This window comes from Gymnodraco acuticeps, unplaced genomic scaffold (genome assembly GCF_902827175.1).
Source record: "Gymnodraco acuticeps unplaced genomic scaffold, fGymAcu1.1, whole genome shotgun sequence".
Lineage (NCBI taxonomy): Eukaryota > Metazoa > Chordata > Actinopteri > Perciformes > Bathydraconidae > Gymnodraco > Gymnodraco acuticeps.
In genome coordinates, this window is record NW_022991154.1 from 1,470,739 (window position 1) to 1,614,917 (window position 144,179).

At 41.7% G+C, this 144,179-nt stretch overlaps 1 protein-coding gene across 2 annotated transcripts; it reads left to right on the top strand.

The window, feature by feature from the left end:
• Positions 1-45,909: 45,909 nt before the first annotated feature.
• Positions 45,910-106,557, top strand: LOC117560545 (BMP/retinoic acid-inducible neural-specific protein 3-like). 2 transcript variants are annotated; one of them, XM_034237455.1, is made up of 9 exons: positions 45,910-46,644; positions 65,900-66,277; positions 83,951-84,141; positions 87,227-87,417; positions 93,764-93,869; positions 94,052-94,297; positions 96,140-96,362; positions 102,589-102,931; positions 105,259-106,557. In XM_034237455.1, exons 2-9 carry the CDS (start codon positions 66,057-66,059, stop codon positions 106,027-106,029), a joined length of 2,292 nt encoding a protein of 763 aa, XP_034093346.1. In that variant the 5' UTR covers positions 45,910-46,644; positions 65,900-66,056; the 3' UTR covers positions 106,030-106,557. The 2 variants fall into 2 exon arrangements, with proteins under 2 accessions (XP_034093346.1, XP_034093348.1); XM_034237457.1 differs by having other exon boundaries at positions 45,913-46,644; positions 94,052-94,288.
• The last annotated feature ends 37,622 nt before the right edge of the window (positions 106,558-144,179 follow it).

A 144,179-nucleotide genomic window follows, 5' to 3' on the forward strand; every position in this document is an offset into this window, starting at 1 on the left:
TTGCACCGCCTCTGACTCCATATCTCTCGGCACTACAATATTCAAATTCACAGATCTTTTTTTTATTTGTGAAAATATTTAGCGTATATGCAGATCCGTTTTACACTTGCACATTTATTTGTGAGTTTGCAAATCTTTTAAATGCATTTGTGTTTTACATTTCCAAATCACATATTTACACACAAATTATTTTTATGTTCACACAAATAATTATGAGACATATCTATGCCCATAATATCAGAACAATGGCCCGGGGTGCAAAACGCATCAATGACAGCGCAATTTATATATTAGACATCTATCATGACAGGGCACCCACAGCCAAGTAACAATTACAAATGAATTAAATCGGCACGGCGGCCCACATTGAAAATGACTTAGGCCTACCTTGATGATCAAATTACTCAAACACAAAGTCCATCCTTCTGTCCTTTTGGATGAAGCACTTTATGGCGGGTCATTCAGCTGATCCTTTGCCACTCCAGTTTATCAATGTAACTCAATCTTGAAAATGACTCGGTTAATACTTTTGCAACTATGTCATCACTATAACTGAAGTGAGCCATCATGAACTATGACACATAACATTATGCTAATCATAAATCTATCGATTAGATTTATGATTCGAAAATAATAAAAGTAGGGTAGACATGTGGATATTATCCGGCTGAACAAAACGTGCATTTATCTAACAGGTTCGTGCACAGACCTTATTTTGAGCTATATGAAACCATAGACTGTATATATAAATGGACGTAGGGTCCGTGACGTCAACCATAGGATTCTGCAGAGTTGCCGAGAAGCCCTTAGTAGGCGGAGTCGGCCACTAACGGCTCGACAGTGACGTCAGAGTTCAACTCCCGCCTACTCCAGCCTGCTCAAAATAAGGGCAAAGAGGCGGAGCCGAGGCGGGACCTGCTGCCACCGAGCTGAAATTTCCAGAGCTAGCTGAAGCTACCAAGCTAAGCTAACATGCTCCCCATCTGCACATTGCTGAAGATTGGCCCCATGTATTTGTGACGTTGCAAACTCTGCGGTACAAGGCACAAGTGTTGTGAAGCTCATAAAGCGAGGCAAATAGAAATAATCAGCTGATTGAGTGTAGATGTGTAAATAGGTGCATTCGATCAGCTGACTGTGTTTTCACAATAAAAGTAGTTCTCATTTGTAACACTCCGTTCGATGTCTCACTATGGGATGCGCCTCATCGCGGAGCAAACAGAAGCATCAATCTCATTACGCCAATCCTGATTGGCTGGTGATCTTGACATCAGCGTCAGGGAATTCACCCCCTATAAGTAGCTTGCGCCACAACGCATGCGTCATTCAAACACCTCTTCTCGCTTCAGAGCACATCTCTATAGTAGCCGGACAAGCTTAACGGTCCACAGACTGAACCCAAATATAACCATTTCGGTCGACGGGCGCTCGCCGGCTACTCCTTCTGCTTCGCAAGAAGACGGTAATACTAACGCCAGTTAGTATTAAAATCGACCTCGCCGTTTCTTTCCCCGGAAAGTAAGGTAAGGTTTTGATTTTTCTCAAGCTACTGTAGCTACGCACCTGTTGCTAGCTAGCTTCCCCTTACTACCGACACCACGGTAGCGAGGACGCTTTTCTTTTTCTCTCTCACGGAGGAGAAAAGGATTAGAAGTATATTGACACAACAGTCAATATTCTTTGAGAACAAAGGACCCACACCGTCCCTTTTTCTCCGGATTAAGGACGGGTTGGTAACACTTTTTCTCTCAACGACGTACCTGTTACGAGCGGGTCCTCTCCACGCCACGAGGCGAACAAGATGGACGCCTCTCCCCCTCACACCAGAGGAGTCAGGGACTCGGAGGCTCGGTCATGCGGCTGCGGGTTGAAGATAGCAGGCACAGACTCACACCAGGTCTGCTCGTCCTGCCTCGGGCTGGAACACGCCCAGGAGGCTATCGACAACCCCGGCTCGTGCGGGCATTGTGCCCGTTTCATCCGAAAGAGCCTCCACCGACGGCTAGCACACCAAGCTAGCTTGTTGGAACAGGACTCCCTCATGTCCACTGATTCGCCGTTTGGCAATCAAGACACGGGGGCGTCCGCCGCAGAGACTGAGCGCCTCACTGTGTCGGTCTGGGGATCACTAACAGCGGCAGCTGCGGAACCGGGATCCCACGCCGTGTCAGGCCGGGACCCGGTGGCGGCAAGAGACGCGGGAACGGAGCCCCACGCCTCACCAGGCGGGAGCTCCCAGCGAGACCTCACCATGGTCTCGCCCGCGGAGGATGTCCTGGAATTAGACTACATGGAGGACGAAGAGGACACCTCTGAGTTCCTCCTGTCTGATTTGGATGAGCAAGAAGAAGATATCTTCATGTCATCGGCTCAAACGGAAAAGCCGGGAGCGATGGCTGCTCTCCCGGGCGATAGCACACCAGCTTCGCCCTGTCTGAGCATGGACCTGCAGGCCGCGTGTCAGCGCACTGCGTCCAGGCTAGACATCCCGTGGCCCGAAATGGCCAAGGAGACCGCCAGGTCCAGTTACGAGGGGAAACATTCTCCCCAAGCAACGAGGACAAGGAGGCAACTCCTCCCGGTCTTCCCGGAGATGTTGGATGAGGTGTCGGTCTCGTGGAGGGACCGACCCTTTAGCAACAAGGCCCCAATCCAGGGTGCCTCCTCCCTAGACTGCGACGGTATGGAGAGGCTCGGCCTGCTCCGCATACCGCCGATGGAACTGCTGGTGGCAGCCCACCTCCTACCGAGGATGGGCCCGTCACCAAGCAGGAACCCCACGCTGCCAGCGAAGGTGGACCATTTCCAGTCGACCATGACTGAACGGTCCTACAGAGCCGCAGCGTTGTCCGCCAGGGCTCTGAACGTTTCCTCACTGCTAACCGCATACCAAGCGGAGCTCTGTGAGGATATGTCGAGTAATCCTGGACCGGCCGTTCTGGACAAGTTGGCCGCGGTCACAGACATTTGTCTCCGTGTCCAACGCTGCGCCGTCCAGGCCACGGGCAAAACAATGGGGATCATGGTGGTGCAGGAAAGAGCTAGATGGCTCAATCTAAATGTGTTCCCGCCGCCTCGAGAGATGCCTCAATACCATCCTCAAGTCCGCATAAACACATGTCACACACTTATTGATTTTTCTGTCATAAAACATTTTCCGCTGACGCATCCAGGCTTCGAGCCAAGGGCGCAGCTCGAAAAAATGAAAAGAAAAACAATAAAAACAATAAACAGTCCGTCAACTGTTACAGCAGCTATGGCCTCTCTCAAAGGGCGGACAATTGACGGGTCTGTGAAGGCACCACCGTCAAGCGCATGCGCAGTGCCGGCTGGGGTCGTGAAGGCACCACCGTCACGCGCAGTGCCTGCTGGGGTGGTGAAGGCATCACCGTCACGCGCATGCGCAGTGCCGGCTGGAGCCGTAAGGGCACCACCGCCACACGCATGTGCTGTGTCAGTGGGGATTGTCGAAATGGGGCACCACAGTGCTCAGACACTGGAGGGCCCCATAACACAACAAATAGAGACTCAGAGGGGAAGAGACGTGACATCTCAGCTGGCTCTAAGGAGCATACAGCGGGAGATGCTCACGACATCTGCTTGGGTTTCTCAAGACAGTTACACGGAGCTACAGACTCCAAGTCACCGTCACCCCCCCTCGCTTCTCGGGCATTCTGCATTCACAGGCCCGAGGAGAGTCAGCCCATATTCTGGAGAGAGAGATTCTCTCACTCCTAGAAAAGAGGGCTATATCTATTGTACCCGCCGAGCAGAGTCAGGGCGTCTATTCCAAGTACTTCCTCGTTCCCAAACGGGGAGGGAACGGAATTCGGCCAATACTTGATTTGAGGGCTCTGAACAAATATCTAAAAAGATATAAGTTCAGAATGCTCACTCACACATCTCTGCTGCGGCTCGTGCGACAAGACGACTGGTTTACATCAGTCGACCTGAAAGATGCGTATTTTCACATCCCAGTATATTACCCACACAGGAAATATCTGAGATTTGCATTTCAGGGGATCTGTTATGAATACAGAGTACTCCCCTTCGGTCTGTCTCTCAGTCCAAGGGTGTTTGTACGATGTACGGAAGCCGCGATAGCCCCGTTAAGACAACAGGGTATTCGCCTGGCGACCTACCTGGACGACTGGCTGCTTCTCGCACAGTCGGAGCAGGAGGCTATTACGCAGACAAATGTCCTCGTAAAGCACCTGCTCAACCTGGGTTTCATAATAAACACAGAGAAGAGCATGTTGTGCCCCGCGCAGACTATACTCTTCCTGGGTTTACGCCTGAACTCGGTGCCCTTTTCAGCTCACTTGTCAGCGGAAAGAGTGAAAGCTTTCAGAGCTTGTCTCGCTCTTTTCCAGCTGCGCAAACATGTTCTCTTCAGATCATGCCTGCGATTGCTGGGGCTCATGGCATCAGCCATCCTGGTCGTACGACTGGGACGCTTACACATGAGGGAGTTTCAGCCCTGGGTGGCCGCCCTAAAACTAAACATGGCGCGCGGAGAGTGATGGTTACTGTGAAATGCGTAATGGCACTGCGCCACTGGCTGCACCCGACTTTTCTAGTACGAAGTGTGCCTATGGGTGCTGTCCTTTCACGGAAAGTGGTCACCACGGACGCATGTCTGACAGGTTGGGGAGGTATTTATGAAGGTCGCCCGGTGAGGGGTCTCTGGAGCAGAGACCTCCAGCGGGCGCACATAAATTACCTGGAGCTTTTAGCGTTGTTTCTCACCCTAAAACGCTTTCTGCCTTTCCTCAGGAGACATCACGTCCTCGTGAGGACAGACAATACGACCACAATATCGTATATTAACCGCCAATGGGGTTTGCGTTCTCTCCAGTTACACACACTGGCGCGCAAACTGATTCTATGGAGCGGTAGACGTCTCCTCTCTCTGAGAGCGACGCACGTACCGGGAGTGATGAACCTCGGGGCAGATCTACTGTCCAGAGGTATACACTTTATGCAGACTGGACTCTACATCCAAGGATTGTGAGCCAGCTGTGGGTGCATTACGGCAGAGCCGCGGTGGATCTGTTCGCATCGAAAGACAACGCTCAGTGTCAGCTGTACTTTTCGATGCGCGATCTAAATGCACCGTTAGGCGTGGATGCACTCGCGCACGATTGGCCCCCGGGCCTTCTGTACGCGTTCCCACCCCTGGCTCTGATACCCCCAACTCTGGCCAGAGTGAGAGAGCAACGCCACACACTTATCCTGATAGCTCCGCACTGGCCAGCTATGTACTGGCTAGCGGAGATATATCAGCTGCTGTGCGGGCAGCCATGGCAGCTCCCACTACGCAGGGACATACTGTCCCAAGCGGGGGGGGCGATCTTTCACCCACACCCAGAGCGCTTGGCTCTATGGGCCTGGCCCGTGAGTGGTACAATCTGAATACAGTGTGACATGAAGCTGACCCTGGCAGCTACCAAGTGAGCCAGTGGCACTCATGCGCTATCTGTACAGTCTTCATGCACTCAGTTCGCCCCAGGGCAAACAGAGTATGGTTGAAGCCCAACCCTGCCTTTATCTTAAGGCGGTTGGTTCAGGTACCACATTTGACATTGAGGCATCCTCCCCGCCACTGTATTCCTCCGGGGAACAGCGGCCGTATTTGCCGTGTCCAGCCCGTGCTTTACGCACGTACAGGGACAGATCAAGGGTGCTTCGTCATAATGACCAACCCCTTGTGTCCTGGGCTAACCCTTATAAGGGCAAGCCTGTTACTAAGCAACGGCTCTCCCACTGGTTTGTGGAAGCAATTGCTTTGGGGCCCATACGAGTCAGAGTTCGCAGGCACCCTCGGGTCCGCGAGCTCTTTCGACTCAGGGTCTGGCTGCATCCTGGGCTCTGTCCAGGATGTCTCCCATCAAAGACATTGGTGCAGCGGCGAGCTGGTCCTCGCCGCTCACTTTTGTCCGCCTCCTAACAGGCTCGACGTTCTGCTCCCAGTGTGACTCAAGCAGTGCTGGGCACCTGGTTGAGTCAGAGCTCTACCTGTTAAGTTCTGGTTGTTTGGGTGATTTTCGAGATAAGCTCGTCTGACAATACGGGAGCTACAATTTCCCATAGTGAGACATCGAACGGAGTGTTATGAATGAGAACTATAGGTTACTTACGTAGTTCTCAGAGTAACATGAAGTGAGATGTCTCACCAGACGGCCCTCCTTGCTATGGTGAAGCGAGAAGAGGTGCTTATTTTGAATGACGCATGCGTCGTGGCGCAAGCTACTTATAGGGGGTGAATTCCCTGACGCTGACGTCAAGATCACCAGCCAATCAGGATTGGCGTAATGAGATTGATGCTTCTGTTTGCTCCGCGATGAGGCGCATCCCATAGTGAGACATCTCACTTCATGTTACTCTGAGAACTGGGGTTATGTAAGTAACCTATAGTTTCTTAGTGAATGTCCTGTACCTTTCTTAAAATCTCATAACATCAGCTTTTAATGTTCCTCTTGGATGTTCTTCTTGACCCTCAGAGAAGAAGAAAATGTTGTGTCTTTCAGGCATGTCCTTTCCTAACAAAAATTACAGGAAACATAAAACACATAATTGCAGTGTGTTATTTATGAAAGCGGTTTGTGTGTTTAGGGGCTGTAGATATAATTATTTTGTAACTGTAATGTTTTTTGTTTTTTTTCAACAGAGCTACAAAGACAATTAGATTATGAATGAACAGTATGAAGTTCATAAACATTGAAATATATGTTATTATAAAAATAATATTTAACTGTTACAAAACGTAGTGCAACTGTAGAAGCTTGCTCTGTTGTCTCACTGAAAGAATAACTTTTACCACGTTTTTTACAGACAATATTACAGATAAATAGTAGCAGTTCTCACTATGTGTTAAATAGCTTTGCATTCAAAACAGTAAATTAGAAAGCTGACAAAGTCATATTGCTTGTTAAAGGAAGGCTCCAGTCATTAGATACAGATAGTTAATCAAAACTTCAGTATTTAGTGAAACATTATGTTTAAACCATACCCTGAAGAAATCAGTGATATTCCCCGGTAAATAATGATTTTATAGCTCTTTTTTATCAAAACCTGTATATTCCGTCAGGCAGCTGCCATTTTGGCCATTTTCAGTAGTCACATGATCCGAAAAACTAGGTCGTGACCTCATCTATGCGTTCACTTTGTAAACACATGAACAGCTCATTCGACGAAAACATGGCGGAGTATTTGAGTTCGGACTCGTCAGCCGAGAAAGAAGCTTAGAAAAATAAAGTCCAGGCGGACTTACTTTGAATTATGACTATAGATATTAATTTCATCCAAATACAACTGTAAAACATTTTTAAAAACATACTCTGTTATCCTCTTAGGCCCCACGGACCCGGTTCCGGGGCCGAAATCGCGTCATTTGCAGGAAACAACGTCTAAGGAACCTTCATATTTAATAAACTATGAATATGTTATATCCATATAACGGGAAAAAAACTAATTTGACTGATCTTTTTCATTTTTTTCTTCAAAAAAAACAAACAATGCTAACAGTGAGCCTCTGAATTAGCCCCGAGTTTATGATCGTAAAGACACAGAATCTAACGGTGCTCACCTCAACACTGAAAGATACAAACTCGCAACGTTATCAACAAAAACGTACATCAAAACAAGTGGCGCTAGGTACTAACATGCGCTAGGCTAACATGGCTTACCTTCGTCTTTGCCTGGTCTAAACTGGTCTTCAATGGCATTACAACGATAAAAACGATGATGTAGTTAATCTATAGGTTAATATTCAATGTGACTGTGTCCCCTTTGAAATGTTCTGATAATCTATAAGCAATACAACTGCAATTCCGTTATCTGCTGTCCGCTCTGTGCTCCGTGCGCTCTGGGTCCTGCAATTCCTGCTTCCTTACATAGTAAACAATAAGTAAAGTCTGCTGCGTAATGTGCTTACGCTGGCAGGCATTGGCAGTGCACTGCATCCCCATTCCTAATGGTTGATTAATAAATCCCATTTTATGTTTCATCATACTCTCAGAGTAGTCGTCCGGAAACTTGAAATGTTCGCTGCATACATGCGCCTGTGGATCTTTCGGTTCGGGCCGAGCACATTTCGCTAGCCACTGCCTCCGAACGTACTTCCTACGCTTACCCGTTGGCAATAGATGGAACCGAGCATTCCGTGGATTGTTCCTATCCGAATTGTGGCAATGTTTCGCGATACAATGAGGCATATTTCAATAGAATTGTGAGAGTAACTAGAGTAAACAACATGAACAAAGCACATACGTCAATTTGTCCTCGACACCAAACTCAAAGTTCACGTCACTTCCGGTAAAATAAGTCATGTGACTCGTCAAAATGGCCCCGCCCACAGGGTTGATGTTATTTCGGTAATTAATCAGCTTAAAATCACTGATAACCTCATCGGATTAAAAAAAAAAAAAAAAAGACTGGCAGAGACTGGTCTGTTTTATCGGATGATGATTATTTAAAAATGCGTGTCATGAGCATTGCCTCCCTTTAACATCTAAATGTAACTTTTTGCATGGAAAAAACCCTCAACTTAACTGATGTGTAGGTGATCTAGTATTTAGTATTGTTTAATGGAATGTATATCAGTGTATTAAAGTCAATACTTCATTCATTTAAACCAATATCTTTCTTGATTCTTTGTACAGTATGAAAAAAAGAGTCTTTGTACCTGTGCTGAAGTTCACTGCTGTGAGGAGTCCAGTTCTGTCTCTCACTCTCTGGTCCAGCCTTTCTGCATCACCTGGACACCTTAAACAAACAGATATATATGTAAAGTACCATGTGTACAAACAATATAACGGATTCTCTTCTGTTGAACATGTTGGATTGTGTATTGTCCGAGTCAGGGTCCTTTTTATTTTACTGTAACTTTGGAAGTTGTGTTACCAATGCTTATGACATTTTATTATTATTACTCTTTAGTTGTTTTTCCGTTACATTGGAGTATGATAGGTGAGGCTCTGCCTCCCCTGACTGCACGTCGCTGATATATATATATATATATATATATATAATATATATATACATACTATCGCTTAGCAGTTTGAAAAGTGCTGGGTTTGTCTGCTGATGTGCGAGCCACAATTCTCCATGATCTACAGTATTTTCTCTCCAACTTTTAGTTATCTAGGATTGTTAATTAGGCAGTTCTAAAAAAAGACCAGTGGAAAACTCAAAAAGAGTGAGTAGACTTCAGTAGAGCTGTTTGTCTATTTATCTGATTGTTCTTCATCAATATAATTGAAATTGTACAGGCCTCGATTTTCATAAAACTTTGTGGAAATCTAGGAGGAACCTAAGTACATTTTGTGGTAGATCCAGATCCCAGAGAAGATGCACAAACTAAGTTTCACTTTTGCTAACATTGCGAGATGCTGCATTCATGTGGTGTCAGACTAAACAAAACACTGATAAATGGGACGATCAGAGGAGCATTCAAATGCAGCATTGGCCTTGGCGGAGAGTCACGCTCCCAGAGTTCCATTGTCGTATTTAAAGAAAGAATTGTAGGACTGTGCTTTGACAGTGTGTTATTGAACACATGCCGTGTCAAATCTACATACGCTTGAGGTGCAATCAATTGTCTGTCTGAGATCCTGTGATTTCCCCAATCAGTTGAATGTGAATAATTAACCACATTTGTTCTTTATAAAGCCTCCAATTGCATTGTATTTCCAGGAAGAGATGCTAACAAACTCATGAATACAGATATGAAATGTTTCTCTTCTTATTTCTGTTTGGAATAAAACAAACTATTGGTATGCCTAGCAGGTACAGAGAGTTGTGCACAAAGTTTCTAAAACAGGTATAATGTGAGGTAAATGAAATCAAAGTCTCTAGGTAATTTGTTAACATACTGTAACACAAGATTGCAAATAACTTTACTGCAGAGCTGGAGCAGCGCTCATGACCTCAAGCATATTAGATGGAATAAATGCATTTCGGAAATTGAGAGCATTTCTATTTAACAACAAATCAGCTTGTGAGAATGCAGCTTACATTGGGTCAACGCACCCGGCTCCATGGGAAGAGATCTAACTGTATCAGTGATTTAAAAAAGAGGAAACAAAGAAAAAGGAGGAGTGGTTCCCTCTGACTGAACACACTGATATATTCATCAATACTGCTAAAACCATGCAAGCAAGGCCGCAGATAGTTTAGCTGTTCTATTCTTGGCGAGGCAGATAGTGCCCCTCTTGTTAAATTCATCCGTCAATGGTGTTAGGGGGGGGGATAAGAAGTAGAGCGACCCCCTCATGGAAGCAAGTCAAAGTCATATTGATCACTCGAGCCTTAATTTCAGCAGGATGGTTTAAAATGATTAGAGATCCGGAAGTGAAGTTAATTCTCAGGGATTGGCTCTCTGTAACAAGAGTGTGACACAATCAATGTAAATGATCTGACACCTCTGCGCTATCAAAACCAGCTCCATGCATAGACACAGGCTTAATCAAGGACTATCTGTCATTGTTTAAGAATTGCATTATAGCTGTCTGTAGAGACCTTACACTAGACCTGGCCAAGTATTCCACATATTGCTTTTTAACGCTCTTAGGTCAGGAAAATAAATAAATAATACTAAGACAGTGAACTCTCTTGAGTGGCAGACTTATACATTCTCCACTGTATTTAATTTCATATCATGCTCGTTTTCAATGTGGCTAGAATCAATATGTTATATTAACAATAAATCACATAACTAGCTCTACATAGCATCATAGCTTTATTCTTTCAGCTCATATTATTTTCAAGCTTTCAACTTTAATGTAATGGTTCAATGTTCCAGCCAATATAGAGCAGATACTTCAAGGAAGTAGTCGAAAAGACGAATCATCTGACTCTTCAGTTGACTTTTTCATCCTGTGTGCTTTGCATTTGGCTCTGTATTCCAGCAGGAACATTCTAGGATTATAGCTCAAAATAAATTCATGTGCAGTATTTTCTAGGTGGTTATATGAGTCGTGATGACACACCAACAAACCACGGTTAACTTGACACATTTGATGGTTCTGAGGAGGCGCAGTCTCCATTATCTGCACAAAGAATATATTATGTTTTGTTGCTGATGATGTAAGTTAAAAAAAAGATATGCAAACAAAAACCTTTATTACAAATTGGTGGTATTTTCTTAATGTTTGTCATATGTTATGTGTCACTGTGTACAATGTAAACCTTTAAACAATATGCCTTTTTCACAGATGATATTTTGACATGTCACAGTGGGAAAAGCACAGGTGTGAGAAATACAATAAATGATGGCTCTCCTGCATTTAGCCTCTGATATCGTGCAGCCATCATAATGTTATTCATAACACCTGTGCTTTTACCAAAAATGAAATGTCAAAATGTCTATGGAAAAGGTACTACAATTATTATATTATTGGCAAAACATACTTTTTATTATTCACCACCTGATGCTTTAATATAATCGTCAGCACTTCTGGCACTTGGAGCTCAAGAAAGATTCATAGAAGGAGGGCGGTCATTTACATGCTGGCCTTTTTTCATGACTTGCCAAAGTCAGAGGAAAGGCACAGTCATGTGATGTGTCTCAAACAATCACGCAGCACAGTACAGTTTTGGTGTCTATACATGTAGAGCTGTCCCAATATTTAACTTAACATCTGACTTACAAAAAAGTAGTCGCAACAGTAATTACATTTCTCACTTTTTTCCTGCTCCCCTGGGGAGTTGCCATAGCTGCCCTTGCTTGTTGAACAACTGTTAAAACACATACATGTATCACTGTGATGATTCACAATCCCTCCCACTCAGCTCTCTAATGAGAAGCACAACATTTCCTCCAAAGAATATATAGTACCAGTGGTTTTCCAAAATTGTGGATTAAAAATATTGATTAAAAGCATGGATGCCTGAACTACCGAACACATACAATAGCTGTTGAGCAACGGTGTGTTGTAGTAATCCTTTAACAAGCCCTCCTTCACTTCTCTCATTCTAGTAGTCATTGGGCCCAGTAGTTCAAAACTTTTAATCCCTATCTGATCGGATCAGATTTGGATTTCGGGGAGTTCAAAACCAAAAAACAGGATTAGGATCACTCTGATATCCGATCAGATCAGGAAATCAAATCCAAGCTTTAATCTGGATCAAATCTTCAAAACGGGTAGTTCAAACCGACAACACAGGATTGGGATCAATTTGATCCCAAAAAACTGGATTATCTTGATCCCACCAGAGGGGTGGATTTCCAGTGGATTACCAGATCAAAATGTACTGTAAAATGTATAAAAAAATATGTTTCAATTTAAATTAGATGGCAAAGTTTGTTAACTGAAATAATACACAATTGTTAGCCTTCATGGGAAATACATTTTATTTTTCATTTTTTGCTCACGTTTGTGGTGGCCAATTTTGCTTTCAACCAAATGTTGATGACATTAATGTTTATGCTCATAAAATTATCACAACAAAGACTGTCAATCACAAATGTAATTTATATTAAAGTAAAAATATCTTCAACAAAAGAAAAGTCCATCATCTGTCATCACCTTTCAAAAGTAATTGCAGACAATAGATGTCTCTGCAACGTGGTCTCTTGTCTTCCTTGTATTATTTTTCATATCCACTAGATGGAGATCGGTAGCATTAAAGCACTGATATTCAGGATCTAGTCATCTTGAAAAGTCTGAATCTAGATCAGGGTGATCCTATCCTGAATTGCTTTGAAATACTGGGACAAAATCTGGCCGAGTTGTCTGATCCTGGATCACAAAAAATGGGATTTCCAAATCCGATCGGATCTGATTGAGAATAAAAGTTTTGAACTAGTGGGCCTGGAGATTGGGGATTAAAAATGAATTATCCATTTTGTTTTTGTAAAACACAGGTGAACTCCTTTTAAATGTTTTGTTTACTTTTACTGTATATTACAGACAGAATGACAGAACCTACTGTATGTTGCCAGCTCAGTTTTGAAGCTAGAGTTAAGAGAATTGCATCAATATGAAACATGGGTATAATGACTTAAAGCAAAAACCAAGCACAGTGAAACAGAGCAAAGAATTTCAGTGCAAAAGCACCAGGCAAACATTTTTACTCTGAATTTACTCCACTTAAGAGATGTTTTGGAAACAGCGCTCTCGGCGATGGAGCTACCACACTGACCAGCGTTCCAGAGAGCTGCCGCACTGACGGAGAGAATGAAGCTGAGAGGAAGAACATAAGTAAGGAAGGAGGAGTATGAAAAAGAAGAGGAGAGAAATACGGGGAGAAAAGACTGATAGAGGCAGAAGAGGGTACATTTCCATGAATGAAGTGCTCAAATGCGAACTAGGGACTATAACAAAAATCATACAAAGTTACTTGGACCATGTTCTTTTTAATTTCTCTAATACTTAATTACACCAGCATGCACACAGCTGACTCAGTTACCTGAGGGATATCAAGGTAGGCCTTAATTAGAAGCAGCTGAGACCGGGCAGCATAGAACTGCATTTGTGAACACACAAAGGGAGACTCAGGGACTTCTACTTTGTATCTACTTTTGCAGATTGTTGCTTCTCACTGCAAACTCTCCAACTCATATCTTTCAAAACCAACTACTTCAAGTTAAAGGACATGTCCAACCCCAACAATAGGACGTACAGTACGTGCACAAATCCTCAGTTAAAATTGGGAAACACAACGTTTTTTTAATGGGCAATTGTTTAATGGTGCATTCAGAAGGTCCTTGTCAATGTTGGAAAGTGAAATAAGTCACATCCAGGTTCTTGTCACTCAGTTGTAAATGTACAACATGCACTAGAGAAAGTGAGGCATTAACTCACCTTCTTGTTAAAAATATATTGAAGTTGGTCATGTGTGCATCATTTGTTATGAAATGTAATAAGGTAACATTGATTTAGTTCAATTTAAATTGTGGAAATGAACCCCATTTCAACTGGTATTTCTCGAATTGCCCTAGGTTTTTGTAACATTTTGCAGCCCCATCAAAGACAATTGTAGTTATTAGTTATTTTTCATCATGGAAAATTGTGTTTTAGAAAAGCTTTTGTATACGAATAAATAAAAGGGAGTGTTCTGGCCTGGAAACCAACCTCCCAACACGATTTGCATGAGGCACATGCACACTCAAGACAACACATTCAAAAACACGGTAATTGTGGTGAGTGGAATGAGCTCCCCATTGACATCAGGACAGCAGAAAGCTTACACATCTTCCGGCGCAGACTGAAAACTCATCTCTTTCGACTCCACTTCGAGTGATAGAATTATTAACAAAGCACTTATATACTAATAAAGGACTGGCTTATCTAAAGCCAGTTGAGTAGCACTTGAAATGTTTTGGCTCTATGAAACCTGATGTACTTATATGATTCTGTTTTCTTCAAGTTTGTATCTACTTGGTCGAATGCACTTATTGTAAGTCGCTTTGGATAAAAGCGTCAGCTAAATGTAATGTAATGAACACAAAGCAATTACTTGAGTTTAATTATTGCTGGACATTTGTAAAATAATCACTCAAATCATTATTTAGGTCAAGACAGTTTGATTTTAATCATACTTGACATAACCAAAATGTACCAAAGTAACCTGCTGTCCCTCTCGTTCACTGTTCCTGAGTTCCAAACAGATCAACAGGAAAGTGCTGCCTTAAATAGAGGCTCAGTCATTCAAAACAGGTGTTGCTAATTGGACCATACCATGTACTGCATGGGTGACAATAATTTCTAATCATTTAAAATGTCATTGATTAGGGCTTTAATTTATATAATAGCAACATATGATGATTTATTTGATTTATTGTGTTTAATTATTTTAAGATGTGCCTTATGCAAATAAGACATCTTCGTCATACACAGTTCCAACATTTTGCTTTGGGACACAAAATGACCACAACAAATTTCCCGAGCAACTTTGTCTGTGCTTTGTACCATTTCCCAATGAACACAGTGTTCTACATCAACATATACTGTATTTAAAGTACCAAACTACAACCATAAATAGGGAGCAAATACATTGAGCATATCAATATAATGCAATGTCATCTGAAATTACAACCACGAGGTATTTGTTAGAAACAATTAAAAATAAGCTTTGAAAACTTAAATCTTGTAAAAAAATCAAAATCTTGTTTTATTGAAGGATAAAGTGCCAGAGATTGTTGTAACATACACACATACATGATTTCCATTGGCTGTCATTTCAAGCAAACAAAGTGATGGAGAATCCTCACTTTGTGATGGAGAATGATCGTGTAGACTTGATTTGTAGATAATCAAGTCTACACGGTTATCCGGTGATATGATGATGATATGGTGATAATCCGGGTATCATCATGTAGAGGAAAGATGACGCCCACTGCACTGCTCTAACCCCACTTAGGCTACAACACACTCCTGTTTGATATACTGTAGCAGTGTCAACCAATGATTGACGTTTGCTTAGTTTCCCACTATTGCCGATGCAGTTAAAGGACAGTTAAAGGCCCGGGGCTCAGAGCAGGAGTCCATGTTAATGACGATCCCCTGCTGAGGCAAAACCAACCTTGGCCCGTCCACACAGCGGCGTGCGTTGACACTTGCCGGCGGGCATGTCTGACACTCGACCAACAACCAATCACATGACTCTCCCGCCCCTGACACACAAGCAGCGGTTTGATTGGCTAGAGCTTGTACTGGCATATGATTCGATTAGCTGACGCTTCTGCCGAGGCGTCAAAAGTTGAACATTGCTCAACTTTTGAAGCGAGCAACGCCAGCAACGCTCCACGTCGCTTCCCAAAATGCAGTTCGGCTAAAAGTGACGTCACCCCATTCAAAGTGAATGGGCAGAAGCGTTGGAAGCTTCAACGCACGCCACTGTGTGAACGGGCCGTTAGAACAGGCCGTTAGAACGGCTCGTGTTGGCTCCATCTTACTAATCACGGATCCATGGCTCCACTGGGTGTAATTGAGGGAGTATGCTTGACTGGAGAAAAAACCCTTTAGATGTCAAATGTGCAAACAAGGAGTGATCTTTTTGCCTCACTGCTATTGAAAATACGTAGAGAAGCTAGGTATTTTATTTTGTTATGTCACCTCTTACTTTAAACTCATATGAGTATTTATGAAGTCACCTTCAATGTCATTGTTTGTGGTTGTTTTCTAAAGTTTCTGCAATCAGTTTTGCTACTGGTTTATGTGTGTCATGTGTTTTGATAGCACAGACCTCTTTAAGGCCTAGGAGTTATAACATATGAAGCAAAACTGGCCAATAAATATAAGGTTAATTTAAAGGCATCATTCACTGCAGCAGCTTTTCTTTCCTTTAAACGTATGGCAGTCTGTCTCAAAGACTTATCAAGTCGGTTAAAATGTAGTTCAATAAAAAACTGCTGTGAATCAAAACCAATGACTTCCTGGGGAATTGTCTGCTATAACATTACATGCATTTATATAATGGGCTAAATCTTAAGAATTAGTGCAATGTCCTTTTTCTGAAATGTCTCAAAGTCAGTAATAAACCATCAAGTACTTTTTTTTCCATTTTATTATGCATACACACGCATCACAAGCTATTTGGTTTGCAATCTTATTCATAGCGAGAGAAGCAGTGGAGGACATCAATCATAAGGTTGACGGATGTAGTCATGGTGAGTTGATCACTCACCAGCACCTGTGCTGTTTCCCATGAACCCCACTGCTTCCTGTTGAAAAGAGGATGTTGCAACAACTCTGCTTCCCCGCTGTTTGTTTTCACGGGAAAAATGAGAGACAGTTACTGTCAATATGCATTCAGTCCAGGAAGGCTGATGAGGCTGACACTGGAAACAACAATAAAAGTATGACTTGCAAATGTAGTCATGCTTCTTTCACAGAAAAACATCATATTAGAGATTGACCAATTCTTATTGCTTATTTTCTTGTTAAACCAAAGTGAATATTCCCGTCTTTATGCATGTTCTGAATATTTGTATATAATTGAATACTTGCCTGCAAAAAAACAACAGAAAAACATGTTAGTATATTCAATTGACACTTGAATGTCAATAATGGCAAGTTAATTACTTGTTAGCGAAGCAAGTAATTAACAGGAACCTTTAAACAAATGTATATTTAAATACCAGTTTTCCTTTCTTTTCTTTTTTTAAACAATGACATTTGCCCAGTGTACAACAGGGTACATAAACATAATGTAGTGCTCCAACTCATGTTACATGGTAGGCTAAAAGACGGGACATTTCCAAAACGTCTCGAAGCGGTTGACCAATCACAACAGAGCTGGCTATCCAGCCAATCAGAGCATACTGGGCTCTGGTTTCAGACAGAGGTTGAAAAGAGGTCCCTTATTGCTTTTCTCTTCATTTTTACTGCATTACCTTGATCTATTTGATTTGTTGTATATGTTGTATTAATACCTACATGAACTTGAGTAGAGGTTTAACCAGTCTGAACTGAAAACACCTGTGTGTGACGACCCCTCCACACCACGTGGGGTGCCGTCTGTTTGTGTGTGTGGTTTGTGGGTGTTTACAGGTTCTGGTGCTGATGAGCTGCACCTGTCGAGGAGGATACCTGCCTGATGAGCTACACCTGGGGAAAGTTTATATGAGGAGCCCAGTCGGATACGTCTCTCTCACTCCTCTGGGCACTCTCTCTGCGCCACTTTCGGGGACCTATTGCTGGTGTCCATTCGGTTGTTTGTGTTTAAGAATAAACTGTTATATTCTTACCTCTCGTCTCGCCTCCCTGCTTTATGTTACAGCCCGGGAGCCGGGTTGTAACATATGTAAGTCTTTTAACACAACATGCAGTGAGGTTAAACACGCTGCTGTTGCTCCCAACAATAAAACAACAAGCAGAAAGGGATGCAGTGCAACCTCTCTGCAACTCACTCACTGCCATGCCTTTACATGCATTTCAAAACAAGCCTTATGAATATTTGATGCCAGTCCCAAGGGAAAGCTTTTTGCAAAGCAATCAGACAATGGGCGCTTGTTTACTCACAGCCGGCTGTAAGGAGAGGAAGAACAGACCCGTTTGTATACCCATCAAAATCGTTTTTCAATAAATATTTTACCCCACTGCCTTTCGGGCTTTCATGCTCAAATGCGCAGCGAGTGTGAGTGACATTTGCACAGGCTTGTGGGTAAGGCCTGGGTCAACTTGCAAATCAATCTGTGTGTTTTAATCTGTGTGCAGTAACATGATGGTAGGCATTTTACACTCCAGCACAATTAATACTGTGTTAGCAAAGTCAGCAGGTTGTCAATCACAAGAAATATACTAAATTGACTTTAGAATACATTCTTGTTACTGTCAAAAGATAATTGCATTGATCTATGGGAAACAGAAACACCATGGCACTTACAAATAAACACAATTGACCTGGGCTGTGTGTAACGGAGTTACAAATGTGTATACATAATTGTTAGTTATAAATTACGATTTACAATAGGTTGTGAATTTTATTTCAATGAGATTGTTTCCTTTTAATATTTTTGAGTATTGTTTCTAGTGGGAACACTTTCCCGTTGCACATCGTTTTCTACTTCCTGTATGTCATTTCCGCTTTCCCCTCACATTGAAGTGGGCACTGCTGAGGATGTGCAACGCGGATGTAAAGAGAATATTGTTTTTGTTCTCAGAATAAATGCCAGAAAAGACACCCAGATGCTTCGCTGTCGTTTCCTGATCGATAACAGGTCGCTTACGGTTGTCAAGTGCCAAAATCAACTATGCAATATATTAGACGTTAAGTACTTTGTCATACTTAATATTTATCTGTTGATACCCCCAACGTTTTTTTCGTATTCAAAAGAAGATCTAAATAAAGCCTGTTTGTCTGTTTTGCACATCCTCCTGTTAATATCTGTGGACGTCCTCCACTAGCTGTTTTATTGTAGAGATCACTACAGCATCTTCTTGATATTTTATATTCTATATGTATATCATTGAACTTCTACTTTCCCCCTATTTTGTATGTAGGCTACTCTTAATATTTAAATGTTTTCATCAAATATAACATATTCAACAACAACATTCAATAACGTGCTTTAACCACTAGGCGGTACGGGTTAAAAAAACAGTGGTCTAGTCCAGTGGTTCCCAAACGGTGTGCCGTGAGGCAATCTGCGCGACTTGCGCGTCCACATCTCAACGTGAAGTGCTGCATAAACATGGCTGAGTCAGCGATAACTCTCGAGGGGTGGAGGTATGCCCATTATTTTGAGTTCGTCCGAAGAATAGACAGGAATGTGACGGTGAGGTGCAAACTGTGTCCAGGCCAGAAGCTGTTATCCACTGCTGTAAACACCACGTCAAACCTCAACAAACACCTGCAAAGAACACATGCTTTTTTGTTTATATCACGGAGTCTGTTCTTCTTCTCTGTCTTCCGGTTGTTGCCTGTTTTGAATGACAAATACACACTACTGCTGGTAAGGAAAGTTATTGCCACTCACGCATGCGCAGTTCGTATGTGCTCGGCGAGTAAAGTAACTCGTTACTTTATGTAGATAGTAACGAAGTAGTGTAATATATTACTTTTAAAAAAAAAGTAATATGTAATATATTTTTTTTTAGTAACGACCCCATCTCTGGAGTTGGCGTTCTCTACTCTGATTTACATGAAGAACAACAGGAGGTCACCACTCTCTGTTGAACAGGACTTGCGAGTGGCCCTCTCCTCAGTGCCACCAAGGATTAAAAAATGCTGCGCGCCCGGACAGGAACATGTATCTCACTAATTTGTTAGTCGGCAAAATATTTACAATAGCACATTGTTGAAATGTTACATTTATAATTTGTAGTTCAGGACCATGCAATGCAGCTTCCTTGCATTGACAGTTCAATCATGAGAGACGTGATGTATGAAATACATGTTTAATACCGGACACGTGGTATAGAAAATTATGATTGACAGATTACAACAATGAATCAACTGATGTTTGGAGATTAGGCCCCGGTTTGTAGGATATCATTCAGGAGGGGGAAAACCGCTCCGATGAACCCCCCGGGTCTAGACACTGGTGGTGGTGATAATGGTTCGGTCTGGTCTGGAGGAAGAAGGATTAGATTGGCCCTGAATTAGGAGACAGGAGGCGAAGGGGTGGAGGCGGGTTGTGCGTTGACACCTGAAATGACAACTGACAGAGAGGGAAGAGCAGATTTAAAGGGTTTAGCAGGTGCAATGATTGCTAGCTGGGGAGTACCGCCCCTGATTACTTAATGGGAGAAGAGCTTGCAGTGACGTGTAACACCAGGGGGTATGGTCTTCCTTCTTGAACTTGCGCTAAGCTTCATTTCAATCATGAGAGACGTGATGTATGAAATACATGTTTAATACCGGACACGTGGTATAGAAAATTATGATTGACAGATTACAACAATGAATCAACTGATGTTTGGAGATTAGGCCCCGGTTTGTAGGATATAATTCAGGAGGGGGAAAACCGCTCCGATGAACCCCCAAAGAGAAGAGAAGTAAGAAGTGCTGAGATGTGAAGCATTTCTTACCTTGCTGGCTGATTGAGGAGATCTGCGGATGAAATGAGATAACACCGGGACATGATGAGATTGTCGGAATAACTGTAGGGTTAATGTGAACGCCAACCATGCTTAGCGCCTGCATGTTGGATTAGACGATGCTGACCCACAGGCCGCAACCTGCACGCGCAGGGTTAAACATGACGCTGACCCACCGGCCGCAACCTGCACGCGCAGGGTTAAACATGACGCTGACCCGCTGGCCGCAACCTGTACACACAGGGTTAAACAAAAGCTGACCCATAGGCCGCAACCTGTACACACAGGGTTAAACAAAATGCTGACCCATAGGCCGCAACCTGCACACGCAGGGTTAAACGAAATGCTGACCCATAGGCCGCAACCTGCACACGCAGGGTTAAACGAAATGCTGACCCATAGGCCGCAACCTGCACACGCAGGGTTAAACAAAATGCTGACCCATAGGCCGCAACCTGCACACGCAGGGTTAAACAAATGCTGACCCATAGGCCGCAACCTGTACACACAGGGTTAAACAAATGCTGACCCATAGGCCGCAACCTGTACACACAGGGTTAAACATGACACTGACCTACTCGCCCTGCACGTGCAGGGTTTAAACATAATGCGGACCCACTGGCCGCAACCTGCGCGGCAGGATTCAATACGAGCGAACCTGAAGGTCACGACGATATGAAGTGTTTAAACATGAACACGGTGACACGTACATGTGCTGACTTGCTAAGACCACCACCAGTTGTATGTATAAATACCGTTTAGTGTTCGGACCTTGGATGGCCAGCACGCACGGATGTCCGGGCGAATGTGGGATATGAAGGCGGAGGAGAACCACCGTCCGAGTTGGCAGGGAGGAGGGAGATATGCCTTGAATGGCTGCACCTGTCTGAACGAAAGCCCTGATATGCTATTAGACGCCACCACCAGTTATATGCATATTTACCATAGGTAAACTGAAGAGATCTTGATTGGCGGCACGAGCCGATGTCCGGTGAAGAGGGAGATGTAGACGATATAATGCCCGAGAGCTGTTAGCTTGAGTACGGTGATGCATGAATATCGTAACCTGGTTTACCACGAGCCAAGTGAGCATGAACCCGAGAATATGAATGAAGTGCCGGATGCACGCAGAAAAGACGTACACTTGGTTAAATACTGAGACATGACCCATGATATAGTATATCTTAATTAGCGTTAAGTGTGCCGGGATGAGTCATAGATGCTGATGAGCTGATTGAGTGATTAAGACTGTCTTCTATCATCTGAAGTGAGGATGATGGAGGGACGCTAGTGTTAGATCCAGCAAGTGTGATAATAAATGTGTAGAAATAGTGGAAATCTGAATGATCTCATGCAGATATCCCCCCCAAAACGGAGGATGTGCAGTGCACGTCCTTAAGTCGGGGAAAACACGGTCGTCGTGAGGCCGGCGGATGCCACGTCCAGGAAACGGGAGATGATGCGTGCCGAAGAATCCGCATGCAAAGTACGGTTGCCCGGTGAGGAAGAGCAACTGTCGTTGAAGACGTTTATGTGGATGCACGCAGTTGGTTAGAGGAATGATAATACCATGAGCTTGATGTGATGGCTAGGAACTCCGGTGTGAGACTGGGCCTGTAGTTCCTCATGATTAGGAACGCTGTGCTCCTGGAGGAGTCTCTTCTGTTTCTTCTTCTCTTTTCCCAGTTGAGCGGAGTTGTAGTTTAGTAATGTTGTATTTGAACGCTAGATGCGTGAAGGCAACGCATTAGGAGATCTCCCTGAGCAGTGGGTGATTTGAACTGGGGAGAGACGCTATTAATATTATTACCCGAATAGCCGGTGCACGCATAGTTTCTCCTACTTGACTTAAGGCTGAAGAGTTCCGCTGAACGATGATGGGAACATTAAAGCGCGTCGTAATATCTGCTTTGAAGAGCCAGCCTTGGCCTGCACGCTATTAGATTACATTATCTCCGTGCGTAGAAAGGGGGGAACATTGACCTTGTCATCGAGATTGTCACTTGAGCATTTACCGAATTGTATTAAATAATCTGTCGACAGGCTGTAAACAGAAAAGCTGAAATTTAAACTAATTTAAGTTCTCAGTTAATCATTAACCGAGTTTGTATAATGTAGTTAATAATTCCTTACATTTATTATAGCGCTTTTTCAATGACTCAAAGCGCTTTACATATACACACATTACACATATATCATACATGCAATGGTCAGATACTGTGGACAATACCCACAGGAGCAAGATCAGGTGAAGTGTCATGCCCAAGGACACACCGGCTTTACAGACGCAGCAGCGGCGGGTTTCACCCCTTGATCTGATGATCATTGCACAGCGCACTGCACCACACCGTCCATCTTCACGCCTCGAGGTCATCGAGGCGCTTTTACAAGTACACATTGGTATTATACATGTACTGTGGACGATACCCGCAGGAGCAAATCCGGGTGAAGTGTCTTGCCCAAGGACACAACGGCCTGACGCAGTGGCGGCAGGAGCGGGTTTCGAACTGGAGTTCCCCAGCACTCCCCCTTGATCTGATGATCGGATGCACAGACCACTGCGCCACCCGTCCCTACCTCACAGTTACTCTGTGTGTTGCTGCTAGCATACATAACATCTGACGTGGGAACGTTACTCGTGAATGGAGCTACGGAGCTGCTAGAAAGACAGTGGAACCCGGTGCATTCCTCCGTCTGGATGTGGAGCACTTTTGCTAAATGTTTAGACAAAGTGCTCGTGTTACGCCCTTACATGATAAACTCTTATTGCACTTTGGCAACGAGCATTCTCCACATCGAAGCGGGTGAAGTTAACCACGCCTCGGAGCGCGTTCTCTCCGCCACCTCCGCAGTGTGCTCCGCTGCATGTAGCAGCTGTGTGTGTAAACTGCCCCGTCCCCTCGCGATGGGGGAGAGAGATCTCATCTGATCGAAAATACATCATAGGCGCATTTGTTTGTCCTTTGCATATTAGAACGAGTTGTGACACTAGACTGCGATATAATGTTTTTGTAGCAATAAACATGACATATATTTATAAATGTCTCCGGTACTGATAAAAAGACCAATAACGTTGGAGCTTACGCACGTAAACACACTGCTGACGTCACAATGAATCGACGACTGAATTAGTTGCAACTAATTTGGTAATCGATTTGATCGATTAGTCGATTAGTCGTTGCACCCTTAGTCGCTGCAACTCTGACTACTTTTACATTCACGCTGAAGACTTTTCTTTTGTCGCTGCTTTTAATTGAACTATTCATATCTTAGACTGCACTGTACTTTGATCCATGTACTTTTTCTTTTAATGTTTATTTTATTAGCTTCCTTTTAAATGACTGATTTTAAATGCCATTTCTTAATGTCTTTCATTTTTTAAAGCAATTTGAATTGCCTTGTATTGAAAGTGCTATATAAATAAACTTGCCTTGCTGCCAAGGAGATGTTGTCCCAGATCTAGCCGTTGGTGCACCAAGAAACGGAATATTCTTAGTGGAGAAGAAAAAGAGAAAACCGATCATTTAGTCAATAATCATTAAATTAATATTGGGAGTGAATTCCTAATTTATTTAGTATCTGGTCATAAACAGGATAATGTGCAGCGACTTGTTCATTGAGGAAAATAAGCCGGAACGCCATTCATTTCAGGAAACGCTGTGTTGAAACTTGAACCTGCGTTTAGTTACTGAGCATTGTAATGAGTAATTACCCGACTGCATTAGTAATGCAAGTAATACGTTACTGAAACTCCATACTGTAGCACGTTACCCCCAACACTGCCTGAAGCTCACCTTAACCCTGACTAGAGGTAGCAATGCATAGTGTTGAACTTCCTGTCGGCTCCCAGACCGTAGTCGAGGAAACGGGGGGGGGTGACTCTCTGTCGTCTCCCAGGGCAGAAGCAACACGCTTCTGGTTCAATAACCCATTTTATCGGAAAGACTGGAGAGAGGCGAGCTCTTCTTGGGAGGTCGTTGCATAATTTAGCTCTCCTGTTTCGCAAGATAGATTTCGCAAGATCGCAGACCTTCCTTTTTTCTGCTGCCTCGTTATTTCTAAAAACATGTATCCCGCTCGCTCATACTATGCCCACGCACACATGCACACGCCACACCCCTCTCTTAAGGGGTAGCGATCTCACTCTGCATGACCCAAATGTCGTAACAATATACGAAACATCTCGTGAATTTGTTGCAACTGCCTTTGCCAACGTTACCCTGACGCCTGTTGAAGTGAGCGCAGGAGGAATAGCTTCAATGGGATAGCTTAAGCGCTGCCTGCCTGCCTGCAGGAGGGGTTGTAGTTGAAGCCAGAATGGGTAAAACTCCGCATGTGATGAGGACCCGTTCCGCGTGAAGCCGGAAGCGCTGCATTAGGCGGCCCTGATGCCAGTGATGCCTTCTCAAGAGACTGAAGCGTACGTCAGTTGTTTGCGTGAAGTAGCCATTCCCATTAGGCCGGAGGAACTTCCATGGAGCCAGATTTCCTTGTCTTTTCCTCCCGCGTCCGGGCTTGCGGGACGGCCGGCTGACCCGCTACCCGACTGGGGAACGCAGCCTGTAGCTTAATCCGCGATACTGCGGAGCTGATGAATAAATGCCTGGAGCTGGAACGAAGCCCTCAGCTGGGCCAAAGCCCTGCTGCTGCTTGGCTTAACCATGAACGCCGTGACGCGTACACTTGTGCGTTGACACCTGAAATGACAACTGACAGAGAGGGAAGAGCAGATTTAAAGGGTTTAGCAGGTGCAATGATTGCTAGCTGGGGAGTACCGCCCCTGATTACTTAATGGGAGAAGAGCTTGCAGTGACGTGTAACACCAGGGGGTATGGTCTTCCTTCTTGAACTTGCGCTAAGCTTCATTTCTCTGTGCTGAATTTCTGCTGAGTTTCCTTTGCCTCATTTTTAATGTTGTGACCTGTCTGGTTTAAATGAGTGTGTTGCTGCTTTGAAGAAGCCAAATTTGATAACGTTTCAAATTAATTTCTGAAATATTTCGTTAAGAAATATTTCACGAGTAATATAGTTGTCTTTGTCACATTTTATTTGGCATTAATAAATAATTATGCACATTTACAGATATTTTACATGATATGAGTGATAACACGTGTTATAAGGGCTATTTTGCACAATAGGTGTGCCTTGAGATTTTTACTTGTCCTTTGGTGTGCCTTGGGCACAAAATGTTTGGGAACCACTGGTCTAGTCAATACACATTAAATATCAAACATAATATGACTATTAACTTTATTGTGAAATTAAAACAGAACGGTAAAGAAAAATACAGTTTCAGTCTTTCGATTTGAAGCTTATGCATTGTGCCATGAACTTGTATACTATACACCTGTAAAAGTCAACTGGTGAGGAGTTGGAAAGGTAGTTTCTGAAGATGTTACAAATAACACCACAATTATACAATACAATTTGTACCAGAGGTGGGGACTCGAGTCACATAACTTGACTCGAGTCCGACTCGAGTCGCATACTTTTGGACTTGAGACTTGCTTGACTAACATTGATAAAATACTTGACTTTGACTTGGTATTCATGACTTGAGACTTGACTTAAGCATGAGACAGATGACTTGAAAGGACTTGACTTTTTTTAATTAAATATTTGCGTTTGTTTTTGTATTGAGATATTACGTTTTATCGAAATGTGATTGGGTGATTATAGCGCCATGCGCGCAAACCTGGCAACCCACTAGTAGGCAGGAGTGTCAGTTAACATGGCTGTTGTTTTTGTTTGTAGAAGTGCATCATTCTTTGATTTATTGTAAAATGAATCTGAACTTTTTGATCTGTTATGATGATAAACTGAAGCAATTTAAAAATGAACCCATGTTTTTCTTGTCTTTTTCTATCTTTGGGTTTCCTGTTTTATTTTGTAAAGTGTTCACCCCCGTTTCCTGCCTGTTTGCTTTCTGTCTGTTTCCCTCCCCGATTACCCGATTGTGTTCACCTGGTACCTCTGGGTTTTCTCCTCCCTCCTTACCTGTCTCGTGTTTATGTGATTAGTCCTGGGTGTATTTAAGTTCTGGGTTTTCTGTCTCTCTTTGTCGGGTTGTCTTGTGTTATGACCAGTTTATCGGTGAGTGTTCCGTGCTGTCTTTGTGTAGCCTATATCTAGCCTTGAAATAAAGGAATTATTGTTACTCTAATCTGCATTTGGGTCCTGCTTCCTGCACACCGTAACAGCCACCGTAACATTACAACCCGACCAAGATATGGGCCCAGCAGATCCTTTTGAGCAGGAGCTATTGGAGTTTTCCTTTGCTTTGGATGACTGCTCGTATTGATGGTTGGGAGCGTCCAGGGTTCAGCAGCGAGAGGCTGTTCTGGCAGAGGCACGCCGGATTACTATGGAGAAGCCAGGCTTGGTTAAATTCTTATCGGGCAGGATTTTGGATTTTCTCACGGTGTGTTATCCCTTGCCTGACAGCCCCAGGCCTCCCAACTCACGTTTTGATACCACACGCATCGGTGTGGTCCGTCTGGCGTCAGCCCCTGCTTCTCACCCAGTGTTTGCTACAGTCCAGGAGCCATTCGCTGGTACTCGTCTGGCCTTTGGAGGTCCACGGAGCCTCCAAACGGCTCCTAAAGGAAGGAGTCGCAAGGCCAGGTTGGCAGCACGAGCCCAAAGGGCCATGGTTCCAGACCCAGTTCTGGCCCCAGCAGCCATGGTCCTTGCTCCAGAACCGGTCCCGGCAGCCATGGATTCGGCTTCAGAACCGGACCTTACAGCCAAGATTCTGGCTTCAATTCCGGCTCCAGAGCCGGCCCATTCAGCCATGTTTCCGGCTCCAGAACTGGACCTTACAGCCATATTTCCGGCTCCAGAACTGGACCTTACAGCCATATTTCCGGCTCCAGAACTGGACCTTACAGCCATATTTCCGGCTCCAGAACCGGACCTTACAGCCATGTTTCCGGCTCCTGAACCGGACCTTACAGCCATGATTCTGGCTTCAGTACCGGCCCCAGTAGCCATGGTCCCGACTCCAGTTTCGGCTCCAGGACTGGCGTACCGGCCAACGCCAGCTCCCCTAGTCGGCGTACCGGCCGACTCCAGCACCTCGTCTCCTGCTGGCTCCCCAGCCGACGCCAGCTCCCCGAGTCTTGTCGGCGTACCGGCCGACTCCAGCACCTCGTCTCCTGCTGGCTCTCCAGCCGACGCCAGCTCCCCGTGTCCTGTCGGCGTACCGACCGACACAAGTTCCTTCTCAAGACCCTTCTCAAGTCCCCTCTCGACTTCCCTCTCAAATTCCTTTTCAAGTCCCCTCTCAAGTCTCCTCTCCAGTTCCCTCTCGAGTTGCCTCTCGAGCTACCTCTCGAGTCACCTCTCAAGTCACCCTTCAAGTCTCCTCTCGAGTTCCCTCTCAGGTCCCCTCTCGATTCCCTCCTCAAGTTCCCTCTCAAGTCCCCTCTCAGGTCCCATCTCGAGTCCTCTCTCGAGTCCCCTCTCAAGTTCCCTCTCGAGTTCCCTCTCAAGTCTCCTCTTGAGTTCCCTCTCAGGTCCCATCTCGAGTCCTCTCTCGAGTCCCCTCTCAAGTTCCCTCTCGAGTTCCCTCTCAAGTCTCCTCTCGAGTTCCCTCTCAGGTCCCATCTCGAGTCTCTTCTCGAGTTCCCTCTCAAGTCATCTCTCGAGTCCCCTTTCGAGTCCCCTCTCAAGTCTCCTCTCGAGTTCCCTCTCAAGTCATCTCTCGAGTCCCCGCTCGAGTCCCCGCTCGAGTCCCCGCTCGAGTTACCTCTCAAGTCACCTCTCGAGTCTCCTCTCGAGTTCCCTCTCGAGATTCCTCTCAAGTCACCTCTCCAGTCAACTCTCAAGTTTCCTCTCGAGTCCCATCTCAAGTCACCTCTCCAGTTTCTTCTCAAGTCCCCTCTCCAGTTCCCTCCCGAGTCCCCTCACCAGTTCCTTCTCAAGTCCCCTCTCCAGTTTCCTCTCAAGTTCCTTCTCGAGTCCCCTCTCGAGTCACCTCTCGAGTTCCATCTCTAGTCTCTTCTTGTGTCACCTCTCGAGTTCCATCTCAAGTCCCTCCTCTAGTCCCTCCTCTAGTCCCTCTTCGAGTCCCCTCTCTAATTCCCCTCTCGAGTCCCCTCTCGAGTTACCTTCTCTAGTCCTTTCCCTAGTCCCTCCTCAGGTCACTTCTCTAGTCCCATCTCCAGTTCCCTCTCGAGTCCCCTCTCCAGTTCCCTCCTCTAGTCCCTCCTCTAGTCCCTTCTCTAGTCCCTCTTCGAGTCCCCTCTCTAGTTCCCCTCGCGAGTTCCCTCTCGAGTTCCCTTCTCTAGTCCCTCCTCTAGTCTCTCCTCTAGTTCCCCTCTCGAGTCTCCTCTCGAGTCCCCTCTCGAGTCACGTCTCAAGTCCCTACCCAATGTCCTGGTCCGTTGGAGGTTCCACTGGGGGTCCTGCCAACTCTATGTCCTGTCCCGTCGGAGGTCCCGCCGTCTACTCTCCTGCCGGGGGTACTGCCAGCTCCTTGTCCTGTCACGTTGGAGGTCCCGCCGACTACTCTCCTGCCGGGGGTCCTGCCAACCCTTTGTCCTGTCCCGTTGGAGGTCCCGCCGTCTACTCTCCTGCCGGGGGTCCTGCCAACCCATTGTCCTGTCCCGTTGGAGGGCCCGCCGTCTACTCTCCTGCCGGGGGTCCTGCCAACCCTTTGTCCTGTCTCGTTGGAGGTCCCGCCGTCTACTCTCCTGCCGGGGGTCCTGCCAACCCTTTGTCCTGTGCCGTTGGAGGCCCCGCCGACTACTCTCCTGCCGGGGGTCCTGCCAACCCTTTGTCCTGTCCCCTTGGAGGTCCCGCCGTCTACTCTCCTGCCGGGGGTCCTGCCAGCTCCTTGTCCTGTCTCGTTGGAGGTCCCACCGACTACTCTCCTGCCGGGGTTCCTGCAACACTTTGTCCTGTGCTGTTGGAGGCCCCGCCGACTACTCTCCTGCCGGGGGTCCTGCCAACCCTTTGTCCTGTCTCGTTGGAGGTCCCGCCGTCTACTCTCCTGCCGGGGGTCCTGCCAGCTCATTGTCCTGTCTCGTTGGAGGTCCCACCGACTACTCTCCTGCCTGGGGTCCTGCCAACCCTTTGTCCGGTGCTGTTGGAGGTCCCGCCGTCTACTCTCCTGCCGGGGGTCCTGCCAATCCTATGTCCTGTGCCGTTGGAGGCCCCGCCGACTGCTCTCCTTCCGGGGATCCTGCAAATCCCGTGTCATGGTCCTCTTCCGTGGGGGATCCTGCCGAGGCCTGTCCCACCAGCTCCGACACCGGGTCCTGCCCAGCCTCCGGCACTGTCCCGTCAGCGCCTTCCTGCCCGGCCTCTGGAGCTGTCTGGTCTTCGCCCTCGAGCCTGGCCCCCTGAGAGCCACGGTCTTCACCCTCAAGCCCGGCCGCCTGAGAGCCGCGGTCTTCACCCTCGAGCCCGGCCCCCTGAGTGCCGCGGTCCTCGCCCTTGGGCCCGGTCCCCTGACTTTTCCTGCCGTTGCCTTCGCCCTCGGGCCCGGCCCCCTGACTCTTCCTGCCGCTGCCTTCGCCCCTCCATGGTCCCCACCTTGGACTCTGTCTTGCCCCCGGGCCGTCCGCCCGAGTCCCCCTTTTTGGACTCTGCCTTGCCCCCGGGCCGTCCGCCCGAGACCCCTTCCTGGTCCTCTGCCTTACCCCCGGGCCGTCCGCCCGAGACCCCTTCCTGGTCCTCTGCCGTGCCCCTGGGCGGTCAGTTCAGTCCCGTCCTCCTGACCCCCTCCACCCACCCTGGTGGCTTAGTGATACTCACTATTCACTCTTCAGGTGAGTCGTGTGACTCTGGCACCTGTTCGACTTGTACCTCAATGCGAGGGCGTTTAAGAACAAATCTATCCATCTGAAATATACAATTAATCCTAGAAGTTCTGCTGTCTGTCTGCAATTTACTCGGTGCAAGTTTGGGGACTTTTCACTGTGAACGTGACGTATCGACATATCAGTAATGCATGACGCAGCAGACCCAACGTTTCGTTACTCTGATTGGCTGTAGGTCTATTCAAATTGCATTCGGAGGCATTTTGATCTGACCGCTGCCGCGCTGATATTATAACGCCAGAGAATTTTCACACCTTTAGTGTATAAAACTCCCCCACTACTTAGATTATTCCTTGTACCCCTCTAGCATAAGCCCGAATGGTCTCAACCATATTGCGTCAGTAACGTGCACTTGTTGTTACAGCAGGATCAGTTTGTGTGTTGTGGACACGACCGGTAGATTTTCGCAATCCGTGTTCTCAACATGCTTACTTTAACATAATTTTTCATGGTCGGGCTAAAGTAGGGCTAAGCCATTTCTTGGTATGGCTGTAGCCTACCCCAGCCATACCCTGGCGCCGCCACTGCTCTCACCACAGTGACTTGGGACTTGCTTGATACTTGTAGGTCAAGACTTGAGACTTGCTCATGACTTGCACATGTAGGACTTACTCCCACCTCTGCATTGTACCATGAACCTGTATACAACTGTAAACGTCAACTGGTGAGGAGTTGGAAAGGTAGTTTCTGAAGATGTTACAAATAACACACGGCATACAATGCCATAATAACTTTGTGTTATTAGTGTAGGACACCTATGTATGTATAACATCTGAAGATGTGTAGTTTTATTCATTTTTTCACATAAATGTACAGGATATTGCTATACTATTTCACATATTGTAGTTCTATAGAAATATTATAGCTGATCATGTATGTATATATATATATTATATATGATATATATAATGTAATATATCAGATATTAATGTGTATACACATTAATATCTGATTTGTAAAACATCACAGACAGAAAGGTATATCCGTCATTTCATGGTAAGCTATTCAAATTCTGCATCCATAGATGTGTCTCCCATCACCCAAAACCCCTGACTATTCTCTCAACTCAGTATTTACATTCTTATATTCAAAGACAATCAATAATATCTTTCAAAACTACAAGTCCCTTTCTATCAGCTGTGCCCTGTTATGGTGTAAATATAGCCTATCTACCAATTGGATCAAATATAAAAGTCAGCCGAATGAGTATTGATACTGCAAGGAGACGTATTGTGTGAAGAGAAATTGAAGATGTTGTTTAATTGCTGATATATTTATGATCCACGTCACGTATTCAGTTTCGGCGGCATTTCTTCCAGTTTGTCTACAAGTCTTATAATCAGGGCTCTATAAATAAAGAACTACGGCAGATGTGTAATATTTAATGCAGCCGAACTGTGTATTACAATGCCGTTATGTGATGACTTCCAAAGAGAAAATAAATTACTCTCGGAATAAAGTATTATTTTCTTTTTTTAAAAATGTTTTCGAATTTCATATCGCATAAACACCATATCCCAACCTGCACTGCGGCTAAAACATCCAACGATAGCTGGGGATTATGGGTACTTCGATGTTTTAGCCTATCAAAAACTGTGTCTCTCAGAATCTAAAGGGAAAAACCTATGGGAAAAACACAAAAGTATTGTACATAATTCAAACCAATTAATGTTGTGTAATTAACAAGGATAAACTGATGTTTTTAGTGGATGAGTACCAGTGGCGAACCGTCCGGGCCTTCAAGGTATTCAGAGAATACCCTGGAACACTCAGATAAAACAAACAAAACATCGATTTAATTATATAAATAAAATGTAATAAAATGTATATTAAATGAGAATCGTATCCGTGTTGTTGTTCTGTAATATTACAGTGTTACGTTGATTTGTTTGTCCTTCTCGGACCATGCATTATGCATTTCAGTAGAAAATAAAGCAACCAAACAGATCTTGTTCTGGGTCTCTGGGTAGAATATCCTTCAACAAGGTATTCTACATCCTTGATAGAATGCCCTGGCCGTTGCACTGAATGAGAGCCCACGTTTGGACTGACAGTTTGATCAACCAATCATATATTGATTTGTAGCCAATGGGCGTATTCTTTCGGAGTTCCCCTCGGTTCCAGGGTACTCTAGAAGGCCCACTAGTTAACTGGCTCGAGGCAGAGGATCTAGATGAATGCGACGAAGCAATTCATGCCATTTTATTGTTTTTATCGTTGAAATGACAAGTGCAACAGGTGAAGATGAAGTTGTTGCGGAATTGTTGTGAGTACCCTTTTCAAGACGACAATTCAGTGAAAAGACGGACATTATAATGCCGGGGGGGGGGGGGGGGGGGGCGGCGGCGGGGGGTGCTGGGTGTGTCTACAGAAGGTCCAGTTGTGATGGCCACGGTTCGCCACTGATAAGTACTGGAGGCGAATACGGTTTTATTATGAAAAACTTTGAGACCGGAAATACTGTTTTCACCCCGTGAGGGTTGACACTAACTTTGATGGACGCTGCCTCATATACACATTCTCCTGGCGAGTCCTCAAATCATCTTCGTCATATCTATCAAACTATAGATCCTACACATCCACTGGACGTGGATTCTGAAAGTACAATATACACTTCTCGCTAGAAATCTAATCAAAAAGCATTTTAATGGCCAAACTATCCTACAATTTAGGATTTTTCCAGAGGGTTATTTGTAAATATACGACCCTCCATATAGCGTTTGCATTCAACGGGAGCACTAGAGGTCGAAAACTTTAAAACTTGATTATAGGTCATAATAAGCGCTTCAACAATCGACCTATTTGGTCGTAATAAGGGCTTGAACAATCAACCTATTTGGTCGTATGAGTTGGAGGACTTGTTGGAAATAATACATGTCCTTCCCTGTGTTTACCCTTATTGATGTTGTTGCTAAGACACATGAATTTCCCTACGTATATAAATAAAGGTCCATCTTATCTTATCTTAAATGATCAACCTATGATTAACATGGGAAATAAAAATGAAACAACCAGATCATGAAAATATTGTCTTCTTTACAAGGACTAAACAATGCAGTAGGCACCACACCTTCCACATTGCACATGGTGATTTCATGTATTGGTTATTTACTTGTTATTGTTATTGAGGGTCCAAATTAGCCTAGCCTATTTCATCAATTTTATATTCCCACTGAAGCAATGTTAACCTAAATTCATTTCATTTCATTTCAAACCTTTATTTAACCAGATTGGTCCCATTGAGATCATAGATCTATTTTTCAATGGTCGTTCTTCAATATACAAAACACTCAGCATGGGTATAAAATGTAATAAAAAAACATTGATTAGTGAAGCATTGAGCAAATGATAAAGGCATATCAGTAATTTTCTGCTAGAATGCTTCGTATGCAGTGTTTCTTCCTTTCAAAAGGAAGATTAATAGGACACATAAATGTACTTTCACATAAGCCATAGTTTATAATACTATAAAACTGATTAGGTAAGAGGTTATTAAAAGGAGACAGTTCAATTTACACAATTAGACGGGAAGTGTTTACGTCAGCTGAATAATTCCTTTTAATGACATTATGCACTGACTAGTTGAACAAACACACATACGAGAATAAAACAAACTTGAAAGATAAAGAGGCCATAGATTTCTGTCCCTTCCTGTCCTGTCCTCCCTCTGCCTCGGGGCCCTGAGCGATGGCTCTCAGTAACTTATGTGACGGGGAAGTTATCGCCATGATTGATGGAGCCCCAAAGGAATCAATGGCATGCATGCCCCCCGACGGGAAGAAAAATGCCTACATATTTCAGAGCCATTAACTGACCACAGTTACCATACTCAGGGCAATGTTTCTCAATTTGACCTGCCTCCTCGTATCAGCAGGTAATTTGGGCTAGATATTAAAAAAATAGATACCGAATGCAAAGGTGCAGCACTCTCTGCTGAAAGAGTCTGACGCGGTCCATTTCTTGGGTCAAAGGACATTTGTTAACAGCGTCTGCTAGATCTCTACTATCCCGTTTTTTAAGTGATAGTGTTTACAGGCAGGCTTGATGATTTATGACCTTGCCGCCCACAATCGTATATCTCTCTCCTACTCTGAGATACCACATGTAAAGCAAAGTCAATTAAATGAGTGGGTGACATGGTGTTTTATCAGACGGGGCAACAGCGCAAATGGAGGAACTACCTTGGTCAGTCATTTTACCTTTAATTATCTTCCCTCAAAACTGGATTAGATAAAGCTTTACACTCAATGAAAACATGTTGTTATCTATCCTTTCAATTACCCCGGCCCTTTGATGAGGAGGAAGAGGGATTACATTTGAAAGAAGGAGAGAAAAAAAGGTTCGGACCTTTCTTGTAAGTGTAGGATTAGACATGTTATTTGTAATGCAATGGTTATTTCAAAGTTATGTTTGATATTTAACTTATGCTATCTGTATCCTTCTGTATTGTTCATTATACAACAGTGTCCATGCATGTCTGTTTTATGCTTTTCAAACTCTGGCTACTATATTATGTTAGAAAGACTAATCAAGTAAACTAAAGTAGTTAGGTGGTGAATTTTACCACTCTAAGGCTCAGTTTCTAAAAAACCCTGCCTTTGCGGTAGTGTTGCTAACATAATGAGAACTCACTTATGACCTACACTAGGATAAGGGATTTATTTGTCAGTTCATTTGTTCATCAATCTAAAGAGTCAAGCAAATATATTTTTTGCCTGAATGTTTTTGGTTGGAAAAACACACCTTCTTTTGTAAATAAATTCCCCATTTAAAATGTAAAATTGTCATTTGTTAAAATTGAGGCTTACAAATAGTTTGCCTGATATTAATGAACTATTCCTTACAAAACTTATATATTTCAGAATAGATCATTAGATCATCATAAACGAAATAAGACATAAACAAAATAAAATACACAAAATTGACAGTAAGAGGTCCAAATGAACAACCAAATGGATCATAATAGAATGAGTCGAGTACAAACTATCCACTTATTGGGAAGGCTAACTCCATTTCAGTTATGGGGGGCATGAAAAGCCCCAAAAGACATAATACTGAGATTAATCACAGCATTTTTATGCAAAGCAATGGCACTGTAAACAAAATTAACAAAGCAGGTGAGAGGGCCAATAAGGGCCTTCCCAGTGACAGCAGAGCATTATTGTCACAATACACACTATGATATTTCCTCCTTGGCATTGCATGTCATTATGAGGCCAGAGCAGCTCTATTAATTAACTTGGCAGAGGCAACGTTTGGTTTTTGTTCAGCAAAGGGTGCACAAGGGTGTTTTAGAGATGTTAAATGAGGGCTCGGGAACAGGGGAGCGCTTGCACCAGATTCAGGGAAAATTACAGCCAGTCAAACCACGAGGGAAGGAGCCTCTTCTGGAAGTGCTCTGTAATTTAACATGGCTGTCAATCACAGCTCCTAAAGGACCCCTAAATCCCTGCTCTGTAGTGGGGATAAAATAACAACGCCATGGATTGGCGACAGCTCTGTAAACGTTCTCCAAAACCCTGAAAAACAGATGTACAACATTCAAAGCCTAAAATGGCAGACAGTCTTGAAAGCAGGCCAAATTGCCATGTTCAGTTTCCCAGCAAATGCACATATCTACTTTAACTGTGGAACATAAACAACCACATTATGTTACAGAGGTAAGCAATTATAAAACTGACTTTGAGTTTGGACTGACCTGTTCACTGGTGCAAAAAAAAAGAAAAAAGCTTCTGGCAATGACCTTTCCTTGTTTTCGGGTTAATGACGATGTGTAAACAAATATTCTATTTCTGGTTCTATGTAATTTTGAGATTTCATTTAGAGTCATTTAACTTTAACCAAGCAAAGGTTACCAAATCTTTCAGCAGCTGATGTATGTTTTGACAATCTGAAAACACTGTGGCAATGTGAGAAACCAACAGAGAATAATAATGAGGTTTAAATAGGTATTTGGAAAAACAGGGAACAATTATGTTGTTTTAATTTAATTGACAGTTGTGAAATGCATGGACAAAAACAACACATTTGACCTGTCTATTATGTTGCCATTTCATTATTAATTTCACACCACTTAATTCCCCCGATTTTTTTTGACAATCATTGCATCAACTTAACTTGCAACAACACCCCTTTAAACGTTCAGGGCACTTGTCCTATAGTGTTTACAGACATGGGAAAAAAACACAGTTCAAACCGGAGAGACGTGATGTAAGAATTACATATTTATTGTTTACACGTCATATGAATGAAATGATTGCCATGATAATACAACAGGAGAATGTAATGGTGTTTGGCGATTAGGCCCCGGTTTGCAGGATAATCATTCAGGAGGGAAAGAACCGCTCCGATGAAATCCCCGGGGTCTAGACACTGGTGGTGGTGATGAGGTGAGACCGGTCTGAAGAAGGAAGGTTTAGCTTTGTCCTGAAGGAGACGGGAGGCGAGAGGGGTGGAGGCGGGTTGCGTGTGATCATCTGCAATGACAACTGACAGGGAGGAAGAGCAGGCATTTAAGGAATTTAGCATGTGCAGCGATTGGCTGCTGAGGGGTGACGCCCTCATATTTAATGAGGGGGGAAGGGAGCCATAGAGTGACGTGTAAGTGACTCGTGTTAGGTCTTCCTTATTGAACTTGCGCTAAAGCTTTCATTTACATGCACTTCAATGAAAGGGAAAATAGGACTAAGAAGTTGAAGATGAAAATGTTTTATTTTTGTTCACCGGTCCGCCCACTAAGAGGCTCAAGGGTTAAAGGATGCATTTGCAAAGACCTTTCTTCAGACTTTTTGAATAAGAAAAAAATATTTTAAAAAACTCTACTTTCATTTCATGTTTTTAAATAATTTGCCATGCACAGTAAATGTACTTGCATCTGTATGTTGCAAGGCAATTATCATGTAAATATTAAACATAGTTTTGGTTTACTTTCTAAAACTTGACTGTTATGTAGGTGTCTGCAGGAAAAAGGAGAACCATTTTTAAATTTGACTGCATCACAATGAATGGCTGCTGAAGATTTTGGTAACATGTATTTGGTGAAGAGTGGACGCCTGACATGATCTAATTATATGCACTTGCAAAGATTCATTGCATGACATGAGAAGTAAGTATAAATCACTAATTAATAATAAACTGTGTCTAACATGAAAACACATTGAAATGTAATACAAAAACACAATTACTAGCTTGCAGCGCATACCTGCCATTTAATAAGATTACTTAAATACGTTTTAAAGTACGGTTACCCTAATGTGTTTTTTCTTTTTTAAGGTTTCCGTGAGTGAATTCAAATAGGAAGAACTGCTTTTTGCTCTATGGCCAAAAGAAGCAAATCCATTTTGCTAAGCTCCGCTCTAATTGAAGTAATTAATTTGGGAAAACGGGAGGGTATTATGGTAATGCCTAAAAAAAGAAATCAGTTTCTCTGCATAATGTGGGAAGTGCTGGGTTTAGTAATACTTCAATGCGGAAAGCAAGGTTTTATGCTTGTACTGTAATGTGTGTGTGTGTGTGTGTTTATTCAGGGCTCATGGTCCACATAATACATCCATAAGGGCAAATGTTGAGATCTGCCTGCTGCTTTTTAGATAGCCTACTTAAAAAATCCCTTTTGTAGAATAGAATAATGCTCTTCATCACATAAAGTTATAGCACAAAGGTAATTCAACCGATACTCATACCTATTGTCCAACAGTCTCACTTTTCTCTTTCCCTCTCATTTTCACCTAGTGATGTGCTACATGACTGACTGTTTTATGTATTAAAACCTACCTTAACCATGACTGTTGACATGGTTATGACTCCCAGCAGAATTATGCACATTATGATATGGATTTTTCGAATCAGTACCCATATAAAAGCCTTCCTTCCATAACTCGTTTCTGTGGTATATTCTGCCTTCGATTCACTGAAAAAAAGAAAGAAAAGAAAGCTGGAGATGTTGACATCTTTAACGACGGAGGAAGAATCAACACCCAACTGGGCAGACAGCGCACCCGCCAGCTCCTCCCTGATAAATTAACTGTGGACAACACAGTGCCAAAGCCATCACTGCTTCGACAGCTTAAGTAGAGGTAGGTGTACTAAATGATTCACTATAGTCCTGAGAAGTAGGGTGCCAATTTGTAATGTCCTCCAAATGCCCAAGCAGCTCTGCCTACAGCCACAGAGCTTACAGATTTGTCTGAAACCAGTCGTAATTTTAATGGTGCGACACCTTTCGCTGAGTCATGCACTTTCCCCCCTTCTGTGCTTTTCCCCACTCCTCTGCTTTTCCTAACGCTGTCACAAAACAGTCTTTCTCTCTCTGTATTATCTCTGTCAGCAGAGATCTTTCAGGCCAAGCTGTGAAATACAGATAGTGACAGGGGTAATGCAGACCGGGTCACTTCACAAGCCTTTACTTGTCCTCTTCTTTCAACGCTCAATCCTCTACAAACCACATGCTGGGAATGTATCTGTGTGTCTTCCACTCATTATTGTGTCATCTGTTTGCTCTGTTCAAGCTGAAAGAAAAAAGTTGGATAAGAAGAATACACAAATGGGAAAATGACAAGAAAATCATTACATTTGCTAACACTGCGCAGTTGCAGTAATATTATTTTATTTCTTTAAAATTTAGAAACCCACCCCCCAAGCCTAAATCATAAAGTGGTGCTGGGATGAGAGGCCATAGATTTATGTTAGATACCAGATACAATCTAACGGAAGTTATTCTTAAAGGGAGCAACATCTCATCTCTCAGGAACTGATAACAAAGAAACATGAGATATCATTATTCTGTCCTTTTTCACCACCCAGGCAGAACTAGATCCCAACACCACACTGTCATTCCTCTCTTTAAATTGACATTGGCCGAATAATAGTGAATAAGTAAACTGAAATCAGGCAAGATGGTTGAACGTGTACTTTCTTTTCTGCTGTTCTGTATGACCTTTTGAAAATACCATATCTGCCACATCTCCCTTGGGCAGCGTCCTTTTGCTCTGTGTCTTATTGAAAAAATGTCAAGTAAAAGCAACGAGCAGCACATGGACACCAGGCGACGACCTCAGTGTCTGAGGAGTAAAACTAGTGCTAGAGTGCCTTAACCCTTGTGTTGTGTTCCAAAGCTGTTACCGTTCATGGTGTGAACAATTATTGTTGCAGTGGATGAAGGGGATGGGGCTGGGGTGTCTAAAGTCAAAGATGAATCTTGATTGGGCCAAATTTGACCTAGAGTCACCCAAAACAATTCTGCAACACCAAATGATGCACTTATTTTTTTTAGAGACCTTCAGACTTGGCTAAAATGGTCAAAATCAGTTTCGTAGTGTTTATATAGCTGTTGTGGAGGAGATCATGAAGCCTTGTTCCAATAAAAAAAACTAGAGCGTAGTTATTATATCATTTTAACTTGAAACGGGTCACGGGAGACCCGAACACAACATAAGGGTTAAACCAAAAGGGTGTGACTCCACTGATCTCACAAAGAAGTTTGAATGTATCGAAGTCTACGAGAAAATTACCTGATTTCTCCCAACAAAAATATTACCTTTTTACCACATTTACCAGAGGTGGTTGGCATCCCAAAGGATAGTTTAAGCATTATGTTTATTTTGTAAATAATGGTTCCTTTCCTTCCTATAAATACATTGACAAAAACAGAGTATGCCTTAGGGCGTGGTCACATTGTGATAGATGGATTACATTACATGTCACTTGTTAGACGCTTTTATCCAAAGCGACTTACATACATTCAATACTGTGTGCAATCCCCAGGAAGAATTTGGGGTGAAGCGGAATGTTTGACTGCAGCAGGATTCAAACCATGTGCCCCCGTGATCCGAAGATCAGCGCACTAACCACTGAGCCACAACCTCCTAGTTCTCTCGGAAGACTTCAGAATATCAGAATGAATATTTCATAGGTGACATGTGCACACCCCAAATCTGTCTTCTCGAAATAATGTTGATATGCAATATAATAATAATAATAATAATAATAATCTGTTTTTCCTATTATGTGGTGATAATATTTCAAAATTGCTGAAGGGAAAATGTTCACAAGCTTGGAAGCCAAAGGAAGTTGATCAGGGCCAATGATTAGGCTGGGTATACCTAGGAAATATGTATTATTAGGGACTTGTGTATGCATACCAGGTGATTTTAGGCAACAACTGTTCATATACAAATAATACTTCCTGTTTCAAACTGTTAAGTTACTCTGGACTTTTACTGTGTAAAACCAGGCCAAGGATCAGTCCATAACCTTAACTAAATACTGTGAGTTAATTAAACAAACTTAAAAGTGTTAAATGATGCTTAAGTTGCTAGGAACAGCTAATAGGAAAACAAAATATGTATTCAGTATTATTTCCTACACATTCTGTATTCTGTTAGAAATGAGTTGTATTTCTAAGAGACAGAGTTGGTACAACAGTCAATCATTCATAATACCACTGCTAGTAATAACATTAACATTTCTTGAAATGTAAGTGACTAAAAATGCTTTTGGCTGACATGAGTGTGTGTACTTCTATATTTTCTTCATGGGAAACAAAAAAGGCCGTCTGAATCCTTTCCAGATCCCTGCTGAAAAACAATATACAGGATATTACCTTGTATTGGAAACCCTAAGCTATAGGCTATATTTCTTTAATGTATGGACATTAAAATTGTTTTAAAAAGTGTATACATTGGCTCATTAACTTTAATGCATGCATTGGGCAATGCATGTACAGTATAAAAGGAAATGTAATATAAAGTGTCTGCTGATGGAGGTCAACCCAATATTCAAAGGAGTGCAATCAGGACTGTGGGCGAAAATCTTAAGTAGAACATTGCTATTAAAACGAGACTGTTATGGTCAGGATATTACCATTGCTGAGGGTCATGTCTTGTGCAGCTCTTGAAAGATGAGTCACATCGTGTAGGTTGAAAATGTCTGTTTACTTCACACAGAAATACAAATCAAGTCTCCTCCAGTGGCGGCAGTTTGGGGCCACCAAAGTGAAAAATCAAACACAGCTTGGGACAGATTTTCTCAGACTCAGTCATCAAACATTTACATCAAAACACAAAATGCAGGCTCAGCAAGAGTCTATTTATCACCATCAATGTCGAATAAAACAGGTGCAAGCTAGTGAAGACGCACTCCAGCTGCACGGTGTGACAATAGCCTTCTGACTTCACCTTCGAGCGCTGATGTTGAGGAGTGGGGGCTTTCCTTCCCGTGTCTGGAGACAAATTGTGTGTTTTTCTTGTTTTCGGTCAGTGCTCACACACCACCCCCCAACAAGTAGTGTTGATATGAGTTCCCTCGTACAAAAACAAGCTCTGCTGTTGTATTGAAAAGAGGAGGCAGTGTATACAGGGATGGCCATGGGGGAGTTGTTGCTTTCATCAAGGAGGTCAGCCCCTCAGCAAGAGCTTCTTGCGGCCTAGTAGTTTATTTGCAATACATCATCTGTGATGGATGGGTAATGGAGAAGCCTTCTCATTCACTATATCATTTCTGATAAATCTCCAACCTATCTGTTCAGTGGGTTTCAATGATAGGCTTCCTCCCTCCCTACACATACTCAAAGTAGAAATGAACACAGGTCTATCCATATCTCGCCTCTCAATAACCCATGTATTTTCCTGGAAGAGGACTGACTGATAATATCTGCCGTTTTGAAATGTGTAACAACAAAGACGCATAGACACTGGGCTACAGACCACAATTATTTTTTACATTTTTGTAAGTTTTCAACTAGACATTTGAAAAATAATACATTGCAGCAAAAACAAGGGAGCGTTTGCAGTGGGAATTCTTCGTCACATGTTTATTATATTGTTGTTTTGTTGGCCAATGAACAGCTTAACAGAGATGGTAAGAAGTTCAGTGCATCACCTAAGGGTACTTTAACTGTTAAATCATTTTTCTTTCAGTCTGTCCAGGGATTTGTGCAAACAACTTATTTGTGTTACTTCTCCAACCGCAGAAAGAACATTTGCATTTCCAGTTAAAACTTTACTAAAGTCCTCTAAGCCTGGAGATGTATGGCATCATATGTGAAGAATAGCACTGATATTGCAAATGTGATCCGTGTTTACTCAAGTGTAAACAAAGCAGCTTACCTTCCTCATCCCCCTCCACAGTTGCTTTATCAATCCTGAAATCCCACCGAGTTAGCAGACACACTGTTAAGCACTGAAGCTGTCATACCATGATACATATCTTGAATGAAATCACTGATGACTATCGCAGTATTACCGTCGCTGCTTTGAGCCCAAAACAAGGTTATCTCACCTTTTATAACACTGCCTGTGGTATCAACTTAATTCCTTCTCTCATCAGGGTCATCACGAAGCCTCGTATTCACCATTACACAAAGTGATGTTATTCTTAATGGTATTATGAGTACAACAGTAGGGTGATTTAGGAACAACAGCAGGGTGATTTAGGAACTGGTTATGATATGAGCAGAACCAGTAGATTAACACATTAACCCTGAACACCATTAAGTCTTATTCAGCGCCCAGTAAGAAGCCGTGTCAATGGGCTTCTTCTTGAGATTTTTATGAATAATGGTGATTGCTGCTCAACTTTTCAAAAAGTTAAGAGGTGTTGTAGCAGAATGTGCTCTGTGATCAGACAAAAAATGTAAAGTAACATTTTGCCTCTGAGCTTTTTAAAACTTCCTTCTGTTGGTGAACCTTTTGTCCTGGGTAAGCTGTGATAAGCATACAGCATAACAAACAGGGTATGATACCGCAGGCGCCGGCTTATATTCTAATACTGAATCTGTAGTGCGGCAATAGATGGAAGGTAACACAAGATAGCTTGAGGTAATCTGTATGAAGTATGAGGTATATTCATCCCCTGCACCAAATAATCCTGGCTGCTTTAAATATAGAATAGATAACTGCCGGTCTGATGGTATTCTTGGGGAAATGATAGACGGTGAAATGGAGCCAAAATGAATGGGCCTTTAGTTGAACAGACCTAAATGCATTTCACAAGCCCAGCAGAATGGAGCTATCTGAATCAACTGTCCTCCATTGCAGCCGGCGGGGTATTGGAGATGGCTAAGGTCAAATTATAGAGGGGTTCAGCTTGTGTGTGACTGGGGAGGAATTGCCTTAAGAGTCCGATGGAGCCTGACTGTCAGGCATCCTGCGACGTTATGAGATCCCCTAAGATGGAGAAGAGAATGGGGAGAAAATGCAAATCCCGTTGTGTGCATAAGTATTGTCAGAAATGTAAAAACAAACAAGCAAAACCAAACTGCCTCGACCACTGAAAGGTTATTTGTCTGAATCAGACATTACTCATATTTTACATGGACGTGAACTCTTCTTTGGAAACGAAAGTCAAAATGTTTCACATAACAGCCTTCCTGTTGGTGGAACATGTTCTGCACCCGTCCAGACAAGTCACAGGGCTCAAATAAAAGTGACGCTCTCTGTAGCACTCCCAAGGTCCCTAATGAGTCTGTGCTTAAGGTGTAAATGAGTTACACAGCCTAGCTCATCACAGGCGCTGCAGCGGCAAATCCACTGGGTTGCTCCAGTTCCACCAAACATGATGGAGATCCGTTTCATGAACATCGCTCATTAATATGCTAATGGCTGTCATTAATGGTTAATGGTTAAATTAATGGAATTACAGTTCTTAGCGGGTTGTGGCCAAGAAGAAAAGGAAATGTGAAGAGATAAAGGTGTTTCCGTTGTTAAAGTGTTGACTGGGGGAGTTTTTCGTCAAACAAAACACAATCATATTAAGTGGTTGGTAATTATCATGTTTTGTTTGCTGTTATGTAAGGAGAGCACTCTTGATAAGGCATGGATAAACACTTAAAATCATTCATCCAAAGCTCCATTTGAACAGTTTTTAATCGAAAAGTTAAACCTTGATGATCCCAGATGTTCCAAACAGCTTGTTGATGGTTATTCAGCACCACGGACATCACGCCTGTCCACAAGATTATCACCGACAACAACAATCGCAGAACTGGAAAGCTTTAACAAGAATGATACATGGAACGGGATGGGAACAGCGCTGTTGTTTCTCTAAAGCTGCACGCGGATGGATGAATACACTTAAGGAAACGGTTAAATGAATGACACTTTCTCAACAAGATGTTTTTGGCGCCAACATCTTGATCAGAATTGACAGTTAGGAATATAGAACGGAGTCTTTGTCACACCGAATCTGGCACAAATCTCTGCTGGGACGCGTCATAAATCAACTTCAGAGCACGGACAGCTTCAGGACAGCACAGCATACTAAATGGACGCTGAAACGCACGGGGAACTGGGTTAATTAGCACCACACTGAGGCTGCTGTGCCTGTAGAATTCCACGACCTGATTGCTTCCACAGATTAATTGATGCTGTTTCTGGGTAGATATAGTGTCTTTTATGTAGCCCTGGAAGAATATAGAATTAACAAATGGGCTATGGACACCACCCACAGTGTACTGATGCAGCACCCCAATCCTTCACATTAGATACATGTCTCAACAGTTCCAGTATGTATAACAAGCCTGCATTTGTCCGCATGAAAACACTAATCACAACAAAATAGCATTTGAATTTCATCATTTGGTACATTGGACAGGTGTTCCCTACAAACACTTATCACAATGCACTTGGTCATCCTGCACACATGAGATACTGTGATATCTGCATAACAACATTATAAAACGTATAGGCTATAAGGGGGATTCAAGTCTTATTTTCTTAATTAACTGATCAATTGTTCTATAAAATCTCAGGATATTGGATTGAACATCAATTATTTGTATGGTTATTAATCTGTCAATTACTAACTCTCATTGATAATTTGTTGAACAAAATGTCAGAAAAAGTTGGTAAATGTTGATCAGTGTTTCCGAAAAGCCAAAAGGTGATTGCATTTGATTAACAAATATATATATATTAGAGTAAATAAAATAAACTGAAATAAAATGTACATTTTAAAAGCAAAAATCTAAGAAATGTGTCTGTTTTGAGTTCAAACCCTTCTCTTACACTAGTTCGGATCTATAAAATATGAATTGATCCAAGTAGCATTAGCATACAGTTTAACAGCACTATAATGTGTGCTGCCATAGTCATTATGAAAATGTCAGCGTATTCGTTCACTTAGTAACCTGTCTGCTGCATGGGGCTTTTAGCAGAGCAGCATTTGTAGTGCCACTTAATGACTCATGGCTCATGCATCGACATGCTCCACAAGACAAAACCAAAAGAGGATTAAGCATTATGCTCAGCACCTTCGCTCCTCTCTGTCTAATGTGACAGCTCTCACAGATCAGGATTTACATGTTGTTATCCTCTCTGGAGGACGCTTTTTTGAACCGGACCATGAGCAGTAATAAGGATATTCAATAACTCCCATTGCTCCTTTTATAAATAACTGCGACAAGAACTATGGGGCATACAGTTAATGATAAGAGTGCTATTTCGCTTAGTGCGCACCCGCGCTTTTAATTTAAAGTGAAAAGGAGAGACTGTTAACTTGTTAGAATTCTCCCCACGTCGCCCACGTTAGTCTATACTCCTTTGGCGGCTAGTACAGAGGGTTACTTGTGTCTTAAACATGTGACTGAATGGGAGAGAGGGAACACAGAGAGCTCAGGCGTCCATGGCTGTTATACCCTGCTGGGGCGCGTACATCCAGCTTCCATAGCTCCTGCGCTCCTCCACACAGCGATGCGCAGTAGGCGGGACAAGTTGGGGAGAAAAACGCCGCTGGGGGTGAATTCATAACGGGATATTTAACAGTCTTCATGGGGTGTCTTTCTGCGTCCTACTAGCTGCATTCCGTCGCATATGTCCGAGGCTGGACCCCGCCGGTGTTTGGCTGAAACAAATGCGCAGACGCGTCGTTTTAGTCCTGTAACCGACAGCCCCTTTGCGCTCCTTGAGTCTCTCTCCTCATCTTCCTCCTCCTCCTCTCTCTCCTCGTCTCTCCTCTTGACTACATCTCCTGCTGGATGATTTCATTTTGTAAAGTCATTATCCCCCAGAAAGGTCAAAGCCTCTGCTTCCAGGAACTGAATTACACTGGGATAAGACGACTTTTCACCCCCCAAGCGAAAGTCAAAGTTTCTCGCCAGTGCGACGGATTGCTCCGGAGCAGCCTTCAGCACCGATCACTGTTCCCTCTGCTCAGATCCCTGAGTGTGTACTAGTGTTTTTTGGAGTGCTGTTTTTTGCCTCTCTCCGCGGAGTTGCTGTTGAATCCTCATAAACTGTGACATGAGTTTACAATATCGGCAGTTGAGATCCACCGAGATTCAGCAAGATAATGGGAAATACTGAGTTCAACTTTACCTGCTGTTCCAAACCGCGGTGAGTTGTTGACATCATGCATTTTATTGTATCGAATTTGGATGTATGAATATAACATATAAAACATATACATCACCTACCTGTGGATATTTTCTGCAAATGTGTTTTGTTTCTTTTCTGGAAAATAACATAACAGCAGTGTGCTCGACCTGGATACACATCTGCTGTGCTGTTGTACATGTATTGCTTTCTGAGGCTTGACCATAATACAAGTACAAACTCACATAGAAACACAAATACACACACACACACACGCACACACACACACACACACAGTCACTCATGTCATGCACGACCATGACTCATGCATATAAACAAACCATCTCCAGCTGCTTTCAGGAAAAGCATACACCATATTGATTGTCATGCCTTGTCAGTACATACATGAGCACAATCAGACTCATCTCCGCCCTTCCTCACTCCTTGCCTCACTTCTCCACTCCCCCCCCCCCACCCCAATACAGCCACCCTCTATCTGCCTTTCCCAACAAACATATCTAATCTATATTCCTTAGGGTGTATTGGCATCCTTGCCTGTAGGATCAGATCTCTAACACTGATGTGTGCACGCAGCACCGTTTCCCAAGCACCAGGGAGGCACACAAAACCCAGCTCGCTTGCTCAAAAAAATAAAAAGTCTCAGTGATTTCATAATTATACATTTCAGCCTCAAGCAGTAACCCTGGAATAGGGCACATGAGTCAGGGCAGCCTTGTGGGGCTGTCGGTGGATGCTCTGATTATCTGCCAAATGCCCTGGAAGAAAACAAATAACATTTTAAATGCAATCATATTGGCCCAAGGGTAGGCTGGCATAGGTGTTATTTAAACATAACTTTATATTGAGCCAGGGAGAAACCCACTCCAGTTGCAAGAAGGTGGTCTTGTAGCAAAGCTTTATGGGGGGGAAAATATGTGAATCACCGTTGTTATTCGCATTGCCACTTGCCAGTGTTAGGCAGAAGTGCCAGATTCTTAGAGTTTGTATAGAGCCACAACAGGGCCACTGTTCAGTGCTGTCCTCATCTATCCTGGGAGACTGGTGAACCCGACCGTGTCTAGGCCTGAAAGGCACACTGTCTCCTCCTATGAAAAGAGAGATTTCTCTCCTTGAATTGCTCTCCTGCCCCACAAAAAAGGAAGAACTCACCCACTTAACACATTTCTCAATTTTCCCGTTGTTAGCATGTCCATTTCAGGCTTGTGGTTTTTTCGTGTGTGCTTTCCTTTCAGGTTGCTTATGGATTTGCTTGTCGCTGATAAAAACCAGATGTCTCTGATGAGCACACACTTGAAAAGGAGTCAAATTGTGCTTGAAAAACACTTTAACACGGCAACTGTGACTGAGCAGAGAGCCATCTATAGGCTTCTAGACTAATGCCAACAGGAGGAATTACACGCCTGACAGGGCTCCTTGTTCTTACTGTTAAGTGTTGGGTGCCTGATATCACTGGATGAGGCATCATCCGTAGGTGTGATGGCTGGGGAGAGAATGGGAGAGGAGGGAAAACAAAAGGAAATCTGCCACCCCCCACCCACAGCCACTGTAAACACATCACAAGGGAATGGAAATACTCTGTGGAGTTAATGGTTCTCTATTGCTTTCGGTAAGGGGTGGGTGGGATGTAAGAAAGCTAATCAGTGTTTGATGTAATGAAGAGGGCCTTTTCTGCGTGAAATGCGATGGAAATATATGCGATCATAACCTATTTTTGCAAGGAAGGAAGTGGGAGGTAAAGACAGGTAAAAAGTCTGAAATAAGAAGATAAGGGGTAGAAAGTAAAGAACTTGGCATGAAAAGAAGAAATGACTGACGAAGCAGGTTTTGGTGGTATTTCGGGGTCAAGTCTTGCCAGGATCTGCTCAATCTCCACATCCCATTATTTTATGATAATGAGCAAACAGACCAGTTTGACTTTAATCTGAGCCGATGGAAAAGAGTGGGTTGAGAAGACAAGATGAGAAAAAGGCAAAAAAGGGAGAATGTCTGTAAAAGTGGACCGACCTTTTTATCATTGGGCGGTTTGAGACTGACAAGGGTGTTAAAGTAAAATATGTCAGATGAAGTCGGACTGTTGCATTAAACGGAACTTCGCCCCGAGGTCACTGGTAATTGAATGTAGAGAGTGAACATAATGCTGTAAAAGCACAGAGAGACACTTCCTTTCTCTTGCTGCACATTTGCAGTGAGGCACAAAAAGTAATGTACTCAATTTCATTATGTTTGAAGTGGGTACTTCTTTTCACTAAAACAGGCTAGCATCAGCGATTCAACTATCATAACCAAGGACAAACTAAAAGCTTGACTAAAATGAATCAGTACGTAAATGTACGTCAAATATCTCCCTCGTTATGTCATGTTACCCCCTGATCCCACCGGAAGCGTCTGCGCCGCGCTGCGACCTCCTCCTGCGTCATAACCCACCAGGCGCGTTTCAAAACGTTGCGGAAGCGGAGCGTCGTGTGTGCAGCCTCGCAGTTGTTGGATGAACGTTCCACTTCCTGCCTGCGCCGCGCTGCGCCCCGTCAAAAATAGGATTCATCCTATATTTTAGAAATTCCTTGCGGCGAGGAGCTTCTGGGACGCTTCGAGCCGCGGCGCAGCGCGGCGCAGCGGGTCTGGTGGAATAGCACTCATTGACTAGAGTGGCCGCGATCGCTAAAAACGCCGCAGCCGCAGCGCAACACAGCGCAACGCAGCGCAACGCAGCGCAACGCAACGCAGCGCAACGCAGCGCAGACGCTCCTGGTGGGATTAGGGGGTTATCGCCACAAAACAAATCTTCAACACTCCTGTCATGTTCGAGTCAAATCTGACCAATTTACTACTGTCATCAATCACAAATATTGTGTTTTAGATTTGATTGACTCAAGGACTTATGACTCAACTGTAGGCATTTCAACATAATATTTATACAATTGCTGATCAGCACTTCATCTTTGTAATACCTGTGTTTTTCCTGGTCAAAAAAATGAACCATAGGAATTGAATGGGTAAACCAACCTAGATTATATTCATCCATCAGATAGTTCACACCAACAAATCGACAACCATGTTAATTTTGGGATTCATTTTCAGTGTCTATTTTTTGCTTATTCACTGCAGTGACAGCATCTGTAAACCAGTAGTCTAAGACAGTGTGTATAGCTTGAACGGGTACAATACAAGTTAGTGATGATTAATGGTTTTTGGAGCAGTTAAAACTGACCGAACACCAAAGAAAGGGGGGAGCAGTTTAAAGCTGCCTTACAAAGGAAATGTTGAAGGGTGTATTTTCAACGTACACATTTGAGACAAGATGACGTGAAAATAACAGCCTTAATAGATTGCATGCTTTCTACATCTCCTAAAGGAAGTGAAGTAAGAATAGACCAGAATCATGTTGTATTTGGCCAATGTTCCAGTAGAAGACAGAAGCTAAAAAAAAAATCCAGAGAGAAAAGTGCAAAAGGAATGCATTGCAACCTTTGTCCCTGTGTGTGAAAGGCCACCAGCCGAATAGATCTATTTGTGTTTTACTGAGATTTATAGAAGCCTTAGTCTCTGTTTGCTCACTCTGTGATATGCAGCCCATATAAAACACATGCAAGCCAGAAGTTTTACAGTCTGGGTAGCAATTATTAAGGTGACTTTTCCCCTGTTTGCTTTCAGCTCGAAAATGTACAATAGCTTCAAATGATTTGCGACAACACCCTTGAAGATTGGAAATTGCACACTTCATTTCAACGTGTTAAAAGCCTCACATGTACACACATATGGACCGCCAGCTGAGTCATTGATTGACTCTATAATTAATAATTAATCTCCTATTGCTGCCACAGTTATCAAGGAAAATATTAACACGCACATACATTCTGAGATACACACACACACACACACACACACACACATGTTCTGTCTGTACTTGCCTAGTTATATTGACAATCAAATATCAAGGTTTGTATAGAATTGATTCGTGGGAGCATGGACATATGGGAGTTAGCTTTTTGTTATTATATTTAGCATAATTTTTTTCCTATTTGCGTGATGATGGGAATGTTGATTGCAGAGTGTGAGGTGGCTGGCTTCATTGCAAGCCGTCTTCCATAATTAATTGTCGCCGTATTAAAAAAGGTCCATTTGCTTTGGTTTTTCATCAGGTTAGTGCTTCCTCCAGCCAAAATACGATCTTGCATCTGTGAGAGAACGGATATGTTGGCCTGATCTGTTTCCATGCTGGGCCTTGGAGATGTCTTCTGGGTAGTTTCTCCATCTTTTTGTTGTTGTAAATATTGGTTGATGGATAAAATGGGATTTCAGATGTGATTTATTTCTTATGCTCCTTGACGCTTGAGTAAGCAGTTTTCTGAAAAAGGCAAACAAATAGATAGAATAAATGTTCTCGTCCCTGCAGTCAAGGGACGAGATTAAAATGTAATGTCACAAATTCAGGTCAAATGTAGTTGCTATTCACAAATCTATCCTTATAATCGTCAAACTATTTCCTAAAAGATTCCAACAACACATAGTGGGATCACTTTACGTTACATTTGGTTTAGATCACAGATAGGATAAATGCCTGTTTTGGTGGAGAAAAAAACAGTTGGTCACCTTAAACAAGTACATGCATATACAATAGCTTTGCATATACTTTAAGACCTGATGTTAAAATGTTTAAGTTATATAAAAATGACCCTTCTGTTTTCACATTCTGTCATTTTAAGGCTCAAGCTGGCTGCATAAACATCAAGCTACAGTAGCCACAATCGTGAGCCTTTAGCTAGGGTTAACAGCATTCTAAACTATTTGCAACATTTTCCTCTCCTTCTATTGAGACATGTTCTTAAACCTTACGTTATATGGATTGTTTGCCAAATAAAACCCCCAAAAAAGACTGCCTTTCCCATTTGTAATAAGATGCAATGTTAAAATGCATGTCTTTGTGAATATTGGTTGAAAAATCGAATGGGATCTTACAAAAGTCGTTTCTGATGTTAGGTCAGTTTCTGATCCTAGAAAATAATGACACACTATAACAAATGACTGGTGTATGTGTGGCACACGCTGGCCAGGTCTACTGCTACCTGGTTTAAATGTTGATCAACTCCTTCGATTGAATTTAGAACACAGCAATTTTAGACAATTTGGATTTCTGTCTAGCAGTAACAACCAAACCCCAGCAAACGGACTAACAGGCAGATAACCTCGGAGCTTTGCTTATTCCTGTTTAATCAATGTTCAAACAGCTTGATATTTCATGACGTTTACTCATTTTTTGAGAATTGCTTATTAACATGAATGGATGGCATGTTTCAGAAGCCAGCTACAGAAAGCTGTTTGTTCTTTGAGACTCCTGCTGTATAAAAAGGTTACAGTAGATACAATGGATTTTCATATGCTCCATAACTGTGATTGATGTTGGCGGTTCTTTTTTTCGCATATTTCTGCTTCTCCCAGGTCCCAAATTCATCTATTTGGATTTCTGTTATGTTGGTTTTTGGAGTTTATTATTCTATTGCAAACAAAAAGGAATATATAACTACTGATGAATAGCCAATAACACAAGATGTAATCCGTAATAACGAAATGGTGGATTTTGTATTCTGTTAATGAAATGTTTTTTTATCAGTTGCCTTGACTGTTACAAATCAATCTAAAAAAAATCTGATTTACAATGTGACAATGGGTTTTTGGTTAAGACACAAAAACGTCTAGGTTAGGTTTGGGGACAGATAGTAGTATATCAAGGGTTAAAATAACTCCAAAGTGTCAACGCCTCGCTCCGCAGACTTTGACACTGTATAGCAATGTTACTCTCTCCTTTGTTGCTGTCCTATATCTTTACAGCTGCTAAATGGTTACAGGCATAGTCCACTTAAAGGGATATTTTTTAAAACAAGTTTTGTCCCCATTTACGCTTTAAATAAAGTCTTGTCCACGAAAAAAAAAGAAATCATGTCCATAAACATGCAAAAACACAATTGAATTGCTGTCATGGCCAGTGTACAGGTTAGGACACACATACAGGTAACATTTAAAACTGGTTTGAGGTCTGTGTCGTCAGGATATTGTATTAGGGGAAATGTAGAACATTCTGGGGCCTTTGTTAAAAAATATATACTTGAAAAATGACTCTATATCTATGTTTTAAACATAAACACATCCTATTAACAAGGTTAGTAACATCACCATATTGGCCATGTCCTTTTTAGCACAAATTATCACGTTAAAAAATGTCCTTCCTTGTCTACACGAAAATATTGAAAGTGAAGTTTCTCAAAAATATCGACCCTAGTGTTTTACAAATGTCAGTTTTCAGTGACCTAAAACTCTGCTCGGTTGTAGAAAAAAGGCCAACAAGCATAGAAAAAGCTTTCGTTAGGAACAACAAATACAGTGTTCTTAAGGACTAAGGCTTTGGTAAAGACATGTCATTTTGGGGCACTTGTTGAAAACGTTGTGTTTCTTGGAGTCCCAGTCTGTGACTTTTCCTGAAAGTGTGTTATGTAGCACCCTATGTTGTTAAAAATTGTCAATATGAAGTCAGATTGAAGAAATCGCCAAAAAAATTGCCATTTATACCTATTTCCACCCAGCGGGTCATATTGACCCCACCCCTTTTCGCGCTATTGATTTTGCGTGTAAACAAACATGACGTGTTGCTATAGCAACACCTTTTATCTACTGCGGTTCCTTATAGATTGAGAGAGAGAGAGAGATATATAGATATTGATAGCGACAGTCCGTAGTGAAGGAGCGCGCTCTCGCTCACGGGAGACTGCTTCCGCCTGCGCTCCGCAGCAAACAGCTGTTTGCTTTTCACCCAACAACGACAACCGCCTCACAAAACGCTATGTTGTAGCGTTGATAAACTAAACAATTTAACAACATTGCTAGTCAAAACACCAATACCACAGGACCATTTTTCTTTTTAAAGCAATACTTTTACCTTGAAAATCAATGCATTCTAATAACGGGTCAATTTGACCCCGGTGGCGGTTTTAGGTATAAAAAAATCTCTGGCGGTTCTAGTGTTAACACTAGAACCGCCAGAGGTCGCTGTATACCTAAAACCGCCAACGGGTAAAATGTACCCGCTATTGATTTTCAAGGTACAATGTTCTTTTATTTATCATACAGAACAGTGAGTTTTGATTGCACAGGGATGAAATGTATACCAATAGAATCTGTGGACTCTCAGCTTTTCACATGATATAGTTTGTGCAGATAACAGGAAGTATAAAATATCGCTAAGAGTGCTCATTTAAAAACGCTTGGTGTTAGACTTGTGTTTTGTTTAGGTACAAATCTCTCTATCTATAACTGTCTATCAATCTATCTGTAATGTTCTGTTCTATGAACATATAATTGTCTACATAAACAGATGACGCGGACTACTTCTCTCATTCCGAGTGTCCATCTGTATTCAAGTCACGTAACCTGCACACATGCATTACGTCCTCAACGTGAGCTCAGTCATCCAAGACCTTGTATTCTCCAAGATGTTACACTATATATAACTATCTATCTGTCTATCTCTCTCTCTCTATCAATATATCTATCTATCTATCTATAAGGAACCGCAGTAGACAAAAGTCGTTGCTATAGCAACACGTCATGTTTACGCTGCATTTTCTATGAGGTAAATATTACCCGCTGGCGGATATAGGTATAAATGGTAATTTTTTTGGCGATTTTTTCAATCTGACTTCATATTGACAATTGTTAACAACAGAGGGTGATACATAACACACTTTCAGGAAAAGTCACGGACTGGGAGACTTTAATATATTATTGAAAACAAGTTACATACAATCAAAAAACAGCTGCGGGTAAAATGTACCCGTTGGCGGTTCTAGTGTTACATGTTATTGCCTTATGTTGGGGTTTTTGGTGGGTTATTTAAAAAAAAAAAAAAGTCAAACCATTCAATCCCTAATTTAGAGCTACAACATATCTAGGAGGTTAAACAGTTAATCCAGCAGTTCACAGAAAAACACCTTCACAAACGTTTGAGCAAAACAAAAAAGCAAAGCAATCTGCTATCACTTTGAATTTTCATACTTTGAGTTTTCATGTCTGACACTTTTATACGCCCATTTGTAGATGTACGTGTGTGTTCGTGATTGTTTGTAGCTGCGCTTTACAATGCAACATGTTTTGCTTTGATGTGTTTTTTTTTCGAGGACACGACAGGAACTCATCCTTTGTATTTGTTTGTAAAACAGCCGGATGAGTGCAACTGGCAGTCATATATTATAATTTCACAAAGGCTGTGTTTTACCGCTGGCGCCAGTTTGAGAGGTATTGTTGACAGTCGTTGGAAGAGAAGATAACTGGGTTAATTAGGGCCATAAACCTCATTAGTCAGCACGGAGGGGAAGATGTAAAGTTTATCAGTTCCTGTTTCCCTACTTTGAGGATGATTTCAGGGTTGGCTAGCAGAAAAATGACAAAGCGGATACTGTTGGAGAAATTATAATGAAATGTTTTAATCAAGCCCCCTCCACCCCCTGCAAAGCATGCGCCTACACTCCATCTCTTTTCTCCCTTAAAATGTGTTCAAAGTGTGAGGTATCACAAAAAGAGACTCATTTCAATTTGCATACATGCAATGCCAACTAAGAGGATCTGCTTTGGCGAGTGTTCCAGTACTGGATATGAACACACATTGCAAAAACACACATACATACATCTACACACACGAGGCTCAGGTAGGTGACCGATACGGCTCCGTCATCCCTAAAGAGAGCAGATGTTTGGGGAACGAATGCTCTGCTTTGTCCCGCTCTCCAATGAATACGGCTGCTGAAATGCTCGAAAAAAAGATTAGGCTCGGGGGTTCCCACATCTCATCAAGCTTACTGTTTGCTCCAAAAGAAAGGGGGAGATTCAGGATCCAACACTGCATTTAGTAGCTAGACCTATAACTCTGCAGGGAAGATGGGATTCTGGCAGCCGCACAAAGTTACAGGAAGTGCTGCCTGGAAGAAGTGCTCCCAAGTCTTGTGAAGACAGGTAATCTATTCATCTAAAAAATCACAGATTGGTGTGAAAGGCAAATAAGTGAGCTTGTTCTCTTTGTCAAAATCAATTGAGATATTAACTCAAAGTGGCAAGACTGGCCATTTAATTTAATTAAGCTCTCAAAGTCTGCAACTCCATCACATCAGTTCTTGAATAACGTCAATAATATCACCCACCATGGCTTTTTTAAAATGATGTATTTCACCAAAATGACACATTTGCACATTTATAATATGTCAACTCCAATATGGATGTTTTTTAATGTATGTAATGGTACAGGAAAAGTGGAAATACAAAGAGAGATGTGATTCCACACAGAGGTTCCAAATAGCCGCAGGACGTGCCAGACCCACACTGTGTACATCGTACCTTAATGAAAAATGACTCACTCTCATCGTTTTGTTGACTTTTCTTAACATTATGCCTTAGGTAAGTACAATATATGAGAATGTTATAAGCATGTTTTCCTTTTTGCTTGAGTGGTTGTCTTCCAACACGTACTCCAGTTTTTTCCATTTTCAATTCGGTTTCTTGATTGAATGTATTGACTGAGGTTATCTCTATTTTTGGGTCATACCAGTTCAACGAGCAAATAGCATGTCCTTGGTGGAAGAGGCCCTATCATGCTTTATGGGGTTTTCCTCTCCCTGTAGTGTGTTCAATTGTTTTAGTGCATGTACATGGTCTGCAAAGGCTTAAATCCCATTGTTAATACCAGAGACAGTTTCTCACACACTCCTTCCCTGCCTAAAACTCCTCGATTGGACTCCTTTGTGTTAATGCTGCGACATAGTGTCATCACCATGTACAGTAACACTCGTGTATCTATTGGCTGGTGCTACAACACATTGTTCGTGATAGGCTAAGGGGTGGTACATCTCTACGCGATTGATCAATCACAAAAGATCCGGCCAGCTAACCAATCAGAGCAGACTGGTTTCAGACAGAGGGTGAAAAGAGGTACAGCAGCACAGGCAGTATGAGAAGAAGTAGAGACCTTTGGAACATTAAAGCATGGAGACATATAGAGGCACAACATAAAATTACAAAACCTTAAAATTAAAATAATATTTTAAAATCATTCCATATCCAATCATTTTTAAAAAAAAATATAAATGCCCAAAGGAAGAAAAAATACTGGGAAACTAAACTCTCTTTCTCTGCCATCGTAACGACAAGAGATTACAGATGACATGAGTCATCACAGTTGACTTGTTAAGTAATTGTGCAGATAAAGTATTTTATATTCACTGGTGATTACAGAATTTAGCCTGTCATTATGAGGGGCAGTGGGCTTAAAAATGTTGTAGCGTTTGATCCAGTGTTGGCTGTGCTTCACTCAAAACGGCCATTTGTTTAAAACCCTCCTTTCTTGACCGTTCTGACGGAACATAAAACACTTTGAAACAGATATTCATTTTTTTGCAGAAACACACAGGTCCTTGACATTGGTGTCATTTGAGAGATACATTGCAAATATCTGCTTCCTTTCCATTCTAAGAAGGGGTATACTATACATTTCCTCTGCAAATGTTTTAGCCATTTTTTATGCAGGAAAAATAGTGCGTCACATGACAAGGCAGAGGCGATTTTGCAAGGAGGCTACAAGCTGAATGTTTATTTCGCCAGAGAGCCATTTCTAAACCTTGAGGGCCTGTTAACGGATGTTTCCAAAAGCAGAAAAAATGCTTCTGACAGCTCATACTGTTTTTAATTTTAACTTACCGTTATGATTACCTTGGTGCTGCGAGAGCATAATCTGGCAAGGTTTTCTAATTCTGAAAGGAGGTTATGAAAACATTAGAAAACAAAACAGTCAGTTAAAAGCTCAAATCTACATGGGTAATTGGTAAAAGGCTGCTGTAGGATGCCACATCCTGCCTCTGAAAGATATTATTCCTGGCATTTGCCTGTTCAGAGACCAAAGTCCTCATTACATTCATGTGTGGGAAAATCTATTCCCCCATCATTTGCACTCTCCTCACAATTCCATTGAGAGGACATCACAGGAACAAACAGAGATTTCATTTCATACAGAGGCTCCAAACAGCCCCGGGTTATTGGTGGCGCACGTTGTTCAAAATCATATTCGAGTGGATACACTGCAGCCCGGGTGCTTGTCTCCTGTTTGAAATGAAAATTATTTCTTGTTGAATCACCCAACATTTTGTTTCTTTTTTTTTCTGCCTAAAGGAGAAGCATTCTCTAACATTGTTTGATGAAAAGCGGTGATTGTATTAGGTGGGATGTGTGACATAATGCACTTGTAAGTGAAAATGGCATTTATCTGATCTCTTCTAGGCAGTATATTACAAAGGCTTAGTGGAGGGCTTTGTTTGGGTGATAATGTGATTATAAGACTGGCACAGACCTGCTTGAAAACAACCAATGTTTACAGACATGTCATTTCAAGTGGGTGAAAAAATAACAGAGGATGTGAGTCAATATCGGGTTTTAGAGGTATTTGAGAATGCAGAGAAGGAAGGGAGTGTGTTGTTTGGGGATGGAGAGACAAAAAACCAAAGACACAAAGAGAGTGAGAGGAAGGAAAAGAGAGTAAGCGAGCAACAGGGAACAGAGAGTCCTGCATCAGCTTTTTGGACTGCTGCCTGTAGGATGATAGGATTAAAGAGTCTTTGAATGTGACCTCTGTGATATATTTGTCTATTAACACACCATGCACACCCCTTAGAGATAGGTCACTCCATACAAAACATGCACTTTGTGAGTCAAGGCAGTGTTTCACCTATAATATATTGAGTCACGGTGAAGACGAAGGGTAATTTTCAGACTCACCTAACAAAGGATGCACTTGTAGCTGTTTTGAGGCCAAGTTTATGGCAGTGTAGACATTGTCACATTACACATCATCATACAGCTAATCTCAAATAGGATGCTTTAAGATAACTATAATGGCGCTCTGCCAAGAATGCATTCAAGTGCTCCTTGGAAGGTCCCCATTCCGTTTGTGTGTTCAAGAGATTAAAGTCGTACATTGGAAACAACATGCATGCTACAAAGACGATGGTTAGTGCTTCATCGCTCAGAGCGTTAACAACACTGTTTTTTAAGTTGTTCAGATTTAAGGGGGCGTTCACATGAATTCTCTCCCAGCTTTTTGATTATTCTGAAACCACAAAAAAGCAGCACAAAGGCGCTATTTCACAATGTTAACCTAAATGACACTTCATTCGTATATGCCAAACGTGTTGTATCTGCTACAGAAATAGGTTATTCCACGGTCCGTGCTTCACCCTTCCACCAAGTTTCGGGACAATTGGGTCTATAGTCTTTCCGTAATCCTACTCGCAGACAAACAGACCAAATGAGCCAAAAGCATAACCTCCTTTGTTGAGTAAGACGCAACCCTAAAGTCAGACGTTGTCAAACCACACAGTCTGATTCTGCAGTCTGTGTGGCCCTCCGCTGCTGTAGGTATAGAGAGCTAAGTGTGATGCTGGAACATTAAGCATGGCAGAAGATAACAGAAAAACCGGAAAAGACAGCTCTTCTTCTGTGCGAATAAACTATTCAACACCGCTGGAACGAGAACAAAACATTGCCGAAGGACTCATTCATAGCTTAAAGGCATCAACAACACAATAAGTTATACAGAATTGGTGATAATATGCTCCGTTTCAGTATTGGGTATCTTTATCCCGTTCTTATTTTACTTTCAGTAGCATGCTGTGGAAACTTTGAACTGGAGACTTTTATTATTCAGACGGGGAAACACATTGCAATTATTGTGCCAATTATTCTTTTGGCTGCATTGACATGTTGGACCATCAAAGCCTGGAACCGGTTGTGTGGACAGTTGGGATATAAAATGATATAATGTGTGATAGTTATCTTTAATTATGATCATTGGCCTTCTGGTCAATTTGCTGCCCGTTTGCAAACATGTAATCTTTAAAACTGGAATCCAGACCAAGGGGGAAAATGCAAACATGGTAAAATACCTTTGGAGCTAAGAGTGAGAACTATTAAGCGAAATGATGTATTACGTTATGTTTGCACCGAAGAAACAAACACGTTTTGACATCAGCCCATTTCTGTTTTGGTACAGGAGCAAGGGAGCTTGTAGGTTCAAGATTCAAGATTCAAGGCTTTTATTGTCATTTGTACATAGCTACAGTGCAGATATGTCAATGCAAATATTAGGTCACAGGCTCCTCCAGCAGTGCAACACAATAAAACAGATACAATAGTGCAAGTAAATACAAATAAAATATAATAGAAATAGTACAAGGAGAGTCTATATACAAGTAATTGGAATATGATATATTAGATAAATAAAGAGTAGCGGCTCCTACCTCTAACACTTGTTATCCAAAGTGTTGTCCAACCTGACACATGTGTAGAACTAAAAGCAAAGTGTATGTTGGTTGAAACAAAATATGTGTGAGATGTGTGGTCAGTAAATAATGTTTCAAAACATACTGAAGGTTGATTAGGACTTGAGGGCTCTGACACTTGATTTACTTAGGATTTAAAACCATAAGACTTAATTTAAGACTTAATCAAATGTAAGGGGCTGAGAGGCAGGGTAGTGGGAGGCACCTACATTCCCAACAGGTGGCTCCACCCTCTCCCAATTAGCAGTATTGGGAGCAGGTGTGGAGAGCAGGAGGCTCCCAGTGTAAGGAAACGTTTTGGTAATCTGGTAAATCGGTTAGCGGCCCGGCTACGTTAGCCTTTGTTCTTGGAAGGTATTTTTGAGTTTGATAGCAATAAAGCCTTTTTTTGGATTTGAACACTGCCTCTGTCGTGGTTGCTGCACTACTAGTGATGGCGAGATGAAGCATTATGAAGCTTTGAAGCTTTCCAGCCAATTGGTTCACAAAAGGGTTCATCTCATGAGGCTTCATCATGGGCTTCATCTGAACACAAACCCCCCTGTTGGTCAAAGTGTGTAAAACAGGCAGATTGGACATCTCAACAGTGTGCTCTCTCATACCGAGTTCCCATTGAGTAAAGCCTTAGAATAACTCTAAACAACGAACATTAAATCATATTTTCATGTTAACAATATTGTTTTTATTCCAGTTGAATGATTGTGATTGAAAAGCCTAAGGAGGCTGGTACACATTGCAAAGAGGGATTTGTATTCCTTAATAATATTCATAAACTTAACCATGTTGTAGCCTGAGAAAGGCTAAACCATATCAAAGACTACATTTATTAACTGCGTTATCTAATTTAGCTGTAGCTTTTATAAACAACAACAAATACGTATTGTTCAGTCGTTGAACTAGGGACCCTGCCGTCATGAGTCAACTGTTTTCCAGCTGAGCCACAGCACACACATTAAAGCTCCCTGACAACACTGGACCATATTTATTCCTGTATTTATTCATTTATTTAATCATGTTTTTATTCCTACATTTATTTATGCTTGTATCTATTTATACTTATATATGCTCTCTTAATTCCATCGTGTCACCGGGCCCAGGTAGGGGTAATATGGTTCTTATTATACATCCATGGGTAATATGAGCGTTGTGGTTCAACGGTTCAACCGATCTGAATCGCTTCGTGAAGCAGTCACGTGGTATCGACAGGCAGCGAGGCTTCGTTTGTCATCGATGACGTCACTGGCCCAAAACGATACAAGCCTCGATACATGCTTCACAAAAAGCTTCAGGGATTACTCGACACACGCTCCGAAGCCTCGGCGCAATACGTAACATCACTATGCACTACCACTTTCCTGTCCTTTTCCTTGTCCTATTACACAAATATCAATCGAACTAAAGCCTGATGTGTTTAGAGTGTTCCATGTAAAACACTACAGAGCTTTGAAAGGAATGTGTGCAAATACTAAGACTGACCTACAAACCTTGGAATGTGACTTGTTCAGGGGGCCGCCGCCACCGCTCTGTTGACAGGTGTTTGAGAGTACTACTGCATATGTACAAAAATAGGTTGAAATTAAGTAAAGCCTTTTGTGACTCCACAGGAAGCTTCAATCTGATGAATTAGCATTCAACTACTGTAACATCACTTGAGGCAATTTCTATGTTTGATGCACAGAGTGTAGCCCACTCTTCATCTTTGCTTGAGGCTAATGGTGTGGGGCTAAATTAGCTTCTAATAGCATAACATATCTGAACATCTTACTGAAATGTTGCAATGAAGTTGCGTTGTAATTTAAGTCCAAGGTTTTTTAACTTGACTCAAATAATTTGTAAATGAAACGATACTTAACGAAAATACACTCACCTGTAGAAAAAAATGTATATACTCTGGTCCAAACATTGGCCCTCTTCTATGCAATAGCCTCATTGCTAAAAACATTCCGATTCACAAAGATCATGCAAACGCAGTCACAATGAAGTTGTTGGTGACTCCACAAACGTTGTGGTAACTCTGCAACTTGTCAATCAGGATATTGAAATATCGACTCAAACCCAAGAAAAAAAACGACATGCCGTGATCTGGGACTCATTCCTGCAGCGCTCTATTGCCAATGAAATCCTATTAATAGCAAACTAAAACCCAATGATAGTGTATGTGTACACACACACAGACACACACACCGAGGTCAGGCAGGCCGAGTCCTGGGAGCAATGTCGGCCTGGAATTGATTTCTAAAATGACAGCTCATCAGGTGTTATTTAAAAATATGATATGCGTCCACAAAAATAGGCAATTATCGATGATTCAAGCATGCAAGAGGAATGTAATATTGTTTTTATTGTTACATTTTAAATCTCTCTCTATCCACCTCCGGCTGTTGTGCCCTCATCCCATTCTGTCTGCTGTGTTTTCTGAGAGTAATGATTTCTGAAATGCACATGTGCACACACACCCACACACATGGTCATATGGCTGAGTTAACTTGACAGATTGTCATCAGAATACTGTAATGGGACTCAAACCCTCCCTACACACACACACACACACACACACACACACACACACACACACACACACACACACACACACACACACACACACACACACACACACACACACACACACACACACACACATCAAAGGAGTGTGTAACAGCAGGGGGAGATGATTGACAGGTCTCAAGATGGTGATGGAGACAATTGTAAGCCCTGGACAGCAGCTAGTTGGATAAAACACAGCAATCACCAACAAAAGTGTGACTGGGTGAGTGTGTGTGTGTGTATGAGTACTTTACTTAAAAAAATTAGCATTTGAGGTACAACTTTTGTTGCTTGTTAGAGAAAAGCGAGTGTTAAAGGAAGATGAGTACAATTTTCAAAACAGCTGCACAGCAATTAGACTTAACGGAATGAATTCACACTTAGAGGCAAAACTATTTAATCACAAAGTATGACTGCAACAGATATGTGTTTCATTATTGATCACCGGTATACAAATATTCCCCTTTTACCAAAATAAAGTTATTGTGGTAGGAGGGAAGGATGGAAGTGATGAATCATAGCAAAAGTGTTAAATTGTTCTTTCCTCAAAGAAGAAAGATTGATTCAGAGCACATCACAGCGCATTTAACTTTAAAGTGCTTGGATTTATTTGATGACTAATTTCACCAGCAGCCCTTGAGAAAACCAATTTTAGTTTTGTCGGGCAATTTATTTTATTATGGATTAATCTTTGATTAAATTATTTTACAAATCATCTTCAGTTTTATAAAATGTCAAAATAATTTTTCTTTTACTTTTTTCTCAAAATGTTAAATGTTTCGTTTTAAAACACCATGTTGAAAATGAAAATGGAGGAGTGAAGCAGATGGTGTTAGCTGATATTGATTGATATTGCAGTAACCCAAGGTTTGACTGTAGGGAAGTCTCCCAGCATGCCCTGGGGCATTGAACTCATTGATTTCTCACATTGTTAGCGGTGTTATTCGGTTCTACATCATGTTCCACAGTACAATATTTCCACTCTTTGTTTTTTAGAGAGGGGGGGCCTTTATAATTCACGTGAAACGAGCAACCTTAAGCCCACCTAAAATACGTTACGACGTGGCCCTTATTAAAGCACTTTATTGGAAATGATATTGCTTGCATGCAATCAAATGCACTTCCATTAAATCAGGTGAATTCACATTAAATGATAGAGACCAGGAAAAAAAGGGAGTGAACTTTCATCTGTCGAGGCTGGAAAAACTTGTAAATGTAAATCTGTTGTATTATGTGGTTTATGAACAGATTAAACCTGAGGACAAGGTCATTGCAAGGGCGTTTTATCTATCAGTGATGAGGGTTATGTTAACACTGGGGTTCGTAGCTGAAGAGGTTTTTTCTTTCCTTATGACATTTTTAAAGTGTAACATCGATAGAATATAAGGAAGACATTCGTAAATGTATATTTGATATGAGTGCACACAGTGGACAACATGAGAAAAGACTATTCATGGTTATATTAGGCACACTGCAATAGTTGGTCTGTGTTGTCATGCAGAAAAGGCTCTGTCCTATTATATATATTTTTTTTTTTTCAATCTTAGGCATGTTGCTTTTTTAGTTTTTATACTTTTTGTAACAATATGAGTTTGTATTTTTAAACAAATAAATAAAAGGTAGGAAAAAGAATATCAAGAAATATTGATTTGTCATGATATTGAGTCAGATCTCTTGCATTGCTCCTACTTTCATTCAGATTTACATCATGTTCTACAAATCCACTTTTGCTATGTTTGGTCATTGCCTGTGAATGTGGCTGGATTGTGAACAATAGGTTCCCCAATTCAAGCACTTTGAGTAATCAAAAAACAGAGAGGTTGTGCATAAGCCTGAGTTATGGGAAGGGGTTTGAATACTTTAGCAAGCCACTTTAAAGGACATTGTGTGCGTCATGTCTGCATATTTAACAATTTGTGTGACATATAAGACCCCAGTCTCATTTGCAACTTAACACAGTCACATTAATAAACATTAGTATGATTATTTTTCAAGATAGACCCTGTAAAAGCAAGCATTAATAAAAAAAAAAGAAATATGATTTCTGCCGGTCCATTTGCAGTCCCTGGGCATGAACACACAATCAACAGTAACACGCATGCAACACCATTACATAGTCTCTGTCACACTGATAATTCTACAGACAGCACACATCAACATACAAATACCAGCAAATGTGGTTAATGCTGTGAATCCAAACAAAACTGCTTGGTTATGTAAACGCAACAAATGCTTTTGGAAGACTTTGCTCTTTGATCAAGACCCAATTTGCTCTAAATTAGTAGATCAGTGCATGACATGCTAATATGAAAACATAGCTATGTTCCTAGCTTCCTAAATTCTCCCACACCACTCCGCTCCTCCGCTCCCTTCACTGGCTTCCGGTAACTGCTAGAATCCACTTCAAGACACTGGTACTTGCTTACCATGCTGCGAATGGATCTGGCCCTTCGTACATCCAGGACATGGTTAAACCGTACACCCCAGCACATGCACTACGCTCTGCATCAGCCAAACGACTCGCTGCACCCTCGCTGAGAAGGGGACCCAAGTTCCCATCAGCAAAAACACGTGGGTTTGCTATCCTGGCTCCAAGATGGTGGAATGAGCTCCCCATTGACATCAGGACGGCAGATAGCTTGCACATCTTCCGGCGCAGACTGAAAACTCATCTCTTTCGACTCCACTTCGAGCGTTAGAACTATTAACAAAGCACTTTTATACTAATAAAGGACTGGCTTACCTAAAGCCAGTTGAGTAGCACTTGAAATGTTTGGCTCTATGAAACCTGATGTACTTATATGATTCTGTTTTCTTCAAGGTTGTGTCTTCCTGGTAGAATGTACTTATTGTAAGTCGCTTTGGATAAAAGCGTCAGCTAAATGCAATGTAATGTATTTTTTTGCATGGTCACAACCAAAAAAGAAGATGACATTTTTGAAAATGTCAATGTGCTATTTAAAAGTGAATTGTAAAGTGTCGGATTCACATGCTGCGTTTGGTTCCATTAATAAAAACTGCCTATAATTAAAGTATTAAATACAAAATATGTAATATAAATGATGGAATAACCGAGAAAAGCAGCAGCATTTAAGCAGTTGAAGAGGTTTCTTCTTGAGTCACTAGTAAAATGATCAATTCCTTATCAACAATGTTAGAAATGACCGGCTGATATCACATCTTTGTAATATATTTTTTTCAAATAAATAACAATTCATACAACTAGCTGCACATCATGCTGCTGCTAAAGTTTGAAATATTGCACATTTTATCTTTCTCTGTGGCTTTTTATTTTGTAAGAGGGTGTTTTTCTGTATACTTATCCGAACCTTTGTCTCTGTGTGTAGGTGTTCGGGGGGCGTTGAGGTGATGCAGGTCCCCCGGTCATCCCAGTGGAGGAGCCAACTAACGACAAGTGGCTTTGGCTGCTGAACCCCGGCCCTCCTCCCCTCCACCATCACCACCCTCACCACCCTCACCCCTCCTTCGCTCCCTCCCTCTCTGATGGCTCTATGGGGCGTCCTCAGCCTGAGCCTTCACTGCTGGGTGTGTTTACGGTCTTCAGTAACAGCAGCAGGAGCGACAGCCAGCCTCACCAATGACAAGCCCGGGGGCCCCCTGGACTGGCTCCTGTCTGATAAAGGGCCTTTCCACCACTCCCCGGAGTACATTGACTTTGTGGAGAAGAACCGGCAAGGCTTCTCCACCAGATACAAGATATACAGGTGAGTCGTGACAGCAGGATGAAGGGCCACTTTAAACTCCTACTATATCACTGCTCCTTGTATATGCATGACAAATCTCCCAGCAGCCACATCAAACTGTCACCATGGTTGTCCTTAGAAAGATCGTCTGTGTGTAAAAACTGCCACATGCATAATCATCATCAGCTTTTATTGAAGAGACTCTTGGTCCATTATTAAAAGAAATACAACACTCAAATATAAATTAAAAAAGGCAGTTATACCAATGTTTCCACTGGTATCGTATAGCACTGAGACACGGATTTGAAAGCAGCATAATGACAGCGTTATGAGAAACATTCAATCGACAGATGAATTTTTCCGATTTCTCAAGAGAGCATGGAACGTGTTGACTCGTGTATTACAAAACATTTCACTTGCACTGCACCACCTTGGTTTTCTAAGCATACGCAAACAATCATTATAAGCAACCTGGAGGTTCTTGAGGCTCGCCTTCTTAAACTTGACCCACAAGGGGGCAGTATAGAGAGGAGTGCAATAAGCTCTAAAGAGGTTCACCTTAACCTTATCTGAACACCAAGAGAATTTTCTAGCCAACATGTTAGCTTGTCATCATCAGCCATTTCATCTGTGATGATGTGTTCCAGATACTTAGAGTTACAGCAAACAGACAGCACCTGTCCTGACAGGTAGCATGTTGGAAAACCAAGGTTCTTATCCCCTTTTGCTCCGCAGATCATTACAGCGCTCTTCTTAGCATTGTATTTAACATCAAATTTGACTCCATAATCAGAACATACATTTAGCAACTGTTGAAATCCAGCACTGCTAGGAGAAACAATAGCCAGATTATCGGCATACATAAGATGGTTTACAATCATATTACTTATCACACATCCTGTTTTACAGACACTTAAATCATCTGATGGATAATTCATATAGATATTAAAAAGGCATGGTGAGAGGAGCCCCCCCTGGCGGACTCCATTACCAACACCAAATGGCGCCGAGACTGCATTCCCCCATTTTATCCGCATGCTCTGGTTGGCATACCAATAAGCCAGGATCCTAATTATACTGTTAGGCACACCCCTTTGTCTCAATTTTAAAAACAGTTTATGATGGTTAACTCGGTCAAAAGCCTTAGAGGCATCAATGAAACCAATCAGAACAGTGGAATTCTGTCTTCTATATGTTTCTACCATTTCCTTCAAAGCATAGATGCATAGCTCAGTACCATGCTTAGCCTTGAAGCCAAACTGGTTATCTGAGGTACATAAGTAAGAACATAATCTATCCAACACAATTATTTACAGGAACACACTGGCTAGAGAAATTGGTCTATAATTATCCAAGCTCCCTACCTTGCCCGCTTTGTCCTTCATGACAGGCACAAAGGTAACAGTCAACATGGAGTTCGGCAACACACCATGAGGCCGGTAAAACAAATGGCGAGAGGAAGTGCAACCTTCGTGTTTGCCAGTTAAAGGTGCTCTGCAGTGATTCGGTCAGAGCCGCATGCTTTGTTATCAGCTAGCTGTGCAATTGCTCGATAAACCTCATTAGCTGTGATTCCCACTGTGTCACTTTTCACAATATTACCAACTTTGTAGGGGTCACTTGTAACACAATTAAGTATGGTTGAGTAATGTTGCCTCCACAACTCAGCTATGTTATCGGCTCCAGATACTCCCTCTATGGTACACGGTAACGACGTACTGGCCCTGTTCAGAGCTCTCACCTCCTTCCAGAAGCCAGTCATATCATTATGAAGGAGCTTTTCAGCCATAGAATCCGCTCTCAATGTTTCTGTATGTTTGTTGACATAACGAACTGCATATTTATATATTGCATTTGTAAGCTTTTTGAGATCCAGGACAGGTCCCTCTCTAATAATATGATTATGGTTATGTGTTTAGATTAGTATAACTCACATAGTCACTGTATTTTGTCCTCAGCCATAGCCTATAATCACAAGCACTAGTTGCAGTGTAGAGTCAATTAACATGAACAAACAGTTGTTTGTTGATTTTACGGATTAGCAACAACTGCAGTATTCATATTAAGATGCCAGCAGCCTCTGCTAACATTACATTCTTCACTCCTAGCAGCAACCTGTGGGTCTGCAAGAGGGAGCCAATGCAGTAGTGTTTAAAGCTTGCATTCTTTCTAATTTGTGTACTTCTTGTATAGAAGTGTATGACAAAATGACCCTACTTCTAATTAGATGTATTATATCTATTTGCTTAAAATATCAAACGGATCAACCATTGTAGCCATGCCTCATACTGCTCATACTGTAGCCCTCTTTTGCAGCCCTGTTAGAGAAACGCGGATTTTGGGTCCTTAGCTTTAAAAAAAAAAAAAAAAGAGGAGGTGGAGCTAATGCCTGATCAAAAATTCTACCGGAGATAAAGTTAATTTCTGCTGTGATAAAACGCCATCCTGTTCTAAACCACATCAAAGATCATTTCTGAAACAGTATGGAGCTCAAATGCTTTTTTGCTTGCGGGTTTATCACAAGGTGAGTTCCTTTTTTTATTTCCTGCTTTTTAAACACATGTGCTCTACAGTACAGGTTAGCTCTGAGTGTTAGCGTGGCTTGCTAATGTAAACAAAGACGAGATTACGTCCAAAACATGTCAGGCATTGTTTCTGATAGCAACTTTCTGTGGGTCCGACGCCGATATAACGTCATATCGGCAGCAAATCTGTATCCGCTCGTCGTCGCCTGTTTTTAATCCCTGACACACCGGGGACACATATTTATGTATAAAAGACATAACAAAGTTAATTTTGCATGATAGGCCCCCTTTAAATATAGTCTAGGTGTGTGAGCTAGCTTGCTCAGCCATGTTTAGCATAAGATGAACAAGTAATACTTGCGGAATGCATATATTTTCTAACGACTGACATTGCCATCGTAAACTGATAAAATGTACCAGTTAAATCATACAACATTGAGCTATATATTGCTGCTGCAACAACAACAACACATCACAAAAGCAGCAAGCATGACTTCTCTCTTTACAAACAATAACATTAAGCTTCCCAAGGTTGCTAATATGCGCTTTGTCTGATCGGGCATAAAATTGGTATATTTCCCAAAAGTTGAAACTATACCTTTAAATGCAGTAAGCTCAGCCATGACCCAGTTAACTGATAACAACTATAGCTGCCCAAAGGCTGAGTACCTCCAATATATATTTGGGGGGGTATACAGTATGTATTTAGTACATAGGGTTTGCAAATATAAATCTAATGATTCAGTATCTTTTTAGGACATTGAAAGACATATCTGGATGTTTTTCATTAAATGAATGTAGTACCACAATCCAATCAACACCCAGCTGTTTGTGAGTGTTCAGACAAAATATAAATTAATAGAGGTCCTCGTAATTAATATGAACCATGAACCCCACCCTGAACATGTCTCTACCTAACCCTTATTAAAGCAGTCTAGTGGAACCAAATTGCTTGCAATGAAATGCATCGCAGTTAAATCAGGTGAAGTTGAATAAAATTATAGAGACGAAGAGGGAAGGGAGTGAACTTTCATTTGTCTTGGTTGAATTAACTTAGGTATGTACATCTGCTGTAAAACAGTTTAGAAACGTATAAAATGGAAGACAAGGTCAATCCAAGGGCATTTTATCCTAACAACTGAACACTACTGTAGACTGATAGTAGATCCAAAGCTGCAGAAGGCTTTTATTAAGGGTACATTGCTTTTCCTTTCTTTTTCTGTAACATCAAAATGCAATACAGCTGCATATTTTATGCACAACAGTGGAAAATATGAAAAACCCTATTCATGGCTATTCAGTAGGCAGACGGCATTATTTGGCCTGTGCTGTCATGCTGAAAAGCTTTCCCACAGTCTGTGTTCATATCATCTGGGACATGCTGGGACGGATATTTAATGTTGCTGGCTGTAGATTACTTTCAGCTGTCTTGCAAACCCTCAGGGAGTCACCTGATCAGGTGGTCAAATGAAATATGTTGATTAGCAGCAGAAAAAAATGATGATTTGTCATGACAGCAACACAGTCCAAGGTATCAGCATGCCTCCAAATTAGCAGGGATAGTGTCATGAATCATATCCGTCGTCATTTAGCAGGATGTTGTCCAGGCTCCTGGAAATAGACAGACATGGGTTCCTGACATCTATGGGTCTGTGCAAGCATGCTTTATGACTTCAGTGATCGGTTGCCACGTTAAAGCTTTTTAATATTTCGCTCTCTGGCTAAAAAAGCAGAGATCCTTCGGAGCTGAGCTGCCTGGGCGGCAAGATTAATGGTCTTATCATGTGGCCAAGTGATTAGTGAGCTCTTAGTACTTATTACTCTGCATTATCACAGAATCCCCCGAGAGGTTTCTGTCAGCTGCAAGGCTGTGTTTGAGGCTCTCTAGATCACCACAATGCGGCATTGATTAATAGCGATGATATTAAAAGGAAAAACAAATCTAAAAAGTAAATAGCCTGTACATCTTCCTAAATTGTATTCACTTGGATTGAGTCCCATTCGATTTTTAGAAATAAATCTGACATAGACAGAAGAGATACAGCTGTGGGTAAGCTGTTGTTTTTTTCTGCTTTGGCACAAAATAGCTCTCTTTCAGTGGATGTGTTGGGAGAATGAAATGTGGTGATGATGATTTTGGGAGCCTACACCTGGAGCTGGCTCATACAATATTCAGTGTGGGATATTTTATTAAAGAGAGTTGGCCCCCTTCAATATCCTTCCAAGATGGCCAAACTTCATAGCTATGCTCCTGCTTTGTGTTGGAGGTCGTAACATTTCAAAATCACGCTCTAAAACACATGTACAAACACATAGAGGATGCTCACATCTCAGCCTGCATATGAATGAAAGCAGAATTATGTTTTTGTTATTGGGTTTCACAGAAAAGGACAAACCTTTCAATGCATCAGTGATTTAAGCAGCTGTAAGGGAAAGTGTGTAAAACGTATTAGAGCTGCAAAGTAGTGTAACATGAACAAACAGTTGATACTTGGTTTTAAGGATAAGCAAAAACTGCATTGGTCATATTAGGATGCCAGCAACCATTGCTAATGTTAACTTCTTCACTACAAGTGGCAACCTACAGGTCTGATAATGGCTCAGGCAGCTTTAAGCTTTCATTGCAATGAAGCGCCAGGGGGCGACTTCACTTATTGCAAGAATAAATCTAATTGTCTAAAAGTCTATAAGAAAATAATAGACCCCTAAACAATCAAATAATACATCAGAAAACATTTTTACTGACAATTGTATGGTTTTAATCACTACTTTCAAGTGTTCTTTAATACCTGATGTTCACTTTTGTAAATGTAGTTAATTTTTTGAGTAAAATTGCAATGAATCAAAATGATGTGATTATGTATCCTTTGATTCTAGACAGATATCGATACTTCAAATCAAAATTCCTTGTTAAAAAAACCGATTGTTGTTCCATACATTGTGTGGGATATTCCTTTAAGGTCAAACACAAAAGGAATTAAAGAAATCCATTGAGTTAAAACTCTCATATAATTGTAGCTGAAAATGCTGTCTAGACAGATTCTAAAATGATCATAAACACTCAATTAAAACTAATGATGGAAATAACCCAAGGGTTGTTAGAAACAAGTAAACAACAATAGTGTCAACAAGCATCTCGACACACAATGATTTTTTTAAATACGACGGATAATGATCTGCAATTAGTTTATTCTGAAAACTGAGCATGTGGGACAAGTCTAGCTTTGTGTTTCACTTGATCAAAAGAAAGCTGCTTCCTGTCTGATTTAAGAGACACTTCAAGTTAGATGAACAACAGCAGATTTCCTAAACCACAGGGGAGTGTGCAGGTGCTCTGAAGAGCTTTGAGGTGAGTGTTTTATAGCAGACTCCCTCAGTGCTGCTTCTCAACATCCCACTGCTACTCTCATTGATGTTCTTTGTCTCCTCTCCTAAAATTCCCTCAGAGGATTTGGCAACTTTGCTTTGCTCCATGTGGTATTCGAGGAAACCGTATTAAACAATAGTTGTTTGTGCTAAGGACACTTTTCCTCAGCCACTATTAAGAATATGGGAAACTAAATATTCACATATTAAAGTCCAAAGATACACATTAAACCTTTCCCCTTGAATCAGCACAATTAGTTGAAAAGTTTTTGCTTAAGTTCTTACTCCCTATACAACTTACTATTTCTCTTTAGTTATGCTTTCCTCACTCAATTCAATAATGAGGATGAAAGTGTGTAAAGCGGCCATAACTCCACTGTTAATAGAGGGAAGCCTCATCGTGATTTCCTTTTTATCCTCGATTCAGGTTCTTGGTCACACTAATGCAGTGAAAGATAGCGGAGTATGTCGGTCTACCATTTTCAGACTGAAATATCTCAACCAATATCAAGTAGAATTTCATTTCCATTAAATATGTATAGACATGCATGGTCCTTAAAGCATAACTCCTACTGGCTTTGGTGATCACATGACCTGCTCTATAGCTCCCCAATGAGGTTGTGATCTGTGGTTAGGGTTTATTTGTTTAAACTTCCCCTTCGTAAGATTAAATAACTTTGATAGTCCCTTACACTTATATGGTAAACATGGTAAAAGTCATGCTAAACAGTAGCATGTTACAGTAGCATTGCTATTGGGATAATACCAGCAGGCTAGCATGTACAAGCATGGCTTTGCTTATGAACACCCTCAAAGAGCTGCTAGCATGACTGTAGACCCTTAACCCTCCTGTTGTGTTCGTTTTCCCCCCTTACTTTGGTGTTTGCGGTCAAATTTGACTTGTCATGTTGTAACCCTCTGAGACCCACATAGGTATATGTTTGTGTTTTGCCTTATAAATTGTCATTTATTTGCAGTATATAATCAAGTTTTACACATCCCGGAAATCAGCAAAACCTCAGCTAATGATATATGTCACTCATTAGAGACTTATATACACTATAATAGGGGATATTTGCTCATAAATAAAAAATAAATAAAAAGAGGAGCTTGAATTTTTTACTTATTTCATTAAAAATAACTGCTAACCATAACATTGAAAGAAACTTTCAACACAGAAAATTGCACATATTTATTATCATTGTATCAGAACTGATTAGAAGATTCTAACTTATTCTGTTCATTAGTTATGCCCATTATTTTGGGCAGTGTCCATGGGCGTTTTTTTTCCGAGGAATTGTCATTTTTTGTCCTGCCAATTTTGAAGAGTACACATGATCATGTCCACAATCACACATGGCATACTGAGCAGATTCGTCTGAATTTTCATCAACATCGTCCCCTTGAAAAATCAGCTCCAAAGCCTCAGCTGTATTAAACTTCTTTGCCATACCTCAGTTTACTTTCAAAACACTAAAAGAACATATTCCAACTTTTATTTTGTTTTCGCACGTGGAATTATACCGGCTCTCATTTCAGTAAACATAACAACGGAACTGACAGGCAACCCTCTGAATCAGACTCCGATTGGCTGTGACTGCATCCATTCAGAGTGTCCGATTCAGAAACGTGACTCTTACACTCTTTATGTCACAAACAAAGATGGTGGATGAGAACAGACCTATAAACAAACAGAAAACGATAAGCTATGCGCCAGAATCAAGGTGAGACTATCCGCATCTTTTAAAACGTTACGCACAATCGTTTCGTTCGTGGGGCGGGAAATGTATCAAATTGTTCTGTGTGTGTGTGTGCCGTGTGAGATTCACATGGGGGGATGGGTACATAAGGGGGGAAAACACATCTAGTGTATGCAGGGCCGCCCCTGGCCAACTTGTGGCCCCACGCAAAGTTATGTGATGAGGCCCTCTGTGTTGCGAACGTCGACCGGGGAGTGCTAGTGGAGCAAGCGCGAACCAACCGGGAACACCATTGGTGTTACAGAGTTGACTACATCATCCAAAATTCAATGAAAGTGGTAATCAGCAATTTGATATGTTCAAATGTCTACTGTGAAGGATATCATAAAGCCTTAATGCAATCGAATGTAAAACAAAAAAGTTATGATTGATGAAAGTAGTGAATCGGTCAGATTTGACCCGAAGACAACAGGAGGGTTAATATGAATGACTTATTGCAACGATCTAAAAAAGTCAGCGACTAATATATTTCCATTTTACATAATTACGTTCAATTCCCACACTCTGCCTACAGTTACTGCTTAATAGTGAGAGAATCAGTGTCAAGATTTGTGATTATATGAAAAATTGCTTACTGAGTGCTTATAATATTCACACAAACTGTATCGCATTATTGATAAGGATTAAGATAAATATATTTTTTATTTAAAAACACAGGTGCTTGGATTTGTGTCGGGGGACAGCAGCTTAGATTTAAAAAAAAATGTATATAACAGCTGTAATGGCTTTAAAAGAGCCACATTATGTTCGAAAATACAGTTGTCTTACGAAGATACAAAGTTGGACGTGCTAACACCTCATTGTCTCAGCCATTTCTGCGCTGAGTAGCTGCTATTATACATTGTCTTTTTGAGGAACGTACATCAATAAGTGTCAGAAGAAATTGTTCCGATAGAACAATAGCAACAATGGACATCTTAAGCTTGTGTTTGTTGTAAATAATCATTTTTGAATGTCCATCGTTGGTTAAGAGGCACCTCACTGTGCAGAATAGAGGGCGGAGGTGATTGAAAGTGACAATGTTATTTTCTGGTATGGTCTTCCTCGTGTGTAGCCAAGATCTCTGCTAAATCCTAATAAATTCTCAATGACAGAAGAAGATGGATCACCAGAATCGGTGCTTCGGGGTTACAGTTCTTGAGCTACCTCAGCAACGATGGGGTAATGAATTCACACCACGTTAACCCTCTACTTAATTTCCCGCATTTCTCACTGATTGAATTTCAAAGGATTTTTAACAAGTCCTCTGAAGCAAAAAAATAAAAGAGGGTTCATGTTTTTGTGTCTGTGTGTTTGTTTGGGGATTCACTGCAGCACATTCTCATTGCTTGCAGTGCAAACACAATGTGGGCCTTCCGCCTCGGCCACCTGTCCACAGGAAACATTGCCAAGGGGAAAGCAGCAGTATTCACCAGGGTTAAGGCAGGAGTGTTAATGTGCATCTGGCCACGTTCTGAACATATTGCATTTGGATTGTTTTTAATGGAACAAGATCAAAATATTAATATTATTTTAAAGTGAAAAATCATTATACTCATTGAATATTATTTAACTGTTTAACGGTTAGGCCACATGCCAGCCAATACATGTGGATAGTCAAATAACAGTATTTATAACCTTTAATTAAATAACTGCAGCAGTACATCAAGCTAACAATACTAACATAATAGTTCTGGTTTTAAAATCATACTAGAGTATTTTCTGCTACATATGTTCGAAGTACCAAACAGTAAAAGTGCTTCTTACTACAGAAGAATGGCTAACCCTAACCTCATACTGTGGCATTTGAGCTGATGAATTAATGCATACACTAACTGTTGTAGTTATGTTGTCATTAAAGGTCCCCTATTATACTGTATTTCATCAATATATTATAGGTCTCAGATATATACAAAACATGTTTCTGAAGTGTTTGGCTTGAAATACCAAACAGATCATTAATTGTAGCATCCCATAATCCCCTCTGTTTCAGCCCTGTTTCCAAAGTGCTAATTCTCTGTCTTTTACTTTAGATGAAAATAAGGAGCCCCTCCCCACGCCCCTCCGCGAGATACTTGGTTAAAAAAAACAAAATGGTGCTCTAGGAGGAGATTCAAGTGATAAGGTGTTAAAGTTATAAATTCAAATATATAATAATAATATATAATAATCAAATATAACTTTGTGATGTCTGTAATACTTGGTAACAACTCAGTGATATTGTACACATTTTTGTGAGGAGCCACTGGCCAAAAAGGTTGTGTTTTTTTTGGGTTTGAAATTATAAGAATTTATTCTGATATGCAGTGAATGACAAGCATATTTTGGAGCTCGAATATACTATGTTACTTTCCACAAACATAGGAAAACAGCCAACATAAATGGGTTCTCTTTGAATGTAGAGAAAAGTCAATAACTAAAACCAACTTGACTGATAGCATCCAAAGTGTTAAACTGATGAAACTGATGTACCACGGCGAAAGGGAGCAACAAAATTGATAATAATAATGACTTTGCTAGTTCTAGGGAGGATTGCAGCCCCTAAAGTCAACTTCCTGGTGAAACCCATTTAATTGTCCCCTCTCTCCTTCAGGACGAACCATTTGGCCTATCGGGGGTTTAAGATAAGACAGGGCTAGCTTATCACAGCCAGCGATAACTGAAGAAACGAACGACAGCGGGGATTTGGGAATACTCTTTCTATACCTGTTCTCTTACCCCCCCTCCCCCGACCTCTCTCCTCTGCGCTCCCTCCTTGTGTATTCCTGTTCTCTATACAGAACGTGCTGCAGCTTTGAAATAGTGGTGAAGCACAGTGTTCCATTTGAAGAGGTCATTTATTTGTATGGCATGAAATGAGGTGAAGATTAATAGCTACACTACATTTATCTGAGCAAGAGATCAGTCAAAGGCTTTGTCTGAATACCACAGCATCAGCAAAAAGGTCAACGGCTACCACATATCCATTTAACATCATTATGTTTACTTCCCACTCTCTGCCTACAGTTTCTGCTTAATCTTGTGTGAAATAGTTTCCTCGGTTTGTGATGACGTATAAGAGAAATGTAAATCGATGTACGTTGAAATCTTTGCCTTCAGCTTCTTCTAACTTCTGTGGGCACAGGGATTTACATTGTGTATCATTCAAACATCTGGTTGTTTGAGATTTCCTCATTACTCCTGGTTTAATGTGATATATACCCTTTCAAAAGGCCACACTCCCTTCATCCATCATAATCAAGGAAGGTTGTTCAAGCCACTCTGATTATCGCAGTCAAGGTTTCACTTTGGAAAGAGAACAAGTGCAACATTTGACTGATAGAACAATGCATTTGTGAATGTTTCTTTTCTTGTCACATTATGTAATCTGACAAAAACATAGCCTAAGTCATGACATCAATCATGTTTATGTTTAGGTGGCTCCTTTGTTGGTTTTAACGTTTACCAAGAAAATGTTTGGGTTATTTCTAAAAACGAATAAGAATGGAGCCCTTCAAATGATATATAAAATGTTCTTAAAGGCAGTTGTGTCTTAGAGGAGCATTTTTTCCCTGTTGCCTCCTGTTTCTTTCATCTCATATATGCGTGACTATGTGAGTAAATCGGGGGCAGTGCCAGGCATGAAGTAAATAATTGGCACTGTTCATTGAGCCTCTTCGAGACATTTCAAAGTAATCACAACTGATAAGTTATAATTACATCTGAGATATCTGCCTGCGACTATATAAATGTCTCTTTAAACATTCATTGCTATGCAGATTTGCGATGGAGGGAAAGTGTTTGAAAATATAAATGCAATCTTGCCCATGGCTTAATATCACAGTCTTACTTTTTGATCATCAAAGCTTGTTACTGTATGGTCTTCAAACAGTGTTTTCATTTAGCAAAGACCGATGTATTAGTCCTTGTTACAGATGGGGAAACAGGTTTTTTCTCTGTGGGTGGGTTTTCTTATTTGTTGAGCAAATGTTCCATCTGCATCCTGATTTGAACCAATACTTATCAACACATTATAAAACTGCCTTTATTCTTACTCTGATGACTGTGGTTAAGCTGTTGAAAGAGATCACTTGCTTTGCTTAAAAAACATTTCATGAAGAACTTGCCGATAAGCCATGCAGGCTTTACCGATAAATCCATCCATTGACTGTATTCATAAAAAAACAACTGCAAATATTCATACTTTTAAACGCATATATAACGTATGACAACGATAACACTACATTGTGAACATAAGAAAGGAAAAGGTAATGGGCAGGACTCAGGTGGCATAATGTGTTAGCAAAGGTTGTGGAGAAAATGTGAATTTCATCATTAATATTGAAATGGAGTCTCTTTTAGTGTCTCTCCTTGGAGGTCATGCCATTTATCTTCTGTATCAGTTGGCCACACATAATTTTAAAGAGCAATGTTCGTATTATGTGCTGGGACTTTTAATTTACGTCTCTTTAATTAAGTAGGTATTATATTAAAGTCCATAACAAAACAAAGAAGAGAGAATTTGTGAACTAACCGAGAAATGAAATTTAGCTGCAGGTTAAAGTATTTTGTTGCCTGCATGATTAGCATCCTTTTAACATTCAATATGTGTTCATTGAGCAGCAATCATTGTAGATTAGTGACAAATACTCTATGTATGTCAGATTTGAATAAGTGCTTTTCCCTGGAAACATTAGCAATCAACCTAGGAAATTAGATTATGAATAGCTTTGGAAACTTTATTCGACAAGTTTTCTTACATTTAGGTTTAAGGAGACTGTATCACAATCTTAAGCTCTGGCCAGTAGTCGTGGAATTGATCTATTTGTTGTTAAAATGTAATTGATAAGTATAACTAAATGGTGTCACCTTTAAAATGACATCTTGATATTGTATGGCCTTTAAGCGCAAAGCAGTGATACAGACCCAGAAGTCCTAAACTGAATGCTCACTTCTAAGAGAAAATTGTATTCTAAAAAAACAGTTTCGACCTTGCATTTTTTATCTTGTTCTGCTTAAGTCACAAGGAGTTCAGCCCACGGTTATTTTATACAACTTATTATGACAGCAGGTTAGCAGTGGTCAGAGTATGAGCTGTAACTTTGGCTCCTTGGGGCAAGTGGAAGCACTTTCATCTAAATGAGTTCATTGAATTTTACTTTGAGAGGCATTGAGTTAAATGACCAGGCAAAACAGCTTCCTGGGTACATGTGCACTTTGTGTCTGGAAGACCTCACGATAAAAGGTTAGGTGCATCTGTTAGCAGGACATATTTGAAGAAACAAAAGCAAGGGCCTTCATAGTGTGAATGACTATTGTATCACTTCTGTTCAACAATTTACATGATTTCCATGTGGCTCCCTCACAGTGTGTTGTAGGTACATCACATTTTTGAACTTTTTTCATTGGAAATATTGCATTTTTAGCCATGCTCTTGGCAGAGCTCTAGTGATAGGAATGAACACTTACCATGCACTGGGCGACTATGGGTGAGGTGGGGTTGACTGTCAATCGAAATGTTGTGGGTTCGATCCCAGCCCCTGCAGTCAACATTTTGATGTTTCCTGGGGCAACATACATAACTCAGAGTTGCTCCCAGATGGCATTGCCAATAGTGAATGTTTGTTAATGTTAGCATCCTTGAGCAAGCGGAACATTGCTCTCTGCATGGGGTGTGAATGGGTGAATGATTACTTGTTAATATAAAGTGCTCTGAGGGCACTTAAAGACTTGATATAGCACTATATAAAAACAGTCCATTTAATCTCAACAACTATATTACATTACATGTCACTTCTTAGACGCTTTTATCCAAAGCAACTTACATTCTCAATACTGTGGGCAATCCCCACAGGAGCAATTTTAGGGTGAAGTGTCTTGCCCAGGGACACAACGACATGCTGACTGCAGTGGGGTTTGAACCTGTGCTCCCTTAATCCAAACACCAACGCTCTTACCACTGCGCCACATGCCTCCAACTATTGGTTGATTTCTTAGGATTTTTTTACAGACACAGATGGTCACTAGAGGATTAAACATACTGACTTTGGTGATCCTGACTTGTACTGCAGTGCCACTAGATCAAACTAGAAGTTTTAACTTTTCATATGAATGCAAAGATTTGATCCCTTTTTCCTTGAAGCATTTGTAATTCTCGGTGAAGACTGCAGTTTGGATGGCCATGCAATGTGCAACATTAACATTGTTATCCCACTGAGTTGTTATTGTGAATCGTAATCATTTTGGTCATCTTTCAACTTTTCCACTCGGGCCTTCATAACATTTAAATTCTGACATTATTAAGTGAATGATCAAAAATGGAAAACTAATGACTAGTGGATAGAAAGATATTAATACTCAGTCTTGTATACCGCAACAAGCATTTCCTGTCAGTGATCACAGTTCAGTCTCCATTTACAAGTTGCTGAGTTAGTTTTATCTCTGCTTTTGCTCCTCTGGTGATTAACTTGACACTCATGGGGCTTCTCCAAAACATTCCAGTCATTAGTGTCTTCGATCAAAAATAAAATGATAAAATGGGGTACTCTCAGCTATCGTTAGTCCCCGATGAATTTCGTGTTCAAATTCCAGCTGCCGTAAATGCAACATGATGAAAATAAACTATTAGAGGTTAACCATTTAAATGTCTTTGGGCAATCTTGTTCTGAATCCAAACAACAAAGAAGGATATTGGCATGTTTTATTCCAGTAAACTGAACTGCTTTGAATTGATATTCAAAAACAATGAGTTACTTTCTTTGATTTGCAAAGCTTTTTCCTCAAAACACAATGCCCTGAGACTACAATGTGTACTGTTGCCAAATGTCAGACAAACAAAACACATTCAGGTTTTTAATTCATAGCAAGCTCTCTCTGTTAAACCAAGTGTGGCACTGTAAGTCAAGCAGTACACGCAAGTATCTGTGAAGGTCATTTCACAGGGAAAGTTTCCAATGAATACCTTGAAGTTTTTTGAAGTAGAATAACTTTGTATGTAGTCAAAGCACTTCCAAATGTAACATCAGTCCAAAGAGCTTTTCCCTGGGCAAATCTTGTACAAATAATAATAGAGAGAATGTGTGTAGGGGTCTAGGATTGAACATCCATATTCTTTGGTTCCTCAAGTTTAGCTAGAGTTCAGCTTTCTATGCAGCCAATGCCTTTCTTGTCATAATGTATGTGCCAAGTTTGTACATAAAAAGGGAAAATCACATTTACTTGAGATAGGCACGTAGACAATATTGCCTATGGTACACAATGCTTTATGTTAAAATTCAGCTCATTTCCTGCTGCTAGCATTGTTATCATCTTAAAGCTGTCAAATATGTCATGCAGTCAATCAAATATGCACATTTCCAGATATATTATAATCAATGAAGCATTAGGGATTCATACAAGCACAGCACTTACGGTTGAGGTCAGTTGTCAGAAGGAAGGAGAAGAACATGAAAAGGCAACAAAAGGCTGACAGTCTTTTGTTCGTACTGCTTTCATTTTAATGAAATTTTTGCTCCCACTTTGTATCTCTCTCATTACAGAAGACATTCTCCATTTAAGCAATGGGGCAATTTCTTGTACCACCTTGTACTTTATTCATTCCGATGTATATCGCTGTCATGATGGGCTATTAGGGAAAACATCTGTCAGCTGTATAGCAGGAACACATTTATGTCACAGGTGACAATCATAGTTTAGTGGGAATGCTGATACAGCATTCCAACTACTTGTTCTTCGACGCACGAAATTCTTTATTATTCCGCCGGGTTATTTTGCGCCACTTCTGCTCCCACATTCCACATCGCAGAAACTCCGTTCAAACATCAAAACGTTCAGCTCAGGGGTGAATCGATGGCTATTACTTTTCTCATTCATAACTTTCATAATTCGAGAGATATATCCCATAATCCATCACATTTTTTAACATGAAAGTCAATGGAGAAACTCTTCAGATTTGAATAATCTTCATGCGACTTCAACTGCTAACTGTTCCTTCATACTTTCACTCAGAAACCTCATTCCAACTTAAAAATGTTACAGATCTTTCTGACATTATTCGTGTAACACAACTTTTGAATCTGATTCATACTTTCAGAGATATTAAACATTGTTCAGACCTTGGTAAAGAGGCCTTCTTCAGATTTTAGAGTGCGTGATGTCACAGCTAGTGGAGGACAGATTTAATTTTGCCTTCACATTTTCTTTTAAACCTGCCATAATTCCCAAACCCTACATTCCTGAGACATCATTTTTCATGACAAACGTAGGAAAACAATAATTAAACAAAATGCCTCTTGAGGGCATGAAGTGACAAAAACTTTCAACATGTCTCCATTAAACCCCATTGTAAATTCAGCCTCATCTTTCCCCACCACAGCAGCCGCACACCTTTTAGTTAATCTACCAAAAAGGCCACATTATTGACCCGAAAGTACACAAAAAGTACACTTCAGATGCTCAAGTTCCTTGACATGCTTCACGCTTTGAAATTTCACCGATATCTGTTACGGTTTTTCAACAAAACGTTCACATGTAAGAGGTTCATCTCTCATTCAGAACAATGAAAATGCTCTCCTCCCACTGATTACTGCACATCACCATGGAAACCTATGATCTCTGGACAGGTCGTTAGCTCAAATATAAACACCTGTGTCATGGAAAACGATGATGTCATAACTCCAACTGACATGTTCAGAGCAGCAGACTTCAGATAATGGTTAACACAGCTCTACATCAAATCTGATGTTACGTAATGTGGTGTTACTATGGCAACGCACCCCTCGCCATAAAACAGCAGCAGACTTCAGAAAATGGTTAATGTTCCTGCTCTAAACAGCTCTACGTCAATTATGGGCTGTCTTCATATGCCGTTTCCATGGAAACCCATCCCTCACAATAAAACACAATGTCGCTGTAACTCCAATGGACACGGTCCGATCGTCCCCCAAACTTCGCTTGTATATCACCGGTCCATGCCTCATCAGCTTTATGCCAAATCTGAGATCTCACCATAGGCTGTTGCGATGGAAACGCATCCCTCGCCATAAAAGACGATGTCGCTATAACTCCTATGAAAATGTTCAAAAAGTGCTCAAACTTCACATGTGTGCTAACAGTCCAGCCGTGAAGACATCTACGGGACCGTTTTGAGATTTCTTCAATTGCCATTGCCATGGCAACACAATGCTCACCATGAAACACGGTTTTCTCATAACATCAAATGCCGTTGGCATGGCGACAGATCATTCGCCATCAAGTTAGTTCAAAAGTTTGCAGTTCAAATATTCTGCTGCTTTTCCAAGCCTTTTTACTTTCTTTTCTTCTCTCATCACACATTCAAGCCCCCTGTGTTCATGTATCATTTCAATCTAAATTCTTCACTTTCTTCTTTCCCATTACATTTTAGCATAGCAGTTTAGCGTCAGCTTTTCAGCATAAAGCATTCCCGCTAGCAAGTTCTTCAGGAATTACATTCTCTAGTTTCAAATGATGCCAGGTTATTTTTATTGTTTTTTTCTGGCTTTCTCTATTTTGTCGTAGTCCTTTTCCTTTCTCTGTCAATTTGCCTTTGCTTTAGTTCAGGCTGTGTCAGCGTGGTCGAGGGATTCCTTACATCAAAAAAGCACAGAGTGACATAGTTAATTACATTTGCGTCTCTCTCACACACACTCTTTCCATGTCCTTTTTTCTCTGTCTCTCTCTTCCAGCCATTTATTGTACTTACAAATGCAGCTTCAGCTAAAAAATAGACCTATATGATGTCCTTATATAGATAATAAGAAGTTTAATTTGACATGCAGACTCACCTCCACTGTCTTAACCCTGCCACAAGGAATATTCTTAATAAGACAATTTTGTATTATTAAACTACACTAAAAAAATCCTCAAAATGTTAAGCTTAAGATTATGTTAAATTAATTGCTTTTTTAGACAAATAAAGTTCACATTGAAGAAGTTGGCACTAGTAATTGTGAGGCTGTGTTGGTGTATACATTACTTGTTGTTTTGTTACTTTTAGACTTAATAATGTACATATTATTGCAGTTCTCAAAACCAAACTCTATATTGAACATGTTGTTTTTTTCCAGGGAGTTTGGGAGATGGAAGGTGAACAATTTGGCAGTGGAGAGGAGAGATTTCTTGGAGTCTTCGTTACCTCTGACTCCTGAATTTATCCGGAACATTCGACTTTTAGGCCGCAGGCCCACCACCCAGATGATCACTGACAACCTGATCAGGAAGTATGGGACTCACTTCCTGTTGTCAGCTACACTGGGAGGTAAACAAAGCATCTGTTGTTCTGAGTATAGATTTGTTACAATGTTACAGTAGATATTCTCATGGTAACTTATCGAACCCTTGGAATAAACTGACTCCACCAGCAATGTGTTTTTTCACTGTTCCATCCACCGCTTACTTTTTAATTTCAAGCCTTGCATTCTAGCTCACATGAATGCTCACAATTACCAATAACAGGCAGTCAAAAACCATACTAATCCTTGGAACAATAGGCATTTGATTTGAGGCAGAATAAGACTGAAGCAGCCCTATCATTATAAGTGTCATTATCATCATTAATGAGCAACTACCATTCTTGATGCAATAGTTACCGTCGTTGGCAGATTTTATCATCTGTAGCCAGCTAGATAAATAAGAATAATTGTTGGAAACTGTCTTTGGTTGATTTAGAAATGTTTCAACTGATTTGATTGAATATGAGAACCCTGTAAAAAGGATGTAATGATGATAATCATGCTTAGTCAATACAGACGCTATGCAAATAAAGGTTGAGCTGAAGTTTATAGGACCCAGGTAAAATCAGAAAGTATTCCAGAATGAGGGGAAATGTGTAATTTTCAGAATGACCTGAGATTCCATTTTATGTTTATAGAAGCTTTTAGAGTATGCTAACCAAGGCGTCACATATACATAGCCTTGACATGTCCAAACTCAGTCACAGTAACTAGCTGAATAACTCATCATAGCAACATAACGTGGCACTGGCAGCACAGATATTGCTCTTCAGGGAGGTTCGAATACATGTTCAACCCTTTGTACAGTAAACCAGCCACTCGCATTGTTGTTCCTCTATCTATGTGAAGAAAAAAAGAACAGACAAAAAAGATTCAAGATGCAAGAGAGGTCGAGGCGAGCCTTGCAGATCTGATTTGCTTTTACAGAGCAACACTTGTCAATTATTTTGTACTGAGTCCTGGTTTGGAAAAAGTCGCAGTTGTGAGTGGCTGTATATAATGAAGAACAGAACCAGCTTCCTGAGCCACACACACACACACACACACACACACACACACACACACACACACACACACACACACACACACACACACACACACACACACACACACACACACACACACACACACACACACACACACACACACACACACACACACACACTCACACACAGGCTCCCAGCCAGCACTTAGTGGTATGAAGAGAGGAGAATGAGGAGTTTGCCTTGGATTGTTGCCAGAGATATGCCTCTGTGGTTCTCAATGGATAGCCTCTATGTTCGGAAACATATTGACTTCAGGAAATTAATAAATAGATTCTGATATCAAGAGGGTGCCCTTCAGCAGCTGAGGAAGAGAGGCAGTGGGCAGAAAAATAGCCATATAGCATTAACGCTGCATTATGATGAGGAATATGACATGCAGTGTCTTGGAGACTCTCAAGCAAAGAGTGTGTGCTGCACCATGGCCCCTAGACTGATTGCTGTGATCTAAGGCTACTGATGGGTCACGTGGCTTATTCTAATTATGGTCAAGTATCCATGCGCTTCAGGGGCTCCTGTATGGCTGCTCCAGGGTGTTACGGCCCGTCTACACTACAGGCGTCAAAAAATGCTTTCAACGCTTCGCCCATTCATTTGAATGGGGTGACGTAGGATATTTTCAAACTTCGCCGAACTGCATTGTGGGTAGCATGGCAAGGCGTTGCAAGCATCGCGAGCGTCTATCGGCGTCAAAAGTTGAACAATGTTCAACTTTTGAGGCTCGAAGCTGGCGTCAGCCAATCAAATCCCGTTTATGCAAATCTGCCAGTACAAGCGCTAGCCAATCAAACCGCGTGTATGCTGGGAGAGACTACGCAGATCATTTCCTCATATTCAAAAAAATGGAGGGAAAATTCATTATAGCGGTAGTGAATCACCCGGTGCTGAATGATCAGTCTCTGTTCATCTACCGGGATACAAACCAGAGGAGCGAGGCATGGAGGGAGGTGGCAGAGACAGTGGGTGAAACTGGTAGGTTTTCGCCTGTTTGGGGATTTTATATCCAGTTTACTTCGTTTTAACATTGCTATTGCTTTGTATGTCGGGGGCGGGAGATTTATGTGATTGGTTGTTGGTCGCAAAAAATCGCCAAGCCTCAGACACGCCCAGCTTCAAGCTTTTTCGACGCCTGTAGTGTAGACGGGCCGTTAACCACCTGGAATATAGTGTGTGTGTGTGTGTGTGTGTGTGTGTGTGTGTGTGTGTGTGTGTGTGTGTGTGTGTGTGTTTATACTGGAGCAAAGCAGGACCCAGTTGTTAATGTTATGATATTGTAGTTTAATCTTTATACATTCAACACTTGTAAGGTATCATTAGCAGTAATGAAAAGATTGCAAAAATGCTGACACTTCAAATGTCTGACACAGTTTAAATGCTTTTTGATTGTCATATTTGTATTTTGTAGGAAGTGTAGCACATAAACATCTCAGCAATGAGTGCTTTTAGGGCAAACATATAAAAACAACTACCAATAATCACTAACACACTTAAAGATGCCTTATGTCTCTTTGAGGTTTTCCTGTTGTGTGTTATACTGTACATGTTGTGTGCATGTAAATGGTCGGCAAAGGCTTGAATCTCAAAGTTCCCTCCAGAGAGAGTTTCTCTCCTAAACACTACCCCCCTGCCTGAAACGCCTTGATTGGACTCCTTTGTTTACAACTTTTTTATTCTGTAAAATACAACATTGTAGGTGGTAAGCTAATGGGCGGTACATCTCCAACACATCTGTAAGTAGTGGACCAATCACAACAGAGCTGGTCAGCTAACCAATCAGAGCAAACTGGTCTATGGCTTCGGACAGAGGGTGAGAGGTGCTGCAGTACAGGCTGTATGAGAACAATAAAGCCCTTTTTGAACATTAAAGCATGTAAACATGTCACAGTAGAAGCACAAATATGAACCTGAACATGAGCATAATAGGGCCTCTTTAAGACACTAACTCTTTGTTTTTATGTAGGAGGAGAAACACACTTAAGCCATGGAGAAGCCCACATTAGCAACACTATATTATGTCATTTTACAAATTGTAATCTCAATTTTCTGAAATCATACGTTTTCTGTGCAGGAGAAGAGGCCTTAACGATATTTGTGGACAAGAGGAAACTGAGTAAGAAAGCAGAGGTGAGCGATTATTCCGGAAACTCGTCCACTGTGACTCTGGAGGCTCTGCACCAGCTGGCTGCCTCCTACTTCATCGACAGGGAGAGCACTCTGCGCAAGCTGCACCACATCCAGATCGCCTCAACTGCCATCAAGGTAATGCCTTTGTATCTCTATCTCAATTGTTCATCAGCCCAAAATCAAGTCAATACCATCATGCAGACATTGACAATAAGCTGAGATGGTAAAGATTCAAGAGGCTGAGTGTCTTGGTCGATAACTGTTTGACTTACGTCCTTGACAACCTTTTGTTACTATGTCTTTCATATTTGTACAAACTTTTTTTGCATACACATTTTGCAAATCCATCCATCCATCCATCCATCCATTCATCCATCTTCTCCCGCTTATCCGTGGTCGGGTCGCGGGGGTAGCAGTTCCAACAGAGAGCCCCAAACTTTATTTTCCCTGGCGACATCAACCAGCTCTGACTGGGGGATCCCAAGGCGCTCCCAGGCCAGCAAAGAGATATAATCCCTCCACCTGATCCTAGGTCTACCCCTTGGTCTCTTCCCAGCTGGACGTGCCTGGAACACCTCCCTAGGGAGGCGCCCATGTGGCATCCTTACTAGGTGCCCGAACCACCTCAACTGGCTCCTTTCGACGTGAAGGAGGAGCGGTTAAACTCTGAGTCCCTCCCGGATGACTGGACTTCGCACCTTATCCCTAAGGGAGACGCCAGCCACCCTGCGGAGAAAACCCATCTCGGCCGCTTGTATCCGCGATCTCGTTCTTTCGGTCATGACCCATCCTTCATGACCATAAGTGAGGGTAGGAACGAAAACGGCCCGGTAGACAGAGAGCTTTGCCTTCTGGCTCAGCTCTCTTTTCATCACAACGGTAAGGTAAAGCGACTGCAGTACCGCTCCTGCTGCTCCGATTTTCCGGCCAATCTCACGCTCCATTGTTCCCTCACTCGAGAACAAGACCCCGAGATACTTGAACTCCTTCACTTGGGGTAAGGACTCATTCCCTACTTGGAGTGGACAGTCCATCGGTTTCCTGCTGAGAACCATGGCCTCAGATTTGGAGGTGCTGATCCTCATCCCAGCCGCTTCACACTCGGTTGCGAGATTTTGCAAATCATGTCATGTAACTAGTACCAAGCCAAACTTGGTTTATTTTAGTTAAAATACCATTTACTTTATCTACAGGAGACATTTGGCCGACTCAAAAGTAATCTAATCTCAGTGTTTACAGACTTTGAATAAGTAAGGTAGCTTAAAAAGGTAACATTTAGATATAATGAATACCATTAATATTGTTCGAATTACATTGGAGTTTAATTGACTAATATATACTTTTTTAAATGCTCTTGAATGCACTCTTCTCCAAAAAGATTGTATTAAAAAACAAACATAAGACCTTCTGCTCATGTCCCTCTGTTTATCCTTGTTAAAAAGTGGCAGACCAGCTTTGATTCTGAACATGAAAATCTACAAAATCAAAGTGTATGATTTCTGGTTTTAAGGATTTAAGATGTACCTCTCGCTGCCAACTGGAGCTGCTTACATTGGAAGCTGTCCAGAAGAGCTTTATATGAAATCCTTCTTTGAAAGAAAGAAGAACAAAATTACCATAGCAGGAAGTGTTACAACATATTGTTATATCCTAAACTACAGGATATCTGAACTATATAAGCTACATTAAAATATATGATGGCTAGGGAACTGTAGAGACCATGATACAGTAGATGCACCAAATGTAAGGCTTTACCACATTCAACATGGAATTATATGGACATATTATCAATAAAGAAAGATTGTAGCGACATGGTTTGTGTTTATCTTTGGTGATAACATTGCAATGCAATACCTAGCAGGTAATAAATATATATTAACTAGAGATGTCCCGATTCGATCACGTGATCGGGGATCGGAGCCGATCACGTGATTTTCAAAAGATCGGAATCGGGGATCAGTTTTTTTTTTTTTTTTTTAATGTTACAAAACAAAAATGACCATGTTCACGTCTTAAAGTCATCCTGAGGCCTTAGTTTTGGTTTAAAATGACACAACATCATGTATGTGTTGCTTCTTTTGGGCTTGTTTTCATTTGCTTATTTCTCTCAAATCTGGCAACAGAGTGGGCGCAGTGTCTAATAGTAGCAGTAAGCTAACGAGAGGCTACGTTCAGCTGGTGACTCGGGAGTTGTCAGGAGTTTGGAAGTATTATAAAATTGAAAGCGGGGGCAGTGTAACAGCCAGATGCAATGTTTGCAAGGCGGAGGTTCCGCGTGGTGGAAAGAACAGAGCTACGTTCAACACGACCAATCTAATACGATACCTGAGAAATAAACACCAACAACAACACGACGAGTACACAGCGGCCACTCAGGGAACGGCACTGACACAACCGACACTTTCAGAGACTTTTAAAAGGAAAGAGAAACTGCCCCAGAACAGTGAAAAGGCCAAAAAAACAACAGCCAAGATAGCTAAATTCATCGCGTTGGATCACCAGCCGTTATCTGTTACCTTTTTTTTCTCATTGCATAAAGATCGGATCGGGAAAAATCGGTATCGGCAGATTGTCAAAATCAAATGATCGGAATCGGATCGGGAGCAAAAAAAGGTGATCGGGACATCCCTAATATTAACTATAAAATAAAAAGGCATTCGCAGAGCGCAGTCCTCCGTCAAGGCCAATGGTGCGTTCAATGCTCCTAGGATGGTCCCATTTTCCAAGTTGGAAAGTCATTCTTCCGACTTTGAAGTGCGATGAACATGAGCATGAACGATTATTGGAAAATGTAAAACAACATAGAGGCTACAAAGAAAATGTGTTTTATCGCTCAAAGCATTTAAAGAACATGTTTGCAGTTACAGAAATGTTCCCAGTTCTTTATAATAATTATAATTATTGAGCACAAATGCCTATGCCTGCAATGGGTAACTATATACTCTATGTCATTAGCTCCCTTATTTATTTGTTTTCCCTTGGCCAACATTTCATCCAGTTTCATAACAATCAGGCTAGACACATTTCCATAATCTTGCTAATAGACAAGGAGACAGAAAAAAATGGGAAAAAAACAGAACTTCTTGGGCATACGTAAATAAAAATGTTCAATATACAATTACCTCATATCAAATAAGAAGGCCAAGAATCAGTCAAATCAATATAATTTAACACTGCTCTACCCAATACATAAAGTGAGTCTTGAAATACATTTAGACACTTTGTGTATCTTTTAACTCTATGTAGAGTGAACGCAATATAAACAATTTCAATTTCAGAGTTTAAATGTGTCTGTTGGAAATTATGCACCAGAAGGAAATTATTTCCTTGATATAAAACAATGACTATGGTGATAAAAATAAAATGGGAGATGACGCTTTTTATCAGCCTTCTTGTGATGAGATATAATCTTCACCCATCGTGAGCACATAAAGTCCGGAGGAAGCTCCGTGATGAGCACATATGGTGAGGGGGAAGATAAATGAATCTTGTGAGACACAGCTTGTGACAGGTTTCTGCCTCCGGTGTCACCTTCAGGCCGCATGGGGGTTAATAGGGCTACGGAGCGAAGGATGACCCTCCTTTCTGTCTCTTTCTTTCATTCCTCGAAAAAACAGCTGCAAGTAGGCTTGTACAATATAGCTTTCTCTGCTGTAGCAGAACATGAATCAGACTTCCTGCACTTATATCAAAGCTCCATCCTCACCCAACATTGTGTTCAGGGAGGGTCGGGTTTTTCATTTGCAGCTAAGGTGGGCGCATCAGAGGTGCCGAGAAAGATGCTTTTGTCTGTTTCATTTCTTGGGAATTAGGGTTTTTCTGTATCTACAGAGAGGAAGAGAAGAAGAGAGAGTGTGCTTTCATGCTCCAAAGGCACTCATCTGGCGTAACTGACAGGTAGGAAGTGGAAAGAGGAGAGATTCACCTCCATCGCTGGTAAAAAGCGAGTCAGAGGAGCGATACCTTCCTCTACACTTGTGCTTTTCTTTGCACAGGACGTTGAGCTGCCAAACAGCGGAACAGATACAACTAAGCACTTTTCTGCATGAATTTATAATCGAACAAGTTTAGGTATGAATAACAGAGGGCTGGTGAGGCGGAGACCCCCCTGCTGTCTCCACGCAAAAGGGGAAATTGAAGCTCATTTTGGAGGAAAAGCCTGTTACTATTGTTGTGTGTGGATTGGTTGTGGATATTTAGGCTCCCTTGAAAGATTCACGGAGCAGAGTTAAGTCTGGGATCAACCCGGCTTGTTTGTACAATGAGTAATGAGCCCATTTGTTTGAGAGCGTCAGGGATCAGTTTTGTTACGATTTGAGTATTTGACTAAATCGATGACAATGTCCCCATCTGACTGAGGCCATATTTGTCAGTCTGTATGAACAGTAATGACAAAGACTATAGACTTGAATGAGGAAACATTAGTATTGCATTGTGTTCTATTCACAGTTGATAAAAGCATTTTTGTGTTGTTGATCTGACTCAATCACAGAGTAGACAGAAGGCTGACTTGACAATCTTTTATATCAGTTAAACCTTTTTAAGTTTCACCTTTTTACGGAATATAGGGACACCATTTACACCTTTTATTTAAGTAGTGTACCACTGCCTCAGTATTACATTTCAGACACAAATGGCAGTGATTATCACCAACATCTACAGCTTTTGAGCCCAGTGAAGCTCATTGTTTTGGTTTTGGGACCCATCGCTGTAAATAACATTTATTTTGGGTGAAGAAACCCCCCATTTCTACCAAACAAGCTGTGATAAATTCACACTACCTGCATTGCAGCTAGCTTTTGATTACATGTTAAGATCTTAAACATGATAGTTCACTGAGGTGCTGGTAGAAACCAAACAAGAGCTAAATCTCTTTTAGGCAGTGGGCAGCAACTCCTTATTACAGATGCACCGGTGCTTAAGTGTTTCTTAATATATAAACATTGGGGTGTCCTAGTTAATATCATAGACTGTATAAAGGTTCATATATTAGGCAGGAATCAGAGCTGCACTCACGTGTTTAGCATTGTAGTTGGAATCAAAACAAGTTATTCCATTATGTACCCAAAATCTGAAAGAAAATGTAATAACTCACATTCCCACATGAAATAATTTACCAGACCATCGATCTTCAATTTTTGTACGACTGACTAGACAGACGCTCATGCCCACTCAGTCCTTGAAGTTTAACTATAACCACTTCTTAACATGTCAATATGTCAGGCAGTATGGCACTAGCCTTTATTGGCAAACAATCCTTTTGTGCTCAATATGTTGGATGCCGGATAAATAATTATAATTAAACAAATACATGTTTAATGTTTTATCATTTGTGAGTATTTTGCTCTCAAGTAATTAGTTGGTAATATACTCCTGGGACTCTAGCACATTAAAGTTCCTATAATGAAATAAATCCAAACATATTCCAAAGAAAGGCACAAATCTAGCAACAGTTCAAGTATTTGCTTCAATCTCTCAGCCATGTACCAAGATACAGGTGGCCAATAATGTCCTATTACATATTTGTAATATACCACAATGTATCTACAGTGAATAGCAGCTGCTATGCAAAGCGGAAATGGAATGCTCTGCTCATCAGTCAACGTTTTGCCATATCAAATAATTCCTTATAAGGATTCAATATTCATGTGGTCTGAATCCCAGGGTTGTTTCTCATTTCCTCACATTCATATCAGCATTAGAAAACCCCATGAGGGAAACAAGAGATTTATAATGTGATAGTCATATTATTGCTGAAGAATTGAACTCAAATTATCTTCATTTCCTTTTCTCATTCACAGAAGATATGTATTATTCCTCGATCAAACCCCTTTATTCTGGATTAGGGTTTTCATTAAAAAGCCTCAGTTTTCCCTGCATGCAACACAGGCATCACTTGAGTACCCAGGCCCTTCAGCCCTTTATGATTGTGTTACTGATCGACTGACCCTCATTGTCTCACCTCATCCATCCGTCACTTTACACCAACTGTCCTCTGACAAGCCTGACCAGGACAAATTGCTGAACAAAATATGGTGTCCTAGAACCACAAAGAAAGAAAATGAGAATCAGTTAGATGCTCTCTGCCGTGTCAAAGCAAGAAAAAGGAGAGCGTTGAAATAAGATCTCTTCTTGCAAATTAAATGAAAACGGATGCTTTGCTGGAATTGCTCTGTGGAAAAAAGGTGAATCGAAACAACTTCAATCATGGACTAGACAAAGAAAAAAAAGGTGTAGCATTCTCGCAGAATAACGAGAGAAGGAAACCAATCTTTATTCCAGTTTTTTGTTTGACATTCACAAGTACATATCATTATGCAGAAACCACTGTGATTCAACCTAACACAGAAAGCCTTTACACAAGGCATATTCTTCCCATCAAACTTATTTTGAATCTGATGTATAGTAACGACATTTAAAAAATGTAGTATCATTTAACCAGAACATTTTACAGATTAGCTTTTTGTTTGTTGTTGCCCAGGTGACGGAGACCCGCACAGGTCCTCTTGGATGCAGTAACTATGATAACCTTGACTCTGTTAGCTCTGTGCTGGTTCAGAGTCCTGAAAATAAAGTCCAGTTGCAAGGTTTGTCTAATTGTTACCACTTTCCTGTGTAATTAAAGATGATTCTGAAAAATATGTACTTTGGATTACCAACATAACATACAGATTAAGAGATTGTGTTAAGTAAATTAGTTCAGGCAGCATTATATTGTCATGAAAATGTCACTTCACACATTTGACAATTGTAAACCTTGGTTTCCCAGGCCTGCAGGTGATCCTCCCTGACTACTTGAGAGAAGGTTTTGTGAAGGCTGCTCTCAGCTACATAGCCTGTAACGGCGAGGGGGAATTTGTATGCAGGGACAATGACTGCTGGTGCTATTGTGACCCCAAGTTCCCAGAATGCAACTGTCCCTATTTGGACATCCAAGCCATGGAAAAGAGCCTGGAAAGGATCACAGAGACATGGGGGATACTCTATAAAGAGTTTGAGGAGTCAGGTAAGAAAGGCAAGACCATCATGGATTTGTACTTCTGTTCACGTTGCATGCCTCATCCTAAATGCAGGAGTAAAAACCTTTGGAATAATACATTTGAGAGGGAGTGATGAGGAATTCAAAGGTTTTATCTGTACCGTTAAATCTGAGTAAGCTTCCTATATATATTTCCTCCCCATTCTGTGATTTATAGGTGAACTACCCTGTAGTGAATTGTTAGTTCTGGAAAACTTTTTGCATAGAAGGAAGTGAACTGTAGAAACGGATAAAACAAATAAAATAAATGAATTGCTTCTGGCTCAGGTAGTTACCAATAGGTCTCGAGCAGATTAATCAGCCATAAAACCCATGTATTGCCTGTCCAGCTTTTTATATCACAGGGGGAAGCAAAGTTTAGGCAGAAGCTCTTAGTCTAATGTTTGGTTATTATTGCTGTGCTAGGTCGCTCTGCGATTATTACTCGGGTGAAATCAAAATGTCTGTCTTTTTTTCCACTACTTAGCTTTGGAAAAAAAGATCCTAAGTGCAATTACTTTTAAAGTTTATGTTGTAATAGCTGGGTGGGAAGAGAGGGCAGGAGTGTGCCCAGAATACAGACACCCGCAAGTGTTATAGATGTGTCCTTCAGCGAGGGATATCACATGCTTCTAGCCAGCTGATTTATCAGCAGAGGGAGATACCAGGAAGTGGAGGACCATTGAAAAAGATGGAGTTCAAATATAAACTCCCACACTAGTTTGGTTAACCTTGAACCAAATGACAAAACAGGTGAAAATAAAAATGGCAGTGTTTTTCAGGGTTTTATGTAACTCATTGTTAAAATATGTGGCATTTGTATTCAGAATGAATATAATTGACTTGGTTTATGTGACATTTATGGAGCAATAAGTGCAGATAATCAGTGTGACAAAAAGTATCATATTTAATTTTCATTTTAAATAAAAAAGAAGTCTCTGACATAATAAACACATTGGCCAGTTGTAAAAGGAGAAAAGTACATTAAGGAGGTTAACCTTATGGAGATACATATGACAACGTTCATGATTGTCACACTCACAGTATTACAAATAGCTTCAGTCGTACTGTCATTAGTAATCTGTCAACCAATCAGTGAGGTTATATTCAGCATTTAAAAAAATAACATATAATGGTCTTTCTATTCATGACACTTAAACATAAATGTTACCCTGTGTCACAAGAACAAACGTCCCATTTCAATTGTTTCTGCTTTAAAGTGGACACTATTGTCTTTTATCATTCATTATGGAAGCTTTTGGTTTATTTTTTATTTATACTGACCATAGTCAAATTGTTTGAGTTAAATCTAAAAGCACCACCTGCTAGATGCTGTACCAGAATTCAAGGTGAAATCTACATGTCAAGCCCAAATAGAAAAGCCTGCAAAGGTCTGACGAATTTCAAAGGGCTCTTCAAAAGCAACTGAGAAGCAAAGCATATATTGCCTCAAACTGAACGACACATCTGTTGCATCCTTTGCATTGTATAGCATCACACATTCAAAAGAGCACTGGTCCATAGATAAATTGAGTGTTGAGGTGGTCCTTTAAAGGTTTTTAAGCACACCACGTTGTATGATAATCATTGACATAAATTATATGAAAGAACAGAAATTAAAAAAGGATATAAACACAGGAGGGCAACATATAGTATATGTTTTGTCAGGTTTCCATTATGCATATATAAAAGTAAAATATCACAACTCATACTGTTTAATAAGGTACCAGTGAATCAGCATGTATAATGTAAATACCTTATATTGCATAAGAGGAAGTCAACATCCAATAAAACAATTAGATATCCCCTTGTAAAATGTGTCTTTTTTGTTTGTTACAGATGAATTCAAGGCGTTCTACTCAAGGCTTCCGCAGAACTATTTCCTGAATGTGTCAGGCATACAACACTTGTGGGCGTTGGACAACTTGTTCCAGTGGCGTTATGAGCAGCTGGAGAACAGCATGCGAGTCCTCTCCAGTAGAACCCAGAGAGTCATCTTCAAGCTCTTCAGTCTCAGTAAAAGATGTCAGCGCCAGCCCCAAGTCCGCCTACCGAGAGAACGGTGAGCAATGAAACACTCATCTTATGTGCAATGCAACTATGTATGCCAGATATATTTTTTCACAATTTGACAAAGCTTTGATGACTTCATGCCAACTTTGGTCTTCATTAAACCTACTGCCGCCTATATTTTTCGTTTAGTTAAAAAATAATTGAATTTTCCTTACTGTTTGATTGATATAACTCCATGTGATTCTGAAATGATTTGCCTAAGGCCACTGATCAACAAGTCCTGCAGTTATTTCTATAGACTAATCAAGGGATATAGGTGGAAGTAACAAAGCTGGCATTGCTGTGGTGGCATAGCCATTAAATGTATGGATTCATCATCTCTTTTTTTTACAGCCGTCGCAAATAAATATGTAGATCCTGCCCCATGTTGAAAGGCAGTAAAATGCCATTATAACAAGCCACACATCTACTGCTCACAAGCTTTCCTTTTTATAATCTTTATTTGGATCCTGAAATATTCATGGAATCAAGACATCCTTTAATTGGACTTCATTGGACATCTCCATGACATCCCTCTGCAACCCCATTCTCTGCTTTTATTTAATGGCCGTAAACAACAAAATACCACTCCTTCTGCATATTAGAGGATTTATCAAACTCTGTATTGTTAGGGTTTAGTTTAGGGAATATTATAACCAAGTTGGTTAAATTGGGAAATACTGCCCTAAAGCTAAACCAATGTTGACTTGTCAGAAAACCGAGTAAAGATTTTATAGAAACTAACTTCCACTTCAGCCACTGAGACTTTTTGAGATGCTGTAACATCACTGCCAACCTTCAGCTGCTGACAGAAGAGTCATTTTTCACATGCCAGCAAAGTCAATACAATAAATACAAACATGTTCTTTTGAATGTTTAACAAATGCTGGTAAACACATGTTCTGAACATTCAGACTATTGCTTTAGATGTAATGAAATTCACATTCACACATTTCTTTGTCAGTGGACCTGATTGCTGAAGGTGATGGATCCAACCATTACTGTCAGTTACAACACATAAATCATCTACCGCTTTATTCAATGTCCAGTCACTCTGTGTCTTCGCTTCTTCTTTGTTTACTCTGTCTCAGTCCCGATCTGTGTTATTCTCGCAGCTGCCACATTGTCACAACACAGATTAATCTCTGATCTACGCAGCTGATATTTCCAAACACTTGGCAAGAAAATAACTGGGAGCGCCATCGCCCAGGCAGTGTTTATCTATGTTATTACCGCCATGGCAGCTATAAAGCTTTCCCTTTCTTTTCCCTCTTCACAGATATATCCATACTCAGAAGAAAGAGATTGAGAATGGGGTGTTTGTCAGTTTTGCCTTGGAGAGAAACGGAAGCTCTCGAAAAAATCCTCACTCTTATTTCAAAATCCTGTTTGAGGCACTTGAGATAGATGAGGGATATGTGATTGATTTTGCTTCCTGGGGGTTACTTGTTTCACTGCACTGACAATTATGAGCGAATAAGCCAGTCGAAGCAGCAGTCAGCTTGGCTTTTATTAGGCGGGTAATGATAACACTGAACAGCTCGCTTTGTGCTCAAACTTTTGCCATTAGGCATAACGATGAATATTGTCATTCATGTAGTGATTTCACTACTTATGGTTTAATCAGCTTAGAAAATGCCTTGTGTGTAGGCTTCAAGAAAAGGTGCCAATGTTGTGCATGTATGCCAAGTTGTTCAATGCTTCACTGGAAGAGTCCTCTCAATTCTTTTTTTGACTATAAGAGTGCAATTATAATTTCACAACAAGACCAGAAAAAGGGAAAGTTGAATAGCTTTTTAATTAACTTGTCAAGGGATTGAGTAGATCAGACCAATTTCATTTTAGCAGCTTTACACTGTTTCAATTACATGATTTCCAGAGATGGGGTCGTTACTAAAAAAAAGCAATATATTACATATTACATATTACTTTTAAAAAAAAGTAATATATTACACTACTTTTTTACTCTCTACATAAAGTAACTCGTTACTTTACTCCCAGGGCCGGCCCGCCCCTCCCTGCAGGCAGATCACGCAGACTGCTAAAGTTTCAAATGTTCTTGTTAGTTCAGTTGTCGCATAATACTGATCCAGATAGCTCCTGAATGTTTTCCTATCTGACCACGGCTGTCCTCTGTCTCCTGCTATCTGTATATTTTGCGCAGTCTATCTCTGCTCACGCTGTTGCATCGGCGTGTTCTCCTGCGTGTTGGCCATGTGTTGCACTGGAACCAGACACCGCAAAGACTTCAGCCGAGCATGTACGAACTGCGCATGCGTGAGTGGCAATAACTCTCCTTACCAGCAGGCGGCGGTAGTGTGTATTCGTCATTCAAAACAGGCAACAACCGGAAAACAGAGAAGAAGAACACACTACGTGATATATACAAACAACAAATAGCTGTGCGTTAGCTTCACCTTAGCATGTGTTCTTCTTTGCAGGTGTTTGTTGAGGTTTGATGACTGATTTTAGTAAGTAACGAAGTAACGCGTGTCGGGGCAATGTTAGTAACTGTAGTGTGATTACTGAATTATAAAAGTAGCGCGATACACCCAACACTGATGATTTCACACTGAGGAAAAATTGTCAAAAGGCGTAATTATTGCATATGACACTGGTATTTTCTTCCTTTGAGTTGTCTTGCTTGATTCGAGCTTCTGATGCGGCTTTCACACCAGCGCTTTTCCCTTTCTAGCCTTGAGCTAGAGCTTTTCTGGTTCAGCTCCGGTTTCCCTTTTCTGCTCCAGCTCTGTTCACACCGCCCAGCACCCGACTGGTGCTGCCGCTGCTGCGTCATGACGTCACCGTTTACATCGCTGATTTGCTCCCCAACGGCATTACGGCGCTCACAACAACAACTGCGTCGGGTCGATGATCGTGTTGCTTTTAATCACACGAAGCCAGAATAAATTGAATAACGACTTCTCCAACCTTATACTTTGCTCCAGAGTGCCGTGGTTAATTGTTTATTAATGTGTTTCTGCGGCATTTACCGACCGCTGCACTGTTGGCTGCTCTTCTACGGGAGTTTATTCTCCTCCGTTAGCTCACACTGCAGCGGCCGCTCTAAATTATTCACTGTCCGACTCACACAAGCAGCTGATACATATCCCCAGTTCCCCTTAGCCTAAGTGAATGTGTGTCAGTCTGAATTGACGCTGTTTGGCATCACAACGCTGTTATATAAGTTTCTCTGGTATAAAATGGGTGATGTTAGCATAGCAACCGAAGCTAAACTGACTACTTGCTGTGGCATAAACCGTTTTCTACAGGCACATTTTACCGGCGTATTTTTATTATGATTCTACTTGTGATAGTCGGACACGACAACCTGTGCAGCCCATGTATTGATTCCATCCGATAGCTGCTATAATACAAAACAACACGTCTGCCTCTCTCCACAATGATCAATAACAGTGAACGGATGGTCAAAGCAACGTACAAATAAACAGAATCACACGAAGCCTGGTTAGTGTTGCCTGACTTTATAAAGTGTGTTTATTAAGCACTACTGCTTGTAGGCAGGCATGACAGTCGACCCATGTTCAGGGGAGGTGGGTTTAGTTTCCTGCCCGCCTCGACGTAAGAGAGACGTAAGCTACGCCACCTCTTAGCTCCGAAGCTCTTGCCTCTAGACCGACAATTTTTTGGAGCTGGAAGTGAACCGGATTCCGGAGCTAAGAGCCGGCGCCGCTACGGTGTGAACAGGAAAAACCGGCGCTTTTCAGGCTCCAGCTCAGAGCCGGCGCTGAAAAAGCGCTGGTGTGAAAGGGGCATGATTGACTGACTGTTTTGCCTCCAACAGAAGATCAATATAAGTTATTAGGAATGAAAATTATTAGAAACAATACAATATATTATTTACAAAAACAAATAAGGTTTAGCCCAGCTTGTTCATATGCTATGTGAACCAGAATATATCAGCGTTTCCGCCACGGGGGCGTCTTGCCGTCATTTGACGGCCTTATTCAGCTCGGGACGCCCTGAACTCGAGCCGAGGAAGTCCAAAAATATTAATAATTCCAGAGAAGATCGAGAGTTGTTATCACTTGAAATGACGAAAAGGAAAAAAGGACAAGGACATCCCTCTGTTGGAGGGGCAAAGGAGTCTGGTGGGATTATTTTCGGAGTATTGAAGATCGTTTCCCCGACATCGAAGGTGCCTGCTATAGGACAACACGGAACGTGCGCGATTTGGACGCGATGAACGGGGGGGTTTTAGTGGAGCACACGTGTGAGCTGCGAGCGCCGGAGCCTCGCAGCGGCGATGCTGAGGCTCCGTGGTAAACTGTGGTAACATGAAGAGCCGTTTGGGAGCCGACACAGCCGTCGCTTTAAGAGAGCCGTACCAAATGATCCCCCCCCCCCCCCCCCCCCCCCCCCCATTGCTGTCTTTATAACTGTTCTAACATGACAATGTGAAACGCTAGGTCCGTAAATAATTGTTTACCCAGTGTGGAGTTGACTACCGCTCATATAATCTTAAACTTTTTAGATATATTTTAGATTAACTGGATCACCAACTGTAAAACAGGCCCTATAGCCCAACATCAGAATCGTACCTCATTGATGCTCTTGTTGCTGAATAGGAGCAAATTCCTGCCATGTTCCAAAATAGTGAAAGCCAGGAACAACCAGCAAACTGCAGGCTGTTTAGAGCCAAATAATTGTTCTCAATGGATTGGGAATGGCATGGTTATTTATAACATGTGGGTGTAATATTTTGGTGTAGACACTTCTGGCCAATAATTGTACATTACTTCAAGGAAACCTTGCACTCTGTCAAGGAATCCAAATATGTTGTATTTGAAATTCCACCAACCTAAGGGAGGTCCCTTTCATCTTTTCCTTTATTAAATAGTATTTTATCGATAGAAACAGAAATTGAGTGTCCTTTGAATCTTTGGCTGAGTTGTTTTATTCAAAAAACAGTCACTACATTTGGCTGATTTATTTTCAGTATCACTTGCTCTTATAAAAGCGTCATGAGTTCAAGACACTGTGATTTACAGCAGCTGTTTGTAGGAAGTGTAGGCAAAGGCTACGTACACCGGGGAACTAACAATACAGCCACAGTCTCGTCTTGGTGACAGCTTTGCTCTGCTGAAGCTGTCAGAGATGAAATGCCTTGTCCACAGGTAGCGCGTGATGGAAAGAAAGAGCCTTTCCGGATCATTTCCCATGACCGCTTTTTCCATTAGGGGGTTTTGATATTTAAATCAGTGATTCTCTGAATTCAGACTAGCTTCCAACTGCCAAGCACACAATATGATTTGGATACAATGGAAGGAAGCCCCATATGTAATCCAGCACACATTTTAAGATTAGCATAACGTTTACCACAATATACCCTCATCACAGAAAGAGGGTTATTTTTTTTCTGAAAGGAAAGTCAGCGGTATGTACAGTGTGTTCCCTCTCTTCAGCGAGCAAAGAGGATAAGAGGCATAAAGGAATCACAGTCAAGAAAGTGCTACAGACGGGAATCAAACTCGGGCCCACATGAGGGAATTACATGCCTGAGAGTAATTTACCCTGCGGCTGCAGCAGCTTCTAGTATTTATGTTACAAATTGATCAAGGACAACTTTCTCTGTCTATACTCTTGCGCTTTCTGTTCCTTTTCAAACTCCGCTTGTGTAACCTTCACTTTTTAATGCAACAAAAAACTGGTAGTCAACAGAAATGTCTGGCCAGACATTTCAGTATACAATACATTCCAGTAGGATTGGAGGTCCTATATAATCTTATAAACCATATTGTACTATGTAGTTAATTATTGTAAAAGTTGTTGAGGTAATGTTTATGTAACTTACACAGAATTGTTTTGTATTAAATGTATTATGTCAACAGGTTCCACATAATTGTATTCGGTTAGTTGAAACAATAAAAAGTTGAACCTATTATTTTTTATTTCAACTTAATATTATTGCTTTCAACCAACCAATACAATTATGAGTAATTTGTTCAACGTTTAAATGTTGTGTAGATATCTAAAAAACATCCACTTAAGACCTTACCTAAACCATGCTTACTTGAATCCTCTGGGGCAAGCTGCATGCTTTACATAATGCTGATGATGCTTTCTATTTTTTAATGAGCAAGCTGTCTGCACACCCGACAGGTCTCCTGGACCTAATAAAGCAGCAACCTATTAAACTAGATCAACCTATAAGCCCTGTTCAATAACACTCCCCTTCTTCCTCCCTCTTTCCTCCTGTGTTTTCTATGGTGCAGGTCTCAGTCATACTGGCTGAGTCATATACAGTCCCTCCTGTATTGCTCAGAGAACAACCAGCTTGGTGCTTTCTCTGAGGAGCTCCACAGCTGTAGCTGCCGATACGAACACAGCCCCTGTCAGCTGCCCCCGCCATGCTCCGTTGGGGAAGGCTCGGCCTGTGCTGCCTGTGCACCAGACAACCACACACGCTGTGGGAGCTGCAACCCCGGCTTCGCCCTGACGCAGGGGGCCTGCAGGTCCATGGTGGCTGACTCTACGGAGAACTACCTGGGATTTGAGACGGACCTCCAGGATTTGGAGCTGGGCTACCTACTGCAGAGAGCTGACCGCAGGCTAGAGGTATTTTTCTTTTTGCCTTTTGTTAAATCAAGTCAGCATGAGCTGAGCTGTCTTTCACACCAGTATCCTGGGGAGGATATACTCACTTATGTGAGCAACTCAGCATTAAAAAAGTCTTGCCCTTCTGGCTACTGAGGAACTTCAGTGTTTCTCCATACTTTTCCACCTTTTCAAACACATTTGAGATGTTCTGAAAATCCATGGCAGCTTGTAGTGCATTGATTAGAATAGGTTAGCTTTAAGGGTAATTCTTGACTTGGGAATTGGCAGATTATTGCTTTTTGTTGCTTTCACAATGGCATTGAAGACCAAAGGCTAAAAAATAACTGAGAGTGCAAAATGTACATGCTCCTCAGATGTTCCTATTCTTTTGGCTTTGGTGTGTTCATGAGCTTTAAGTTGAAACGTTGGAACATGAGAGGTACAAATATAGATGTATGTATTTTATTTCTCAGAGCATTTTAAAAACATATTGATTTCTCAATGAAGGTTTCTCATTTCTCTAATTCCCCTCCTCGACTCCTATCCTCGTGTCTTAGTCCCGCCCACAGGAGATGCGAGTGGAGGAGTCGAGGAGGGGAGCCGAGGAGAGAGGAAGGGAAGCAGCAGGCGGTTAGAGAAATGAGAACTCCTCTCCTCTGAGCGGTCATTTTAAAGAGACGTCCATTAATGATGACAGGAGGCACAGCAGCCCTCTGTCTGATGGACAGATGTGTTCATGATGACTTATATATTTACTTTTAATTCATGCACAGTGCGGTATAATGAGACAATAACAGGCTACAGATGCGGACATATACACACACACACATATATATATATATATATACAATTTCAGATTCAAACAAGTATGAGAGCACTCTTATAATAATGTAACACTATTAGAGACTGGATATATCCCCCCCCCCTCTGGTCGCTACAATGGGGAAATGAAATGACGGGCCAAAAGTTGTATTTACAAGTATTAAAAGTAAGCATTGGACACCAAACCATGCCGCGTCTACGCACGCACACACACACACACCTACACACTGTACAACCCACACCTTCACACTGTACCACACACACACCTACAGCTCCTAAAGCATATAATATATCAGGATACGGCCGTTGTGTATTTTATTATGTGAAGCACTAAATGGTTTTAGAAAGATATCTACTAAACTAAAGTATACAAATACTCACCAATAATAATAATCGTCACCAAAATAAATAAATAAGTGGTCTGAAAAAGGTTAATGACAAAAAAAATACACATAACCTAACCTTCATCAGGCAGTGTGTTTGTACCGGGGACAGGAGACCCCCCATGATGAGAAACTGTAAGAAATTACCGGGGAATCCCTGCGGAGTGGAGTCATGACGACTGGATCTGAATTATTTGTTTGTATTTGATGGTTTGTGTTCCAGCTGTCGATCAGCAACTATATAACCATAATCCAGTTAAAGGAAATACAACTAATGTGTTGTGTTATATTAGCTGTACAATTTACCACATGTGGTGTTCTTAGTTTCCATACCTCCTGTGTCGAGAACATAATCAAGGGGTGATCAATAACATTTCCGTATTTATTTATTTCTCCAAGTTATGTTTTTGTGTGCACTGAGGAGTCTCAAACAGGCGTTTGTTAAATCATTTTAAGATTGGCTTTATAATCAATGTTTGCAAATGAATTCTTCATATATGATAAATGAGGTAACATTTTATTTATGGTATTATTTCCACATATTTCTCTCCATTCTTCCTTCTTTGTGCTTAGTACGTACGCATGGGTCAGAGTTTACGTGGAGGACCGCACATTTTCGCGTCAAGTTAGTTTTTTATAATTCGCAAACAGTGCGTAGAAACTGGCGTACGCCATCTTTTGTGCGTACGCACCGTTTATAAATGAGGCCCCTTGTCACTACCGGAGGACCGAGGAGTCGAGGAGGGGAAATTAGAGAATTGAGAAACCTTCAGTGTGTTTCAACTAGTTCATTTTGCAAGTTGGAACGTGTCCATTCAAATAACTCAGACATAACATGAAAGCCCAAAAAAGACTCAACAAAATGGGGTTCTTACTTGGCTCATGCTACACCCTTTCCGAAAGTCTCATAAAACATGTTTTTTTCTGTAATCTGCCTGTTTCTATTTTAGCCAGATGTATTGCATTTTGTCCCCTTATGAGACATTGCAAAAAGATATACCATACCGTATGTATGATTTTCTTTTTTTTTAACATCCGATTGCGAGTTTAAAAAAAAATGTTGATAATTAACTTCTGCATGTATTCACTGTGTTCATGAGTGCTGTAAGTCTATCCTGTCTTCATGTCTGTCTCTGATAGGTCCATGCGATCTTCATCAGCAATGACATGCGACTGAACAGCTGGTTTGACCCATCATGGAGAAAGAGGATGCTGCTGACGCTGAAGAGCAACAAGTACAAGTCCAACATGGTCCACATGCTGCTGGGAGTATCCCTCCAGATCTGCCTTACAAAGAACAGTACCCTGGAGCCTGTCCTCACCCTCTACATCAACCCCTTCGGAGGGAGCCACTCAGAGAGCTGGTACATTCCTGTCAATGAGAACAATTTTCCAGACTGGCAGGCCACCAAGTTGGACCTGCCTTTCGAGTGCTATAACTGGACTCTGACGCTGGGCAACAAGTGGAAGACATTCTTTGAAACCATTCATATCTACCTTCGGAGCAGGATAAAGACTCAAACTGGAGTGAATGACAGCTTATATTACGAGCCGTTAGAAGTGACAGATCCTGCTAGGAACCTGGGTTATATGAAGATCAACAGCATCCAGGTCTTTGGCTACAGCATGCACTTTGATCCGGAGGCGATCCGTGACTTGATCTTGCAGCTGGACTACCCGTACACCCAAGGGTCCCAGGACACTGCCATGCTTCAGCTGATGGAAATTCGAGACCGGGTGAACCGGCTGTCCCCTCCTGGTCAACAGAGGTTGGACCTGTTTGCTTGTCTTCTGCGCCACCGGCTCAAAATGACTGCAAGCGAGGTGGTTCGCATCCATGTCACCTTACAGGCTTTCAGCTCACGTCTGCCCAACACAATGGATTACGAGACCACCAAGTTATGCAGTTAACAGATACTTGAGGGATGTTGGGACTGTACACAGCCTCAAGGAGAACTCCTGGACTTATGAAGTGCCCGTGGGGTGGAGATGCTTACGGGTGTTTTCTATGGATTACCAAACTGTAGGGTAAATCAGGAGAGAACCGACTGTGGACAGCTGAAGATTGTACTTATTGGGTTGTTTTGGTTTCTGTTTTGTGGCAACCTTTTTCAGTGCTATATGATTGAGTATGAGGTGGATCACCGAGAAAACGCACAAGAACAAACTCTTTAACACAATAATTCTTCATTACAAATTCCAATTCATAAAAGTTGAACCATCCTGTTTCAATATGACTCTGCTCATTTCTACTGCAACTACCAGTGCCAAATGAATGGACATTTTATGGTAAAATTAAAATAGTACTGTCTGTTTGTTTGTAACTTTTATATGTTATTTTGCTTTAGTGACAGTGTACTTTCCATGAAGACAAGAATACAGTGGTGTAAGTCAATATTTTGTAGATAAATTGATATTAAAACATCATGTTATAACAAATTCCAGTTGTTGGAATATTTGTCATCATTCATTTAGCTAGCTTTCTCTAAAAATGTCATTAAGTAATTGCATACACTGTAAGCAGTCTTTTCAAACATCAATCTAAAGCTGTCACTGATCTTGGAGGGGTAACTGATACACTGATTAGCCTCCATGTTACTCCATTAGTAATGATTAATCAACTGAGACACAAGCCTACATTTCTCCTATATCCCTTTCAAAGACAACTTATATATTTTTTAAATCTGCCCATCTTTTAGAAAAAACAGCCCTTGTTTAAGTTAAACATTACTTATTATCCAAAGGCAAACTAGTGTATAATTGAAATGATGCAACCTGGGCAGAGCAAGACAATCGTTTACAGTAGATATGACATCTCAAATACAGTGATTTAGGCTACTACACAATGCAGATTGGAAGTGAGTAAAAGGCAGAAGTCAGCTACAACAGGGGTTCCCACTTTTCAGCCCATGACCCCCGAAATAACTGTGCCCCCCCTCCACCACGTGAATTGTGGGGGGGGGGGGGGGGGGTTGTTAGTGAATTGTCAATGTGGAGAGACATTCTACAGATGGCCAGTCTGCCCCTGAAAATGTTCTATGGACATGTTATTATTAATGCACTCATTAAGGCGCCTTAATGAGTGACACACCAGATTTGTATTACTATTATTAATAATAACGTGTGCATAGCAGTGGCGAGCCGTGACTTTTATACCTAGTATAATAATAAAAGTAGGGTAGACATGTGGATATTATCCGGCTGAACAAAACGTGCATTTATCTAACAGGTTCGTTCCACAGACCTTATTTCGAGCCAAAATCCTATGGAGAAATCCCATTGCTCTTTGTCGAGGGAATCCAAGCGCGGCTTACTTCTGGGTTTTAGGACGCGTCACTGCACCACTTGCATAGACCTCACAGCGCGGAACTTGTCATAAAGACCGCGAAAATAAAGCCCGCCCCTTTAGAGGGAAGATATGATTGGTCAATTGTACTGTCATTTGAGATTACTCTCTCGTTGAGTTACTATAGCGGGCCCTCTGTGAATGTAGAGAGGGACCAACAAGCCCTCCCGTCTTCACAGTAACTCGCAGAGACGGCATTTAACCCTTCACATTCCAACAGAAACTGAACAGGCAGATTCTATGGATTTATTTATTTGGACATTTTATTTTAAATACAATTAAATCAAGTTATTTTGGTAAAACTAATGAACTATTTAACAACAACAATTTTTTTTTAATTTTTTATGTTTTCAAATATTATTTTTTAGAATATCTTAGGCCCTCACAGAGGGCCCTGACGGCTCACCACTGGTGCATAGACATTTTTCTGGGGCGGACTGGCCATCTGTAGAATGTCTCCCCCCGTAAGGTACCGCGACCGCTGTTTGCACCATGTAATCAGAGGTATCGTTCGAAAGCTCCGTCTCTCCTGCACAATAGTGATGGGAATTCCGGCTCTTCTTGGTGAGCCGGATCATTTGGCTCGGCTCACCAAGAAGAGCCGGCTCTTCAGTTTACCACATATTATACCTTTTATAATTCAATGAAATGTAGCCCTGTTTTGACTAATGATTTATATGTGTACACATCACTTAAATTATTCAATACATCCTTTGTACTGAAGTATTCAAAAGTAAAAATTACATGTTGAATATAAATGATTTACTGTGGCCAAATGTTTTCATTGCATTTACAGACCCTTGTAACTCTCTGATTCCACCCCATGAATGCACTGACTTGCTTGTAGAACCACGCTACACAAAGCAGATAGCAACACCTATAAAAACTTAAGCATAGACATTTAAAAAAAGGGGCTACTGTATGGACATTTTAAAATTATATTTAAAAAAAAGGCCCTGACAAAACAGCAGGGCTCTATTTCAGTAACTATTAAGTATTAACTATAGAAAAAAAGACAGCAACAGCTGACATCAAATCTTTGCTGAGCCTAAGGATAATCATAAATAAATAACATAGTGAAAATAAATATATTGCAATGCTCAAAACAGCAGCATCCAACCGTCTCTAATCATAAAAAAACATAATAAATGTATTGCAATGCTCAAAACAGGAGCATTCAACAGTCTCTAATCCTTGGATATGACATGTCACTGCATGCATGCATGGAGCAGCTGTAGCGCGGAGATCATCATATCATTCTGTCTTGTATTACTTAACAAAAAATGGCTTAAAAACGGCTCTTTGAGCCGGCTCGTTCACGACCGACACATCACTACTGCACACTCTCATTGGATCCAAATATGGTCATTTCCTTTGCAACCAATTGTGAAAGTACAAATGGGTCTTAAATCAAAAAACTATATCTCATTGGCTGGTGTCAATTTCTGACAATGATTTGTTCAGATATGTCACGTGGTGTGCTAAAACACTTTGTTTAGCTTCCGCTGGAAATTTAAATCTCAAAATGGCAAAAGAACAGCGAAAAAAACGTTCACAGAGAAGACGACAACAATTGTCACCTGCACAAAGCAAGGTTAGACAAAAAACAAATGCCCCTACAAATAGAATATAATTATGTGGGAAACACTGGATAATAAAAACAAATATAATTTTGTTTATTTTTTTTAATCATCTCGCGACCCAGAATTGTAGGCCATTTGTTCAAACTTTCAAGACCAGTGAGAGAAATGGTAATGTTTGACAAGATCTCTCTCTGCAATGTATTTTGCACATAGCTGTTTAATAAAAAGATGAATTTGATACAAAGGTCAACACTCATGGAACCTGATCAGAGCTTTTCACGATTTAAATGTTGAGTACAAGTTTCATAGCAAGCATACTAGCCATGTAAGCGCCAGACTGTCTTTTAGTGTGGGTTTATGGCTTGTAATTACTGTGTACAGCCTACAGCACAACAGCAGGTTGCAATTGGATCTCCATACCAGTCTGGGAAAGTGTTGGCGGACTGAACAACATGAAGTAAAACTAACTTTATAACCCTCTGTTGATGAAAGTTTTAAGTCAAGATATTTACATTAATGTTTCTTTTTTTTCCACCAGTGATTGAAACATCTTGAAAATATCACATCGGTTTGTGTGAGGGTTCGTGCGTAACAGAGTTGCCAGGTGTGTATGACAAAACCAGCTCAATGGCCAATAAAACAAGCCTAGAAAGCAGCCCAATAGCAGAACTGCAAATGTACCCCTTTCCAAAACATATTCACTGCTTTTGAAGTCCAACAACATTGCTACTGTATCTTGCCAAATTAATTGTATTATCTACAAAGTAACACCATCAATATTGAGTGGGCCTGCATTAAAAGCAGGTTACCCAAAACGGGTATTTCACCTAGGTTCCAAAATTGCTTTGTGTAATTACAATTCGCTGACACACACACTTATACTTTCCTTTCCCTCTCTTCCTGGACAACGTGAATGTTGTTCACTTGTTTGCTGTTGTTGATTTGTGCTCGTTGTTCTTGCGTCCAGGAGGAAGTTAAATAAGAGACAATGTCTCGAAAAGGTTCAAATGGGTGCTTTAATTAAGTAACGTGGTTTTGAAACAAACAGAGCGATTCAGCAACACAGCGCCATGTTGGAAGGGGGAAGACGAGAGAGCAGGCAAATCTCGTCACCTCTGTCTATATCTGATGCCTGGCTCCTCTTCTCAATGGCGGCTCTTGACGTAAAAGGGGAACCTCCCTCCTTGTGTTCTTCTGTGTCCGATATTGCGTAAATCAGAGGATTTAGACGTTGTGTGTTCATTGTATAACTCCACACGCCTTTTCTCGTCATACACTAATTTATGACTTTTTATTTAATTCATTTTAACGGAACATAATCATTGATAGCGTGAAACCGGAAGTGACGTCATTGTAACAACGGAGACGCCTTTCAATAAAGCTTTTCAAAATAAACTGTAAATTAATTTAGCCACAAGCCAATGCTAACCGGAAATGAAATGTTTTCAGAATAAAACACTTTTAAAGGTGGGGTAGGTAAGTTTGAGAAACCGGCTCGAGATACACTTTTTGTTATATTCCATGGAATGCTCTTATCATCCCGATAGCAATGAATATCTTAAGTGCTTTGACAAAAAATCCATGAAAAAATGTCATCTGTGGAAGCCGTAGTACTGTACTGTCAAAAGTACGACCAATCATTTTAGCCGGCCCGGCTAAAATAACTGGATGGCCTACCTGCCTGTCAGCCTTCCATCTGTGCACACACGTATCTCTTGCCCAATGGTCATGTGCGCGTTTGTGTGTGTTGGAGGAGGGGTTCTGTAAGGAAGTGGCAGATTTTCTCCGGTTGTGTATTTTCAAATTCTAGAGCACTCGAGCTGGTTTCTCCAAAATGATCTACCCCACCTTTAAGCTCACAGTATGTTTAAACTAAATTACGTCATTAAACATTGATTTTAATTTCTTACACTTTGCTAGCAGATTGCAGTTTGTGTGTGCATTGGTGTGTGTGTAATAGCTATGTTGGTCGACAGGGCACAACGTAGTATATTCACAAATAACCCTCTCAAGACGTGACATGGATACAATATTTTGTAAAAAAAAACATGGAGCTCAAATAATCTTCGGAATATCTATCAAACTATAGATCCTACACATCCACTGGATGTGGATTTTAAAAGTACAATATAAACTTCTCGCTAGAAATGTAATCAAAAAGCATTTTAATGGCCAAACTATCCTACAATTTAGTATTTTCCACTAAAGATTAATCGGGTGTCCGCCATGTTTGTTTTCTCACTGGGAAAGTTTGCGATCATGTGACATAGGCACTGGTCATTAGAAATGAATAGGACAAACATATTGTATCCATGTCACGTCTTGAGAGGGTTATTTATGAATATACTACGTTTTGCCCTGTCGACCAACGTCGCTATTTCACATTTTTTTGTGAGACTGGGCTCGACACATCCTTCTTCTTCTTCTTTCGTGTAACGTTAGAGGTCCAACTCGGTGTCGTGTAGCCATGCTCTGGTCCTAGGTCGAAGAGGCTGGCTTCCGAGGGTGGTCTATATAAGGGGCAGATGGTGATTATATGGAGACACATCCCATATCCATGTTTCCATGCGCCAGTCTGGAGTTGGCTTGGTAGGATTTGGGTATCAATAAATTATTTATTTTAAAATATACCTTTTCATTTATAGGAATTAGTTATGTAATTGATATGGGAAATAGGTCTACCAAACCAGCAGATTACAAATTCAAGGAGGGGCAACACTTTAACCTGTTAAGCCCGATTGCCCCCGTGGGCGAACACAGCAATATTCACGAAACTGTGTCTCAGGGCTTCTTAATATTTAACAACCTATTAACCTGTTCTACACTGCCCCCCCCCCCCCCCCCAACGCGTCATCTGCAGGAAACAGCATCTGAGGGCATCTTAATATTCAATAAACTATGAATGTTTTATATCCATGCCACGGGAAGACACTCAGCTAACTGAATTTTTTTTTTTTTTTTTTAAACCCACAATGCTAACGCTCTGCCTTAGCCACGAGCGAAAAAATGCTAACGCATTACTGCACAGAAACTCACTCATAACACCCTTATTGCTTATCTTAACTGCACATCCAACCCATCGATTAGCATCGTGAGATGACACAGAATCGATAGGTACATACATCATCACTCCATGATAAGAACTCGCGAAGATATGAACAAGAACAGACATCAAAACATGTGGCGCTAGGTAGCTAAAAACAGCAAAATGGCTTACCTTTGTCGTAGTCTGGTCAAAGGTGGTCTTCAATGGCATTAAAACGATAAAAACGCTGCTGAAGGTTAATCCAATGTGTCTGTGTCGCTTTGAAATGATTTCTGATAATCCATAAGCAATACATCTGCTTTTCCGTTTCCAGATGTCAGAGCGAGAGATAGGTTCGCTCTCATGCAAAACTGTGTGCGCATATCTCTCATTTCTCAATGGTAAGGTGTGTGTGTATGTGGAAATTCCCCTTTGATTATATTGGCTCTAACGGTCAAAAATAGATGTCAATCACCAAAATCGACCAATGGGTTCCAGAGAAACGGTAAAAACAGCCATGTCCACCCAAATCACCTCAGAGGTGGAGTTTTTTTGCTAAACCTCTCTAAAAAAGGACAAATGTCACTTGTTTTGCATCAATCTTGATGGGTACTTATTATATGTTGTACTTTGGATTCCTAAAGCTTTTAGTCTACCTTACCATCATCCAAGGGTAGTTTTCACTATAAGTAACAAATAATCTTTGGACGGACACTATAATTTACAGTTTTTTGTTCAATCTGAATTTTCTTTAAAACAAAAAACATCTATATTGATTCTGACTCTTCTACATCCAACTCACAGGTTTATCATTACTTTGAGAAAAAATATTATTAATTTTCCCCTTTTAGAAGGGAAGATATGGTCATTTGTTCTGGAAATGTCATTTTCGAGCCTGAGACCTGAAAAACAGGCTCAGTGCTTAACAGGTTAATGTGTCATACCCACTTAACGGGAAAAAACTCAGCTAACTGACAATATTAACCATTTTTAGCTAAACGAAACACAAGGGTAACACCAAGCCTCTGAATTAGCACTAAGCGAAAGAGTGCTAACGCACAAAGCACATAACTCACGGTTGCAATATTTTATACTTCATGCTATCTGCACTAGATATCATAATAAAGCTGAGATTCCACAGATTCCATTGGTATAACTATCATCACTGTACGACCAGAACTCATGGCAGCGAAAGCCAGGAAAGACAACACACAACTTCATTTTAAGGGGTCAAAACGGCAAATACGTCTTACCTTTGCCCTTTTCTGATCAAAAGTTCTGTTCAACAGCATTAAAACGCATATAAACACTGCTGAAGGTTATTCCAATGTCTCTGTCACTTTGAAATGATTACTGATAATCCATCATAACTTTTATGGCAATAAACCTATTTTTCATTAGAGTGTAACAGAGCTTTCGGTTTTGGGCAAACTGAGTGCGCATCACTCTAACTCCTCAATGGTAATGTTTAGGTGGATTTAGGAACCCCCCCCCCCTCCCCCTCGATTCTATTGGCTCTAACGGTTAAAAACTGGTGTCAATCATCAGAATCGGCCAATGGGTTCTAGAGACACGGCAAATACACTCGAATGTACCCAGAGGTGGTTTTATTTTTCTAAACCTCTCTAAAAAGGTCAAATTTCACTTGTTTTGCATCAATATTGATACAGGGTACTTGTTATATGTTGGATTCCTAAAGGTTTTTGGCTACTATCCCATCATTCAAGGGTGGTTTTCACTATAAGTAATGTTTTTTTTTGGACGGAAACTATAATTTACATTTATTTTCTATGTTCAATCTGAATTTACTTTCAAATAAAAAAGTCTATATTGATTCTGACTCTTCTACATTGAACTCACAGGTTATCATTGCTTTGAGAAAAAATATTATTAATTTACCCCTTTTAGAAGTGAATATATACTCATTTGTTCCGGGCATGTCATTTTCGAGCCTGAGGCCTGAAAAACAGGCTCATGGCTTAGCAGGTTTAAAAGCAGTCCATTTACAAAGGACCATGGACACAGGGTCTGTACATAAACTGTAAACAGCAAGGCTCGGCAGTGTAGGTTCTATCAGTCATGGGCATACTCATTGTCTTTCTTCTCATTTATTTAAAATATCTCCTATCATGCTATTTTTAGGCATATATTATGGGTCTCAGATATATACAAATATATAAAAAACATGTCTATGATGTGTTTTGCTCAAAATACCAAACACATCATGCATTTTAGACATCCCTCATATCCCTCTATTTCAGCCCTGTTAGAGAATGGCTGATTCTCTGCTGGCCCCGCCCCCTTTTGAGCACGGCAAGGCAAGCAGTGAGGTCTGTGACGAGAAGGCCGTCAACTCTGCTCAGATGCAGCTAAATGCTGCCGTTATTAAACGCCATATCATGTTCCAAACATGGAGCTCAAATGCTTTTTCTCTTGCGGGTTTACTACAAGGTGAGTTCCTTTTTTTATTTCCTGCTTTTTTACACATACTCGCTCCAGTACAGGTCAGCTCTGAGTGTTAATCTGGATCAGCTCCGTTGTACCCCCGTCTTTTGGAGATGTGGGTAGGGAGGAAAAGAGAGAGGGTTGTATTTTCTGACACTTTGTGAGTTCCCTGACACACCGGGGACACATTTATGTATAAAAGACATCAAAAGGTGCATTTTGCATGATAGGACAACTTTAATTACAAGCTGATAATGTCTCAAGATGACTTGTTGATTTGTTAATGAGATACACACACGTGGATGTTTAGTTCTTTCACTGATTAAACCCTTTGATGCGTTTGTACACTATGTCGAAAATTAAGCCCCTAATCTGTGCCTTAGAGACAGTGAAGACCAAAGGTAAATCAAACACCTGGGAAGGTTAAAAATCATCACATAAATGTGTCGGTTCCTCCAATCAAGTCATGTCAAAAGTTAGGTTGGAAGAAGGCTGTACATGGATGAGTAGACTTTGATGAGATGTGCGAGTGCCGGAATGTGTTAGCAAATGTCAGAATGTCTTTTCCTCAACACAGCCGTGTCAATTATACGTGATTTGCTTCACCAAACCATGAAAAGAGCAGGTCAGGAAGAGTGAGTGGTGACTTTGTTCCAACTTTGAAGTCATTAAATGTCCAACAAACAGTGTTCTGCAGCTAGTTGGCAAACTATTGTTGAATCTCCGTGCACAGGAATGGCATAAACCACAAAACAGCAAACTAATCTTTTTTGTAGTATACGTTCATTGTGTTACTGTGTAATATTCTTTCGGGTTTAAAATGTGCTATATGAATACATTTGCATTGAACATTCTTGCTCTCACGAGTAAAATACTAAAACATTATACTTATCGTAACCAAGACTTTTTTTAGACATCAGCAAAGAGAGAGTAATTAGGGATATAGATGGTGTTTTGCAAAGAGAAGTGGAAATGGAAGTCAGAAAAACAAATCTGCCCTCCCTACAATATGTGGTCCTTCTCCATCAGAATAACAAGATCCCATGGTAGCGTACCCATAATTAGGATTTTTTAAAAGCATCCTGCTCATATTGCAATTACCAGAGAAATCTGTCCTGCAGATGTTATTAATGCATTATGGTAATGTTTTATTCCAACAGTATGTCAATGCAGCTTTCCTTATGACAGTGTGAGTGGGTGTGAGGAGGCAACCTTTGATTAGAGAAGCTCTGACCTTTAGAAGTCAATCAGGTATCAAAGGCAAGAAAAGCCTACCCGATTCACTGTAATCCTGCTCGATGTATTTCTCGGTTTGTGATTATTGCTACTTTGGGTTTTTCATTGGGCTTTGTGTGAGCCTGAAGGGAAATGTTACCCAACGGCAGAAAATGCACTCTGATGGTGACCTTGGACGTCTTAAATCAACGCTTAGGGAAACTATAGGTTACTTACGTAACCCCATTTATCAGAGTAACATGAAGTGAGATGTCTCACTATGGGATGCGCCTCAACGCGTATGCAAACAGAAGCATCAATCTCATTACGCCAATCCTGATTGGCTGGTGATCTTGACGTCAACGTCAGGGAATCCACCCACCCTTTAAGTAGCTTGCGCTACGTCGCAGCGTCATTCAAAATAAGCACCTCTTCTCGCTTCGCCTTAGCAAGAAGGGCCGTCTGGTGAGACATCTAGACGTCAGACTGTTTATTGTTTGTATTATCTTTCTTTTCATTTTTATTGACTGCGCCCTTGGCTTTAAGCATGGAAACGACAGTGGAAAATTATTTATTAAAAGACAATAGTGATGACATGTGTTTGTGTGCAATCATGCCCCCATCTTCCCGTCGCCTCGAGTGGTGTCAGAAAGTCATCCTCAAGTTCGCGCCATGAGGGAAATGGACTTAACATCAACGACCCGGAAATACATGAGCATCTAACACTGGAACGTGTTCTGGAGCTGGAGAACAGGGAACTTCCAGAACTATAGGCATGTCCAAGACGTCCTCTTTTTCCCGGTCTGGAAGGTTGGTCAGGGTAAGCCACCTGGCTCTCTCCTGTACCACCATTATCCCCAGTGCTTTGCCCGTGGCTTGGACTGCACAGCGCTGCAAACTGAGGCAAATGTCCGTGATCGCTGCGATTTCGTCCCACACGGCAGGCTCAGGTTTGATCGTCATGTCCTCGCAGAGCTCCGCCTGGTAGGCGGTCAGCAGCGAGGAGACGTTGAGTGCCCTGGCGGACAAAGCTGCGGCTTTATAGGCTCGTTCGGTCATTGCTGACTGGAAGCGGTCTGCCTTTGCCGGTAGCGCGGGGTTCCTGCTCGGTGCCGAAGCCAGCCGCGGTTGGAGGTGGGCTGCCACCAGCGGTTCCATGGGCGGCATGCGGAGCAGGCCGAGCTTCTCCATGCCGACACAGTCCAAAGAGGAGGCACCCTGGATTGGGGCCTTGTTGCTGAAAGGGTGGTCTCTCCACGAGACCGACACCTCGTCCAGCATCTCTGGAAAGACTGGGAGAAGCTGCTTCCTCATCCTCGCTGCTTGGGGCAAGTTATTCCCCTCATAGCGAGATCTGGAGGTCTCCTTGGCCACTTCAGGCCAGGGGATGTCCAGCCTGGACGCAGCGCGTGGGCACACGGTCTGCAAGTCCATACTGAGGCAGGGCGAAGCTGGTGTGCTTTCGCCCGGGGGAGCGGACATCGCCTCCGGCTTGGCAGCCTGGGCACATGAAACGAAGATGTCATCTTCGTGCTCATCCGAGTCGGATAAGAGGAACTCAGAGGCATCCTCTTCATTCTCCTCCATATAATCCAGCTGTAGGACATCCTCCGCGGGTGGAACCACGGTGAGGTCCAGTTGGGAGCCCCAGCTTGACACAGCGCGGGGCTCCGCTCTCGCGGCTCTTGCCGCCACCGGGCCCAAGCCTGACACGGCGCGGGGCTCCGATTCCGCGGCTACCGCCGTTGTTGAGCCCCAGCCTGACACAGCGCGGGGCTCAATCTCCGTGGCGGTCGCCACCATGTTCCGATTGCCGGCCGGCGAATCAACGGACATGAAGGAGTCCCGTCCCGACAGGCTAGCTTGGCGCGCTAGCCGTCGCCGGTGCTCTTGATGGTGAAGCGGGCACAATGCCCGCACGAACCGAGTATCGATATCTTCCTGGGCGTGTTCCAGCCCAAGGCAGGACGAGCAGACCTGGTGTGAGTCCGGGCCCGAGATCCTAAACCCGCAGCCTCCGAGCCGAGCCTCCGACTCCTCTGGTGTGAGGGAGAGAAGGGTCCATCCTCGTTTGCCGGGGTGTCGGCTCGGAGGGACAAGCTAGTAACAGGTATGTTACCGCAAAAAATCCAACCTTATCGTTATTCCGAAAGGAAAAAACGACGGGGTCGATTTTTCTTTAAAAAATATTAACTGGTGTGTTAATATCTTTCTTATCTCCGTCTCCTCTGGTGTGAGGGAGAGAAGAGTCTGTCCCCGCTCGCCGTGGTGTCGGCGCGGAGGGATAAACTAGCAACAGGTATGTTACTGTTTGAAGAAATAAATCAAACCTTACCGTTATTTCGAAGAAAAAAAACGGCGGGGCAGATTACAATATTAACTGGTGTGTTAATATTTGTTCAATTCTTCCGCAAAGCAAAAAAGTAACCGGCAAGCTCCGTCGACCGAATGTTAGCTTGGGTTCAGTCTGTGGACCGTTAAGCTAGCCCGGCTACTGATATTCGAGATGTGCTCTGAAGCGAGAAGAGGTGTTTGAATGACGCTGCGACGTAGCGCAAGCTACTTAAAGGGTGGGTGGATTCCCTGACGTAGACGTCAAGATCACCAGCCAATCAGGATTGGCGTAATGAGATTGATGCTTCTGTTTGCATACGCGTTGAGGCGCATCCCATAGTGAGACATCGAACGGAGTGTTATGAATGAGAACTCTCATTTAATGATGGAAGCCAGACAGGGCAGGGGAGTTCATTTGGAGAACACTTAAGACATTTCATCACTCTGACTAAAGAAAGCTGAGAAAAACAAAGGGTTGTGGCATTCTGGTCTTTTAGTAAGACTGATATCTAGCTGAGTCAGGTTGCTTCTGCTCTCACATCTGTCACTTCATTAATTCCTGCTCGCATTTTGCACAATTACAGATGCTCACTCTTGTTTTGACAACCCAAGGAGATCATTAATCCAAGAGTGGAGATCATCACAAGGCCTGTTTTGTAATTTGAGTCAGAAAAACAACAGACATATTTACACTTCTTTCTAACACTGGTTCAATAATTAAATGTACTTGCGCAGAGAGCTTGAATGTCACTGTCAGTATAGACGGGCAATGTACTGAAGCAAAGTGTGCAGCTTCCATACCGACCAAACTTTTCCTCCCCAGGGACCCGACAGTGAAACGAAACAGAGAACAGGAGGAGGAGGCAAAAGGTAACTGTCGCCTGCCAATAAATCAATACGCTGCTTTATTACTCCAGAGAACAAAAGGCTCTGCTGCAGCGAGATCGATGGCACCACCGAGGAGCCTCCGAGAAGACGAAAAAATAAATAAAATTCTCCTGGCATTTGGCTGCTCCGTCCCCAGGACCAGATCAGCATCAATTTATTACTGATGTGATGGTTTCCGCCTGATGTGTTTTTGTATAAGCACAAATCAATCCTGAGTTTATTAGCCGCTATGATGCATTGTAAAATGACATTACTCAGGGTGCCAGATGAATGCCATTCATTAGAAAGAAGGCCGCATCGACTTTGGATGTGCAGAGAATGAAAGAGGGAGATAGTATGAAGGAAAAACGTTTTGGTGGTTGGGGTGAACTTATTTTAAATTGACTAGAATTGTTTTCAGTTTTAATTATAAAATAGATTACTAGATAAAGCAGTCATGGCAATACTAGTTTTTAGGAGGAATATCACAAAATGCATGTTAATTGGTAAAATGAAGTTAAAAAAATATAGAAGTAAAATATACTGGCTGGCATGTTACAAAATGTGTATCATAAATAATTATGAATATATTTTTCGTTATAGTATACCGTCAAATGTTGCACCACCATCAGCACAGCAACACCGATTTGCAAATAACCTATTTAACCCATCTTTCTAAAGTCAACAGAAGATGTGTCCTAGAAAACACAAGATAAGTGTGGCCTTGCAAGTCAAAGCACACAGAGTGGAAGGAAACAGCATGAAGGAAGAGGGACTGGCTTGGACAACACTTTTACTTTTATTATGGAAATATTCCTTCAAAAATCACACAGGGCACCATGATAAACACTGGTGAAACAGCACAACAAAACACAGTTACTTGACTTGAAATGCTGCTCACAAGTCATCCAAAGCACACTGTGTGCTCGTTTCAGAGCATTATCATTAATGCCAGATTACTAAAGCGTATGCTACTCACAGTGTGGCATGCATTGGTTTAGTACTGCTGGGAAGCTGCATGGAAATCTAGCACAATGTTGAATTCATAATGTATGATGCTGTACTTGCTTTATTATAATATGTAAGCGGAGTACGTGGATCAGGACATTTGCATTGACTCCTGAGAGTCCACACGTCTGCGAGTGCTGTGAAGTAAAATAAGGGGGCACAGAGGAAGAGAAAAATAGTTTCTGGGCGTTTTCACAACAATAAATTATAGATTGCATTCAATGCTCTGAAATCAACTCTGTCTGTGTTTGTTTTCACCACTGTGCATCAACGCAAGTGATAGCCCATAATCAGACTTACATATTAATAAGCAAACCCTTTTGGACTGCAAACAGACATTTAGAGATGAGATGAAAGACACACTGAGACACACGAGAATGCGGTCTGGCTTAATGGGATAATTGGATGTGACTGTGTGGTGTCATTCCACCTGGTGAGTGACTGTTTGTGAGAGGCTTGCGGCTAGATGGCAACAAAAAAAACAACCTAATCAGCCTGGCCCACTGAGAGCCATTTTATGTTGCTACATCAATTACAAAAGAATTGCTTTAGGGATCCTCTGGCCAGGCTTTCCAATGCATCACTTATTAGACAAGACTTTGCTGTGACATGTACTCATCAGAGGACTGAGGCACCGGCGCTGCACAAGGTCATGTATGAATTATTTGGATTTGTTTCAAATTTGACAAATACGCTGTACTATAGTCTATGTCTGCGTCTGTGTGTTATCAGGGTAAAGTGTGAAATGCACTACTTTTCCGGATAAGTGAGGCCATGGAGTACTGCGATGCTTGAATAAGTATTACTTAATGACTTAAAGCTCCCCTATTATACTGTTTTGAATCAATATATTATAGGTCTCAGATATATACAAACATGTCTCTGAAGTGTTTGGCTCCAAACACCAAACAGATCATTGCAGCATCCCATAAACCCCTCTGTTTCAGCCCTGTTTCAAAAGTGCTGATTCTCTGTCTGTAACTTTCGATGAAAATAAGGAGCCCCTCCCCACGCCCCACTGAGAGATATTTGGTTACAAAGAACAGAAGGGTGCTCTAGGAGGAGATTCAGGTGATAAGGTGTGGGGGGGGTTACCTTGGTTGGTGATTGGCTAATGGTTACACAAGCCAAAAAAACATTATGACATCATAATGTGGCCAAAATCTTATCAGCTCATTTACATTTTTATATAAATGGATCAGGACAAAAAGAGAGAGAATATTTTTTCCCGACACTTTCAGAATATCTTTATATCGAATCATAAATCTAATCGATAGATTTATGATCGATAGATTTATTATTCGAAAATGATAAAAGTAGGGTAGACCTTATTTCGAGCTATTTTCCAAAATCCTATGGAGAAATTGCATTGCTTTTTTGTCGAGGGAACCAGAAGGTACGCATGTGCAGCTTACTTCCGGGTTTAAGGATGCGTCACTGCACGACTCTATTTATGTATAAAATACATGAAAAAGTGGATTTTGAATAATAGGTGACCTTTAAAGCTAATCAAATGTAAGACTAATAATGCTAACTTTCAAATATAGTCATTTAAATTGGGCTTAACACACAATGTATCTTGAAGGTAGGGAGACCAACGTACTCCTTCTATAAAAGGGTAACAACTCTTGATAGTTTCTTAACACAGTATTAACGCAATTACTGATGTCACAGCCACTACTGTCTGATGGGTTTCCTAAAGCACTGGTGGGATGAGTAATCAAATCTTTTATTTCAAGGACTAGTGTGCAGGGTTTAGTTGCATCCAGCAGAGAGATGGCAGATTGTAATCAATGAATACCCCCCCGGCATTTTCTTTTAAACGCCACCTGTTCATCACCTAAAAGCTAGCACCCATGTGCAGCAAGCCTTCAAAAGATTTAGGCTGGTGTTAAAAAGTAAAAAAAAAACACATTCATTCTATAAACCATCACATTTTTACAACTTCCCTACTTTCACCACTGCTGAAATGTGATCTTCATCATGTTACCTGACTCTAGCACGACACACGCAATGTAGTTGTTAGTTCTATGACGCAGTTAGAACAGGTTGCTGATGTCTGCTTTGCACCACCGTGTCAAAATGACAAATAGTAGTTCACCCAATTTACACAAAATATAACCAGTTTAGGCTTGATCATCAGAACGTCTCAAATCGGGAACTGATCGGACCTTTTGACAGTAATAACGTCAAAATAACCTTGTAATAACATTGTTACTGATGAGTGTATAATCATGTATTCTCTTTATAAAATTAGGTCCACATAAGGGCGAGCCGTGCATTATGCTTTCATTTGCTTACTTGACTTAGCATCAATGTCTTTCAATGTCAGTTTCTCTTACCCAAAATAGAAATCAATCAATCAATCTTCAAACGCAAGAAAAACATTGAAGATAAACACACCAGAAGATAGAAACACACTCAAATATGAGCTTTAAATACATTTGCTCCAAAGCCTTCCTGCCTAATATGATTCATATGGACACGCTTATTTGTTTATGACTCATCAAGGTTAATGGCACACACACATTGATCGTCTCTTTATGATACAAGATAGCTGTTTCTATCCCTGCCCTGGCTGAGCTTAATTGAAAAAGCCTAGAAATCAATAACATATTACAAGATCAAATGAGATTATTATTTAATCGTATCGAGTTCCTGTGGTCTATTATCACAAATGTTAACTTCATGTAACGATATCAGCTTCTGTTTATGTTGATTTGACTGTTTTTTTCCCTCAGCTATATCAAATCAAATAATGTCCATCTTTCCATCTATCTATCTATCTATCTTAATATTAATTCAGTGTCATAATTGCTACACTCTACGTAATTTTATACAATATAAACACAGGTTGAAATGCAACAATTAAAGCATGTTTGTGAATCAACATACTTCCTCAACGATATGTAAATGCAAAATGGAAAATAACTTATCTAATCACTTCAGAGGCAAAAACGGTGTTAACATCCTTCAGAATGATGATTCAAGAATAGGCAACTTCATGAAAATGCAATAAGTGTGTGTTTGTTGAAAAAAAAGCTCCCCATTCAATGACACATGCACTCAAAATCAAATCCTGTAGTGCTTGAAAATGATCATTGCCTTAGTGGCACTTGAAATGTCGCTGTTGACATCCACCATGCTACCTTGTGGTGACATGCGTCAGCAATCAGAGGGAGGACATGCGTACCAAACTGCCGGGATAATTAGGGTTGAACCAACAAACATAATCAACGCCCAATCAGGCTGCATTGTGGCAAGCAACTCTGCGTGAAGAAGCCTGTGTTCATTTTCTGTAGCCAAGTTGTTAGTGGTGAGAGCATACCTTGTGTCAAGGGGTGAACTCAGAGGGTTGCAAACAAAGTACTTTACTGGATATTTCACAGTAACAAAACAGAGTACAACAAATCACTCTTTCGAGGAACAACTAAAATACTTCCATATGGAGCTTTGGAACAAAAATAACAAACATGGCACAGGCTTGAGGGTACGCTGGTAATTCAAGTCATGAGAAGAGACAAACTGGCACAGGACAGGTGGAGACTAAGACAATATATACACATGAGGAGGTAAGGGGCACAGGTGGGATCAATCAGGGCGGGGTAAACAATCACAAACGCAGGAGACACAAAGGGGCGGCGAGCACAGTGACCTGAAACGAGAGGGAGAATGACTTTTCAAAAATATAAACAGGGAGGCACAAGACAAAGGGACATGTCATGTTTCGTCAAGATGGTGAATGTTGTCTAAATGCTGCGCGTGTGTTGTCAAGTTGGTGAAGATGTTTCTACATGTGCATGTGTTTCGACACAGTTTTTATATTTGCAACATTTTTGAAAGTCCAGTGTGTTTCTTCAAATTGAAAAGTTTTCGGCCGTTGTAGCGTGTTTGCAGCTGTCGGCCAGCAGGCTACTGTTACATGTCAGTTTGTTGGCTTGTGTCAGTTTGTTTGTGTCTCTCCCCCTCTTCCCCTGATTGTCTCCCTGCAGGTGCAGCCTCTCCCTCAGGTGATCCCTAATCAAGGCCTGCATAAAGGGAGGTTTCAGTCTCTCTCCATCTTTCCCCTCCACAGTGTCCACACCATGACACATGGCCCTGTCTTTGCGTACCCACGTTTTCTTTGTGTGATAATAATAAAACATTTGGTTTATTCCCACTAACCCTGAGTTTTGTTCCTCATTGTGTTGCGGCTTTCAAGCCAGTCGTAATGTGACCACAACTTTTCAATCTCCATGACAACTGTTTCCATGCTTGAATGGTTTGTCTTTTTTTTAGAAAAGAAGAAAGCTATTCCTCGTTCATTACATTTAGATTTTACATATTGATTAAGACAGAGTCAAAATTACATTTTTTTTTATCATATTGGTAAATATAATAAAACTGGGACACAGAAACTGTGTCTGCCGTCATTTTGGAGGTCAATAGGAAATGGCTGTGTGTAAATTCTAAAAATAACAAAAAAGCGGAGCTAACCTGAACGATGTGTTGGTGAGTCTGTAGGTCAGAAAATCTGATAAAGCTTGCTGCCCAAACCTCGGCGTTGCTGCCAAAGGGTTTGTTAAATCATCTGACAGGCTTATATATATCATCTCATGGACTGTGTCTTCCCCTCCCAACTCTGCCCTGATGAAAACAAGCCAGTGAAATGAAAAAAATACAGACACATCGAGTAGATTAGAAAACACATTTGTCACTTGCATCAAAATGAATCACTATGAATCTAAGAAAGTGCAAACATTTCTATGCAAAGGAGAAAGTTCAAATGAGGATTTCCCTCCTACTCCTAATCCTTCTTTTCTTTTGGCGTGATTACTTTTTTTTTCTTTTAGCAGAGGCATGACATTTTGTTAAATAATGATGAGGCAAGAAAGCCTCATCTGTAATTATGGAATGCTATCATTGTAATCATTTTGATTCATAAACAAGAGCTAAAAGCTGTAAAATGTGCTTTAGAGAGAGGGATATATTATTGATTAAGGGGATAGATTAGAAATGAATGACCCATGTGTCCCAGATTGAATAATCAATTTAAATTAATATCAATTTCACAGTGCAGCTGCTCGGTAACAGTTCCTCAGATCTGCCTTGGCGCCGTTCATTTTTCAACCTCTCTGGGAAAATAAACCCATTGTGGGAGGGCAGAGACTGTGCATGGGGGGGGGGAATCAGCACCTCCCGAGGGGCAGAAGACTCGGCTACGTCTTTGATCCTCTTCCTCCACAGGTGGCAAAAGTGACTTCCACAGACACCTTACTCACACAACCCGTTGTTTTTTCTTCACATGAGGAAAATATCAACAGCACATATTTATCATCCTCCTCCTGGCAGAGCACAGAGCAAGAAATTGGAGGAGGGTGAGATAACTCAGCGTTCCCATTCGGCCTTGAATACATCGCAAAACCATCCATCATTCAAGTCTTATTCCAATTGACAATGATGAGGTGATCGATGTTGTGTGTGTGTGTGTGTGTGTGTGTGTGTGTGTGTGTGTGTGTGTGTGTGTGTGTGTGTGTGTGTGTGTGTGTGTGTGTGTGTGTGTGTGTGTGTGTGTGTGTGTGTGTGTGTGTGTGTGTGTGTGTGTGCGTGTATGCATGCATCTGTGCATCCGTCTACATGCTTTGGAGAGGTAACAATCTCCCGGGAAAAGTGCAAGTGATATTTTGAATCCAAATTGAATGGATGGGGTGACTGCACTGCGAGAGCTGAATAGTGACATCTCAATAGGCATGCCCTTATCAAGAAAATAATAAGGCTATTTTCATGACCAAAATTAGACGTGCAGACTGTCAGATGAGAGGGGAAAAGAATCTGGACCAATTGAACCAAAGAAGATGCTTATTAGAGAGGTTCAATTTGCATATATTGCATGTCAGACATATTGGCGAAAATGTCAAAAACGAAATAAAAAAAGCCCTTCTGGTGTATCTGCTGAAATTGCTCCTTGATCAGAGTGAATGAGTTTGACAGAATGGTGATGTTATGGGTATCTGACGGAAATAAATCATTGGCGAGACATTTATGAGACACAGCAGCGGTGCAAGTTTCTCTCCTAGATTGCTTTGACCAAGAGGGGAGTGAATGGGAAAGGCTGTACTTCACTGCAATTTGCACCAATTTGTATTTTCTTAAAACCCATTCTGACACATCGGGGAATTATGTGGCGCTGAAAGTATGCAGAGAGTATTACACAGAATCATTTCCATCATCAAGTGCCTCTTGTAATCGTCCATCCCACCACTTTGGATCAAATTGTCCAAAGCCTATCATGCTCAGTGAATAATCTGTTCATCTGCTCATTATGCAGACATGTGGTCTCAAGTTCCCGGAAAGTATTTTTCGTGGGTAACTTTTAAACTGCATGAAAAAGAGACTTCTGACAGATCAGCCCTGTCTCAGATGTCTCCTATTCTCCTGGCAGATTCCCGTCAACCTCTTTTTGAGATGTGAGCCAGAGGACCCGTAATGTCAAGTGCCTTTGACACTTAAGACAAATGACGCTCTCAGCCCACATTTCAGGATATTTCCATGCCACAGATAGATGTAATGCAGACGGGTGCCTGCACAGACACACAGGAATCTAAATAGAGCTGTTATCATCAGTGCCGCCATCATCGCGTTCACGTCCATTGATTCCAACAAAGCGAGTGCGGGCTGGTTAGAAAGCCTTATCATTTGCTAAGGAACTGGCGCCTTTCAAAACGTACAAGCATTAATTAAGAATCCATTATGAGTGCAAATCCATCAGAAATGTGGACATTATGCAGAGTGACACCCCATTATACGAGCCAGCATTGTGTTTTGCATGCAAGACTTGCACCAATTTCTGGTGGGTTTATGTAAAAAGAGCAGCAAAGCCATCTGCTTGGTAGTGGTTCAGGACGCAGAGTGAATATTGATAGAGACACCAGTGTTCTCCATAATTCGTCAGCTGGCAGCGCAATCAGATAAGCTGGAGTATCAGGATATCATGTAACGTTATGTCTATAACTATCAATCTGGCAGAAAACAGGTACAGCATGTTATCTCTCCGCTGGGAATCCTACATATCCTTACATGACAAATTCCGCTGAATTATAGCCCATTTGCTTGACGGAGACTAATTTCCACAAGCATTTACTGCTTCCAAGCATTAGACATTCCATGCAAGGCCTCACAATGCAACGCTAGCGGACAACATAGGGTTTTTATGATACCTGTCTTTGCACATAATTCCGACTCAGGTGTGAGATCAGTGAGTGATTGCAATTGAACATTATTCAAATATCCATTGACGAATACTTTTTTTATTTAAAAAAAGTGAATTATTGGCTCTTTTTCAGCTTTTACTGTTTATGTAATTGAGTCTGTTTTTTTCAAAGACCAAGGGTAATTTTAAATATGTGTGGGGGATAAAAACAGGGTTTTTCTTGAAACTGAAGCTTTCATTGCAAGGTGACATTATTGTGTATGAGGCATGTATGAGCAGATTGGAATAGAACCACTACATATGTCAGAAAGCCTCAGGATCAGAACTTGATTGCATTTTGAAATCTGAGGACAAAAGTATTTGGAGTGATTGTTGATACATATTTTTCTAAATCTGCAAAGCTATAGGTTCATATAAAGTCATAAATAAATCAGCGGAAGGGTCAAATGAGAGACACAAAGCTCCCAACACATCATTTTAATGTTGCACAGCTCTGCAGCTTTCAACAAAAAATCAAACAGGAAGCAGCAAAGAAACAAGATTCATCTGAAATCCCTCTAAGCCTTTATCGAATAAATGCTCACTCACAATGAACCCAGCACACTGGAACATATGTAAACAAGGACTACACACATACACATACACACGGCTCAAATTTGCAAAGAAAAGCTGTGACAAACAGCCCTGGAGATGCTCACGGATGCATAAATAATTATATTTTACTGTAGGCTAATGACTAATGACGATTTTTTAGGTTCACTTGTTTTGAATAGTATGATCTATAAAATGTAAAAATAAAATACAAGCAATAGCGAAACATTCCCCAGGCCAAAGCTCTATATCTTCTTATATTTTGTTGTTGGACAACAGTCCAAACCTTCACCATTCAGAAGCTGAAGTTGCAAATGTTGTCATTTTTGCCCAAAGGGGAACTCCCAACGATTTTCAAGATCAATGCTTGCGGAAAGAGTTGTATAATGTCACATTTGGCTTTGAGGGGGGACTACACATTCATAATGGAAAGCCTGAGTTATGAACTGAAGGGAAGCAGCTTTGAGGCATACAGATATCCTCTACACACTGGGGGTGGTAGGAGCTGTGTTTGTTGCCAGCTGGTACAGTGCAGAGGCAAACTGTAGATTAGATTCATGGTACCAACTGTTTTAGGTTGCTCGGAAAGTGCTTGAGCAAGGATTATTTTTGACTTATTTATTTTAGTTGAACACAACAGATGGTACTTGCAATTGTCAAGAGGACAAAAAGAACAGATCAGAACAGAGATAAAGCTCCTAATCCATATGTGTCATTTTCAGGTTTGGAGCTCTGTCATTTTTGATTGAGGAACCAGTGGAGAGCTATCACTTACAGCTCTCCACAGGTTCCACAATACAATATGTCAGTTCAACAAGGTCAAATTTGAAAATGACTAAACGTTGGTGAGTTGATTACACTTGTATTGATCTCTCACATTCCTGTCTGTGACTCATGCTCATGGGTCTACCCTTTTTCTGTTCTCTGAGCTGTTACATCAATAATGAACAGATGTTGGGTACAGTAGAAACTCACACACACTGTACTAAATATCTGTACCTCCCCCCCATGCCCCAAGGGACAAAACAAGGGTTTAATGCATGTTGGTTGTGGTTTGGAATAACAACATCCCAGCCTGTCCCAAGACATCATCAGACCCAAAAATATGTTTTGACTTACATTGGGGAAACTTTTGTTTTCAAATACTAGCAGTAAAAAGAAAAACCTTATTTAATCCATGAGATTGCGAAGTTATACCTACATTTCACTATTGACTGTATCCAGAGTTGTTTTTGTTTATGCATGTGAATAACAGTGAGGACAAAGCAATCAGGAAATTCGGTTAAAGGAGATGCTAGTGTGCTAGCTCAATGAACCCTAGGAATGTGGAAGTTCCAGGTAATTTTACACACGATAGTCAAACTTGTTCGGCATAATGCAACACTGAGCAACTTTTAGAAATGAATAGGGCCCTACCTCTGTTAGTGCAATTTATGGCTCACCAACCTTACATGTTAACACAGAGAGAGATCAATACAACACAAACACAGAACATGGTTGAGGTTAATTATTATTTAGTTGCGCAACAACAAATAACAATAGGGAAACTTGAACTTGCTTCTCAGCAACTCATCAAAGAAATGTCCCCCAACAGTAGCAACAATCATACAGCATATATAGCCACTGCAATGAACACACACACATTTTATATTGCAGCCTACCACACAACCGTCACATGTTTTTCTCTCTGAAAGCTATACTGGTATATGTTGAAAAGTCATCATCTCATGACGTCTTTAGGAGTAATTAACTAACAAAGACTTAAGTGTATTATCTCTGAGTAGCCTCTCGCACTTCCTATGACCTCGGCATCAGCTCACTCAAAATTAATACATCTATTGATAATTCAAAATGACCATTGTCTCTCTAAACCTTTGTGACCCAACCTATGGACCCAACTCAATAACACACATCATATGGCTTACCATGTGATCTTAATGAATAAGCCAGAAATACGCTGTAATATAGATAGCCATAACACCTCCAATGCTGTATATAATAGTCTTTATACATACATTATTTGTCTAGCAACATTTGTGCTGCCACGTCTTAGCAATTCTGTCCAGAAGATGTCCTTTGACATTTCTCCTGCCCACCACCACACCTAGATGCTTACTGCTGCCCCTACAGTTCCAGTAACCTGACCTCCTCTGCCCACCTGCTCACCTGTTCCCAACGTTCTCATGATTGCTGTCGATATTTAATCAGCCCGTTTTCCTCCCACTTATTGTCAGTATTTAAAAGTTGTCATCTTGCTTTGTGTTTTTGCTTTTGAGCACTGAAGCTTGACCAGTCTATCTTTTGTAGTCCTATGAAGACACATTTCCTTTGGCAATGAATAACTGAGCTGATCCTGTCTGTTTTCTATCCATTTCCTAAATAGTGAGAGGAATAAAGGATTTGGAAAGCATTAGCGAAATAAGGAACTGAAAGCATAACCTGAATGACAAGAACATGAATATATGATGATTAAGAGTCCTTGAACATGTCCAATACCATGGTTTTCAAAATTCTCAAGAAGATGGTGGATGTGTTTTCACCATTCATATTTTATCCAAGCCTTTTCCAAGCTCCCTAGATGGTTTAGAGCAGAGGTCTTCAACAGGGGGTCCGCGACCCCCAGGGGGTCCGCGGAGGTACTGCAGGGGGGTCGCAAAATCTTTGGTTGATTAGACAATCTTTTATATTTCTTAAAAAAAAAAGAAATTCCAATTTATTTCTCCCACAAATTGAAATGTCTTTAAATGCACATTAACATGAATCCAACATATTGTAGCAAACGGGAAATGGAGGCAGAAGAAATTATCTTTCAGTCAGCAATGCACGCATTCAGCTACACACAGAGACTACCCCAGACCTGTCCCACCAGGCCTCCTGTACACAAAGGGGAGGACCCGCCCCTATCGCTGCTGTGCCAATCACAAGGCCGCATGACACACGCTAGCTCTGTCAGGTTCTCCGTGATTGGCCGAGAGCCTATTCAGTCCCCAGTTTAATAAGGACCCAGACACAAGGACGCATGCTGCGATATTATTGAGAAGACCATACCTTTATATATATATAAAAATGGATCGTTTTGTAACTCGACCAAAAAAATCCACCAGCACAAGAGAGATACCATCCACCTCAGAAACCACCAGTGAACATGCAAGTGGCGAGGCGGAACCTGCTGCTGTAGCAGCTAATAAGGGTAAGCGCAAACGAGAGAAGACCCGAAAATATGCAGATAATTATCTGAAGTTTGGTTTTATCTTTAAGGAGACAGATGGCATTGAATTTCCAATGTGTGCCATTTGCTCTACTGTTCTTTCAAATGAATCTATGAAGCCATCAAAGCTGCAGTGTCACTTGGAGACAACACACAGCCACTTAAAAGACAAACCGGTTTAATACTTCCAAGCTAGCCTCAAATCCCTCCAAGGTCAACAGATATTGATCAGAAAATCAGCCAAAGTTGGTGAGCTAGCTTTGAAATGCTCTTATCAAATTGCTCTTCGGATTGCCCAGAAGAAACAGCCATACACACTTGCAGAGGATTTAATATTGCCTTCAGCAACCGATATGTGTAAAGCAATGTATGGGAATGATATTGACATTAACAAACTGAAAACCATTCCAGTGTCGGACACAACCATAGCTCGCCGTATAGACGAGATGGCATCTGATGTGAGGGTGCAACTGATAGAGAAGCTGAGGTTGGCAGATGCATTTGCATTACAATTAGACGAGTCAACAGATGTGTCTAAGGACGCCCAGCTTCTGGCGTTTGTGCGCTTTGTCAATGATAAGGAAATACAGGAGGAATTTTTGTTTTGTAAGTGCCTTCATCAACGCACAACTAGTTCTGAAATCTTCAAAGTGATTGATATTTTTTTCAGAGAAAATGACATTCCGTGGACAAAATGTATTGCGCTGTGCACTGACGGTGCAAGAGCCATGGCTGGTTTAAAAAGTGGACTAATCGCACTTGTAAGGGATGTGTCTCCGCAAGTAATTTGGACGCACTGCATGCTACACAGGGAGTCACTTGTTGCCAAAGATATGAGCGCTGAATTGGCAGATGTCATGGACTCGGTAGTGAAAGTAGTCAATCTAGTCAAGAAGAGCACATTGCAAACGCGTCTCTTCTCTAATCTCTGTGCTGCTGAGGGAGAAGAACACACTGCGCTACTGTACCATTCCGAGGTTCGATGGCTTTCACGTGGAACAGTGTTGTCACGTGTGTTGGAATTGCGCAAGTCTATTCAGGAGTTTTTACTTCTCCAAAAGCGCACAGAGCTGGCTGCACTTTTCAGTGACAATGTTTGGGTCACCAAACTTGCCTATCTTGCTGATGTTTTCGCTGAGCTGAACAAACTGAACAGTTCAATGCAAGGCCCCAATACACATGCCATTCATCTGTATGACAAAATGGAAGGCTTTCTAAAAAAAATCAAAAGATGGAGGGAGCGCATCGGGGATGAAATATTTTCCATGTTTCCATCAGTGGATGAGCTGGGAGATTCTGCTGTGCTCTCGCAGTAGCACGCGCAATTCTTGCGCATTTGGAGGCGCTCGAGGGACAATTTGGGCACTACTTTTCTGAGGCTGACTCCTGACGCAGGGACAAGACATGGATACTGTTTCCATTCACAGACAACGCAGCAGACGGCACACGCCTGACAGTGACAGAGGAGGATCAGCTAATCGATAATCAGTATGTTCAGACACATATATGACACAAAATCACTCACCCAGTTCTGGATCTCTTGCCAGAAAGACTTTCCACAATTCGCAGGAAAAGCTATGATGAGCCTTTTGCAACAACTTATCTTTGTGACAACCTATCTTTGCGAAAGTGGATTTTCCTCACTCACTTACTTGAAAAACAAATACAGGTCAAGGCTGCAGCCTGAGGCTGATATGACCCTCTGCCTGACAACCTCCATCCGTCTAAGGTTAGATAAGCTGTGTGCTACTCATCGGGGTCAGACATCTCACTAATGTGGGAGTACGTGTGCCATCCACAGATGGTTTGAGGATTCACTGTCCCTTCATGTTTAAAGTTAAAATCTGTGAATTATTTGAATAGCTGTGTTCCGTGTAAGATGTATGTTTATAAATGGCAGTGGCATGGCCACCCTGTACCTTGCACTAATTTAAAGTTAAAACTTGAATCTGTGAATTATTTTAATAGCTCTGTGTTCCGTGCAAGATGTATGTTTATAAAATGTATAAACATACATCTTGCACGGAACACAGAGCTATTAAAATACACGGCCACCCTGTACCTTGCACATGTTTAAAATAAAAACATGAATATATTAACCTGTGTATTATTTGAATAGCTTAGAATTGAATGCACAATAACAGAGTAGCTATGTTTATACACGGCACTAGGCCCCGTTTAATATACAATACAATTGTATGCCATACATATAGTAGGGGGGTCCCTGCTCCAGCTCTCCATCAGTTTGGGGGTCCCTGGCCTGAAAAACGGTGAAGACCCCTGGTTTAGAGAGTTCTCCCCTTGATAAATTAATTATGCGATTTATCAATAGTCCAAGCTTTTTAATCAACTAATTATTATAGGCATTTTGTCTCTGTCTTAACTTTTTTGCTATTAATTAACAATTGTAAAAGTCAAATAAAGAATATTGAGTAATTTACATCTACTTGTAATTATCATGGAAAACAAACATTAATCCCTTCTCGAGGAAATGAACTCGAAGCGCCATGACTATCTTTAATGTCAAATTGTCTGGAGTTTTGTGATTGCTTCTGGAATAACTGACCTGGTGGAAAACTGATTAAAGCAAATTGCTCCCCAGCGTACTATGACCAAGCACGACATATTGAATAGTTACGTACAATCACAATTACGCCCACATAGCCGAGAGTGAATGGATACCTCTCTGGGTGCTGCCAAAAGGGATTTCCGAGTAGTGCTAATGTGAAATCTATCCATCATGTTTAGATCACTATATTCCTGAGTTCTACTCAGAGGTAGCCGCCGATAAACTGCTAAAAACCCACATAATCTTTCCTTGATCCTGAAAGCGCTACAGCGTTTTTCTTGATAGAGAGAGATTATTTAGAGTTAAAATATACAGTAAAGGCTGGTGTATTATTATTTATTCCACAACTTTCACAGATCCAGTTCTGTCTTAGTTCAATCAATCAATCAATAATGAATCTACCGGGATATGAACATACATCATAATGCTAAATATTGTCAGAGCCAGGATGGGTTTACCAATATATTACTAAAACAATATACTGTATGTAAACACTTGATTATAACCAGAAAGACCAAAGACTCCTCAGTGTACTTCAACTGGTTTTCGTCATTTCGTAAAATAAGTGCTATCTCATGGTGTCACCTTGCAATTGAATGAAAGGACCTATTTATTGATGAATCTAGATACACCACGTCAGTAAACAGTATGTGGAAGGGGGGGACAGATGGGGGCTCCCAGCGGCTGGCAACTGGTTGATTTTGAGCTGGAAGATGTAAATCACAGGTGTCTGCATCTGTTTAAACTTGGCTCTGAGGAATTTTGTAAATGTATATGCTAGATTCCCTAACTTGCATAAGAGAAGAGCATTATACAAATACAGTGTGAATTAAAAACAAATCTAATCATTTGATTAGTATGGGGTGACGGTCATTAAATATTTAGAGACTGTGTCCTCCATTTTCAGCTTTCAACATTCAACATTCTTACCCCAGTGTTACGTCTCTTAAAAAAAGATGTCACTTACATGTAATACATTTTTCTGTCAAGGGACAGTCTGCACAATCTGTAATAACTAACAGGGCTGGTAGCACGTGTTCGTAAAAACACATCTTCGGGACCATAACCTCGTCGAAAATTATTTCAAATATTTGCACATAGACACATAGACTGTCAAAAAGACAATTAAGAACAAGATGGGACTGTGTCCAGTGCATTTGCATTTTAATTACTTTCTTTCATACAGCTATTGTGTTTTTTGATACATTTCTATTTATGTTTTCCTGGAGGTGAATATGGTTCCATTTGTAAATTAAACACGTCTTTGATGAAGCATTCATAACAAGAAAGACAACACATTCACCAATTTGCAAAGAATTAGGAAAAACAAATAAATGCAGTCAGAGGTAAATAGTTCGTCCAGGGGAACAAATCCCAGCTCCAGTGACGCCTTACATGGCTTCAAATGATAATGAAGAATACAAACTCATATGCTCCTTAGAGATTATTGTATTTCATTTTCCCTCATTTCCTCCATTATGCCTAAAAAGCACAATACAAATTCCGTATACATTTCACTGTATGACTTGTTTGACTGATGTTGCTAGACAATAGCATAATAAAGGCAAACTAAAGGAAGAAATGTCGATAATTATTAACCAAATTACTCAAAGTTTTATTTTCCTTTCGAGTCCCTAACAGTTTTTTAAAGAAGGACTCTAAATAAATGTGATGCTGCACTATGAGCAACTTTTACGTAATATGACTTTGAGTTGTACATTTTCTGACACTATTTACAGGCTGAACAATAGTCATGTCAGGTTTATTTTTGCATGCCTGACTGCAAACGTTGCTTTAGTGTTGCAACAGCACAATAGACAAATGTCCACAACTACCAACTAACTTTATGCTGAAAATCTGACGCTAAAGTGCTATGCTGAAAGGTAATGTGTAAGAAGAAAGTGAAGAATTTAGATTGAAATGATACATGAACACTGTGGGCTTGAATGTGTGATGAGAGACAATAATAAAGTAAAAAGGCTTGGAAAAGCAGCAGAATATTTGAACTGCAAACTTTTTAACTAACTTGATGGCGAATGATCTGTCGCCATGCCAACAGCATTTGATGACATCCCATAATACGCTTGGATGTGTGGATGGCTGCATCGTTACCAAACCTGTGAAGTTTTGGGCCGTTTGGAGCATTTTCCCTGAAGTTATGAAAAAAACGTGTTTCATGGCGAGCCTTGTGTTACCATGGCAACAGCATTTGAAGAAATCTCAAAACTCTCACGTAGATGCTGTCACGGCTGGACTGTTGGCACACATGTGAAGTTTTAGCACTTTTTGAAAATTTTCATAGGAGTTATAGCGACATTGTGTTTTATGGCGAGGGATGCGTTTCCATAGAAACAACATATGGTGAGATGTCAGATTTGGCGTAGAGCTGTTGAGGCATGGACCGGTGATATACAAGTGAAGATTGGGGGACGATTGGACCGTGTCCATTGGACTTACAGCGACATCGTGTTTCATGGCGAGTGGTCTGTCACCATGGCAACGGCATTTGATGACACCCCATAATACGCTTAGATGCGTTGATGGCTGCATCATTACCAAACCTGTGAAGTTTTGGGACGTTTGGAGTATTTTCACTGAAGTTATGAGAAAACCGTGTTTCATGGCAAGCATTGTGTTGCCATGGCAACGGCATTTGAAGAAATCTCAAAACTGTTCCGTAAATGTCTTCACGGCTGGACTGTTAGCACACGTGTGAAGTTTGACCACTTTTTGAACATTTTCATAGGAGTTAATGTATAGCGACATCGTCTTTTATGGCGAGGGATGCGTTTCCATGGAAACAGCATATGATGACACCCCATAATTGACGTAGAGCTGTTGAGGGCAGGACCGTTAACCTTTATCTGAAGTCTGCTGCTCTGAGCATGTCAGTTGGAGTGATGACATCATGGTGTTCCATGACACAGGTGTTTATATTTGAGCTAACGAGGCGTCCAGATCAAAGGTTTCCATTGTTCTGAATGAGAGATAAACCTCTTACATGTGAACGTTTTGTTCAAGAACCATAAGAGATATCTGTGAAATTTCAAAACATGAAGCATGTCAAGGACCTTGAGTATCTGAAGTGTGCTTTTTGTGTACTTTCAGGTCAATAATGTGGCCTTTTTGGCAGATTAACTAAAAGGTGTGCGGCTGCTGCTGTGAGGAAATATCAGCCTGAAATTACAATGGGCTTTAATGGAGACATGTTGAAAGTTGTTGTCACTTCATGCCCTCAAGAGGCATTTTGCTTAATTATTTTTCATTTTTCAAGCTACGAGATGTTTTCCTACGTTTGTCATGAAAAATGACGTGTCAGAAATGTAGGGTTTGGGAATTATGGCAGGTTTAACAAAAAAATATGAAGGCGAATTTCAAACTGTCCTCCACTCTAACTCTGACATCACGCACTCTGCCTTAACGAGCTGCGCAATGTTAAAGTTAAAATATTAAATGTGATGAATTATGGGCTATATCTCGGGAATTATAAAAGTTATGAATGAGAAAAGTAACAGCAATCGATTCCCGACCGAGCTGAACGTTTTGATGTTAGAACGGAGTTTCTGCGATGTGGAATGTGGGAGAAGAAGAGGGCCAAAATAACAGGCGGAATAATAAAAAAATGTGTGCGTAGAAGAACAGATAGTGGGAATGCTGTTAAGAGCATTCCCACTATCCCACTATCAATGTCCACTGAGTGTGTAATATACACTGTGTATTGACTGTTCTCATACATTTATTGTATACTTTAAAAAGTGTATGCACTGAAATGCACATACAAACCCATACAATCAACCCTAAACCAATTTGTAAGTAAGTAATACATTAAACGGTTGGGGCAGATAGATATGTCCAGAAATGCAGGATATACATTATGTAACTTAACTTCTATGCTGATGTAACCCCTCTTTAGTGGCTATTTGGAACCAAACCACACGTTTCCTAATCACAACTAAATAGTTGTATTGCTTAAACAGGTTCATCACTGCAGGGGCTTGAGCAGTCTCACTGATAGCTCATGTTGGTGACCATTCCTAGAAAAATGCAAGAAAATGACTTTTCACAAGATATCATGCAAACTGCACCATGACATACAGTACATTGACATTAAAACTGATTCCCCGGCAATTAAAGTCTACCACTCTCAGTTGGATCAGTGCTACATTCCTTAATTAAAGATGAGACAAAAAAGGCAAAATCTGTCTTCAAGATGAACTCTTCAGCAATTCAGTTTCACCAAACAGTGTCATGTCACTTTGAATTTGTATGTCTCAAAGTCAATTATTTTTCTCTCTCTGACCTTTTTAGTGTCTGTTCGTCACAACTATTGGGAATCGAAGACACATAGTGATGAGGAGAGCACTTCAGCTTTCAACTACACAGGACTTTCAGGATTGGTATACTGTAACCTTCTTACAATGCTTATCGAATAGATGAAGGAAGTAGAGTTTTGGTGATTGAATGATAAAAGCAAGTACAAAAAATACTCAAGAGCATCTTTAGAGATAAAACACTTCAAATACATCTGACTATGTGTGCAAAGTGCCCATCTGTGTCTGCAAGGAGGATTTAAATGTTCTGTAGATGCCTCTACTTATTTTTTCTCGTGGTCGTGAGAGGACGCTGGCGTAGACTGTTCGCCGCTTCTCCGGCTACACCTAGTAGTGTTTTTGTTTGTTTGTCGTTCTTTTGCCGGCCCTAACTGTCGGCCTCTTGTCTAACAGGAAAAACTTTGTCACCATCAGTGACTGCAGCTCCCCTCCCGCCCCAGTCAACCAAGGTGTACCTCAAGGCTCTGTGCTTGGACCCCTCCTATTCAATATCTACATGCTCCCACTTGGTCAAATCATCCGCCAACATGGTCTCAGCTTTCACTCTTATGCTGATGACACACAGCTCTATCTCTCCACCAAACCGTCCACTCAGCTCCCCCCTCAATCCCTTGTCAACTGCCTACAGGACATCAAAAACTGGATGTCATCAAACCTGCTCAAAATCAACAGCAATAAAACAGAGCTCATGATCGTGGCTCCCAAGACGCAGCTCCAGCAGGTTGGAGACCTGCTTCTCTCCATTGACGGCTGCTCTATCTCCCCGTCCACTGAAGTCCGCAACCTGGGAGTCATCCTGGACACCACCCTCTCTTTCCAGGCGCATGTCAAAGCTGTCACCAAATCCGCCTTCTACCACCTAAAAAACATTGCCAGAATCCGGCCTTCTCTCTCTGACTCTGTGGCAGAAACCCTGGTACACGCCTTCATTACATCCCGTCTGGACTATTGCAATGGAGTCCTGTCCGGGGTTCCCAGCAAAACCCTGGATAGGCTCCAATATGTCCAGAACTCTGCCGCCAGGCTTCTCACCCACACCAAGCCATTGCACCATATCACCCCCACCCTCATCCACCTACATTGGCTGCCGGTCAAGTCCCGGATTCAATACAAAACACTCATCCTCACGTACAAGTCCCTCCATACCCTCGCCCCCCAGTACTTATCGGACCTCCTCCATCCCTACACCCCTTCTCGGAGTCTGCGGTCCTCAGACACGGGCCTGCTCTCCATCCCCCGCTCTCGCCTCCGAACTGTTGGTGACAGGGCATTCAGTGTTGCGGCCCCCACCCTCTGGAATGCACTTCCTGCCGAGATCCGTAATGCTGCCTCCCTGGACATCTTCAAATTATCACTAAAAACACACCTGTTCACCCTGGCCTTCGGGCCCTAGCCCTTTTCTGGTCCCCTGGCTTCCTTTATTTATTTCTTTGGTTTGCCCGTTGATTGTCTGTTTGTTTTGTTTGTCCACCATGTACAGCGACCTTGGGTCCCTTGAAAGGCGCTATATAAATATCATTTATTATTATTATTATTATTATTATTAACCTACAATTGATTGCAAAACCATGTAAGGCATGACATCAACATCCTGTACAGAATTACCTGCAAAACAGTGTTTAATGAACAATCACTAATGCTTAAGATGTGCCTAGACTTAATGAGAAACCTTCGACACAGTGCTGACGAAGGGCAGCAATAACTGCTCATCGAAGCAGGGACTGTAAAAATGCTGTTGATGAACACAAATTAAGAATGTGAAGTTAAGTAATTTTCAAAGAGTGTTTATGTTCTTTGTATATGTTCTGCTAGTATATCCAAGCCTGGTGCAGAATGCATCAACTTTTGCTTTAATTTGCCTTTCACTGACACATTTCTTAGATCTTAGGCTGGAACGCTCATGTCAACACGGAATCCACGCTCCCTCCCATCAGGACAGGTTGTCTGTTTTAAGCAGTTCTCAGACGCGTCTTAACCTCGTTATGCGATGTCCCAGATGCTACAGCAATTTATGGAAGCCAAAGCCTAGATTCACTAGAGCACCTCGTGTGAATGCAACAGTGGCGAGATATATTTAGTAGAGATAAATAATCCCAAGGGAGAAGGCTAAATTAAAACGAAATAAGGAAAACACTCAAACACACAAAGACACGCTCATACAAAGTGACCTCTTGCCTGTTTTGTTGAATAAAGTGATCCACCACTCATGGATCTTTGTACATGGAATAATCTTTTAATGAGTACGTCTCAGATCGTACAACCCCACGTCAGTATGAGAATAGTCTAGGAGCATGACAGTTATTATGAGAACTGCTCATGTAATTTGCACTGCCTTTTGGCTCATTGATTTGGCAATTCTGAACCTTCAATAAGTTCAGTCATTGTGTACAATTATGTGGCATATTTTTCCATCAAGATATTGACAACAGGTGTTTTGGTTATTGAAAAAACAACAACATTGATATACTATTGCAATTAAGTCATGCACGTTGATGGATTGCTCTACAAAATGCCTGACTTGGACCCCGTAGATCATTGTTTACAACAATATGAAATGTTTTCACCACTCATACAATGAAGAACATTTAGTTGCCTACATTTGGTAAGATAATATGATAACTGCTCCTGTAGTTGCAATGCTTTTCAGCTCAAAGTCTTCATTGATTTGGTGATTCTAAACCTTCAATGAGTTCAGTCATTGTGTCCAATTGTGTGGCATTTATTCCCAACAGGAACAGGTGTTTCAGTTATTGACACCAAACACCAACATTCTGTAAAACAAAGACTGCCCTCTTGAGAAAAAAACAACAGCACATTGATCACTATGCTTTAGCGATAAAGACATTAACGTTGATGGATAGCTGATATTTTTCTGATATTTTTGCAGAACTGAACCCTAAGCATGACAATAATGTGGTTGTCTACATTTGATTATTGCACTGCTGGTATTCCTTTTTCCACAGAAGGGTCCAACAGCATAACACTCACATTGTTGGTTATATCTCTCACAGGCTCCGCCCTCTACTGGACTCTATGGGTACTCTCCTCGTTCCTATCATGCAAGCATTCCTTCACTGAGACTTTTCTAGACGTAGCCGGCCCCTGGGCGGGCCTACCTGAATGCGCGTGCATCTCACCGCATAAGAGGAGGCCTCGCCTCCTCACTGCCATCCCTTTCTCTTAAGCAAGGCAGCAAGTAACTGAGTCAAGAGAGACGGACAAAGAAATATTTTACAAAGAAACCTACGAAGAACAATGGACAATGGAGCGCCCCTGTCCTTCGTGTCCGGGCTCCACCGAAGGTGACGACCCTCATGGCCGGTGTATCGAGTGCCTGGGGCCAACCTGGCTCCGACCGCAGTCTGCAGCACCTGTCGACTGATTCCTCGCTCCAGCCGCCATCAGAGGTTGGTGCTGTTCGAGGAGTGCTACTTCTCGCCGGTGAAGGACCCAGAGCTCAACGTGGTGGAGATGGAGGACCTCGAGCAGGGTGTGCCCTTCGTCTTCGCCATCCCAGCGGCCCGGACGGGTATGAGCGTCAGAGAGAGGGACGATGATGAGGATACCTCGTTGTCCGAGATCTCCGGTGACCGCCAGGAAGGCCATCAGCAGGACAGGTCTGCACCTCAGGACTTCTCGGCGGTGATGGCGGCGGAGAGTGCAGGCTTGCCGCTCCCCTCACCGTTGCCACCGAGGCCGGTGAACCGCCTGCGTCAGGGCTTTTATGGCCCGGCCCGTCCAGCAAAGCCGGCCTTTGTTTCACCCCCCCTGCCAGACATCTGGCGGTGTGTGGAGGCCACGTGGCGGCAGCCACTGAGAACGAAGGCTCCGGTGGCTACTTGAGCTGGAATCCTCAGAGTGGAGGGCCACTCGGACACGGAGTGTCCCGGTGTGCCCCCACTGTAGGAAAGCCTAGCGGCCCATCTGCTTCCGCAGACAGCCGGGTGGGCAGAGGGGAGAAGGCCCCTGCCCCCGCTGTCGCGTGACCGTGAGATGCTTGTATATCTGGACAAGATATTCAAGTATTTTGCAGCAGCGAAGGGGTACCGGGGTGAGGAGCTCCGTCCTCCAGGAGTGGACTGGCGGCGGGAGGAAGCATCCCGGCGGAGAGAGGTGATTTCTCCGGCCAGGACGCGAGGGCGACTCCCGCCTCCTCCCTGTTTGACCCATTGGTTGCAAAGTTTTCTTTTCAAAATAAAAAAGATAAATTGTATTCCAGTTTGAGTATCTCTTCTTTCCACACACCCACACAGCCACGTAATGTTGACCGTACAGTTTCCCCACTCGCTGCCCAGGTTGTAACTTCAGTAAAGGAGGCAGCTAGTGCGCATGCGCGGGTGAGAGTGATAATCTGAGCTATGCGGGTACAGGGACATTATGGCCGGCGTAGCAGGGTTAGGAAACATTTAACGCAGAGTGTAAAAACTCCGCTTGATGCATTTCACTGTTTGGGTGAAAGCATCATAGCGGAGCGCGAGCTCCCACGAGAGCGCGCCACGGCGCGTTCAAGGACCTCAGCAGAGAGTCGGTCCTTTCTGTGTCGACCCCCAATGGGCAGAGCTTCCCTTCGCGGGTTTTTTTTGCAGCGGAACGGGTCACCAGAGAGTACCACAGCTTTATCGCTGGGGCACCACAGCTGATTGCACATCCCCTAACACAGTGTCATGGGGAATGGAGGCACAGCTGCGTGTTAACGGAGTGGGTGAACAGGACGCTGAGACCGAGTTATTCACTCCAGTTTTGCAGCATCCCTCCTCCGTTCACAGGCTTAAGAGAGGCAAAGCTATCATCCCGAGGGGAGACAGGTTTTCTCTCAGCAGAGGTTCAGGCATTGGTGCAAAAACAAGCAGTGTCTGCTGTGCGCACGCAAGACAGAGACGGGGGGGGGGCATTATTATGTTAACTATAAAACAGTTACTGGGACTGGTGCAGCCAGGCGATTGGTTTACAACTATCGATCTGAAGGACGCTTACTTTCATGTAGGGATTGCTCCGAAACACAGAAAGTATTTGCGTTTTGCCTGGGGAGAGCTATAGGTGGGCGCTGGTCTCTAACAGAGACACGGCACAGCAACCTCCTAGAGCTGCGGGCAGTAGTATTGGTCCTCCAGCATTTCAAACCCTTAATTCAGGGGTGATGTAAATAGTCAGAAGCGACAACAGCACCACAGTGGCATATATCAACAGGCAGGGCGGAGTCCGCTCCGCCGCTTTGTTGACCAAAGTGGAGAAATTGTGGTTATTGGCTGCAGAGGTGGTGTTATCTCTGAGAGCCCTCCACTTTCCGGGTCTGGAAAACAGGGGGTCTGACCTAGAAGCTGCTCTCCGCCTTTCCACCATTGCGTCTCATTCTCCCACTCCTGGGGAGAGTGAGGCGAGAACGTCTGTCAATCATCCTGGTAGTGCCGGATTGCGTGGGGGCGCCGTGGTACTCAGAGATGACACAGATGAAGGTGGGCCAGCCCTGGGCGCTCCCCCAAGTTTGGGGTGCGATGTCTCAAGAGGCAGGTGCAATCGGGGCGTTACCCACTCTGGGCCAACCTCTCCAGGCTTGGCTCCTGAGAGGGACAGGCTGAGACAGGGTGGATTGTCTGATAGTGTTATTCAGTATATCCAGGCAGCTAGAGCCACAGCCTGTTACAGGCCGAAGTGGCTGTGATTCCTGCGATGGTGTGAGGAGCGGAAAATAGAGCCCCTATCTTGTGAATTGGGATCTATTTTGTCGTACTTACAGTTATTGGTGGACAGAGGGCTTGCTCATTCCACAGTGAAAGTGTATCCAGCAGCCATCTCGTCCTGCCATGAGGGATTTGACGGCAGGTCAGCCTTTTTCTCAGCCACTAATGTTGCGGTTTTTTTTGCGGGGGCTCAGGAGGCTGCGCCCAGTAGTGCAATGGGACCTGCCGCTGGTGCTCGAGGCTCTGGTCACAGAACCATTTGAACCTCTGGAGCTCTCCTCCCTGAAAGCACTATCGTGGAAGACAGCATTGCTACTTGCCTTAACGTCAGCCGAAAGAGTGTCTGAGTTAACCGCTTTATCGGTGCACCCGAGTTGTTTAATGATCCGGGGTGACCAGAGCGGGGCGACACTCAGACCGAACCCCTCAATGTGCCCAAGAGCCTACGGAGTGTGTTCAGGTCGAGGGCTATTCAGTTGGTGGGTTTTAATCTCCCCCCCCCCCCCCCCCCCCCCCCCCCCCCATAGTGGGACGAGGGAGGCTAAATTACACCTCCTCTGCCCGGTGCGTGCGCTAGCTTATTCTTATTATGTGGAGCGCACGGCTGCCCTTAGACACACAAAACCGCTGTTTGTGTGTTTCGGGGTGGTGTAACTGGAAAAGCTCTGTCCA

What these genes read in the sequence shown, in the direction of transcription:
- LOC117560545 (XM_034237455.1), top strand. Translation starts at nt 66,057, where the DNA reads ATGGCTCTATGGGGCGTCCTCAGCCTGAGCCTTCACTGCTGGGTGTGT. An exon ending in TCGCCTCAACTGCCATCAAG is followed by an intron (nt 87,418 to 93,763) that starts GTAATGCCTTTG and finishes GTTGTTGCCCAG; the next exon opens with GTGACGGAGACCCGCACAGG. An exon ending in TGAGGAGTCAGGTAAGAAAG is followed by an intron (nt 94,298 to 96,139) that starts GCAAGACCATCA and finishes TGTTTGTTACAG; the next exon opens with ATGAATTCAAGGCGTTCTAC.